The sequence below is a fragment of the Crinia signifera genome, chromosome 1 (genome assembly GCF_055691185.1).
Source record: "Crinia signifera chromosome 1, ASM5569118v1, whole genome shotgun sequence".
Taxonomy (NCBI): Eukaryota; Metazoa; Chordata; class Amphibia; order Anura; family Myobatrachidae; genus Crinia; species Crinia signifera.
Window position 1 is genome coordinate 61,446,342 of NC_139217.1, and position 144,179 is coordinate 61,590,520.

At 45.8% G+C, this 144,179-nt stretch overlaps 1 protein-coding gene across 1 annotated transcript; it reads right to left on the bottom strand.

Annotated features, from left to right (window-relative positions):
• Positions 1–39,991: 39,991 nt before the first annotated feature.
• KLF3 (KLF transcription factor 3) lies at positions 39,992–87,117 on the bottom strand. The gene is made up of 6 exons (XM_083158461.1): positions 86,950–87,117; positions 55,742–55,830; positions 47,208–47,700; positions 44,895–45,042; positions 41,877–42,037; positions 39,992–41,012 (listed from the first exon to the last, which is right to left on the bottom strand). Exons 2-6 carry the CDS (start codon positions 55,796–55,798, stop codon positions 40,831–40,833), a joined length of 1,041 nt encoding a protein of 346 aa, XP_083014587.1. The 5' UTR covers positions 55,799–55,830; positions 86,950–87,117; the 3' UTR covers positions 39,992–40,830.
• Positions 87,118–144,179: the final 57,062 nt, after the last annotated feature.

Below are 144,179 nucleotides of genomic sequence, written 5' to 3' on the forward strand. Positions count from 1 at the left end.
CAGGGCGGTGAGGAGCAGTGGGGGCGGGCGGCTGGGGAGGAAGCAGTGGGGCAGCAGCGCGTTACCAGATTGGGGCGGGTGGCGGTGACCATCAGTCTCACTCTCCAATGTCCAGCGCTAGCGGGTGGGCAGCCGCGGCTATTACATCTTTAAAATAACGTGTCAAATGACTCTCCGGCTTTTGATTGGCTGAGATAGAGCACTCTCAGCCAATCAGCGGCCGCGGAGGGAGGCCACTGATTGGCTGAGAGTGCTCTATCTCAGCCAATCATTAGCCGGGCAGTCATTTGACATGTTATTTTAAAGATGTAATAGCCGCGGGCGGCTGCCCGCCCGCTAGTGCTGGACAGTGGAGAGTGAGACTGATGGTCACCGCCGCCCGCCCCAGCACTGATCTGGTAACGCGCTGCTGCCCCACTGCTTGCTCCCCAGCCGCCCGCCCCCACTGCTCCTCACCGCCCTGACTGACCTACATCGTATGTCCCGCTGGTCCGACCCCTGGGGCCAGGTCCGATAGGCACGGGACCGCGCATCGGACCCGACCCCATGTCATGAAGAACCGATTTGGTCCGATTTATCGGGCCGATTGATCGGAATCAGCCAAAATCGGTCCAAATCGGGTTGATTTATGCCCACCTTAAGTGTACCTACCTAGTAGTACAACTACATACTAGGCTGCTATATCTAATTTAATAAAAAAATAATACTTGTGCTGTGTGGGACTGTAAAAAATAATTCCATGCTGCTTGTCCACTGAGTGCCACTGCCAAGCAGTACCTAATAATAAAATTAATTATTATAAATTCTGCTGGTGCACAATACTAGTATTGCTGACGTATCTACCTGTCTTGTGCCTAGTACTGTCTTATCTACCTGTCTGATGCCTAGTACTGCCATATCTACCATCTGGTCTGGGGCTCACTGCCTAATACTGGCGTATCTACCTGTCTGATCTGGGGCTCACTGCCTAATACTACCGTATCTACCGTCTGGTCTGGGGCTCACTGCCTAATACTGACGTATCTACCATCTGGTCTGGGGCTCACTGCCTAATACTGCTGTGTCTACCGTCTGTTTTGGGGCTCACTGCCTGATACTGCCGTATCTACCATCTGGTCTAGGGCTCTCTGCCTAATACTGCTGTATCTACCGTCTGTTTTGGGGCTCACTGCCTAATACTGGCGTATCTACCGTCTGGTCTGGGGCTCACTGCCTAATACTGCCGTATCTACCGTCTGGTCTGGGGCCCACTGCCTAATACTGCCGTATCTACCGTCTGTTTTGGGGCTCACTGCCTAATACTGGCGTATCTACCGTCTGGTCTGGGGCTCACTGCCTAATACTGCCGTATCTACCTGTGTGGTCTGGGGCTCACTGCCTAATACTGCCGTGTCTACCATTCTGGTCTGGGGCTCACTGCCTAATACTGCCGTATCTACCGTCTGGTCTGGGGCCCACTGCCTAATACTGCCGTATCTACCGTCTGTTTTGGGGCTCACTGCCTAATACTGGCGTATCTACCGTCTGGTCTGGGGCTCACTGCCTAATACTGCCGTATCTACCTGTGTGGTCTGGGGCTCACTGCCTAATACTGCCGTATCTACCATCTGGTCTGGGGCTCACTGCCTAATACTGCCATATCTACCTGTCTGGTCTGGGGCTCACTGCCTAATACTGCCGTATCTACCTGTGTGGTTTGGGGCTCACTGCCTAATACTGGCGTATCTACCGTCTGGTCTGGGGCTCACGGCCTAATACTGCCGTATCTACCTGTCCACTCTGGTCTGGGGCCCACTGCCTAATAGTGCTGTATCTGTAATAATAACTGCCTGCTGGTGCATACTTACTGACATATTAATTGCACTCCAGTGGCGTTGTCCTGTGACATAACTCCCAAAAAAAAATGGAGATCCAAAATATGGAGGTTAAAAAACAAGGGAAAGATGAAGATCCACTTCCTCATAGTTCTGAAGCTGCTGCCACTAGTCATGACATAGACGATGAAATGCCAACAACGTCATCTGCCACGGCCGATGCCCAGTGTGAAAGCAGAGGGCATGTACAATCGAAACCAAACTTCCGTATAAGGAATCAAAATATGAAATGTAAATCGTTGGAAGAGAACCTTAAACTTGGCAATATGCCATTTACGACACGGAGTGGCAAGGAACGGCTAAGGCCATGGCCTAACTTCATGACTAGTAGTGCAGCTTCAGATGACGAGGAAAGTCCTCCTCCTCCTCTCCCCCTGCCCAATAGGAAATTAAAGAGAGTTAGGCTGACACCGACTCAAAAAAGTCTGAAAAAATTTCACAAAAAAAAAACGAAAATAAATCTGAAAAAAACTCAGCCTTCTAAAGACATATCCCAAATCCCCACGGAGAGTCCTAGGGTGGCAGTGGTTGTGATGCCGGACCTTCGCTTCACTGTGCGTGAAGAGGTGGCTCCTTCCACCATTTGCAGTACGCCCTCTGCATATGCTGGAAGGATCACCCACAGTCTAGTTCCAGATTTTATTAGTGAAGGTGATGTTGTACACCAGGAGGAGGATATTGATGTAGCTGGCACTGAGGAGGAAGTTAACGAGGAGGATGGAGAGATGGTTTGCTTAAATGACGCACCAGGGGGGAATGAAGCACCTGTGGGGAAAAAGTTGTTGTCCATGGGATGAAAAAGCCCATCTTCATGCCTGGACAAAGGACCAATAAATCCACCTCTGCGGTCTGGAATTTTTTTTATCCGAATCCGGACAACAAAAGTATTGCCATTTGTAGCTTATGTAAAACTCCAATAAGCAGGTGTATGGATCTTGCCCACCTAGGGACAACCTCCCTTCAACGTCACCTAAAGAAGCTTCATGGTTCAGTGTTTAGTTCAGGAACTACGGCTAGCAGTCCAGCGACACCTAAATCACTTGGTCCTCCTTTTGGAGCCAAGCGCCTGAAAAGACTCTCCTGGGGATTTGTGGTGTCGGACAACACCAGTAACATTGTGCGGGCATTAAACATGGGCAATTTCCAGCACGTGCCATGTTTTGCCCACACAATAAATTTGGTGGTGAAGCATTTCTTAAAAAATGACAGGAGTGTGCAGGAGGTGCTTGCGGTGGCACGCAAAATTTGCGGACACTTTCGGCATTCTGCCACTGCCTGCCGAAGGCTGGAGTGCAACCTGCCCTGCCATCAGCTTAAACAAGAGGTGGTGACGCGCTGGAACTCCACCCTCTATATGCTGCAGAGGATGGAGGAGCAGCAAAAGGCCATTCAAGCCTACACGGCCACCTACGACATAGGCAGAGGAGCGGGGCTGCACCTGACCCAAGCACAGTGGAGGCTGATTTCCTTGTTGTGCAAGGTTCTCCAGCTGTTTGAACTAGCCACACGTGAAGTCAGTTCCGACACTGCCTGCATTAGTCAGGTGATTCCCCTGATCAGGCTGTTGCAAAAGCAGCTGGAGAAAGTGAAGGAGGAGCTAAAGCGTAGCGATTCCGCAAAGCATGTTGCTATTGTGGATGAAGCCCTCCATATGCTTTGCCAGGATACGAGGGTGGTCAGTCTGTTAAAGTCAGAGGAATACATTTTGGCCACAGTGCTCGATCCTCGGTTTAAAGCGTATGTTGTGTCTCTGTTTCTGGCGGACACAAGTCTACAAAGGTGCAAAGACCTGCTGGTCAGGAGATTGTCATCTGAAGGGGACTGTGACACGGCCCCAGCTCCTCCTTCATTTTCTCCCCCACCTGTGCCTGTGAGGAAACAGCTGTGATTTCCCACACAACCCGCTGGCGGGGATGCAGGGCAGGCAGGAGGGAGTTTGGACATCTCGTCCGGACTCAAGGACATGCCAAGGATTGCTAACATGTCTACTGTCGGTGCTTTGGATGCTGTCAACATTGAAAAAATGGTGGAGGATTACTTTGGTGATAGCATCCAAGTAGACATGTCAGACAGTCCTTACCTGTACTGGCAGGAAAAAAAGGCAGTTTGGAAACCCCTGTACAAACTGGCTCTATTTTACCTGAGTTGTCCCCCCTCCAGTGTGTACTCCGAAAGAGTATTCAGTGCAGCGGGGAACCTGGTCAGTGAGCGGCGAAGGAGGTTGCTTTCGAAAAATGTTGAGAAAATTAAATTATTCAATGAAGACCAGGAATTGCCTCCAGAGATTATAACGGGACCTGTGATTGAGGAGTCCAGCGGGGACGAATTGATAATCTCTGAGAATGAGGAAGTACACACTGAAGGGGGCGAGGAATCAGAGGAGGAGGAGGAGGAGGAGGAGGAGGAGGATGATGATGAGTGACGACGACATCTTGTTGCTGTAGAGCCAGTTTATACAGGGAGATATTATGAATTGTTTTTTTGGTGTGGGGGCCCAAACAAACCAATCATTTTAGCTACAGTTTTGTAGGCCCTGTCGCTGAAATGTTTGGTTTGTTAAAGTGTGCATGTCCTATTTTCGCAACATAAGGGTGGGTGGGAGGGCCCAAGGACAATTCCATCTTGCATCACCATTCATTATTCCTACTGCTGAGAGTCATTCATATGTGGGACTTGTCTTTTCAATGCATACAACTGTTTGCATTCCACTAATGAGAGTAATTGATTGCTGCACCAATCGCCCACTGCTGGTTGCAGCTCTCACCCTGCATTAATTTGGGAGTCTGCCACTGCAGCCTTTTTTTTGGAGCCTTGAGACTTTTAGGGATGCTGTACTAGCCGACACCTTTAGGTGGACTCTGGTCTGTCTTGTATCAAGCACAGTGGTCTCGTGTGCATGAGATTGTTCTCTGTAATCTTCTAGAATTGTGTCACCATCACCATCTTCATTCTTGGGTGAGAATGTGATCTCCCTGACCCTCAATAGAATAGAATAAACTTTATTGGCCATGTATGCTTGCGCACACTAGGAATTTTCCTGGGGCAACCACCTGTATTAATATAGCAACAGGCCTCAGAAACACTCCACCCATATAGAGGGCCTTCAACAAAGGGAGTCTCTCCAGTACTATCCCCTATACTGCAGGTAGGGGTACTAGGGGCCTCTGGGCGCTGGACGTGCCTTGCAAGTCTTCTTTAGGGATCCATCCATGGTGCAGGCCAGCAATGGGACCACACCATGTCCCTGTAGCACGGTACCCTGGGGGAGTCAGGGCTGGGGCAGGAAGGGTACAGGCTGAGTGGGGGTAGGGCAACCTTGTACTCTGCTGCCGGCTCCAGCCGGTAGCGTCTCCCTGGCGTCATGGCTGGCACTCTGCAGGGCCTCCCTCTTGCCTTCCTCACGATGCTGGCTGCTGGCTCTCTCTGTGTGCGCCGCTGTCCATCACCGCCGGACCTACCGGGCGGGTGATTAGTGTGCGCCCGCTCTCCTCTCCTGTCAGTCACGTTGCCCAGGACCTCGCAGCAGCACCCGCTCTCCTCCGGCCACTGTGCAGCTTCAGACATCGCTGTCAATCACCGCCGGGTCTCCTGCACGGCAACGCTGTGTCAGGAACCAGTCTGTTTTGTTTTCTGTCAGTTTCTGTTTGGCATTTTGACTCACTGGTGACCTCCAGTGGCAGGTCTGTTGCCATTACAGCTTTGTGTTCTGGGAGCTTAGTTTATTCACTAGGCTGTGAGATATTAAGCTAATCAAGCACTAGCCTGGGAGCTCCCTGAATCTTCAGGTGTAATTAATCACCTGAGCCCTTTATAGGGCAGGCTCACCTGCAGTATTCTGCCAGTGATAGCTTTTTGTTTAAGTTCCTGCTGCATTTGCAGGGAACTTCTGTTTGCTCCTAGCCACGCTTCCTAGTCCCTTGTTCCAGTCTCCTGTTTGGATCCCAGGATATATCCTCTGCAGCTCAGCTCCTTGCTAGTAATAGCATAAGCCTGATTACCCGGTCCCCGGAGCATTGTTGCTCCAGTCTTTGAAGTGTCCTGGTGTATACTCCTGCTCTCTTGTCTCCCAGCCTGCTTGGATCATCATCCTGTCCTGGGCCAGAGCCTGCACCTGTCCCCGTTACCTATCTGCCTGTGGGTCACGTAAGTGCTCCGTTGGAGCCTGCTGGTTATTCCTTATACCATCTTTGGCCCGCCGTGGCTGTACCCCTTCGTGGGTCCGCTGTTACTTTGCGGTATCATTTCTGTTGTCCTTCCTCTTTGGTTATTGTCTGTCACCTTAGCGTTGGGTAGGCAGGGGTATTTCCCTTCTAGCTACTCCTTGTTTTGGGGAATCGCAGTCTCGGGGTGTCCCTGTTCCGAGATTCCCTATTTCCTTGTTTGTGTCTGCGACTGGGTGGCCGTTCCCCGTTCTTGGCCAGGTGCCGGTAGTTAGGGGTCTCTTCCCAGCTAGGCCCTGTAGTTAGACGGTCCTTTTGAGATACCCCCTGGCGATCGCTCACCCCTTGTCTTTACCTAACACCTGGCTGCATCGGGGTCAGAGCCGGCCTAACTGGCTCTGTCGAACGTGGCGGCTACAGGCGAAGCCTAGCACTTGCAGGGGTATTCCATCTGCCCGGGGGACTCAACAGAGTCAGTGTAGGTTTCGCTGTGGCCATTCTAAACAGCGGTCCCAGCTGCGGGCTCACGCCTGACCTTTTTCCTCCTGCCAGCTGTCGTATCACCCAGAGCCCAGGCGAAAACCATAACACGCTGCCCGGCTCTCTCCTCTCTAGCGGGTCTCACTTCTGCACTCTTCCAGGCTGTGCACTCTGCTGCTCTCCTCTCTGTGGATCTTTAGGGTGCCCAGCGTGTCTTCTCTCTCTAAGCACATGTCAGCCTCTCTCACGCTGCTGCAAACCCTCCTCCGTCACGCTGCACAGTTTCAGGTCACCTCTGACCTCTCCTTTCTCGCTCCCTGGGCAGCCAATCAGGGGGGTGTCAGGCTCCCTGCACGTGGACTGAGCTGGGGCTGTTTAACCCCTCACATCCCTGCAGTTTTCTTCTGAGCAGCATAGGCTGCAATAAAACTTCTTTGGGGGCACAGGGGCACTCCAGGGGCACAGGGGGTATCCTGTAGTGGGTTGCCACACAAGCCCATTCATATTTTTAGAAATATGGCTAGCCACAGGTTGTTCAGTCTTCCATTTGAGATTGGGATCTTTCAGCACAGAGACAAACTGCACATCAGGGTCAGGATCAGGATCAGACAAGTTGTTAAACGGGGTTTCTACCATGAATTTTTCAAATAATACCATTGGCCTGCAACTATCAATTTTCTTTGGTGAAACGGCAGAGTTAGTGGGATCCACGTGGTATTCCATCTCCTGGCTTTCTTTCATGCTGCACCGCTGTCTCCGGGGCTGTCACTCAGCACCAAAAAGCTGCATTTGCGGCCGCTGTTCCTACTACCAAGATTAAATTAATTAATAATAATCATAATCACAATCAAGCCAGACAGGGGTCTTGTTAAATATTAAACTGACCAAAACAGATACACACTCGCAGAACAACTCAGTGTGGCACTAAATAATAATCATAAAATTAAACAATCAGATCATTACATTAATTAATAATAATAATCATAATCAAACAATCAAGCCAGATAGGGGTCTTGTTAAATATTAAACTGACCAAAACAGAAACACACTCGCAGAACAATTAGTACTGCCTCATCTACCTGTCTAGTCTGGTGCCCACTGCCTAGTACTGCCGTATCTACCGTCTGGTGCCTAGTACTGCCTTATCTACCGGTCTTGTGCCTAGTACTGCAGTATCTAACGTGTGGTGCCTAGTACTGCCTCATCTACCTGTCTGGTCTGGTGCCCACTGCTGAGAGTCATTCGTATGAGGGACTTGTCTTTTCAATGCATACAACTGATTGCATTCCACTAATGAGAGTAATTTATTGCTGCACCAATCACCCACTGCTCCCCGGCTGCTCTGTGTAAACAGTGCACAATCAAGCCAGATAGGGGTCTTGTTGGATGTTAAACTGATCGAAACAGCTACACACTTGCAGACAAACTTTGTGCTGCACGAAATGCCCACTGCTCCTTGGCTGCACATGGTAAACAGTGCACGATCAAGCCAGATAGGGGTCTTTTTGGGGCCTCGTTTTTTAAACTGCCATCCTGTCTGCCACTGCAGTGCCACTCTTACATGAGCCACGTGTTTGTGCGGCACACTTGTGTGGCTTAGCATAGTTATCCAGCTACCTTGGTGTAACCTTTTGCCCTAAAAACAATATTGTGAGGTGTGAGGTGTTCAGAATAGACTGGAAATGAGTGGAAATTAATGTTATTGAGGTTAATATCGCGTAGGAGCAAAAAAATAAATAAATAAATTCTGCGATTTTAGCAGTTTTTATGCTTTTTTAACAAAAAAATCAGAACCCAAAACCCAAAAAATCCAAACACAAAACACTTAGGAGGTGTTTTGCCAAAACCCATTAGAACCCAAAACCTCAAGGTAATCAGAACCCAAAACCCGAAAAGTGGCCAGTGCACATCCCTACTTTCATGGTGTGTGAGCTGTTTCATTTCCCACATGCTGGTACTTGTGGTTTTCCAAGTAACAACATGTGGGGAAGGCTTTCTGGGACTTTTAGTTCCACAGCCCAATCCAGTATTATTTCTATATTTAACTTTATAAGGACTATCACCAGGGTGATGGGGATAACTCTGGGCTACAGTCCTGGCCCTTAGGTGGACCCCTTTAATGAAGGAATCCACATTCCCAAGGGATCCCAGCCATTGTTGACCAGTTAGGGGTAATGACACATTGCTGGTGCTTATATAAAAGAGTCCCATGGCTATGGCATTACCTTACTGACTGGTTTAGCCCAGTGATGGTTTTAAAAATATGGGGAACCCTATGTCTGTTGTCCCCTGTATTTTTGGAACCAGGTTCGGTCCAAGAGCTCAGTGCTCATTGTTAAAATACTGGGGTACCTCACCCATTTTGTCCCCTGCTTTCTTACAACCAGGAGCGGCATGGGAGGGGGGACCCCACACGTTTTTTATTTTTTTTTTTTATTTTAAACTACATGCATACATTTCTAGTCAAAAGCATGCTTCTGTCAAATTCACCAACCAGAAGCTGGTTTATTTTTGGGTGATTTTTTTTAGTCATGTTTGGTGTTCGATTTATAAGATCGCACCCAATTACATGTGCGATTTTTACAGGTTTCCATTGGAAAACATCTGGATATGATATGATACAGTATGTGCAATTTTTCGGTACTGGTAAAACTTGCAATTTTACCCAACCCTCTTACATGTGCGATTTGCAAATTTCGTGCAAATTTTACATATTTTGAAAAAAAAATCACACATTACTGAAAATCGCACCCTATTACATTTACCCCCTCGTGTCTATAATTTGGAATAAGGCTTAGACAAAATGGCATCTGCCACATCTTTTTTGGGCTACTAAAATGATTACTTATTACCATTATTTCTTACTGAGCAGCTTTTTAAACAGCATACTGGGGGTATTCAGTGACGTAAGTTCGCCCCAGTTGCCCGGAGGCAAGATAAATATTGGTCCCCCCCACATACACACAGCAACTTATATAAATATATGTATGCATGTGTGTAAATATGTATGTACTAGGTGATTCATCGCGCCCTACGGGCGCTCTTCACACCGTCGTAAGGGGCCCCTTAATTTGTGAACATTTGTATATGAGAAAGATGGTTAGAATTGTATGAAAGATGCCTGTATTGCAACTTGAGTTACAGGTGAAATGTGTTAAATAGAGAGCATATGATGTGGAAGGGGGTGTGTATTGTTTTGTTTAATTAAAAAGCGGTTACAGAGTAAGATGTACATTGATAGTGTGGATGGTACAGTGACATTTGTGGGTGTGGGGGGGGGGGCTGTGTGTGCATGTTGTTTAGGTGTGTGTGTGCAATAGTATAGTAGGGTGTTTCTGAGTCAGCGGCTCCCCACTGGCGGAGGTCACGACACAGGAAAACAGGAGGCTGGGTAGTGATAGGGGTGTGTGGGCATAAGGGGGACTAAAGAGTTGGGTGGGAGATACTGTGCAGCTTCTGCCAGTGGGTGAGGGTCCAGCGGGGCACTACAGGAGTACAGGATGGTGGCCCTTAGTCAGTGTCTCCTCCTACTGGGTGGGAGTTCGGGTGCATGAGAGCAGGAGGCTGGGCTATGAGGCATGATAGGGGCATGTGGGCAAAACAGCGTCAGCGACTCCCCAGTGGTGGAAGTTGCGGTTCAGGAGAGCAGGAAGCTGGGTAGTGATAGGGGTGTGTGAGTATACGGGGGACTAAAAAGGGGCTTAGGGGTGCCATGAATTGCGGGAGGGGCGCGGGGGGTGCCGTGAATCAAGGGAGGGAGGGGGCGCAGGTGTCGGCGAATCGCGGGAGAGGGCGGGGGTCCGCAAAGCGTGGGAGGGGGCGTGAATTGCGCGAGGGGGGTTGCGAATCACGGGAGAAGGGTGCGCGGGGGGTCTGTGAATTGCGGGAGGGGGGGGAACGGGGCGCGATGAATTACCTAGTTGGTTATATATTCTTGTAGAATGATGGTAGGATGTTGCTGTCATTCAGAATGCATTTACATAAACAGTAATAGTAGCAGTAAAAGATCTGACTTAAAACACCTACAGTAAAACAGAACAGGTGTTATATATTATACAAAGAATTGGTTGATGATGTCTAGGTTGACGTGCACATAGTTCATAGTTGTCACTGGAAAAAAATTGCTACACGAAAAAATCAACACAGAAAGTTCAACACATGTAAATGTTGACATAAGTGTGGCACTTCATCGGTGTCCATGTCGACATATGAGAATGAATATGAAAACATTCAAAAAAAGAAAAAGAAATCTTCAAAAACTCATGTCAACCTTTTTCATTGTCGACCATAGCCGTGCATGTGCCATTTAATCCTGTGGTTGCTTTGAATCGCGCGCGGGGGTGGGGGGGAGGGAGGAGGTGAGGGGTGTCCGCGAATCACGGGAGGAGGGGTCGTGGGTGGATGCCGTGAATTGCGGGGGGGGGGGGGGTCGCAGGGGGGGGTGTGTGTGTGGGTGCCGCGAATCGTGGGAGGGGGGGGCGCGGGGGGTTGCAGTGAATCGCGGGAGGGTGGGTCGCGGGGGCGGGGGGTTGCCGCAATGACAGGAGGGGGGGTCAGGGGTGGGGAATCGCGGTTGGGGGGGTCGTGGGGGGCACCGTGAACCTCGCGAGGGGGGGTTGGCGCGAATCGCGGGAGGGGGGGTCGCGGGGTGCCGCGAATCGCAGGAGGGGGGGTGTAACAGGGTGGGGTCGCGAATTGCGGGAGTCACCGGGGGTGCCGCGAATTGCGGGGGGTGTGCTGCAAATCGCGGGAGGGGGGTCCCTGGGGTTGCCGCGAATCGCCACAAGAAAAAATCAACACAGAAAGGTCAACACATGTAAATGTTGACATAAGTGTGGCACTTCTCATGTCGACACATGAGAATGAATATGAAAACATTGAAAAGGTGAAAAATAAATCTTGTCAACCTTTTTTATTGTTGACCATAGCCATGTCAGTGTTTTGCATGTGCCATTTCATCGTGGGGATGCCGTGAATGGGGGGGGGGGGAAGGGAGGTGCATACCTCCCAACATGACCCTCTCCAGGAGGGACGCATTGCTCTGTTTCTGGACTTTCTTCTTTAAAACAGGTGATGACAATCATAAATTAAGATGGAAGTCCACAAACAGAGCATTCTGTCCCTCCTGGAGAGGTTGGGAGGTATGGAGGTGTGGGGCGCTCACCTGGTGCCTGGTGTGACTGGTGAGTAGCTGTGTAACATTGAGAGGCAGAGGGGGCCAAATGTAATAGGGTGAGAGTTTCAGAAAGTGAGAGATTTTGGGAGGGTTTCCCCATGTTTTTTTTAAAGGAGCAATCAATTACACTGCTAAACCAGGTTGATTTTGCCATGTAATTGATTGCTGCTTTAAAAAACATGGGAAAACTCTCCCAAAATCTCTCACTTTCTGAAACTCTCACCCTATAACATTTGGCCCAATGTGTCTGGCACTGTCTGTGGGCTCACTGGGCTGGTTCTCTGTCATGTGAGTCAGTCATGTGAGTCAGAGGCTCCACCCAGCGTTACAGCTTCAGACACACTTTGAGTGACAGATGTAGCCAAATATATGAGATGTTATGTATATTATGTTTAAAATAAAGAGAGTGTGATGTCTATGGTCCTACTAGGAGGGGAAGTCAGACACAGAAGCGATATTGAAAGCTTTCAACGAACTGATTTAAATTTGTAGGGGAGGAGAGGTGCCCCATTGCCTCCCAGAGTTATGCCTCTGTGGGTATTGCAGGTTGTAACCGTCCATATCTGGGGTGTGTCAGGAAAAACGCAGACATGCCCAGGTGGTTTCAGGCAGAGCGATGTGTGTTTCATGGGGATAGCTGGAGATGTAGGAAAAAAGCGTGTTATAGGGAAAAAGCATGTTGTGGGGATAAAGAGTTTTTTGGCAATAAAAGGTTTAGTGGGTAAAAGCATATTGCGGGAATTAAATAGTGTTACTGGGATGAAGGGTATTGTGGGAAAAAGCATGTTATGAGGGTAATGTGTTTTAAGAAAGTAAATGGCTTTGTGGGAAAAAGCGTGGTATGCAAAAATGTATCGCCCCAGTTTGTGCCTATGTATATACTGAATGTTACTATGTATATATGTATATATATGTCTTCTGTATGGAATACGCAAGACCAGGGTTTGGGATGCCAGCAGTCAGAAGCCCAACAGCAGCATCCCCATGATCAGAAAATTGACAGGGCCCAGGTTAGAATACCCACCAACCTCTAACCCTGACCTAACCCTCGCTCCCTGCAGCATTCCTCGCAACATAACCCTCTCCAGAAGGGACACAATGCTCTGTTCCTGGACTTTTCTCTTAATTTATGATTACCATCACCTGTGGTCAAGGGCGTAACTACCATAGGTGCAAAGGGTGCAGCTGCTATGGGGCCCAGAGCTGAAGGGGGCCCATCTTTGCCGTCTAACTAATATATTTTACATACACAGTACATTTATCACCATCAGATGCTAAATAGGGGGCCCTTACAAAGTTTTGCTATGGGGCCTACGAATATCTAGGTACGCCTCTGCCTGTGGTGAAACACCCTTCTTATTAATTAACCTGTTCAACACAGGTGATGGATACAGTAAGAGGGAAGTCCAGGAGCAGAGCATTGTGTCCCTCCTGGAGAGGTTCATGTTGGGAGGTATGCTGCAGCCTATCCCTAACCTCTCATAGTGCCTAAACCTATCCCCCTGTGCAGGCTAATACTAACAGACCCGGCATACTTACAATTGGGAATGGGATGCTGACTGTTGAGATTCAAGCATCAGCATCGCCAGTGATGGTGGAATTCTAATGCTGGTGTTGTGGTCGTCAGCTGTGGGTCTGACGCCAGGACTTTGACCACAGGCATCTGGTTCTCCATATGTTAAATGCATCTTCTCTTTGTATGTGTGTCTGTGCATACGTGGTTCTACTTGTGTACCTGTATATAATCATATATACTGGTTATGGCTATATACTCAGTTAGCTAAGTGATATCACTCACATGCAAACGCAGGAGGGGGGGGGGGGGGTTGTTATGGTTGCCCAGAAACCCCCCTCCTCTTGGCATGTGCCTTAAATTATGACAACAATAGCACTGGTATATAATATGATCAATAGAGCTGCCACCACATCATGCAGTGTAAGGGACAGAGCAGAGCTGCTACACATGCCCAGTGTACCAGCTTCTTCTACCACATTTACTGTATGTGTGGATCTGAGCCCTCAAACATCGCAATGGACCAGAGAGCAGCTGCCAAGAGGAAGAGACAGGAGCCTTACCATGAAGTGGGAGATTGTGAGCTTAGAAAGTGCAGCACTGGTTCTATTATGTTTGTGTATTTATTTATTATGATATGTTTAACCTTTTCCTGACCACTTATCTTATTTAAATGTTTGAAACAGCCTATACTGTAGAACATATATACTGTTAAATATTAATACGGTATTCCATACAGTATCCAGTATATAAAAAGACCAATTTTCAGGGCTGTTACTGCTCCCCCAGACTCCCATACTTACTCCATTGCGCTGCAGAGTGGGAGATTTTGGATTACGTTTGGAAACCCCCCTCTAAAAATCCTGTGTTTGACACTGACTCAGGTGCATGAAAGGGCGGTGTTATACTGAATAAGAGAAATATATTGTAACCAGATTAAATACTAAATGATAATAGAATTCAGATATCTTGGTTACATATATTGGCAAATATATGAATAAGCTCCAAGTCATCATCAAGGCTTCTCTGAGTATTTGGGATCTCTATTGCTATATCTAGGTGCGGTATGCAGCACCCCAAAAAATCAGCATAAGCCAGAAATCCCAGGGTAGCACACCATTGAGAAAAGGAAAGCGTTAGTAAATGTTAGTGTTAAGAATCCTGTATATACATGTCTGTGTATATAATGTGTCTATGCATATATGTGTTGTGTAACTGTACATACAGATGGGGCCGGGCTCATCTTTGCAGGGGATGGCGATGGCGTCGCCATCGCCATTCCCTGCTCCCGCGCCATCTGTGTGTCGGAAGGGGACGCGCGCGCACGAGGTGCGCGCGCGTCCCCTTCCGACGGTGCTGCCCTCCACAGCCTCCTCGGGTCCCCCCAGCCCCCCTCGAGCGGGAGGCGGACAGTATTGCGTCCGCCTCGCCGGCCGGCCGCCCGGATACTGAGACGCGCGTGCGTGGGGGACGCACGCGCGTCTAAGTCAGATGGCGCGCCGTGTTGCTGGCGGATCGCCAGCAGCATGCTGCTGGCGATTCGCCAGCAAGCATAAGGCCTGCGCTATCTGTATGTGTCAGTGTAAACATTGGCAGAAGTCCAGGATACAGTGGTGGCCAGTCCTTTATTAGGCATTTAATTAAATATATAATTGTATATATTTGTATTTATTTTCAGACATTGACCCAACTTATCCTTGTGTAGAAATACTGGGTGAGAATCAAACTGGTTTTGCAGTGTAAATGATTGCCGCTTTAAAAAAACTGGAGATTTCTTACCAAATCTCTCACTTTTTGAATCTCTCATCCTATTAAATCTCACCCGCAGTGTCTGCTTCTTTTGTGATTGATAGGGCAGTATGGACGGTGTAATGGTTAGCATTTACTGCCTCCCAGCACTGAGGTCATGGGTTCCATATTCTCCATGTGCCTGCGTGGGTTTCCTCTGGGTACTCCGGTTTCCTCCCACAATCAAAAAAGTAGGTTCATTAATTTCCAAGCACATGTGTAAGGGAATATAGATTGTAAGCTCTCTGTAAAGCTATACATAGTAAATGTGCATTATATAAATAACTGGTAATAAATAATTATGGGATACCAGTGAGACTGTGCATCCCTATCCTTCTTTGTAATATAAGTTTTTCTAGAGTTTTTAATTTTTTTAACTCTTTTATAGTCTGCCACTCACATGTTCTATGACTGAAAACAGTAATGTGTGCTGGGAGTCCTGAGGTTTTGACCAACCTAAAAATCGCTACCTCTTAACCTTTTTATGTCCCAAACATTTGACACTGCCGACCCAATAAACCAAACCTCACGAGATATACTAGGATACTATTTCTGTTATTGCAAATTAGATCCCAGCCATGATTGATCTGCCAAGCACAGACCACATTCGGGGACATAAAGATTGTATGACCTGAAGAAATGCCAGTTCAGGGAATTAGGGTCAGAAGAGCTGCATTTCTTGTGAGCAATGAATATGCTCATTGCTAGGGCCAGATTTGCCACTAGGACCGTGAGGCACGTGCCTAGGGGCGGCACCCTTTTAGGGGCGGCAGCTGTCAAGCCACTGCCAGTTACAATCCTCTGCAGTCTGCACCATTTGAAATTTTTATTTTAAATATAGTGCTGCGGGCTAACAGTCCCTCCCACCATCTCATGTTCCCCTCGCCAGGGGCTGGTGAGAGAAAGACCCTCAGCTCTGCCACTATATGGAGTCCAGCCTTCCCTCCAGTGCAGTCCCACGCTCACCCTGCTGCAGTTCTATCCCCTTCAGTGGCGCCTCCTCAGTCCCGCGATCCTCCCCTCCAGCAGAGCTGTTGCGGTCAAGCTCCTGCTGCCACCGCTACATGCTCCCATCACCAGTGTTGGTGAGGGGGAGCTACCAGAGCCAGTCAGCGGCAGTCGAGTTGCGCTACCTCCGTCCCACGCTCCTTACCGCACTGGTGAGAGACTGAGGCTGAGCTTGCCAATGAGGACCCAGCGGACCCTATGTTAGTCAAGAGATACCTGCTGCCATGGCTTTCAGGTACTCAGTGCCACAGTGGGGAAGCAGGGGGAGGCACAGTGCAGCCTGTACTGGCAGTGGGTGGGAAGTGGTGGACATTAAGAGGAATAAGGTGTTGTCTGAAGCCTTTTATACCCCTGCACTCTCTCTCCCTCCTCCTCTCTGTCTTCCCTAGCCCCCTCTCTATTCTCTGTTTTTCTCTCTCCACATATCGGTCTCTCTCCTCTCTTCTATTCTCTCTCCACCTGCCCCACCTTTCTCTAACTCTTTCTCCTCCCCTCCTGTCTCCTCTATTTTCCTCTATTCCCCCCCCCCCCAATCTTTCTCTCCCCCAGCCCCCCTCATGTCTAATAGGGGGGCGGCAAAAATGTTTGTGCCTATGGGCGGCCAGACCCCTAAATCCGCCCCTGCTCATTGCATGTCTTTTTGTTGCTGCAAGTCTGACCTATGTTTTTGTATGCAGCATAACCTGCACGCTGGGTTGCTGCTGTGGGGGGTATCACCTGCAAAAGCTGTCAATACCCTATAGAAGTTCTTCCAGATGAAGGGTAGCCCCCTATCCAATCCCCCCCCCCCCGCTGGCTGCTTTGAAAAGCTGCCCTTTGCGATCCCATACTGCCCCTCCAGAATCAGCACATATGGAAGATGGTCAGCTCCACCAATGCAAGACTGAGAACAGCAACAAGACACAAGTTATACTGCATCGGCAAGGTCTCTCTCAGGCAAAGATTTCAAAGCACACTGGCGTTTCAAGAAATCATGTAAATGCCACCCTGATAGAGTATCTCCCCATACCTGTGGATGGCTGCGAATGGGTACGCAACTGTGCAAACAGTGGTAAATCCAATCAGATAGACTCACCATCAAATGGATTATACCCCCGTATGCAGCCGCTGAGTAAGTCACTGAGTAAGTCTAGATTTACTCTGTGCCGTTACGACCGTGGGGAGATAGAGGCCTCTGATGACATCACTGGCCCTCCCTCAAAATGGTTGGGTGCTGCCTGCATTTTACCAGGGCACTCCCAGAAAACACTGATGTGCCAGCCATCTGTTATTCCACTTGGAAAACAGAAAGCGATGACTAGCCATCGCTGACTTTGTCCACAGGGGGATCCCGTGCATGTGCACTGTGTACCATGTGCATGCCGTGTCTTTCGATAATAGGCAGGCCTGTGAATGTGTCTGAACCGGACCTGATTCTCTTCAAATTTAGAAAATGTCCAGCAGTGCCATCAACGCAGAACGAGCAGAAACTTGTGGGACCCAGGTACACCCCTCTACTATTCAGATTAGATGAGTGTAATACCTTCGACGTGGAAACAATCGACCCAACTGAGTGAGACACAATAGAAACTGGTGCAGAAAAATGGCAGCAGCTGCTCTGGTCTGATCAGGTAAAATGTGAACTACGGAATTTTATGGTAACAGAAGGTCGTTGGTTTGCTGAAGGTTGGAGATCAGTACAATAATGAGGCAACAATGAAGCATGAAGGTTTCTTGGAAGTTTTGGGGCCGCATTTCAGCAAATGGAATTGGGGATTTGGTCAGGATGAATAGTGTCCACAATGCTGAGAAATGCAGGTAGGTACTTAGCCATTATGCAATACCATCAGGGAGGCCTTTGATTGGCTTAAAATGTATTCTGCAGCAGGACAATGACCCCAATCAGCTAAGCCTGTCGTCAAGACAGTTAAGAAATGGACTAACGAGGCTAAGCTGAAACTCCAGTCCTGCCTCGACTGCACGGATTGGGAGTCTTTGAAGCCTCGGCATTTGACCTGAATGACCTGACTGACACCGTCACACCCTACATAAGCTACTTTGAGGACATGTGTATACCCACGAAGACCTACTGCATCTTCAACAACAACAAGCCCTGGTTCAACACCCAGCTCAAACAACTCCACCGAGCCAAAGAGGAGGCCTACAGCAGCAGTGACAGAGCACAATACAACTGAGCCAGGAACTCCCTAACAAAAGAAATCAGGCTAGCAAAAATGCAGTTCTCTGACAAGCTGACAAATGACCTGTCCACTAATGACCCTGTATCTGTGTGGAAAGGAATGCAATCTATAACCAGCTACAAGAAAACACCCAAACTCACTGCCATGTACCAAGACCTAGCTGATGAGCTGAACAACTTCTATTGCAGGTTTGAAAAAGTAGTCCACTGTGAACCAAACCATACCTTCTGTGCTGCCCCAAATGTCGACAGCCAACTCCAGTCACTCCAGGTCACCCAAGTAGAGGTGGAGATGTTCAAGAGGGCTAAACCAAGGAAAGCACTAGGTCCTGATGGGGTGTCATCATCTGCCCAGAGAGTATGCGCGGGTCAACTTGCCCCCATATTCACCAGGATCTTCAACAAATCACTGGAGTTACACAAGGTTTACTCCTGCCTCTAAAGCTCCACTATTGTTCTGGTCCCCAAGAAATCAACTATTGCAAATCTGAATGACTACCGGCTGATAGCCCTGACGTCTGTGATCATGAAAACATTTGAGCGCCTGGTACTGAACCACCTGAAAGCTGTGACTGGCCACCAGCTAGACCCCCTCCTGTCGTTGAGGACGCAGTCAACCTGGGCCTGCACTACATTCTGCAGCACCTGGATATGCCTGGTACCTGTGCAAGGGTCCTGTTTGTCGACTTCAGCTCGGCTTTCAACACAATCATCCCCAACATCCTCTACCCCAAACTACTCCGCCTAGGAGTCCCTGAAGCTACGTGTTCTTGGATTGTGGACTTTCTGACTTATAGAAAACAAGTTGTGAAAGCAGGGGAATTCACCTCCCAAGTGCGGTCCATCCTCAGAGGCGCAATCAGTAAAGATGATCAAATTTGCTGATGACACTACCGTCATTGGCCTTGGGGACAAATCAGCCTACAGACAAGAAGTGGACCGATTGGCCCGGTGGTGCAGCAGCAACCATCTAGAGCTCAACCCACTCAAAACCATTGAGATGGTAGTGGGCTTTAGGAGGAAGGCTGTTGGTGTTACTCCGCTACCAACAGTGTGGTGTCGCTAATGGACTCCTTCAAGTTCCTAGGAACCACAATCTCCTAGGACCTTAAATGGGGGCCCAACAGTGATACTATTGTTGGAAAAGCCCAGCAGAGGCTATTCTTCCTTAGGCAACTGAGGAAGTTCAACATCCCACAGAATCTTCTGCTCCTCTTCTACTCCGCAATTGTGGAGTCTGTACTGTGCTCCTTAATACTGGTCTGGTATGGCTCCGCCAGCGAGAGAGACAAATGCAGACTTCAAAAGATAGTCAGAACTGCGGAGAAGATAATCGGAAAACAGACCTTCCCTCTGTCCAGGAACTGTACCTGTCCAGAGCAAAAAAGCGGGCAACGAAGATAGTCAAGGACCAACTACATCCTGACCATTGCTTGTTTAACCTGTTGCCATCAGGCAGACGCTACAGGGCTATTCCCACCAGGTCCACCAGAAGCCTAAAAAGTTTCTTTCCTCAAGTGGTTCACCTGTTAACATGAACACCTCACTGTCTAGTCGCGCCATAACCCTTTGCACATAATCTAACATGGTGTCCCCTCGGAATAACTTTCTATATGACTGTACATGTTCCCCCACCTGTTTATATTGTTTATTGTGTATACTGTATGCTGTTTACTTGTTACCCACCTGGCTGCTGCACAGCAAACCGAAAACAAATTCCTAGTATACGCAAGTACTGTATACCTGGCCAATAAAGCTGATTCTGATTTAATAGAAATATCTTCAGTATAAATAAAAACAAGGTGTCCTGGGATGACTTGGCCTCCACAGAGCCCTGATTTTAACATCATCGAGTTGCAAGGGCGATGGGGAGTGAGTTGCGAATGGATTTCCAACTAATCGCCGATCGGCATAACTTGCACAAGCCATTCACAACTCGACCTTCAAATGATTTTTCCAGTGTGAGCAGCCTTTGCGTAACCCAGGACCTACTTGGCCTGTGTGTAAGAAACAGGGAGATCAAGGCTGTAGCTGATGTCACATGTAGGCCTGTGTTTTCCCTGACACTCCCAGAATACATCTGACTACCACCCCCAAACACCATCTTCCTGTCAATCTACTTACGTACGGCTAGCAATCAGAAACGACACTTGATTTTTTCGCTGAATGGCCTGATGCATACGTGCTATGATCCGTATGCATGCACAGTGGATCGATCAATCATCTGTGCTGTGAAATTACACTCAGGTCTGAATAACCCCCTCTATCTGGGATTAAAAAGAGAAACAAGGATTAGGCTACATCCGCAGAATATCTGTGGTTAGTTCTCCAAAATGTTCGGAACAACCTCCCTGCCTAGTTCCTTCAAAAACCTTGTGCAAGGGTACAGTACCTAGAACTGATGCTGTTTTGAAGGCAAAGGGCGGTCACACCAAATATTGATTTTAGATTTATTTTCTGTTGATTCTTTTTGCATTTTGTTATTTGATAAATCTATTATCACTTCTATTTTTTTTTTATATTTATATTTAAATAAAAGATTGACATATGGTACATCGAAAACATCACAAGGTGATACAACGAAAAAGATAGAATGGCACATCACAATATCTCGACAGTGGACACATTTACGTCTTTATTCTGGGTACATGCATAAAACATATTGCCTTTTCTGGAAGATGAGTGAATAAGAAAGGGGGTGTGTCTGGCAATGGTTTAGAAAGGAGGGTTTCCCCTCTCCAGAGTGGCCAAGTTATACCATGTTGTAAGCGTAACCGCTTGTCTAATACGGTCTTTTTCCTGTGTCGTGAGAGAAAGTATGTATAGTCGCCAAGTGTCAAAGAATTTTGACGCCTTGGTTTCTGTATCTAGCAGGCACTTGATCCAATCCATCTGGAAAATAAATTTTAATCTCGGGAGTATAAATTGTAAAGAAATGGGATTAGAGTGTATCCATTGGGAAAAAATGTTTTTTTTTGGTGTCCGCTGCAATTTTGGCCAGGAGACCCTTAGCGCCTCGTTTAAGGGGCGTGTGTGTGTCTAGCTCATGGATATTCCACAATGCCCAGGAGGGGGTTATGGTAAAAGTTATCTTCAAGGTATGGTTGATATACCGCTGAACATCTAGGCAAAAGGCCTGCAATATAACACATATCACTTCTATTTTTGATACCATATTTACTTTGCAGCAATTTTTCCTTTCCATACCTGCCTAAAACATTTGTACAGTACTGTGGGCATACCTCTCAACTTGTGTCCTCTGAGAAACGGGACAGTTGCCCGGCGGTGCTGTGTGCACGCATTGGCCCAAAAAAGGGGTGTGGCCTCAAAAGGGGGAGTGGTCTCACTGGATGACACTTCCCAAGGCCACGCCCCCGTTTTCCATTCCTCAGCAGCCCTGAATGCTCACAGTGTCTATTCTATTCAGGATGGGGGGACTCCCAACTGCCCCCCCCCACTGCGGGACGCGGGAACATCCCCGAAATCCAAGAGGGACAGTTGGGAGGTATGCTGTGGGCCTGATTCAGACTTGATCTCTGGCCAGCAATGATTTTTGCAAGGTGATTGACAGCTGGCGACCGATTATGGGCAGCATGCTATCATTTTCTGTGAGTGCCCCGGAAAAAGGCAGGCCGCGCCCCGCCATTGGAAAGGACGGCCAGTGACATCATCAGTGGCCTCAGTCTCCCCATAGCAATTGGGGGGGGGGGGAGGGAAACCATTTAGATGGTGAGTAATTGCAAATGGTTTTCCCCCCGAGTGAATTACTGCGAATGTATTACCAGCCGTGGACAGGGACGGGGGAAAACTCTGGAATGGCAACATTTACATGATTGCTGAGCTCCGAAGATTCGCAGCCCAGCATTCAGATCGGAATCAGACCCTGTATGTGTAACATGCTGCCGGTGTGGGTGTAGCATGCTGCCGGTGTAGGTGTAGCAGTGGAAGACCCATCAGTCTGTCAGAATTCCTAAACTATGTTGGAACCAGAATGCTCTTATGATTTTCTGCCCAGAACTAAATTTTTATGGAATTATTCTTTTAAGAAAACAAGAGAATAACACATCACCCTAAGGGCCAGATGCGCTAAGCTTCAAAAGTGATAAAATGGAGAGTGATAAACAGCCAGCCAATCAGCTCCTAACTGCCGTGTCACAGAGTGTGTTTGAATAATGTCAGGTAGGAGCTGATAGGCTGGCTGTTTATCAGTCTCCATTTTGAAGCTTAGTGCATCTGGCCCTCAACATCTGGAGACTCCAAGGTGTGCGGCACTGCACGGGTTAATGGCAGCAGATTGTTGGCCACACAGCCTGGCTGTACTAACACATACAATGTACGGGGTTGTGAATTTACGTGGCACTGAGATGGTCGCTCGGGAAAAGAGGCAAGACGCTGTTTAAGCAAACATTGAGTTTTCTATTCCTCCAAGCCACAAGTTTAGCCAAGAATTCCTGATTAATGGAGCTGGGTCATGCTTTGGTTTGCCTTTAACTTAAGAAACAAAATAGACCTATGCCCCTTGGCTCTAAACATTTATCCTTAGCAAACATGGACACTTATATGTATACTCACAGAGGGTCCAACAGCCCGGCAAATAGCTGTGGTTCCAGCGGGATGGTATCAGAGTCCGCTGTCACACGAAGCATTGACTTTAAGTACACATTCCAAACCTCCAGCAGAGATTAATCAGAGCAGACTCCCAGCTTCAGGCCTCTCTGCTTCTCGCTCCTTATCGACCCTCAGGGTGCTGAATGGCAGGATCTTATTTAAGGGGCTTATTCAGAGCTGATCGCAGACAGGAAGTCACTGTGACTGTGAGTGTCAGGGAAAACGCAGGCCTGCCGTGGTATATTCAGGGAGGGTGTGTGACATCAGCTCCGGCCGCGGTCATCTTGTCTCTGTCACAGAGTTGCGGAAGAGGTACACACGTGCGCAGACTGGGAAAATCATTAGATGGTGAGTGAGATGTGTATGGATTTGCAGCTGGCCAGCGATCGGCGATATTTGTGCAAGTCATTTGCAGAGTTGCACAGGGGCGGGGTTTCACTCTGTCTGGGGTGCGACTATCTGAGCGCAGGGTTCTGCAAATTCACACAGCAGTGATCAGGTTTGAATAACTCCCTAAGGGGGTATTCAATCACCGACGACCATCTCCTGAGGGGGAGATGGCCGCCAGGCCCTATTCAATGCTGTTCTCCACGACAGCATTGAACAGGGGAGCTCGGCCGGGAAGTGACGAGCTGCTGGCTGTAGCTCGCCTCTTCCTGGCCGCAACTCGCGGCACGCCCCCTTCTTGTCCCACTGCAGACATGACATTGAATCCCGCCTACATGTTCTCGGTCGAACTGACCGAGAATGGGACAGGGTGACGGCGGTCGATCAAGCTCGACCGCCGTGACCCCCAGATTGAATACCCCCTTAGTTTGGATTTACAAATTCTTTAGTAACAGGCATACTGTATTTACCAATTTTATATTTTTACTAAGATAATTTTCTAAAAAAAAAGGAATCTAATGATAAAATTGTATAATTTAGCTTTTAAGTAATTCCTATTATAATGTAAAATGAAAATGATCAATACAGGGGGGGGGGGGGGTGTGTGTGCTGTAAGACTGATTCTGTGTCCTGTGTTTGTGGGCCCCTATCAGGGTGTGCAGTGTGGGCCCCCTTGGATCCAGGGGCCCTACCTTTGCCCCAGTATGTCTGTTGCACATGGAAATCAGGGCCTTGTCACATATCATGGGGGTCACGCCACAAGTCATGGGGCAATGGCCTTATGGCAAACCCCATCTAAAGGGGGTATTTAGTCTTGGGTCACTGCTGTCGGGCTGGTCCGACAGCCGTGACCCTGTCCCGTTCTTGGTCTGCTCGACCAAGAATTTGAAGGCAGGATTCAATGTCCCACCTGCAGTGGGACGGGAAGGGGGCGTGGCCGCGAGAAGCAGCTGGGAATCAGCGAACTGCAGCCAGGAGTTCGTCAGTTGGGCTTGTTCTGCCGAGATCCCCTGTTCAAAGCTGTCAGACAGCATTGAATAGGGCCCCGCAGCCATCTGCCCCATCGGGAGATGGCTGCGGGAGATTGAATGGTTTGGGAGTATTTCGTCTACAGCATTATGGTCGACAGTCATTAGGTCGACACCATTAGGTCGACATGGGAAAAGGTCAACATGGGAAAAGGTCGACGTGGGAAAAGGTCAACATGGGAAAAGGTCAAAAGGTTGTTAGTTCGACAGGTCATTAGTTCGACATTGTCTAGGTCGACATTGGGTTTTTCACTGTTTTTTTTTACCTGAATGTCAACACAGTCGACATAGACACAGTTTAAAGTGCACGACATCCCCTTGCAGCGCTCGCTGCGCTCGCAATGCGTCGCTCGGCACACTATTTTATTCTCCCACCACGCCCTAGTGGATGATAGGGCATGAAATACCGCCTGTCAGCACATGTTGGCTCAAAAAAACAGGGGAAAACTCCATGTCGACCTTTTGATTGTCGACCTAGACAAATGACCTGTCGAACTAACGACCTGCCGAACTAATGACCTTTCGACCTATAATCATGTCAACCTTTTCCCACGTCGACCTTGACCCATGTCGACATTTTCCCATGTCGACCTAATGGTGTCGACCTAATGACTGTCGACCAAAATGCTGTAGACCAAATGACCGCATCCCGATTGAATACCCTCCTTAGCATGCTGGCCAAACAAAGCTCCGAGCATTCGCACAACCGGAATGGTCTATCTGGTCATCGGCAAATCCTGCATTTGCCAGGTGGACAGCCCATCTATACTACAAACCATCATGAAAGTATTTTATATAAGACGCCTTTGTCTTGGGCAGCTATAGTGCTTTTTATAATCATCTCTGTATCTGACAGCTAAAAGGAGGTTATAGAACAATCATTGCGCTCCCCAATGAGATGGAAGTTCAGAATACACATGTTCTCTGACAGAAGCAGAAGATGGAGAAGGGTTTGGTGTAAAGAAGAAAACGCTGTCTTGTTCCAAGTCCATGTTCTGGCACCCACCTGCGTAATGTCCTTGTTTCCCCTGTCAGGCCTTCCCTCCTCAGAGACTATCGGACTAGCTGCCTCTTCTCCACGTCTGTGTCAAAAACTGGAATGGATGGGAGACAGATATGATAACAGCTGTGTATACACAGCCTTATGCAGAACACAAATGTGAATCCCCTGTAAGAGCATTTGTCACCCCTTTTAACAAAATATACAAGAGCCCTGGAACTACAAATCACTACCTTGCATGCAACGTTAGCACATATGTTGTCTGTTTTCATTCTGTCATATTGCTGGTGCGGTGCTGTGTGTGTGTGTGTGTCAGCTTCTTGGATATATCCGCTCTGTTGCTCTGGATGGGAATCATTGCATGATACAGGTCACTTGAGGATTATTTCTAGCACTTTCCAAAAGAATGTTAAAGTCTTAACCCCTCGGAATATGAAGATGTAACCGAAAAAACAGCTTCCTGCTCCATTTCCTGTTTTTAACTTGGAAGATTTCAAGATAATGCCATAGGACTCCAGCGAATGGCCAGGCACTAGGACATAAAACAACGTATGTGATATGTCATTATTGCGTAGTTACGCTTTGTAGTGTCAGCTGTCCTGTCTGTCATCTGTCTGTTTTTCACATATTTGTCTTCTCTCACAACAAATCGGATGTGTCATAGGTTATTCTCTGGTTCTCTGCCTCCTTCCCTCCTGGCTCCTCAGGGTTTGCATGCAGACCGGCTATTAAATAAGACAAGATGACCTGTTTCTGACGTTCACAGAATTGAAGTGACATAGACTGTGTTGAAAAGTTCAGATGTCAATCGTACAACGTTGTCCTTGAGGGACAACATTAAAAAAAGGGATACTGTTCCCATACTGCCAGTCATTTCCCTGTTATGGTGCTCTAGCTCTGAAATATTTCAGTTTTTTTTTTAATCCAGATTGTTATCTCAAAAACACATTTGAAGTATTGTTTCCACCCAAAGCAAAAACAAAGTAAGTACACGTGAAGCTCGAGGAGAGTGGACTTGGGCTTTGATGGTGCAGTTCTGGATTTCCGCCAGTGAAGGAGCATTTTTACATTCCTGATAGGGCAATCCTTGCTACCAGTGTCAGACCCAGGGGTTAAAGTGAGGGGTAACGGGGTGGAACTGTGTTGAACCCACTGTGTATCTGTCCCACACTGTACACTACCCACGCTGTATCCGACCTGCACTGTCTTCATTGCACACTGTTTCTGACCCACACTGTATCTAACCTGCACCTCACTGTATCCAACTGGCTTTGGTTTAAGTTCTCGCCCATACATGAAGTGCATTCGCTTATCAGAACTATCATGGACTGGATCAAGACGAGTGCCCGCTTCTCCTCGTTATGCAGGAGAAGCGGGACGTTATTTCTGAAGCGCAAAGGGGGGGCTTAGTACATCTGCCCCAAGATTACTTTAGCTAAATACTTGTACAAGTAGATATCGTGGAAGACACAGAAGACCATTCCTAGGGCGGGATTCTCTAAACTAAAAATGCCGTAAAAACCATGTTTACATGGTTTTTACCGCATTTTCATATGCAGCAAAGCCCCACCGCTGGGGCTTCGCTGTGGGGGGTTATGCCAGTTCTATATGGCGTAACCCGAATGGAAGCCTACCGATTTGCGCTGCCCTCCCTCACCTGTGTCCGGGCAGCCTCCCGCACATCGCCGGCTATCGCTTTTGCTTTAATAATCGCATATGTTACTGCATATGCGATTATTAACACTGCGAGTGCCGGTGATGTGCTGCGGGAGTTTTTAGAGAATCCCGCCCCTATTTGGAAACATGTAAAACATTTCTACAATCCTTAGCTCCTTTGAGGGAAGACTTTACAAATCGTCTACAGATGTCTAAGAAACCTCACCAGCTTGCCAAGGTCAATACTACAGTATGTTGGACCGTATTTACCATGTCAGGCAGCAATTGACATTTCTAATGTAAAGAGACACTTTGAGTTCAGCAGAAATTAGGTTTCTTTACCGACTATAATGAGAGCTCCACAATTTTCTTCGCACAGTTTTTATTGGCACCCATCGGAAACTGTGAGATTGTGTACCTCTACCAGGACTGTGCCAGTTTATACACCAGGTTGGGTGGCATACTACGGAATAACAGCACTGAGTTTACAGGAATATATCTGGGGAAATAGGGGAACCGCCTAGCGACAGCACACAGAATATACTGTAATCAATGAATACATAGAAATGACACTTTTCTGGTAATATTCATGCTGTGGCTTCACCTACAACTTCATTACATCAAGTGTACACAGGACTATAATTTTATTGTAAATTCTAATTGTTCTGACGTCCTCATGTATACTGATTTGTTAACATGTGTCATCTTTCCCTGATTCCAGGAACCTTGCTGTGTGCGCCATGTTTCTGTCTTGGCACTGCCCAGTAATGCTAGCCCTCAGCTGCATTGCAGTGAATGCATGATCGCAATTTTTTTGAAATGCGCATTTCTGCACATACTGTATGCATGCGCTGGGTGCATGCATCCATGGCAAACCCAACATTGTTGTTGATGTGGGAGCCAGGGGCGAGCAGCTGACATCATCGAATTGCTCTAAGCAGCCGTAGATGTGCGTCTGCCTTCCACATCATTCAATGGTGTCGGTGTTCCCCTGCAGGCTGTGAATGGATGTTTGTGTCAAACAACCATTAGCAGCCAGTGCGTGCGTACATACGCTACGAATGGGTGGTGGCCAGGCCACCATTCGCAAGGTGAGGTTTGGTGTACTCACAAATTCACAGCCTTGCGAATAAACCAGAATAACCCCCAATATCTGATGCTATATGATGTTAGAAGTAGAGAGGGTACTTGTGTAGTTTCAAGGCGCCAGCATGGCACTGTGCGTTTGAGTCCCCTTGCGGGGCTCGCTTCGCTCGCCCACGCTGGGGGCTCGGTGTTTCGCTATGCTCACCACGCTATCTGAAATCAACTCCATGCCAACGTGGATAGTGGGGGTATGAACTATCCACGTTGGCATGGAGTTAAGTTACTTTATTTTAGATAGTTTGGCGAGCGTACCCAGTGGCACTGGAACGTTTTTAGGTTGGGGGGGGGGCAAGATATAATCTCATTTTGGCGCCCCCTAAATTGCTATATGTTTTCATCAATAGTAATAGAGTAACAGAAAAACACTATAGTTTTATTAGTAACAAAATAACATTTGTCCAGCACATGTCCCCACATCCCTCATATGTCCAGCACATGTCCCCACATCCCTCATATGTCCAGCACATGTCCCCACACCACTCATTTGTCCAGCACATGTCCCTATAACCCTCATATGTCCAGCACATGTCCCTATAACCCTCATATGTCCAGCACATGCCCCCACATCCCTCATATGTCCAGCACATGCCCCCACATCCCTCATATGCCCAGCACATGCCCCTACATCCCTCATATGTCCAGCACATGTCCCCACATCCCTCATATGTTCAGCACATGTCCCTATAACCCTCATTTGCCCAGAACATGTCCCCACACCACTCATATGCCCAGAACATCAATTGTTCACACACTCCCCATAACTTAATACATCCCCAATGTACATTAACTCAAATTGTGAGCAAGTTTAGAGATCTCCTCAACTTACTTTTTTTGTTTTGCTGCCTGGATCCCTCCCATACACAGCAGGGCAGACACGCTGGCCGCAGCAGGATGGGGTTGGAGCGCGCTGGGGACCTGGATGCTGGATGCCATGCCCATGCGACGCTCGTCGCTGAAGCAGCAGGGGGCGGGCGGCCACGGCGTCGGACACTGTAAGTGTCAATCAAACACCGCTGGGCAGGGCGGCCGGCAGGGAGGGGACTGAGTCTGACAGGGAGGACGGATGGAGAGACCCGGCACAGCGGCGCCAGCGCGCATAGCACTGCAGGATATGTGAGTGTAGAAAAGACCTCACACATACATCAAGACACAGACGGGCCCACGGTACTTTAGCGCCTCAGTAATTTTGGGGGGGGCAAGCTGCCCCCTCGCCCCCCCCCCCGTTCCGGCGCCCATGAGCTGCGTACCCAACCCGGAAGTAGCCATGCTGGCGCCGTGAAACTACACAAGAACCGTAGAGAGAGTGGTGTAACTTCCAGAGGTAATGGAGTTTCCTTCCTCAGGGCTCATGGGCGCTGAAGGGGCACCTGCAGACACAGCAGCACCTGTGTTGTTCACAGAGGAGCCACGTGTGGTTGCTGCTCTCCAAATGGAGCTCTGCGGTGCACCCACTGCTGCTGTGTACTGTAATTAGCTCTATGCCAGAAGCCCTGCTATCACCTGCAATAGGGGACAGGATGACTCCTGCCCGGTACCAACCAGCCGGAGATGCAGCAAGCAATGGTGCACCTGCTGCTGGACCGTGAGGCGGGATCCACCTGAGAACACTGATCCTGCATTCTGCAGATGGCTCTTCTGAGTCAGATCCAGACCCACTGCTCATTGTCACCTAGTATAGCTGGAGCCCTACCAATTCACTGCTGGCATCGGCCCCTGTGGACGGGCATGGTTCATAGGGTAGACTGCATTGAGGTCAACATGCATTAGGTCGACGGCTAAAGGTTGACAGGGCTTAGGTCGACACCTGAAACAGGTCGATATGGCTAAGGTTGACAGGGTCAGAAGGTCGACACAAGCATTAGGTCGACAATGGGAAGGGTGACAGACAAAAGGTGGACATGAGTTTTTCACGTTTTTTTGTCCCAAATGTCACCTTAGTCAACATTGGCACTGTCTAAGTCAGGCACACAGCGCACAGCGTCTATTCTTGCAGGCAGAGGGGCTGGGGCATAGCCTGCAGCTCACTGAGCTGCTGGGCATGCCCCCACAGTGGCCTCGTGGAGAGCTGTGAGTATAAGCCACGCCCCCTTTCTTTAGGCCACGTGCCCCCTTTCTTTAGACCACGGCGCGCTTCTGAGTGTCCCTCCACTGCCGGCTTAGAAGGTATGTAATAAGAAAAAAAAATTAAATATGCAATGTAATAAAATTCAGTGTGCGTGGTTGGGGGCCCCCAGAGATATCAGTGTACCGGGCCCCAAGATTTTTGTTGCCAGCCCTGGGTCTGTGTGTGCAAACGGCAGTGGTATGAACAGCTCAGTACTGAACCAGTGGGATGGTTTATTCTGCAGCAATGTGAATTGTGCAGCTGTACTCACAGCTACGCACACACTGACCATCAGCATAGGCCATACAGGTCAGCAGCTGGTAACTGTATGTGGGTAGCAGCGCACGATGCAAGCTGTACCAGAATCTAGCATTGTGGATACCAGCAATTAGTAGGGAAACAACTATCTCCCACAGGCTTGCTCAGTAGTGCTCTCCCACTTTAACATCCTGGACTGACTTCTGGCCCAGACTTCGGGCCTGATTCAGAGCTGATCTCTGCTGGGCGAATTTATAGAACCCTGCGATCAGATAGTAGTCGCCCAAACAGAGAGAAATCCCAGCCGGTGCAAGTCTGCGAATGGCTTCCAAAAACATCGCTGATCACTGACTCTGACCCTTCCACAACTCTGTGACAGAGACAGGGTAATCGGGGATGGAGTTGACGCCAAACACCCTCCTTGAAAACTTATTTCTTGTGTTTTTCTGACATTCCCAGAATGCATGCACAGTGGTTTGATACAGCTATCAGCTCCGAATAACCACCTCTGTTCTGTATTCACCTGGACCAACCTTCTGCCTGGTGACCCAGATTCTGTTCTGTATACCGCCTGGACCAACTTCTGCCTGCTGACCCAGATTCTGTTCTGTATACCGCCTGGACCAACTTCTGCCTGCTGACCCAGATTCTGTTCTGTATACTGCCTGGACCAACCTTCTGCCTGCTGACCCAGATTCTGTTCTGTATACCACCTGGACCAACCTTCTGCCTGGTGACCCAGATTTTGTTCTGTATACCGCCTGGACCAACTTCTGCCTGCTGACCCAGATTCTGTTCTGTATACCGCCTGGACCAACCTTCTGCCTGGTGGCCCAGATTCTGTTCTGTATACCGCCTGGACCAACTTCTGCCTGCTGACCCAGATTCTGTTCTGTATACCGCCTGGACCAACTTCTGCCTGCTGACCCAGATTCTGTTCTGTATACCGCCTGGACCAACCTTCTGCCTGGTGGCCCAGATTCTGTTCCCTATGTAGCCTGTCCTTTCCTTCTGCCTGGTACAGAGTGTACATCACAGAGCTAGAGAACAACTCCCAGCTGCTCCAGCGGTCCTTAAAGCGATGCACATACAAGCTGTAATCACAGCTATGCTATACTAAAAGCCAGGCTGTCATGGTGATATTGGTGATGGGCTATAACCATACAGTATAACCAAAAGCAAACCGGACCCCAGATGCCAATGTGATAGTGCCTCTTTACAAGGCATTGGTGAGGCCACACTTGGAATATTGTGTTCAGTTCTGGGCACCGCACCTTAAATGACATAAATGAATTGGAAAAGGTACAGAGAAGGGCGACTAAGCTAGTAAAAGGTCTCGAATCAATAGAATACAAAGATAGGTTATCCAGGCTGAATATGTTTTCACTGGAGAAACGGAGGTTGAGAGGTGATATGATTAGTATGTACAAATACAGGATTGGGAATCCTATGGAACTGGGAGATGATTGGTCACTAACAGGCCTATACTTAGGACACGCGGGCATGTACTGAGGCTCAAGGAAAAATAAATTCTGTACTGAATTAAGCAGAGGATTCTTGCCGGTGGGGGTGGTTACAGCAACTACTGTTAATGAATTTAAATCAAAACTGGATGCATTTTTGGCCACTAAAGGAATCCTATAGATATGACTTACTCAAGTTAGTAGTTACAAGTTAGATAGGTTGAACTCGATGGACTAATGTATTTTTCCAGCCTTAATTACTATGTTACTATGGGCCATATTCGAGTTCACTCTTTCTGACAAAATCCTTCTTAGATGGACAAAACCATGTGCACTGCAGGGGGGCAGATGTAACTTGTGCAGAGAGAATTCGATTTGGGTGGGGTTTTACTTCAAAGTGAGATCTATATTGCAGTGTAGAAATAAAGAAGCCAGTATTTACCCTGCACAGAAACAAAATAACTCACCCAAATCTAATTCTCTCTGCACAAGTTACATCTGCCCCACCTGCATGGTTTTGTCCATCTAAGAAGGATTTTGTCAGAAAGAGTGAACTAGAATAAGGCCCTATGTTAGTACATAAAAACAAGAGGTAAAAATGCACAAGTGAGACAAGTTATGGTTCTGTCACTAAAATGACCTTTTTTTAACTATCATACACTTAAAAAGCTCCATTGATTTGTTGAAAGATTCACTCATTAAAAAAAAAGTTGCTTCAGGCCCTCCCCCAGCCAGGATTAAGGGTCCTGGAGCTTTTGCTTCATTAGATTCATATTCGATTCACCCCTGCCCTGTGTGACACACATCACAACATTAAGAACTTCACACCCATTCTCCAATCCTACATGGATGTTTAGCAATCTTATACCAATTTAAACATGTCAGGACTCTGTAGCAGATAGTTATCCAGATGCCTGCAATGTCCCCTCTCCCTGCCCCTCCACACTGTCTGCTTTCTCTCACTTCAATTGTGTGAGAATGTAAATGCTGTCATTGATTGTGTTTGTAAAAGGGTATATCTGTTCTCTGTCAGTACGAGCCCTTTGTACATGGGGATGCACCTCTTAATGTACCCATTCTGCTTGCACATATTTCTATCATTTTACATAAATAGTTCAATATGAACAAAAATATTTGAGGAACTTGAACCAAGAAACATGTACAAACTCTTCATACCCATGATAAAGGTCTATTGCTTTAGAATGTAAGCTTTCACGAGCAGGGCCCTCTTCCCTCATGTGCTTTATCTTCCCTTACTTAAACCATATTTGATGGCACCAAATCCTCCTTTTTCTACCATCCCGATACTTATTTCAGTGTTGTCTGCTGTCCTTTATTGTCTTCACCTGTAAGTCACTACTTCCTGTTTTGCTTGTATGTAATTGGGTGCTGCAGATCCCTTGTAGCGCCATATAAATAAAGGGTAACAATTGCATACCCTCCAACATGACCCATTCCATTAGTTACAAAATGCTCTGTTTCTGGACTTCCCTGCCAGTGTTAGTTGCAGCTGTCAGGCTGCAGCACAGTCCAATATTCAAAAAGGGGAGCCACACCTAATGCCACTCCAAACATCACTGTCCTGGACTTACTGGCAGTTGATGTGACGCCCCTCTTTGAATACTGGACTGTGCTAGAGTCCAAGCTCTGTAACTGCCACTGGCAGGGAAGTCCAGGAACAGAGCATTTTGTACCTAATGGAATGGGTCATGTTGGAGGGTATGCAATTGCTAACCCCATCTCTTTTGCGAAAATGGGTAAATAACATTTGTTTATATTCCAGTTTCATATGGAGCTGTGATTTACAATTTGTTATCAACAGTGCGCTGCCATTTTGTCTGCAGCTGGTATTGTTGTGCATTCTCATGTAAACCCCTTTTCCACTAGCAAAAATAATTTTGCGTGGGGATGCGCATCGACCCGGGTTATTTTAGAAGTGGAAACGCGTCCTTGCAACCTTAAATCCCCGTTAGGGTCACCTGGCAAACCAACCCAGGTAATTTGGTTGGATACCGGATGCTGCCGGTTCCAAAGGGTATTGGGAATGCTTCCGACTTGGGAAATTTAATCTTGGATTTGTAAAACAGTGCTGATGGGAGCTTCTGGGGCGCTGGCGAGTGATGTCATCACTCAGTGCTTTCCTATTGCTTTCTCCATGCAGCACCACTGGCTGCTCCAGCGGACACCTGCTACTCTGCTTACAAAACCAGAGGCTGCTCCAGCCCACACTGCTGTTTGGCTGCAGCTGCACTTTATCCAGCAGTGGCACAGACTGTAGCCCCACACCCTGCAGCACAAGAGCAGCATGGCCAGTGCTACCACCAATTGGACTGATTCTGAAATAAAGGAGCTTCTGCTATTTGGGGCAGGGCAGGAAATCAAGCACCATATAAAAAGATGCGTTGTATACCAAAATATCTCCCAGATGCTGGTGTCCTGGGGGATACACCACACTCATCAGCAAGTGATGAACAAATAAAAAGGCCTTAAAAAAACAGTTAAACTGGGTCCACGGCCAATAAGAAGAGTGATGTCGCATGCATTGAGTGGGCCCATTACGAATTGTGCTGCAGTGCATTTGGCAACACAGCAATGAGTAAACCAACGCACAGCCCATGGTGGAGGAGGAGGCTGAGGCAACCATGGAGCAGGCGCCCCAAAAGGAAACTCCACAGCTGCGGACAAATAGTAAGAAATTAAATTCTAAATACCAACAAACATTTTTTCCACAAATCCAAACGGTATATGTTGCAGAGTGCTGCTAGAGTGCAGGTGGGAGAGGGCCACAAGCACATGTACTGTATGCAAACACCCCTGCTATTTTTATCTATGATTTTTAATAATAGTGTTTTCTGTTTCTCCCACTTGCAGTTTATAACGTGCCGCCAAGAAAGAAAAGACCAAACTGTCCCGCGCTAGCAAGAGCTTTCTCATCCATAGTAGTTGTAGAACACCTGTGGGAAATGCAGACCAAGGAGGATGCGTGGATGGAGAACTGTTTACACAATGAGCATCAGCTGCAGCAGTTTTTTTTGGCGAAAATAAAGGACATGCAGGACAGACTATTGGACTTCTTGGAACGGACATTTGCTCGTGGGCATAAGCATTATCCCCATAATCTATATTATCCACCACATGCTTCACAGCCCACCAACGCCCTCCTCCCCTAGCACTTTGCTTGACCACCAGCCACACCAAGACCACCCTGAATACAGAGGGTCCAGTAGTCACGCCCCAGCACTGCTACTAGCTACTCCCCCAGGACTGCTACTAGCTGCACCCCCAGCACTGTTACTAGCTATTCCCCCAGTACTTCCACTATCATTGCCACCTGCACTTCTACCAGTGCCCCACTAAACCCAGAAGGTCTGGAACATAGAAGGTCAAACCACCCCTAGCAGTGATAACACCCCTCCTCATCTCAGAATGGCGGTAGCCCAGGGATGTGCAGCGCTGCTTTCTTGATGTTGATACATTGAGCAGTTGCGCATCGCCCATAGCAACCTATGGGGGATGTGGCCGGCGGCGGTGCAGGAGGGATCACAGCGGGGACCAGAGATTCCTGCTCCAGTCCATCCTACATACATTCGGGTGATACTTAATATTTGCGGCAAACCCGGTTAGCCACAAATATTGAATGATAAATGGGCCCCTATATATTTCCTTTGGTTAACCTGCAGCCTCCTGGGTTTTGGCAGCTACCACTAAACATGGAGAGCAATTGGCCTGCCTTGTTCCCAGTGGTAAGCATAATGTCTAATAACACAGCTGAGGGATAACCACAAGACTAGGGCCCACGCAGTGTGAAAGCAAAACTCTCCAGACTTGAATAGAAAGGCGGTTCAGTGCAAATAAATGGGAAAAGACAGCAGCGGCCTGTTTAAAGATTTCTACAGTGACTGGTAATATGTTGTGTCTCCAGCTCCATTCATAGTTGTCTCTCCTCATTCCAAGCGTGTCACACTGTAGGTGGTGATAACGGCGGCATCGTGCATCGCACACTGTTTATGGGCCTTAAGTAAATTTACCCCAATGAGTGTACTGGGTGAACTGGGTCAGCTGTGCACAGTAACTACTAAAAGTGTGAAAATAGAAAATGTTGTGATATTAGTTCTGCTTGTTCACAAAAAATTTACAAAAAGTTTTTTTCTTAATTGTTCATAACATACAGGGGAAGATGTATGAAGCAGTGATAAGGGTGAAGTGATAATTTGGCAGGAGCTGATTGGCTGGTGATAAAGTACCAGGCACTTTATCACTTCTCTTCCCTTCTCACTGCTTCATACATCTACCCTCCCCCCCAGTGATTTATTCTAAATGATCAGTTTTTTACATGTTGTTTCAAACAAACTTTAAGATCTGCAATACAACATAGGTTCACACACTCGTAAACTTGTGAGCAGGGCCTTCCTACCTCTGCGTCTGTGTGTAATTACACTATCACTGTTGACTCCAATTATAAAGCACAATGGAATATGCTGCTCTAAGAAACTAAATAAAAATAGGTTCATACACTCAGTGACACACACCTGTAACACAGCATAGGCTCACAGACTCAGTGACACACACCTGTAACACAGCATAGGATCACATGCTCAGTGACACACACCTGTAACACAGCATATGATCACATGCTCAGTGACACACACCTGTAACACAGCATAGGATCACATGCTCAGTGACACACACCTGTAACACAGCATAGGATCACATGCTCAGTGACACACACCTGTAACACAGCATAGGTTCATACACTCAGTGACACACACCTGTAACACAGCATAGGCTGATACACTCATTGACACACACCTGTAACACAGCATAGGATCACATGCTCAGTGACACACACCTGTAACACAGCATAAGCTCATACACTCAGTGACACACACCTGTAACACAGCATAGGATCACGCACTCAGTGACACACACCTGTAACACAGCATAGGCTCATACACTTAGTGACACACACCTGTAACACAGCATAGGCTCACACACTCAGTGACACACACCTGTAACACAGCATAAGCTCATACACTCAGTGACACACACCTGTAACACAGCATAGTGGTACACACACCGGTAACACAGCATAGGGGTACACACTCAGTGACAAACACCTACAATACAACTTACTGTAGGCTCACCCGCTCAGTGGCACACACCTGCAATACGGCATAGGCATAAATGCTCAGTCACACACACCTACAATACAACATAGGCTCACACACTCAGTGACACACACCTGTAACACAGCATAGGGGTACACACTCAGTGACTCACACCTGTAACAGCATAGGGGTACACATTCAGTGACACCCAACTGTAACACAGCATAGGGGTACACACTCAGTGTCTCACACCTGTAACAAAGCATAGGGGTACACACTCAGTGACTCACACCTGTAACACACCATAGGGGTACACACTGAGTGACACACACCTGTAACACAGCATAGGGGTACACACTGAGTGACACACACCTGTAACAGCATAGGGGTACACACTGAGTGACACACACCTGTAACACAGCATAGGCATACACACTCAGTGACACACCTGTAACACAGCATAGGGGTACACACTTAGTGACACACACCTGTAACAGCATAGGGGTACACAGTGAGTGACGCACACCTGTAACACAGCATAGGCATACACACTCAGTGACACACACCTGTAACACAGCATAGGGGTACACACTCAGTGACACACACCGGTAACACAGCTTTGTGGTACAAGCTCAGTGACACACACCTGTAACACAGCATAGGGATACGCACTCAGTGACACACACCGGTAACACAGCATTGGAGTACAAGCTCAGTGACACACACCTGTAACACAGCATAGGGATACGCACTCAGTGACACACACCGGTAACACAGCATTGGAGTACAAGCTCAGTGACACACACCTGTAACACAGCATAGGGATATGCACTCAGTGACACACACCGGTAACACAGCATTGGAGTACAAGCTCAGTGACACACACCGAATATAGTTTTTTTTTTTATCAGTCTTTATGAAAATGCTCAATTAGAAGAATGATCCATCTAATATAATTCAGCTAATACGGTGGCAGCGGCATATTCTTGGCACAGGTCTGGAATAATGTACCAGATTTTTAATAATATTACACTCAAGTTGACACACACCTGTAACACAGCATAGGCTCATACACTCAGTGACACACACCTGTAACACAGCATAGGCTCACACACTCAGTGACACACACCTGTAACACAGCATAAGCTCATACACTCAGTGACACACACCTGTAACATGGCATAGGCTCATACACTCAGTGACACACACCTGTAACACAGCATAAGCTCATACACTCAGTGACACAACCCTGTAACACGGCATAGGCTCATACACTCAGTGACACACACCTGTAACATAGCATAGGCTCACACACTCAGTGACACACACCTGTAACACAGCATAAGCTCATACACTCAGTGACACACACCTGTAACACGGCATAGGCTCATACACTCAGTGACACACACCTATAACACAGCATAAGCTCATACACTCATTGACACAACCCTGTAACACGACATAGGCTCATACACTCAGTGACACACACCTGTAACACAGCATAAGCTCATACACTCAGTGACACACACCTGTAACACAGCTGAGGGGTACACACTGAGTGACACACACCTGTAACACTGCATAGTGGTACACACACCGGTAACACAGCATAGGGGTGCACACTCAGTGACAAACACCTACAATACAACTTACTGTAGGCTCACCCGCTCAGTGGCACACACCTGCAATACGGCATAGGCATAAATGCTCAGTCACACACACCTACAATACAACATAGGCTCACACACTCAGTGACACACACCTGCAATACAGCATAGGGGTACACACTCAGTGACACACACCTGTAACACAGCATAGGGGTACACACTCAGTGACACACACCTGTAACACAGCATAGGGGTACATACTCAGTGTCTCACACCTGTAACAAAGTATAGGGGTACACACTCAGTGACACACACCTGTAACACACCATAGGGGTACACACAGAGTGACACACACCTGTAACACAGCATAGGGGTACACACTGAGTGACACACACCTGTAACACAGCATAGGGGTACACACTGAGTGACACACACCTGTAACACAGCATAGGGGTACACACTGAGTGACGCACACCTGTAACACAGCATAGGCATACACACTCAGTGACACACACCTGTAACACAGCATAGGGGTACACACTCAGTGACACACACCGGTAACACAGCTTTGTGGTACAAGCTCAGTGACACACACCTGTAACACAGCATAGGGATACGCACTCAGCGACACACACCGGTAACACAGCATTGGAGTACAAGCTCAGTGACACACACCTGTAACACAGCATAGGGATACGCACTCAGTGACACACACCGGTAACACAGCATTGGAGTACAAGCTCAGTGACACACACCTGTAACACAGCATAGGGATACGCACTCAGTGACAAACACCTGTAACACAGCATAGGGATACGCACTCAGTGACACACACTGGTAACAGCATTGGGGTACACACTCAGTGACACACACCGGTAACACAGCATTGGAGTACAAGCTCAGTGACACACACCTGTAACACAGCATAGGGATACGCACTCAGTGACACACACCTGTAACACAGCATAGGGATACGCACTCAGTGACACACACTGGTAACAGCATTGGGGTACACACTCAGTGACACACACCGGTAACACAGCATTGGAGTACAAGCTCAGTGACACACACCTGTAACACAGCATAGGGATACGCACTCAGTGACACACACCTGTAACACAGCATAGGGATACGCACTCAGTGACACACACTGGTAACAGCATTGGGGTACACACTCAGTGACACACACCGAATATAGTTTTTTTTATCAGTCTTTATGAAAATGCTCAATTAGAAGAACGATCCATCTAATATAATTCAGCTAATACAGGTCTGGAATAATGTACCAGATTTTCAATAATATTACACCCAAGTTGGACGATATGATGATCTTATTGTATTAAATACGAAATTTGATTTTTATACTAGGAAGATATCCATACAGATATATATGATGTAGCTGTTTATACCTTTTATCAGACCCCAAAGTCCATTTCTCTGGGCAAGTATTTTTTAAAAATATATATTTTTTAATATTATTCAAGTACATTGCACATCATAATACATAGCATAGACAAATTGTACATTTGAATAGGTAGATACATATTTTGGATACATGGGATATTTAGAAAATAAGTGGATCATCAAATTAATTTTTGATTAAGGCACAGACCATAAATCCATGACAGAGACGTCCAAAACCCGGTGAAAAATGGCAAAAAAAAAAAATTCTGAGTAAAATGACATTAATTTGGTGCTTGTGTTCTGTCTTCCGTTGTATTGGTTTCCTCCTTACATAAAGTACGTTTCTTGCTTTGTGTTAAAGTGGCAAAAACATAAACGGCGGATAAGGAACCCTACAGCGTTTCATTAGCTGCTTTTAGGAAATGTATTTCTTTAAATTGTGGACAATAAAAAAAAAAGTTAAAATTTTTTTTTTTTTTAAAGAAAAAAAATTAATTTATTTTGCACTAACAAGTGTGAGGAATGTGGCAAGATGAAGCAGACTAGGCATTTTTTTATAATTAAATACATGTATAAGTTATTTGATATAGATATATGGCTTGCAAGTACACGTGAAGCAGTACATTGTCCATTTGTCTATTTCCTGAGGTGTAATCAAGGGCAGGAGGTTACTGCTTTAGCCTCTGTATTAAAAACATACAAACAAACAAAAAAAAGTTCACATTCTTAGGTCTGACCCGTGGCAAGTACAATGAGGTTGAGAGAACATCACTTACTGACCCTATGGAATTGTTTACATGAGATTCAGGCCAGCTGAATCCAGAGTATATATAAAAAAGAAGTTTAAGAGGTTGAAAAAAAATTTTTAAGAAAAAAATAATTTTCAGACAAGCATGTGTCTCTTTCTGTGGAGAGCGAGGTGGTCGGAGCGGGAGAAGCTACGGTCACAGTCTGGGCACTGAAATGGTTTGATTCCAGTGTGTTTACGGAAATGCCGAGTAAGCTCGTCAGAGCGGGCGAACTTCCACGTGCAGCCGTCCCAAGTACACTGATAAGGCTTTTCCCCTGCAGAAGAGAACAGGAAGATCAAATAAGTACTTGGAACAGTCCTTTAAGGGCAAGCAACAACAATCCCATACCACTTGAACAATACAACAACAAGAAAACAATACAAAAAAATAACTGTATAGTAATCACTTTAAAAATCAACAAGCACTGCGTGCGAGGAACGAGTTGTATACAGAATCATTATTATCCAAGCTCTTAGCTTTCATGGCAGTAACTACTTGTCTTTCTTCTGTAGTGAGTTCTATAGGGCACTGACTGACTATGTTAAATAGTTTTATATAAAGCAACTAGAGGTTTAAAGATTTGGATGGGTTAGTCTAATATTTACCATTCTATTACATTTTTGAAACTGTAAAGCAGAACTTGTTGGATGGAGGACCAATGCCCCAAGAAACATTCCTGGTATACTCGGGGCAATATTATCCATAAGGCTGGATACCGTGACAAAACAACAACAAAGGTGGACAAAAACTAGAAAAAATAAATAAAAACCAATAAAATCCCCAACCAACAAGGCACTGTAAATATGCACATATACAGTAAAAACCTTTTTTGGCCATGTACCCAACCAGCAATGTGTCCATCTTACAAACAGAGTATAAAGGATAATTTATCTCTTATAAAGTAAGATATGGGAGCCCAGTGAGCACTTTATACCTCACCCCGCCAAACGCACACCTCCCCGCACCTGCAGGCGTGCACGCAGCCGTGCACACAGGGGGAAAATCATTCCTCATAAAATGAAGGCCGTGGGGATAAGGAGGGGCGGGGAACACCTGCGGTTTCTAGGGAACGCCCAGAAAATGCAGGAGGCACATCCCCCAGAGTGTACATAACTTTAGACGGCTGTAATGTACCAACCTGTGTGTGTCCTCCTGTGTGCCTTTAAGTGGGAGCTTTTGGTGTAAACTTTATTGCATCCGTCATAATCACATCTATGTATTCGTCTCTTCCGCTGGGTCTCCGGAGATTCCACCGGTAGCGGCCTCTTCCCTGAGTGCACTATAACGGATGGGTGATGTCTGTGCAAAAAGAGAGAAGTTTCACATTACTTATCTTTCAACATAATTGACATTATGTGGAAACTATCCACATAGAAGATACAGTATGCAGTTGGTTTGGAAACATGCCAGAAGGAACGGCATTATTTAACATGTTAACACTGTAAACGGCATATACGTATTCCTGAAAATAATGCCACATAATCGCGTTCTATTTCTGAGGCTTATTATCCCCCACAATAGTTGTCATTTCTCATTACCGCGTACCACAGCCATAAGATATGACTGACCCCTCGCAGTACAAAACATGAAGATAGAGCCTATAGCCCACAATGACTATCATCGTATATAGGTAACACTGGTATTGGGGGACAAGCTTGCTCATTTTTGCATTTCCGCAGTCCGCATGGGTGGGAGATGCAGAAAAACTTGGAGAGAGGTACAATTGAGAGAGATAACCTACCAAGCAATCAGCTCCTGTCATTTTTCAAACAGTCGGTAAAACGGCAGTTAGAAGCTGGTTGATTTGTACTTTATCTCTCTCTCCAAGCTTCGATACACAAATGTATTTTGAAAATAAAAACAGGGATGGTCACAGATATCTCTGTTGAACCCAAATAAAGCAGCAATCATCCCTAAAAAGACTGAAAAGTACTTTATGACGTAAATCCCTATCTACACATTCCTTACTTGGTCCTCATGGAACCCTGAGTGTATTCGGATCTATGCTGCTGGATTTGGAGAGGAAATAAGCACTCTGGAAATGGAAAAAGGAACTGGTGACTTTAGGGATGAGTTTATTATTTTTAATAATTAACAAGACCGTGCTCTCCTTTCCCACGCAAACATGTTCAGGATTGCAAAACCGAGATTACGTTCCAGTTTGCTCTCCGTGCGTTTGTTTACACGCTCCGCTTCCTCCACCAGTAATGTGAAACAGCTTTTTTTCCCTCTCTCTGAACAGAGAGAAAAAAAAAAAAACTTTTAAAAAATATTGTAGCTTTAAAATCCTTCTGCCTCATCAGAAATATTTGTTATTGTCAGTCACTCCTTTACAGAGCAATTAAGAATTTCCTGTTGTTCTGTGCCAATAAGAGGGTGCGGTCCCTGCTCTTTGTCTGACGTCAGTTTCTAAAAAGGTACAGATCAGCCCATGGACCCCACCCAAGGGAAGTTTTTAGAATTGGCTCTTCACATTGAAAACACATTGCCACACCGCAGGTAGGCCTAATTCAGATGTGGGTGTACTTTATGCTGTCGTTGCAACCTTTTGCCATAAGCAACTGCGATGATATAATTGCGATTATACAGGCCAGCAATGTATATATTACTGGCACCACTACCCACCAATGAATATTTATATATTGGCCAGTAATAATATATACATTGCTGGCACATGTCAGCAATGTATATATTAGGCACCGCTACCCAACATTGATGATTTATTAGCCAGTAATATATACATTGATGGCACAGGCCAGCAATGTATATAATATTGGCACCACTGTCCACCGGGGGTTAAAGTTAGTCGGAACGGGGCAGAACTGCGTTCCGTCAGGTCATTTTGGAGGAGGAACGGTTCTGCCTCCGTATGCTTACCTTGCCTCACTGTCTGTCCTGCATTGCTAAAGGAGACAGCCGAGCAGAGCGGTGGTATACCCGGCTGACTCACAGCAGGCCCATCCATCCGCTTGCACCAAGCATGTTACCCTTGTCACCATGCATGTTACCCCTAGCAATGAGCATGTAGGTAAGCAGCACTTATGTGGCATTATATGTAATGGGCATTACTGTGTGTGGCATATGTGTAATGGGCATTATGGTGTGTGGCATAATGTGTAATCGGCATTACGGTGTGCATAATCCCTTGTCTCACAAAGCCATGCCCTACATTTTTGCTGTTGGGTTGTTTTGCACTGTGGAGTATATTTTGAATTAGGGTGGTATTACGTGTCCCGCATTATTCTTTTTTTTGGGGGGGTGTGAAATAGGCCATAAATTTAAAGCTTGCAAGGGGGTGTCGAACACCCCAGCAATGTATACGTTACCGCCGCCACTGCTCCCCCATGTATATTTTGTTATGGCGGTAATTTATACATTGTTAGCGCAGGTGAACGGATTTCTCCCTACGTACAATGCTGCAAATGAAATCTTAGCCATGCACATGGATGGGATTTTGCCCAGTTGGGGCTGCGCAGGGTGGAATATATGCAGTTCTGAATCAGGCCACAAGAACAGAAATGCACTGAATAAAATGGCCGCTGAATACAAACCCCGCCCATTATGTAAATAACCTTTTAGAGGCGCTATATAAATAATAGATAATAATACAAGCTCCCCAACTGGTCTATGTTTCCAATATGTGACTATAATAGGTGTGATAAAATGTTATATCACATGGGTTTCCTGGATATCAGTCATGTTTCTACCTCATCAATTACTGGTTATCCACCCACATGCATAGCTTCCACACCCAGATATCATATTGTGGACAGACCTTCAAATACAATGGGGGAGTGAAATAAAGTTGCAACAGCCGTACATAAGTATAAAAATGCTAAACTTTCATCAGTTACAAACCAGAATGTTTCAATTGTTCTAGGGTGTTTCAGTTATCACCTCTCTTTTATTCTAAGAACAATAAATCACCAGGCACAGAAGTGTAAAGTAAACCTGTCACTCCGCAATGCTGAGGAACAAGTTTGCCGAGCATGCTAATAAACTATGCGTTCGCAGAATTACCAGAGTACAGATTACAGGGGATGTGGGATTAATACGGCTGCTGAGTCACATCCACTTATCATGCAAAATATTGTAAACTACTGAAAGTACATGAGAACGGCCAGGCGCGCTTCTGCTGTAAGGCTGTGTAACTTACTCATGGAACACCACCTTCGGAGGGGTGCCGATACCAGGCGACATTTGTTCTGGATAGACGTCGGTCATTGGCTGCTCCAAACCGGGCTCAACCTTTATGCTTTTTATTAGAGGAGATTTTTCATAACAGTCAGACACGGCCATGGGCACTATAGAAGAAAGGACACTCATATCATTTCACTGTGTAGCCCTTATTTAAATACATCATATGGTAATTTCCTCTATCACACTAATATCATTAATAAATGATATACATATAAAAGAAGATTTTATATTAAGGTCACCTTCTGTACAGCTATCGGGGCAGAGGTATAAACCCTTAGAAGGTGATAAATTGGGGAGAGATAAAGTACCAACAGAGCAGACCCTAACTGTCATTTTTCAAGCATGGGGCATATGTATTAAGCCTGGTGAAGAGATAAAGTGGAGATAAAGTGGAAGGTGATAACACACCAGCTGTGTTTGAAAAATGACAGTTGGGATTTGATTGGCTGGTGCATTATCTCCTTCCACTTTATCTCTTCACCAGGCTTAATACATCTGCCTCACAGTCTGTAATGTGACAAGTAGGAGCTGATTAGCTGGTACTTTATCTCTCTCCACGGCTTAGTACATCTTCCCCATCATCCCTGTGTCTATATGAAAGGAACAATTTGTTCTATTTAACCCTTATGTGCAATTTGTGCAGCGGAACACGCCCACTTCCAATTAGCTGCACTTCCTTAAAGTACCAGGGCAAATGGAACGATGGGTAAAATAGATAGTCACGTGACCTGCATCACGGTTTGCCTATCCACATGCACCTGTGTGTACACAGAGGAGAGGGTTTAGGATGGAGAACCAGGATTAGGGAATGATTTTGTTTTGTGTTCCCAATTGTCTGCACCTGGTAGTGGTGGTGGTGTGGGGCAAAGGATGACAACTTGGCATATCTCAGGTTTCCACTGAACCCAAGGAATCCGTTTGGGGATATAAGGGTTAATATACCAAGCAGTGAAAAGAGTGGAGAACTGGACCAGTGGAGAAGTTCCATCAATCAGCTTTTTGGTAGCACTCATCAATGATAGGTACAAACTGGTTGCTATAGGAAACTTTCCCACTCTTTTGACTGTTCGATGGTTCCATTCTCCTCCACTGCAGTCAATATTAAATATAAAAGTGGGTGAATGTATGTCCGTATGTATAGTCTACAATAATACATTGCTGGCTGATGTAGGGGGATTTAGCTTAATTGGCCTTCTGCATAAAGGAGCAGACATACTGTAACTGGTAATAAGCGGGACAAACAGTGTGGACCCAAAGTTTTGGTGTTTGTTAAAAAAGTCTTTGTAAAGCCACTGAAGGTCCTTTGCTCAAGTAACTATTCAAGTAATTATTTCTTAATAATGACAATCAAAGGTTCGGTCACTTTGTAATGATATTTATCAGGCGTAGGGCCCCTAGTGCAATACAGGCTACAGCCAATAATGGGCCAGATGCACTAAGCATCATAAAGTGATCAAATGGAGAGTGATAAACAGCCAGCCAATCAGCTCCTACCTGCCATGTCACAGACTGTGTTTGAAAATTGACAGGCAGGAGCGGATTGGCTGGCTGTTTATCACTCTCCATTTTATCACTTTTGAAGCTTAGTACATCTGGCCCAGAGTGTTTTGCCCCCTTGAGCCAACAGAACCCTAACTGACTCATAGCTGCAGGAAAGTGGGCCCTACTCATTGTCTTACACCCATGTTACATTGAACATCTATAAGAATTATGGAGGACAACAGGCCATATATACATACCTGCCAACAGTCCAGACTTATTTTGTAATAAAGCGGTGTGGTCTCCTGTACACTTTCATGGAATTGGTGTGGTCTGGATGGGATGCGGTCAGTTTCTCGGCGGTCGGAATCCCGGCGGTCAAAATCCTGGCACTTTGTCCCTCTGTGGGTGTACATGACATCCATAGCGGGAGAATAAATTAGTGTGCCGAGCGTAGCGCGTTGAGCGCAGAGAGCCCGCCAGGGGGGGGGGTGCGCGATCCCCATCCCCCCTCTTGTCGGGATTCCGGCGGTCGGGATTCCGGCGTTGGGATTTTGACAGACCAGCCAGTGGCCCAATGTTTCCTGATTTTCCAGTTGGGAATTTTACCAAATGGGTTACTATGGGTGGAGCGGGTGTGGTTTAGTCAAACCGGAGAAGTAGCCCAACTTGTGCTCAGGAATGCTGGCAGGTATGGAGCCTGGCAGGTATGCTTATGTATAACACATTATTTACATGTAAATATATTTATACACACCCACAATTATCCTTACACTGTTACTATACTTACTGTGTTTGCTGCTTTGGTTGTCTAGCTCCTCAGCTAGTACAGTCGATACCATGATTGGCTGCTGGAGGTGGTGGGTGTACATGAAAGGAACCGGCTGTACAACCACCGGCTGTAGGAGGGGTAGGAGTCCTGGGTTCCTGTAGCCATGCCTTGGAAACGCAGATAACATGGGGTTGAGAGAAAATGGCATTGTAAAGTTTGGTACAGCAGGCGGTGATGGGGATAACTTTTTCAAAGGAGGGCTAGACGAGTGCATAAATACAAGCGGAGAACTCCTTCTATTCGGAGACTGGTATTTCACAGGAGACGGGGAGCTTCCAGTGGAGGGAGGAGAGTTTCTTTTGTTTGTAGTGAGATCAACCGGTTCCATTTGCAATCCAGATAATCCTTCAGGGCTGTGGTAGAGTTTACTGTGCAGCATGCCCGGTGTCGGATAAATTACACTGTATGTATTGTTTGTCTTCAGTGGCTCTATGTAACTGGATTGATAGGTCTACAGAGGAAAGAAAAAAAAAACACCTTAGTAGGTAATATGTAAACTGAAATAATAATTATTTAGGTTATGAGATTCCAGCAGACGCAGGAAGCAAGCTTAGGCTTTCCCGCGTGCATTCTCCATGATCTATCGCTGCTAGTTCAAAATTACTATAAACCATTCTTTGAACCATTTATGGATGACCTGTCTCCAGAACTCTGAAGAAGCAGCCATATTTAGGGTGGCATAATATTCCTGCAAATACAGGAAATATTGACTTTGCTGTACAGTATACAGCAAAGCTAGTACTTTAATCTACTGCTCAACATCTTGGCAACCGCTGTGTATCAGTACTCAGTTCAAGGAATGCTCATAGACATCAAGATCTGCAGTGGTGATAAACCAGAATGACAATGGACAAAATCATGACCGTTGAACCAAGTCCTACATCAGAGTTGGACTAGCCCGCAGGTGCAAAGGGGAAATACCTGAGAGGGGAAACACCAAGAGCCTGAAGGCCCCACTCCCTCAGTAAGTTGGAGGAGTAGGATCATGGATGAACATGGAGTCATCTGCTGCTGGACTCCTGCTCCCAAGGGGGCACCTCTCTCCCCTGCCAGTTTGAATCAGTTACTGTAATTGAAAGCCGTTGATATCGCTTCCGTGGCTGACTCCCTTTCCTACCATCATTTTTGCAAGTGTCACACCCTGTATTAGAACCCATGGCCTGTCTTACTGGAGACAGACACCTTACTGATTGAGCTATTTGGCGGCACCAATATTTATCTTGCCTCCGGGCAACTGGGATGAACGTACGCCACTGGCTCACTTTGTCCCATATGTGGTTTTTTTTTAAGACTGTTGGGAGTTATGCCAGAGTGGAGACTTTTCTTCCACTTCTGTAAGCCAAGTGGAAGCTGACTAGATCTATCGTAAAGCTTTAGCCTGCTTAGTATGTTGAGCTAAAACAACACCTTTGGTTTCCTAGAGGTTTAAAGTTCACTATTTTCTGTGCCAATTTCTTTTCTCTCCTCTCCTTTTACCAACCCAAAGGGTGGAGAGACTTCTTCCAGTAATCAGGCTCAAAGGCCGGACTCGGGCAGTGATTCAGGATAATCTAATCATCAAATGCTACTTGTCTTTTGGCGACATGTATCCAGCGCAGCCGTAAAACTGCGGCGTAAGCCTATCCACTTTCCTCCTGCCCCCGCTCTTCTAATCCAAAACGCTGGGATGATTAGTGTGGTTTTCGTTCTACAGAGCTAAGGACGTAATGCAGGGGTGATAGGGGAAACAGATGGTAGACAAAGTGAATGTTCTGCACTTGGCCAGGCAGCCGTCTATTCAGAATAAAAAAAAAACAAAAAAAAAAAAAAAAAATTAAAACCCACACAGAAGAATATGTTCTGTACAGCCAAAAGCCTGCCAAATCCATAGTGTGGTTCTTGGCACAAGCCTTTATAGGAGTAGATTTCATCCTGTAATAATGTAATTAGTCTATTGCCGTAGAAATATCCACTATATTATTAGAAAATCTCACTTTTCATGGTGACATTTCTTTATAGGTATAAAAACAACACAACAAAAACAAACAAACCGGTCCCCTCCCACCGTGATCTGCTGGAATAATACAGGACATTCATGACCCACTGGACTTCTGTCTGGTGTATCTATAATATGGCACCACTGAAGGGGGCTTTAAAAACTTTGTCAGAAGGAAAAAATGATGACTTCACAAACGAAAACTTGCAGCGCTTGCTTAAAAAGGGCTATAAAATCTAGCTGATCCAAAGGAATTTGAATTTCCATGCCAAATAAATTTGGAAGAAGTGTTTCAGGAGGTATTGGAATAGGTCTTTAAACAACAGTGCTGACCCCACACCTCCTGAAAGCTTTGGCAATAGGTTTGTTAAGAGCGTCAACCTTGCAGTGAACCAGCTGTGACATTGTGTTCTGTGGGACAAAGTAGCAAAAAGTAAAGTACACAAGCCTGTGTTTGTACATGTTCGGAAAACAGCCCCCGACGTTAATTAAGTGTACAGAGGGATGTGGCAAGAAGAATGACAAAACCCCCCACCTATCCACCTATTTATTTCATGTACACAATATAAAAAAAAAAAACAGTTTCGTGAGCAATTTTGTACAAGGCACAAAAGACCAGGGCCAGTGAAACAATTAGGCACAGTGGCCAGCTGCCCAGGGCCTCACAATTCTAGGGGCCTCCGAGAAATAGTGGGTGGTGATCACACAAACAGAGTGGCCAGGTAGCATTCCCTCCAAGACTACAGCCAGGTCGTGAATGGCTGTGAGCATGCTCATTGGTGGATTGACGGAGCTTTCCACCAATCAGAGTGCTGATAGCTATTCACTGTATGCAAGCATATGGAGATATGGTGCAGGACTGTTGTTTTTTAATTGTATCCATGAATGGGTAGGTGTGCCAGTGCATTGCTTTGCCCAGGGCATACAATGCTGTTAAGACAGCCCTGCATAAGAATGCACTTCAAGTACTGGCAGAGTGGACTGTATATAAGCAAAAGGCCCAACGCACACAGGTTGTAACTAAAACAAATACTTAAACTAAAAGCAAAAAAAGTGTGACACTAGAACCATAAATCAAAGCACTCACACACATGAGCACAGAACACCAATACAGAGATGAATGAGCAGTTCTGGGAATAAGAATTTTGTTTTCTGGGACCATGAAGTCATTAATCAACAGTCCATCCGTTGTCCCGAATTCCTAACGTCTGATGTCAGAGGGGATCGCGTTTAAATCTATTTCCACTTTTACAGAGAGTGTTTACAAATGCAATACATAAAGTTTGGAAGCCATTCATTTAACATGCACAGGAAGCTGAGCAATATCATTTCCACACAGTCAGCCGAGTCATTTCAGCCTCCCCTGTTCTTGCGGTAACCGACAGCAACATCTTACAAAAACCCGCAGAATACAGACGCTCACCGTCTGGTTATACTATTAAAGTTTTTTGTTGTCTGAATATTTAAAAGCACCTTTATGTTCAGGAAAAAAAAAACTTTGGTGCTGCGAGAAAACAGCTTTGAAATAGAAGTATAGAGAATTCACTCCCTGAAACGCCAGACAAGATGACCTAATACAGGCAGATGATGGTGATTATTCTACAGAGTGAAGTCTGGAGGGTGCCCAGCGCTCCGTTAAGCAGCCCTGAGGAAGGTGATGTCATTTTAAGTAACCGGCTGGGGTTTGGCAAAGGGACGAGGTGAGTGTTCGGTGCCAATTTAGAAGCCTGCATTTCTTTCAGACAGATAATCCTGCGATCTCGCTCCTATATGTTGTAGTTGCTGAGAGCATGTCTGGCTAATAATGTAATTAGCAGGATGGGGAGCACGTGATTTCCGAAGCCAGTCCCCAGCCTCAATCCACACACCTTTCACATTATTATGACATCATGGACTTTACAGGAGAAGTGTCGACCTGGAACTCATTTGTAGAAGTGCTAAGATTAAGCCTTTCCTGGCACGGCCTGACCAGGAATATTTTTATGAGGCCTCTACCATAAACTCCCATTTTTGCCGGGAATAGGGCTTTTCGCCCTTTTGTTAAACTTAAACCAAATGAGGCGCTCTCCTAGACGAACGCTGTTCATGAAGGTAGCACGGAACCGATTTCCTGACAAATGTAATTTCAGAGGTAGTTTAGTAAGGTAAGCGCACCTGTCATTTGTTTTCTTCTGTGGTGCCGCATTTTGGGCCTATTTCAGACCTGATCGGAGAACAAATTTGTACTCAAAATGGTCAAAAAACATGCTTCACTGCAGGTGGGGCAGATGTAACATGTGCAGAGGTGCCTGAGAAAAGAGAATAAAGAGGTACCTGAGACTACGCAAGGTCCACCTGGCATGTATCGGATTCTTATGGGACTTTAATTTTACCAGGGCATCATAGGAACGGTCTTGTGCCTATTCCACTAGTGCTAAAACCGGGTATTATGTACCATTTTACTGTATCTATTATGCTTTTATAAGCGTCAATTAAATGTACCCCTAATGTATTAATATTATTCTATTGTTGTTTTAGCGCAATGACATTTGTTTTTCACATTAGTGACAGCTAACATTTAGTTGAGTTTTTCACAGTTTGGGTCTAACTTTAGAAGCTTTTTCGACTTCATAGCGTAGAACAGTTGCTGGGTACTCCCATCGGCCTTAAGAAACCATAGTATTTTATAAGGATGCCATTTGGGGAGTTCAGCCTGGCCTCAGCTGGGGTAAAGGCTCCAAATTGGCCCGGTCCTTGTTAGCAATGGAAGTTAGAAGTGTTTTCTTTCAGCTGAATATTTCTATTTCGCTCCAAGTCAGCAGAATTTTCAAGGATTTCCACACATGCCGCAAATATCGAGCTCCATGGCAACCGGATTTATTTTACAAACATTAAGCTGGAGGCCCAAAAGCCAATTTATAGGAAAGGGCTTATTTTATAAGCTCACTTGACTTTAGATGTAAACCAATTGTTCTTTTAAAAGTATTTCCAACTGCACAGAAGCAAAGCATCAAACCCCCCCCCCCCCCCCCCCACACACACACACACACACAGTTGCAGGATCCTTTCCTTGGAATAATTTATTATTATTTATTAACAGTTTCTTATATAGCGCACACATATTCCGCAGCGCTTTACAGAGAATATTTGAACATTCACATCAGTCCCTGCCTCAGTGGAGCTTACAATCTATATTCCCTACCACATGTACACGCACACAGACATTCTAGGGTTCATTTGTTTGGAGCCAATTAGCCATACCAGTATATTTTTGGGCTGTGGGAGGAAACCGGAGTACCCGGAGGAAACCCACGCAAGTACGGGGAGAATATACAAACTCTGCACAGTTAGAGCCATGGTGGGAATCGATCCCGTTACCTCAGTGCTGTGAGGCAGTAATGATGGAGTTATCATATACTGGATGGAAAGCCTTGCCTTGTTTCCAAATTAAATTACATTTCCCTATGTAGTCTATTAGGGTACTACATTGGTTTTAAAATGTTATACTAATGTACACAAATCACAATGAAAAAGTGGGACTCAATCCTATTTTCCATGTACTGGTCTAACACAAATATTAAAGACACTTCAAAATGTCCTTGTATTAGCAGTTTATATGGTATTTATCATGGTACTAGTAAGGTTGCACTGCTCACCACTGTACACTGATCTTTTACCCATAATCCTGTTCTCTGCGTCCTTGGCACTACTGTAAATGTAGGGGCAGCACGGATGGTGTAATGGGTAGCATTACTGCCTCACAGCACTGAGGTCATGGGTTCGATTCCCACATGTCCCTAACTGTGTGCAGTTTGTATATTCTCCCTGTGCTTGCATGGGTTTACTCTAGGAACTCCAGTCTCCTCCCACAATCCCACAATGGCTACATCACTTCCTCAGTCCACACAGCCCTTCTCCAACTGCCTGCTGGGCCCTCTCCTTCCCCTTGCACCTAGCTACAAACCCCCAGTGTGAGACAAGTTATTCTGCACTGGGCTCCCCTCTTCTCCCATAGCTCCCACTCTGTCCCTTCACAGAGGTGCCAGAATGAAATTGTACCTTGGCCACCCCAACCTGACAATGTTCTGGTGCCCCTGCATATAAGCATGCACCATTATATACCATTACCATAACTTAATTGTGGGGTATTAAACTAATTTTAGGGTCCACACAACCAGTAATATGAAACCACTTTGTCAGAAGTATGCAATAGACTTTTATACTTTTATAGTACAAACAAAACGTAACTGAGTTCTGAGTAACTGAGTTCTATTTCCAAGTTCTTGTACAAAACCAGGGCCACGACTGTTGGGCTGGCCCGACAGCTATTACCATGTCCCTTCTCGACCGGCTTGCCGGAAAATCGGCACATGGGATTCAATGTCCCGCCTGCCGAATGCCGATAAGGGGGCGTGACCGCAAGATACGGACGTGGATTGTCAAGCTGCGGCCGGGAGCTCGACAATCCACGGCCGTTCTCGGCAGAATGGGCCCGACTGCATCGGGCCTGTTCTGCCGAGATCCCTGTTCAATGCTGTCGGGAAAGACAGCATTGAATTGGGCCCCGCCACTATTTCCCTCCGTCAGGAAGATTGAATAACCCCCTATGTCTATTGTATAATGCACATGAAGGCCACCATAATAATAATCCCATCATAGAAACTATATAAAGAATCAAAGGAACTATATAACGCTCATAAACATACATGTAACTTTCCGCAGGGAATAGCCTGTGACTCGGGCCCTGCAAAAACAATTACTGCTGTCTAAGCATCCACATCCTGCCCGGGGGACAATTACATCCGCAATGCTAGACGCAGGTCTGCACAGAGGCAGCGAGGAGAGCCTGACGAGGTGCTTTGTGCGCTGGGAGCAAACCTGGCTCTAAAACTCTCCACCAATTGCTCATTTTCATCCAACCTGTTGGCCAAAAATATGAGACGGGGTCTGGCAGCTCCTGTGGCAGGAGTCAAAGGAAGGGAATGGGAAGAATTAGCAGCAGACTGGCTCCTGTGATGAGGCTTAGTTATACAGAGTCTGCTCCTGGGGCACCAGCGCTGTCAGGGGATACTACCAAACACATAGATCACGGTACAGTTGCAAAATAATGCAATATAAATATAGACACAAGCTGGAAAAAATATTATTGTGCTCAGGAAAGAAAAAAGTGTTTGTAATGAACTGCGGCGAGCACAAAGGGGAATTGGACTCTTTCTGCAGAATCACTAGAGTCACTCTGGAATAACACATTAATATAAGCCCGGTATGTTTATGCATTCCAATAAACGCTTCGTACTGTTTTGCCTCCGCTGCTACTTATGCAACTAAGCGCGGAACATTTCATCTCGGACAAACTAACAAACTTAGTATATACAAGTATGAGGGAGAGGTACTCAGCCCCGGAGAGTGACAAAGTGGAGGGAGATACAGAACTAGCTAATCATCTCCTCACTGCCATGTGCAGACTGTTTGAAAAATGGCAGTTGGGAGCCAATAGGACTATCTTCATCCACTTTATCTTTCTCCAAGGCATAGTACACAGACTCCGAAGTACCAGCCAATCGGCTCCTAACTGCTATCTTACATGGGGACTGGATTATATGGTCGACCTAAAGCACAATGGTCAACAGTCATTAGGTCGACACCACTAGGTCGACATGGGTCTAGGTCAACATGGGACAAGGTTGACAGGCCAGGCTTGTGTCGATGGTCAACAGTCATTAGGTCGACACCACTAGGTCGACATTGGTCTAGGTCTACATGGGACAAGGTTGACAGGCCAGGCTTGTGTCGACCTAATGACCTGTCGACTTTGTCCCATGTCGACCTTGCAGTATGTCCATGTTACATGTTGTGTATAAATAATAAGAGTTGGGAGCTGGCTGGTCCTTTAGCTCTTTCCATTTTATCACTCTCTGAAGCTTTGTAAATCTGACAAATAATGTAATTTCCGACTACCAACAACAAAGGATTTATTCTTTTTAAGCCGAAAATGTTAGCTTTGAAATGAATCCCCAATAGCTAAGGAATAACATGTAAAGGTGTATGGCACAATTGTGTTTTAGGGAGAGATGTATTAAATGTATAAAATTTAAAGTGGACAAGAAAAGAGGTTGCCTATAGCAACCATTAAACTTCAATGACCAAGCAGCTGTTATGAGCAACTTTTCCTTTTGTCCTATTAAAAAGGTTTGATACATCTCCCCCACAGGCTTCAGGGTGACCCTGAGGTTAGTGGCAACAGACTCCCCCTTGCGTTTCAAAGGCTCGGTTGCAAATGCTGCTGCCAATCCCACCACTATACTATTATTTGGCAATATCCAGCTGGTGTAACATATAATAGTCCATCCACCATCCATTCTGCATTTACCAGTGGTCTACCAACAGCTGCGATGCTGCAGACTTCTGGATTGTGGCCAGCGCAGCATGCGTGCAGCTAGACCCTACTCATATTGTTAATAAAAGCCAATTGCTTCCTGTTATTGTGTAACCAATGAACATCTCCCAAACCCAGCAGGGACCCACTTGCTGTACTTACCAATGACATGGGCTCCATGGCCTCCTGCTTAATAGGAACTGGATCGAACATCAACATCTTTGCATCAATCCCACAATGTGTATTCTTGTCTGGAACGATAAGAAGGATAAGAATTAAACTTTCATAATACTGATGTTATGCAGTAATTACAAACGTTTTCCTTCTGCAGTACAAACTCATGGAAACGGTAAGAGATTATGGATAGTTGTACTTGTGTATTATCACGGCGCCCCCGATATTGATCGCGCAATATTTTGATCGCATCGCATGCCATACACCCGATGGCATGCAATGCGATTTTAGCCACCTATACGTTTTTAAAATTGTATAAGCACCCAAATGGGTGCTTACAATGTTAAATGCACCCCCACACCACCCCCCACTATAAACGTGAACCCGAAGCGTGGCGAGCGCAGCGAGCCCGCGAGCCCGCGAGGGGCGGCGGTACGCGTCCTCCAACCTTTTCATACCCCCACTATCCACGTCGGCGTGGAGTTGATTTTATAAAGTGTGGTGAGCGCAGCGAGCCCGGAGCGTGGCGAGCGCAGCGAGCCCCGCGTGGGGACGCGCATAACTTCACAGGTATACGCTCCCCCCCCCCGCGGAAAAGGCCGGAGGACGCGTACTGCCGCCCCTCGCGGGATCGCTGCCCTTGCCACGCTTCGGGTTCACGTTTATAGTGGGGGGGGGGGGGTGCATGGGGGTGGCGTGGGGGTGCATTTAACATTGTAAGCACCCATTAGGGTGCTTATACAAGTTCAAATCGCATCCCATTGCATTGTATGGCATTGTATGCCATATATAATGTCATACAATTTTAAAATTGTATGACATTGGTTAACATCGCATGATATCGCATCGCATATCATCGCATGCCAAATGGTATGCGATGCGATGGGCGCCGTGATACTACACAAGTACCTGGATAGTTTTAAGCAACGAGTGAACAAATACAGATGGTGCCGCTCTCCATGTTGTCGCCAGCTGCTGGTATCTGGCGCGCTGGCGAACATGGACGCGTGAGCATCTCGCACGATTGCAGAGAATGGGGCGTGCCAGCGGCTACAACACACATATCGGCGTGCCGGGAGACGTTCAGATGAGAGTGGCTCCATCTGTACCAATGTTGAGCCCCCTGGGCCAGGGGTGGGCAATAAGCGGCCTTTCAGCTGTTGGGTGTACATGGTAGCACATCAAAGCTTTATGCACTGAGGGCCAGATGTATCAAGCTTGAAAAAGTGATAAAATGGAGAGTGATAAACAACCAGCCAATCAGCTCCTACCTGTCATTTTTCAAACCCAGCCTGTAACATGGCAGGCAGGAGCTGATTGGCTGGCGGTTTATAACTCTCCATTTTATCACTTTTTGAAGCTTGATACATCTGGCCTAGTGTGATTAAGACAGAACACCCCAAACAGGCAGATTCTCACCCTGGCCCTTATTCTAAATCGGACGGTACGGCCCGCGTGCGGCCGTACCGCCGATGTTTTTAGTCTGCACATGCGCAGAGGTCAATCTGCGCATGTGCAGCCCCCTTCGCCGCAGACGTATTTCGTCCGCCGCAAAGGGGGCGTATAGGGGCGTGAGGGGCTTCATACCCTCATTTCCCTATGTGTACGCCCCGCGTTTCATGGGCGTTCCCATGCAAACGCGGGGCGTATGCATGGTAATGAGGGTGTGACGCAACTCATGGGGGCGGAAAGCTGACGTCGCCGGATGTCAGCTCTCAGCCCCCATACAAGCTAGCACACGGACGATTGTCCGTGTGGTCTCAGCTTGCGGGAGCTGCTGGGGCGTGCGGACCTGCCTTCGATGGTCGACGACCATCGAATGCAGGGGGCAGCTCCCACCATGGTGGAGGCGTACGCCTCCACCATTTTTATGCGGATCGCCAGCCGTCCGTGTACGGACGGCCGTGGCGATCCGTCTCGTGGGCGGGGATTGGTTTGTGCGGCCGGAGCACCGTGTGCGGCTCCGGCCGCACCAACCAGAATAAGGGCCCCTGTTTGGGGCTCATCAGTATAAGGCAGCAGTTTTAAATTACCATGTAAAGCAGGGATGGGGAACCTTCGGCCCTCCAGCTGTTGCTGAACTACACATCCCAGCATGCCTTGCTACAGTTTTGCTATTTGCCAATCCTAGAACTGTTGTAGGGCATGCTGGGATGTGTAGTGCAACAACAGCTGGAGGGCCAAAGGTTCCCCAGCCCTGATGTAAAGCATTGCTACCGTAACAAGAACAGTAAAACATGAGGCTGACAGAGGACATTATTTTTTCTAATAATATATTTGAAAATGGTCTTTACACGTTTGCAACTGAGTGGAAAAATTGTTCCAGCAAAAAGAATTGGCAGTGCGACATGCAATATTCCAGCAGATGAGGACACTGGGTTCTGTACACGGTGACATCACTGACATTATTACTCCACCATGTCACTGTTCACTTCAGCAGATAAAGGCTGTGAGCTGTCCCTCCCTGCGCCTGAGTGCCACAGACACGTCAAGTCCGGTGAGTGAAGATGGCATACACCCAGGGAGTGAAGGACTTGTTGGTAGCAATGAGTCTACTGTTTCCCAGACAGAGCAGTAAGCCATCCATGCTCCCAAAACAAGAGGGTTTAACAAAACAATGGTCTTAAAGTACACTAACACTAAACTGAAATAAAACATTGTAGTATATAGCACGTCTAAACAGTTTGTGATTGGTAACTTCTGTACGGCTGTGTGGGAGATCGGGACGTTAGCATCTCTCCCTTCCAACGGCCGGGTGCCACCTGTGCTTTTTAGTGCTGTCCACAAACACAGGCCGACTATCAATCAAGTTGTGAATGGACAGCGATGACAATCCACCGCTGGCTACGTTCACACGGATGGCTCGTCCACTACGATCCAGGCGGATACGCGGTCATTCAACAATGGGTCTGAATCAGGCCCATCCGGCTGACATGCTGGATAATACGGTATGTCTGACCGATGAATATTTTTGCTAAATACACTATAGGATTATCTGGGTGATCTGCTGGTAATGTCCTGTTTTAGGAACCAGTTAATCAACTTCTGATAAACACATTAATAATCCATGAACTAAGGTGTCTAAAATTAAATTGACAAGTCTGTCCAGGCAATCACTATCCCCCTAGAAGTTCCTTAATCGCTTTATTTTTGGCAGTAGGTAAGGAAATATGTGTGCAGGGCAGGCATGGCCATTGGGAAACATGGCCAAAGATTCCTTGCTGGTGACCCTGTCACCTATAGGCTACAGAGGTAACACCAAGCTATGCTGATTGGTGCTTGGTAATATGGGCACTAACTAAAAACAAAAAAGGAGACAACAGTATGCCGGAGATATCTCTTGTATGTCCAGCATTCAACTTTGGGCAAATAACATGTTTATTGGGGTAGTAACATTAAAAGGGGAAGGGTTAATTGGTCGACAGTCATTAGGCCGACACCACTAGGTTGACATGCTGAAATGTTGACATGGGTCTAGGTCAACAGTTCATTGGGGCGACACAAGCAATAGGTCGACATGGGCTAGGTCGACAGTCAAAAGGTCGACATGGGGTTTTTCACTTGTTTTTAACCCGAATGTTGACACAGTCGACATGGACACAGGATAAAGTTCACCACGTCCCCCTCGCTTTGCTCGCCGTGCTTCGGGCTCGGCTATTTTATTCTCCCACCATGCCCTAGTGGATGGTAGGGCATGAAATACCGCCTATCGGCACACGTCGGGTCAAAAAACTGTGAAAAACCCCATGTCGACCTTTTGACTGTTGACCTAGACCGTGTCGACCTAATGCTTGTGTCAACCTGATGACCTGTCAACCTTGTCCCATGTCGACCTTTCAGCATGTTGACCTAATGACTTTTGACTTTATGTCGAACTAATATCCCCATTAAAAAAATAGGCCCATAAAAGTTGAATAAATGTATTTCAGAACTGATTATCATACCTACAAATGGCCTGTAGGTGGCAGCCCATTGATGTACAGAGAACACTTGTTTGCCAAACAAAACAAAACAAAAAAAACAATACAAATCAAAAACCGACGTTAAAGTTTGATCTATTGAAATCAATGTGTGTAAAATTAAGACCACAAGTAGTACTTAAATAAATAGTTATTCATTACTGTACTTAGACGCGAGGGTAAAGTTTTTCAGAAGATTCCAGACTATAATCTTTCGTTGCATTTTAACAGGTGTATTCCAAGAACACAAATGACGAGACAGGCACTCCAAGCAAAGAAAAAGCTGGGATGCTATAGGCTCGCTGGCAGTTCAGGCTACGCAAAGTCCGGTCCTGCAGCCGCCATGGTGTTGTAGCGAGGACAAAGCTGTTTCTCCTCCCTGCAACACTTGTTGTCCTCAGAATAAGCCATTTGCGTCATGTCTGAGGAAATAAAATTTACCTAGTTTTGCTTTCTGATCTGGCCTAGAATTGATATTTCCTCTTAGCTAATTAAGACGAACTTGCGGACTGGGGTCATCCAAAGGAGAGCTTTTGTTTAGTTGCCTTCTCGCGCTTCCGCTGAGTATTAAGTACTTCTCCTCTTGCCCAATAATCTACAGATGCTGAAGTAAGAAAAATTGCTGATTTCTGACTTATTTCTATATAAAACCAGAACACGAGATTACATAAAACACCCAGCTCCATTTGACAGCATTTCAATCCACAGTTAACCCTTGGAATTCCAACATCTGTGAGAGATGTGCAAAATATCTGCTAAAAATGCCAGCGTCGCTCACATTTGTTATATGAACTAAAAAAAAAAAATGCAGTGTAAAAAAAAAAAAAAAAAGATTATATTTCCTACATAAAGGAAACCATTACAGGGCATTATGATAAACAGAATTGTTTGCTTGCCAATTTTCACACCTATTTTGACAAATTCACTTGGCAATCAAACGGTTAATGTACCCTGCCCCTGTTTGGAGGCCCCTGGAATCGCGGGCCCCTAGGCAGCTGCCCGTAATGCCGATATGTTATGAAGGCCCGGATAACATACATGTTATAGGGAGAACTCATAAAAAAAGGTGAGTGGGGACCTAGACATAATAAAATAGGCCTCCAGCTCACAAAATAAACAAACGAGTGAGACAGAGAGACTGATGCAGCCCTGATGGAGGCGGATAGTAGCTGTCTCTATATATTAATGAAATAGTTGAGTGTCAGACTGACACTAACGAGCAGGGTCTGTCAGCTCCAGGCGTGTGTGCGTCATGTAATCCAGATCTAAAGCGTGGTCACATCACAGAAGCCAGTTGGTAGAACAGATCTCTGATGCACATTGTTTGGACTGCAGAATAAACATTCTTAAATAGAATAAAAAAAGAAAAACCAGCTAAAATTCTATCGCTTTGATCAATGATCCGTACTGCCATTGCGGTTTATGGTACAGGCAGGAGCACAGTGCACACTGTGAGTGCAAAAAGTGTGAGGCAGCCTTATGCGTAATCGTCTGGGAATTCCAAATTTAAAGAGAAACGTTCTGGATATTTAAGAGAGAACAGGAGCAGCTAGTACCCAAGGTGGGGGCTATATAAGCACAAAAGGCTGATAAAAGGCCAATGATCATGATTTCCTTCAGTAATCCAGGTGACCTTTAAACAGATTTGCATAAATGTCTCCTCCGCTGCTGCATTCCTGGGATCAAGCGGTCCTTGGTGTTGCAGTGATAGGGTTCGGTTACTTGCTGTCTTCAATAAATCTTTTTACACCATCTACTTCCCCCCTGTGCAGCAGCAGCATGGAGGCTGGGCTGTGATTTCTCTGGCTAACCGTTCCTGCTACTGTTGATAAGTGAGATGGTGAAAGGTCATATGACATCACAGCGTGTTTTAATTCATGGATCCCTGGATGCCCTTTCATGGCTCGCAGCACAAGGGTGTTGTTTTAAAGACCTTGCTTCACACACAAAAAAACAACAACTCTACAGTCTTAAAACATTACACGCAGGCGGCATTTCCAGCCAGTAATAACTATGGCGAAAATAGACAGGATTTAAAGGAGAAGTGGGTAACTGCGTGCGTAAATGGCACTAGATCAGCAGTTTATATATATATTCCTATAGCTGAGAGTACCATCGTTAAGATGACATGACAGCATATCACAAGTGGAAACCCGCAGGTTGACTAGGTAGGCCTTAAGGTGTCAGAAGAAGCTGTGATTTCCATAAGCAATCTGACCTTTTTAGACCCGACTGTCTCCCTTTAGCAGTAGGTATGGGCCCCAAAAGACCTCAGATCATAAAAAACATACAAATGTTATTTTTCAGATATAGGTCAGAAGGGACAGTAATGGGGTTGTACGACCGCTGTATTTGACTGTATGCAGCCCCGTTCTGACGTTAGCAATGGCAATGGTGGGGCCTTTCTGTATGATCTGGCCATTCAGCCCAAAGGAAGGATGGCCAAGATATTGTCAAATGTTTATTATGACTAAAGGCCCATACACACTGGGCGACTTTGAGCTGAAAGTCACTCAAAACAGCAGGTTTTGAGTGGCTTTCAGCTCAAAGCCGCCCAGTCCACAACATCGCGGGGAAAGCCGTTCATCTGCTGGTTATACCAGCAGATGAGGGGCTTTCAGGACGGCTTTGCATAGCGCTCCGTTATACAACGCCACCCCCCCCTCCGTCGGCGCCGCAGCGATGACTGTCATCACTGCTGTTCATACACACTAGGCATAGTCGCCCAGTGTGTATGGACCTTAAGAGGCATATGTATTAAAGCTTGGAGAGAGTAGTATAGAGATAAAGGATCAACCAAATAGCTCCTAACTGTAATTTTTCAAACACAGCCTGCAAACTAACAGTTAGAAACTGATTAGGTACTTCATTTGTCTCCAAGCTTTGATACGTATGTCCCTATGATCTAGCAGATATGGGTCACATGTCGGCTTAAAAAAATAAAGTGAAAAACTCATCTCGACATTTTGATTGACCTAATCTTCGCTTCATATATCCAGATGTGTCCTGCGTACCGTCTCGCTGCGTAGTGTACGCGGTGGATCCCGAGATTCGCAGGTGAGAACGCACGCATGCATCTGCGGTACATTCATTTCTATGGGAAAGCCGCGGCTGCGAACGTATTGCAGCCTCCCGTGGTATAGCGCTCTCACTATATGTGCGCAAGGCGGTAGCAGGACACATATGTAATATGGACAGAGGGTTTCAAACATAATGATATGTTGCAAGGTTTTGTTTTATTTCTATAAAAAAAAAATCATTTCCTAAAATGACATTTTAAAAACCTATAAAATCTTAAAACATAGATTGGTAAAAAAAACAACAGATTTTTAGTTTATTAGAGCCTACAAATCTGGGGACTACGGATGACCAATACAAAGTTTTCCAGAAGAGGTAACCAAGTGTATAGCTCCGGTACAAATGTATGGGAGTAACTTAGTATACTGGCATCTGTACAGGGTATCGGCAAAGCATTAAGGTAAGTGGTGCCTTACAGGGCATGCTGGGACATTATTACATAGTGTTCATTTAGTACCCTGCTCCATTCAAAACATGTGCAGTTCCTCTTTCTTGTCTGGGGTGGTGCTGTCTGCTGTGGTGTCTGTCACATTGGGGCCTGTATCTCAATACAGATCAGACAGTACTAGGAGCACCAAAGCAGACAGCGCCACCCCAGGCAGGAAACAGGAACTGCACGTGTTTTGAAATGTGCAGGGTGCTAGAATAAACTCTATAACCGAGGACAGCTCCCACACATCCATAAAAGCATTGACTAAAGAAAGGGGCATTCCCGGCACAGAATGAACATGTTAAGAACCTACAGCACATACCAACTCTGCTCAGACATCGGATACGTTCTCTCTCAGGCTGTTCATCACGAGAGCTAAACAGCGCCGGCGAACATGAGCAATTAAGAGTCCTGTACATAAAATCTAATAACACATCTGTGTTTGTAATCAGCCCCTTCTGTACAGGACATTGAAAATATCCTTCATTCATGCAATTTACTTTCTTCCTCCACCATACAGGCTGAACACTGCTGCTGGGGGGCTGGGGTCGCCAGATGTTGGTGTGCGGGGGCTGTGGGACTGTCTGGTTCAGAGCGCAGACCTTGGAGATCAACAATGAGAAAGGAAGAAGGGGGAGAAAACCAACACAATCCATGCACTGACCTTTCCACTGCACTTCCTATGATGTGCTCTAGACATATTGGGGTTTAACCACCTCAGAGCAAGGCCTGTAAATCATTACAAAAGCTCTGCAGGCACCACGGGTGCTGGAGGGTGTAAAGGCTGACTCTGAACTCAGCACAAAAACGAGCCAAGCTTAACACTTTAGTAAAAGGTTTGAGAATGTTGATGGTGTATGGGGTCCTATAATGCAACCGAGAACGCTCTACTGTGCTCTCGCCCATTCTAGTCTCCAGCAGGCTCCCTGCAGGGTTTACTTGCGGGTTAACAAGTTGAAAGTTTGGGGTATGGGTAAAAACCGGACCCGGACAACACCCCGGAATGCCGGACCGGACATCAAACTCTGCATTTCGGAGCTTGTAGTCCGGTCCAGGGGTTGTCCTGTCTGGGGGGGCTGACTGTGACAGCTGTCACCAGGGATAGGAGGAGGCAGAGAATAAAGCCTCCCTGTAAGGTCTGGCCATGTAGCAAAAAAACAGAACTGTCCGGACCTCACAGGGAGGCTGTAGTCTCCCCTTCCCCATGTCCCTGGTGAAGACAGCCCCCGGATGGGACACTCCCCAGCGCTCCTGGGTCTTGTCCGGGTCCGGTTTTTACTTAGTCCTGGGAATAGGTGTTAATTAATTTAGAAGAGAAATAAAGTACCAACCAATCAGCTCCTGGCATTTTTCAAACACTGTAAAATGACTTTTCAAAGCTGATTGTCCTAGTCCGCAGTTAGGAGCCTTTCTCAGAGACTTGCGGAGGCTGGAAGGTTTTTGCCACAATACAAATAGTGTTAAAAATATAAGACTTTGGTTGTGTTACACTATTATACATCCTGTGACCCCAGTCACTAAGTCAATGCCATTATTCGTATCACACTCACTGATCTGGACTGCTTGTTGGTCAGTTAGGGGCTTTGGCTCTACTGCTGATTGTGTGCCACTGATCAGCTACAACAGCGGCCACGTAAGGTATAAGGAATCTCATAATGTTCCTGATAGACTACAAGTTGGCTGTTTTTTTTAAACCAATTTTTTTTTTTAGGTGAAAAATGAAAGTTGAAATAAAAAGTGATCTACAGACACATTTGCAGAAATAAAATGTCACAAGAGGCCCTAAAAAAGTAGACCGCCCTTCCCCCACGGCACCTGCCACCCTTATCGTGATGCGCCCGTGTGAGTGGGCCCGATACCTGGCTTTCTGCATTACCTGCAGGCATACCCGTCAGGCAATACACATGTTGCTGCCGAACACTGTGGGCAATGAAGGTTAGTGCAGGGCTCATCAAAAGTGACGTGCCATTAGACTCCCACAAACCTGTGCGTCTTCATGTTTCATACCTCCCAACATTACCCTCTCCAGGAGGGACACTTTGCTCTGTTTCTGGACTTCCCTCTTCATGTATGATTGCTGTCACCTGTTTTAAACAGGTAAATGGATAAGAAAGGTGTTTCCCCACAGGTGATGGCAATCATAAATTAAGAGGGAAGTCCAGAAACAGAGCATTGTGTCCCTCCTGGAGAGGGCCATGTTGGAAGGTATGTGTCCACAGGATTCCATAATGCCGTACATGGTGATGGAACACACAAGCGAGCAGTCTGTCAGCAGATCTTTGTATGTACTGTACCTTCCAGAGTAAACAGGACACACAGATATAGATTAACTTCACACCCACTGGTACTGTCAGGGGAGAGCTGGGCAAGCAGCAGCACAACACGGAAACTTCACTTTCCAAAGATGCCAGGCAGAATCCTGCACATTGTGCATTACAGTCTCTTATATCACACCAACCATCCTGTGGGTTACTGTATATTACACCTCTCATCACTTGTGCATTAAACCCGGCGCTCCCCTCTCAGCAGCTAGCAACCTCAAGGTGTATACCTATTTGCTGAGCAAGCACCAATAAGGCTAAATAACAATGGCTCACTGACAGCTGCTTCTTATTTGTGTCATTGCGACGGATATACATTTAATATAAAATCAGCATTAGACACATTTTTTATTTTTGAAATCAACCACAATGAGTTTCATAACACTTTTACTATGCCGATGTGAAACGCAAGGTAGACAACCTGGGGCTCTCCATCTGTTGTGAAAGCACAATTCCTTGTATTCCCAGCCAGCGACAGGCTTGCTGGTACTTGTAGTTTTACAACTGAAAAATGCTGTAAACAAAATCCAAAGGGGGAGATGTAGCAAACTTTGTAGAGAGATAAAGTGGGGAGTGCCAACCAGTCCGATTCTAACTGCCAAACTAACAAACACAGCGTGTATGATGACTGAAAGTTAGTTGCTACTTTATCGGGGGGGAGATGTCTCAATCTCAAATATTGGAAACCGATAAAGTGAAGTTTCCCATGCTAACCGATCGACTTATAACTGTGCAGGATGTACCAAAATAATGTCAGTTACAAGCTGATTGGTTGGTCTCCACTTTATCTCTCCCCTAGATTTGACAGCTCTCCCCAAAGTGTACATGGTGTCGTGGTGATGCAGCTTATCAGCTAAACAGAAATAGTGAAGAACTCCTAAAGAAATGCTTTTTCCATTGTTGCCCACTACTTCTGCCTCCCAAACTAAACCACATTCATGTCTTTCATGCAGTTCACTAAGAGTTGCCCTTTGCGATGGCTGCACTTCTGCCTTCTAAGCCCCGGGAGTCAGCAGCTGTGGGGGGATCCGACTGAATCTATCTATTGCATGGATGCGAAAAGGTGGCCAGGCGTTACCCTCTGCAGCAAAGCCCTAGCGTACGGGGCTTAGTACATATGGGGGGTGTGGTACAGTGGTCCGACAGTCGGGATCCCGACAGTCATTAGCCTGACGTCGGGATCCCGACTGGCCGGACCCAGACAGCATGGTGAGCGCAACTAAGCCCCTTGCGGGCTCGCTGCTCTCGCCACGCTGTGGACACGGTGGCTCGCGTATTCTATTCTCCCTCTATGGGGGTCGTGGACCCCCACGAGGAAAAATAGCAGGTGGCTGTCGGGAACCCGGCTGTCGGTGTTATGACAGTCGGGATCCCGACGTCGGGTAATGCCTGTTGGGATCCCGACTGTCGGGACCCTGTCCAGCACCCCATATGGGAAATGCATCCAAATCCCAAAAATAGGATCTTGCTCGCATTATTCTTTTATTACATGCCTCCTAAGGATGATGTATCAAGCCATACCTCCCTACTTTACAATGTCCCTCGGCAGGACCCTTGAGAACGGCATAGACGTGAGCCCGAAATTTGGGGGCATGGCCTACAAATAATGTCACTCCCACAAGACCACACCCCCATTTAGCCTCACATGGGGGCACGGCCAGCAGCTCCGAGTTGTCACCAGGTAGAGGAGGAGGGGGAGAATAAAGCCTTCCTGTATGGTCCGGCCATGTAGCAGAACCTGGAAAGGTACGGACCACATGGGGAAGCTGTAATCTCCCATTACCATGTTCCTGGTGAAAGCTATCACAGCCCACCCCCATACAGGACACCCCCCGGACCAGACACTACAAGCTCCGGAATGCAGAGTTTGATGTCCGGTCCGGCATCCGGTTTTTACTTAGTCCCCTTGCAATTCTTGCGGATGTTAACACTGAAGATGAGTTGCCGGACTCACCAGCCCTGCCTGCCTTGCAGGACACGGTAATGCTATACTATATATAAAAACCATATGGAATTCCCCTCCAACATGTGTTGTGTAAACCTTGAAGAAGTCCGATTGAAGAAAATCCTTTCTGGCCAAAAGTTGCAGAACACAACAGTAAATAACAGTTATAAATAACAATGTATTTAGCTAAAAAGATCCCCAATGGAAAGCTGTGCGCACCTCCCACCAGACGCCTCTGCTGTGTTTTGCAATCCTGATGCTTATCCTAGGCAGCCACACATGCAATGCTTTGTAGACACTTCATTACTCAATCTCTTACATTTACCGTCTGTGCAGATTGTTCATTGTTTCAGAGAGAAATCGGAACAGAACATAGTGGCATAGAACAGGGCGATCACCGCAGTTATCATACAAATGTCACTGTAATCCCTACAGAAATGTTACAGGGCTTTAAAAGTTTAAACTTCATCAAAGGTCAACTATTGCACAAGTACCGGCTATCAATACTTTGCGTATAGAGCAGCAGATCCTTTGGTGTGTGCATCAGACCCATTGTGCATGCAGTGTAAAGGATACAAGGCAAACCAGGAGCTCCCTGAAGTGTAGTCTGTTGTCTATCACTGCTCTAGAACAGTGATTCTCAAACTCGGTCCTCAGTGACCCCAACAGTGCATGTTTTCCAGGTCTCCTCACAATAATTAGCTCCACCTGTAGATCTCTTAGTATGTGTCAGGGAGTAATGACTTCACCTGTGCACCTGCTGGCGGACCTGGAAAACATGCTCTGTTGGGTGTACTTGGAGGACCAAGTTTAGTACAGAATGGGATCATTGGATAGACAGCAATTAGATCTACAAGCATAAATAAATAAATAAATGAGGTCGACACCACTAGGTCGACATGCATGAAGGTCGACATGACTGAACGTCAACATGCAGGAAGGTCAACATGACTGAAGGTCGACATGGCTTAGGGCGACAGGGTCATTATGTTGACATAAGCTTTATGTCGACATGGGGTTTTTCATATTTTTTTGCCCCGAATGTCGACACAGTTAACATGAACACTGAAATGTAGCACCGCGTCCTCTCACATTGGTTCACTGCGGTCGCCATGCTTCGGGCACGGTGCCTTGCTACGCTCGGAACACTATTTTATTCTCCTACCACACCCTAGTGGATGGTAGGGCATGAAATACCGTCTGTCGGCACGTCGGTTCCAAAAATAACGCGAAAAACCCCATGTCGACCTAATGCTTGTGTCAACCTATTGACAATGTCGACCTAATGCTTAAAAACCTAGTGACCGTATTTTGTTTGGGACTCTGCTCTAGAACATCATGCATAGAATGGACAGTGCAAACATTAGTACAGCCCAGGTGCCCTTTTGCTGCTAAATACATATTGCTATTAGGTGGTGCTTTGTGAAATAGTCAAAAGGTAATCCGAAAAAGTTAACACCCCCTTTTATAACAGCAAGACAGAAACGATAAAAGATCCGCGAGCTTTGAACTGTAGCTAAATAAGTGCATCAGACGATGAGAGCAGCTCGGTAACCTGTTTCACATAAAGATAGAAAGCTCCAGTCATTTCATTACCACTGTGTGGTACAGAGACGAAAAATCCCTACTTCTCATGTGTTTACACTTTACCACTGAATATTGCATTACAGCGTATAGCTCCTATGCTCCTAGACATACAGGTGTATGAGTATATGCTCTGGCGCAGCCTTACTGAGAAGATACTGTCATTGGCAAATGTAGGATTTCTAGGGGAAGAGGGGGGTTTCCAAATGCAATCCACAATCTCCCACTCTGCAGAATATTGGAGCAAGAGCTGGAGTCAGGTGCCGGATGACTGCCCGACAATTGGGATTCCGATGGTCAGTAATCCGACATCAGAATCCCGACTGATCCACGACCCCTACAGAGGAAGAACAGAACCTGTGGCAAGCGAAGAGAGACACCAAGCCCACAGCATGGCGAGCTTAGTAGAGGCTGTTACTACTGGGAATGTGGAGCATGGCCATATGACTAAAACTGAGGCAGATGTATTTAAGGCCCCCATACACGCTGCGACAGCAGCGCGCGATGCAATGCACGCTCCCGCGGGCATCGCATCGCACAGTACAAAAAGTAAGTGTTACACATACTTTTTGTACTGCCCGCGGATCGCATCGCGCGTAAATTGCATGCAAAACGCATGCGTTGCGATGTGATCCAGCCGATAACGCATTGCATTGCACGCTGCGATAGCCTTAAGCCTGGTAAAGTGATAAAGTGATAAAAAAGCAGTGATACAGGGGAAGGTGATAACCCAGCAGACAATCAGCTGTGTTTGAAAAATGACAGTTAGGAATTGATTGGCTGGTGTGCTATCACCCTGCCAGTTTTAATACATTTGCCCCAATGTCACTACAGACAAGTGACATCGGAATCGAAAGTAGAAATAGACTGTGCAGCAGTATTTCTACTAGCTCAAAATTAGGGCTATGATGCTCAATACAGCATGGCCCCTATTCTCCCCCCCCCCCCCCCCCCCTGCCAGCTGAAGCCATCACCCTGGCGACCCCCCAAATCAAATTGATATCTGCAGCCACTGGATGGGCCCATGTGTACACACCATTACACTATCACTTTACTTTCCGTTTTGGAGCCAGCTTCTTTAAATGCACACAAGAGGTACCATTGGGCTTTGTACTGTATAGCCAAGTCCCAGGAGAGACAGCTGAAAGATCCCTCCATCAGAAATGTAATCTACAGGCTAAAATGCATCAGGGCACCAAGCTCTGAAAACCTGAGATTTTAGGAGCTTGGTAAGTGTTGTTAGTCCCCATAGAAAGGTATGTAAGCGTACAAAGGCACCCCCTTGTTAAATAGCTCCAAAAGAGGACATATTTGAAAGATTGAGTATGTTTTTTTGCTTAATAAATGCAGTAAATCTCTCGGTGACCAGGTCACACACAGACCAATGTATTATTTCATTGCCTATATCTCTCACCATTTGAATGGAAAGGGTCAGGAAGGGGCTTCCCTGAATAATGAAAGAGGCTTAGTACTAAGCACCAGGATGACCCATAATTCCCTATGGGAGGCTACCAATAACACAGGACACCTCTTTACCACTGCCTGGTCTGCATGGGACGTATCTGCCAATTGCAGAGTCCCCAAATTAGGACTGTCATGGCAAAATCAGAATTGAACTGATGAGAGGAGGACCCTGCATATGTTATGCTACCAGATATTTATACAGCACATAAACATCCTGCAGAGCCCTTTACTAAGAATATTTGGCCAATCACATCTAGGGAAACCTATTCCGGGGTTTTTTTCAATCCTGGGATTCGGGATTAAAAAATGCTCAATCCCGGGATTCCCGAGATCGGCTTCCCTAATAAAAAAATCTGCCTGGCCGCCCCGCATATTTACTTACATGTGCGATTGAAATCCCGGCGTTTTGGGGTCCAAATCCCGGGATCCCGTCTATCCCAATCCTGGGATTGGTCACCTTAAACACATCTCTTCCTATCTCAGTGGAGCTTACAATCTATATTCTCTACCACAAGTACACACACATACACTTTGGATAATTTATGCTAGGAGCCATTCAACCTACCAGTATGTTTTTGGCATGTGGGAAGAAATAAAGTAACCGGAGAAACCCACACAAACAACAGAAGCACAAACTCCACACAGCTCAGGCCTTGGTGGGAATTAAATCCAAGACCTCAGCACTGTGAGGAGACAGCACCTACTTCATTAGCGTCCTCTCCGGGAGAAAGTTGTCACTAGGACCCACCCCAAATGAGAGAAACACTAACGATTTGCGGATCCATCCTGAGGGGGCAGAGCCAAATGACACAATTCATCATTTAGTCCCACCCCCCTCCCAGAATTCCTGGTGAATGTTACATTATCCTACCTGCTTCACTAGGTTGAAGGATCACCTACTCTTCTGGGGCTGCAGGGGACTAGCCCAAAAAGTGGGCGTCTCCCGGAGCTCCCATTCAATTTCTACAGTTTACTAACCTGTGCTTTAGAACTTTTCCTACATCTGATACAACATCAATAATTGTATATATTATAGAGAAGGAAAAATGGCCATTGGCCCTGAAGTAATTCAAGCACGCAAATTACACCTCTCCCATTGAAAACTCACCAACCAAATCCAGGCCAACGAAAACTTTCCACCTTTGCTGATCCCTTTCTTGGATGGCATATTCTGCAGGATTTCATCAGCTTTGATTACTACTTTATCTGCACACACCTGTATGATTACGGTTCAGTAAGCAATAACAAAGGCAGGAAACTGCCATATATGCATCTGCAAATCTTACGAAGTGTGCAATCCTTTGAGAGAATGTCATATCTTTCCTATAAATCAGACGTGGAATACAGGCGGTATTTCATGCCCTACCATCCACTAGGGTGTGGTGGGAGAATAAAATAGTGTGCCGAAGCATTGTGAGCGAAGCCAGCGATGCGAGGGGCTGTGGTTCAACTCCAACTGTGTCCATGTCGACATTCGGGTAAAAAAAACAGTGAAAAACTCATGTCGACATAATGACTGTCGACCTAAACCCATGTCGACATTGACCCATGTCGACCTTAAGTCATGTCGACCTTTAACCCTGTCGACCTTGGGGCCAGTTGACCTTCCAGGGTCGACCTAATGACTGTAGACCTAAGTCTGGTCTGACAGATGTACCGCTTCCAGTAAGAGGATCACCTCACGGATGTCACATCAACCACAAATATGGGCACCTGAAGTTTCCAATGCAGAACTGGTTAACGCAAGAAAGCCGTACAAGGTGGCTTCTACTTCTACATGCTGTCAGGGGAAAGGGTGGGCTGGTTGCTTGGATAATAGCGGCCATGGGCCCCTCCCTCAGACAATACCGTCCCTTATCACAGCAGACTTCTGTCTGGTTTCCTGTCTCAAGCTTCTGCATTACCGTTTTGGACAAGTGAAACAGGGTAGGCTGGTTAGCGGAACAAAGTAGATATCAGATCCCACTGCAGAAAGTATGCAGACTCGCTCCCTCCTCCAAGGCAAACTACACCAACTACAGAGACAAGAGGCTCTCTTGTCTTCAGGGATAGTGCTGGAAAATGTTCCCAAGCACATCTCACTGTGGAGGTTATTCTTGTTGTCGCTCACCGCAGATCGATGATTGTCGACTGCGCATGCGCAAATTCTTTTATGCACATGTGCAGCCGCTTGGTGCGAGCAGCCACGACGAATTGACTATTCGCCGGCCGCTTATACACAGCACTGCGGGAGGGGTGGGCGGCCGTGGTGGACTCGCAGCCTTGTGAGTCAAGCAGAGTAAGGTCCTATATGTCCTGAAAAAGTAGAAAAAAGTAATAAAAAAAATACAAAAAAAACTGAGTAAAGATTGAAACAAATGTAAAAAACAAAAAGAAAAAGCATATTTTTGGGTATATAGTCACTATGTCATGATTCAGAATGTCATCGGTAAAAATGCCTACATTCCTCTCTGTCCTAAGACCATAGTGGGATGGGTGCGGAAAAGACAGTCAACAAGTCGACATGTATAGGTCAAAAGATCAACCTGTCAAAGGGTCAATATGGTCAAGTCGACATGAAAAAAGGTAGACACATGAAAAGGTCAACATGAGAGTTATTGACATTTTTGGTGTCAATGTCAACACCTGTTAACATGGACCCCCAATAAGTGTAACATGTACCCTCACATGGTGCTTCGCTTGGCACACTTTACCGTTCTCAATTGTAGTCCAGGTGAATTCAAATATTTAAAAAAGTTAAAAATTAAAAAAAAGTTTAAAATAAAAAAAAACACTGATGTTGACCTTTTCAAATGTCTACCTTTTGACCATGTCCCCTATTGGTGTCGACCTACTGTCTGCCTATCTAGACACTTGATCTATCAACCGTAACCATAGTGGCACATGTGCAGTGGGACTTGTGTACAGGTTTGTTAATTGTCTGTGTGAATTAATGGATAGATTTTATAATGGCCAAAAATCATTAGGTCGACACTTGACATACATTAGTTTGACAGGTACAAAAGTTCGGCAGTGGTTAAGGTCAACAGGCACAAAAGTTTGACAGACCTTAAGTTGACAGGTACAAAAGGTGAAAGTGGTTAAGGTAAAATGGCACACAAGGTCGAGTGTCAAAATGTCGACATACAGTACCAATGGTCAACAATCAAATGGCCAATGTGATATTTGTAAGCTAACTCTTGCATAATTATGTGGCCGCCATCAGTACAAGCGTGTGCACCCTCGTACGCTCCAGGCAAGGTGGCTCCCTCCACTTCACTCGCCACTGGTTACTATTCCCAATAAATGTCCAAGTGGTTAGTAAATAAAATAAATGTTGGGAAAACATGTGAAACCCCCCACAAACATGTGTTGAACATTGTCATGCTTACCTTCTGAATCTGTCAAGCTATCATCTGTCGACCTTTTGTACCGTTGACCATGATGTCAACCTATTCATTGTTGGCCAAAACACGACCAATCTAACGCCCAGATACCTTCAAAATCTATGTACGACTTTCCAAGTTTTCTTTCCAACAAGTCTAAATTTCCTCAACTTCTGATGAATCATTGCAATTGCTGTATGTTCAATTCCATGTTAAGCACACATGAATAATACCAAGCCTTTATCAATCTTCCAGTAGCGAGCCCTTCGTAGGAGACAGGCACCGGCTCACACCCATGACTGCGCCTAGTGACAGCTTGCACAACGCCTGCTACAGATGCACTGAATGACTACAATGACGATTTTTACATTGAATCGTTATCAGGTGAATGTTTGTGTGATACATTTGGCAATCTACATTACAGGTACTGGATCGTATGTCACTCAAACATGGGCTGCTATACAATGAGACAGAAAAAAAAAACCCCATTGTACTTTACAACCAGATTGTTGCATATGAAGTGGCCTGTGATCATATCACTATCAGCTAATTAGTGACACTGTGATCCTTCTGTACCGGAATAAATTATCTTTGCAGATAAAAATGTCAAAGGATCAGCACATGGATGACAAAACAACAACACAAATGAAAACAAAGTGTACAGACGGACATTGTTCATACGCAACATCTGGCCCACGGCTGAAGAACTGCCGCTAATACCATGCCGGAATTCTAGCTGTTATCCTGCTTGGTTTTGAAATAGACTAATTTTAATGCTGCTATTTCAGTGGAGCACTATCTTATTGGACCGACCAGACGATAATTGTGGGATTGGCCAGATTATTGCATAGTGTGTATGCAGGAGCGGTAGCTGATCTGATTTAATAAAGGTTCTATGAGTGAAAAGTGGGGATGTTGCCATAGCAACCAGATTCTAGCTAACATTTCTCTATTGCACTGGTTCTCAAACTTGGTCCCCAGTTCACATTTTCCAGGTCACCCGACAGGTGCGCTCATTACTGACTGACACATTTTAAAAGATCCCCAGGTGGAGCTAATTATTTCACTTGATTCTGTGAGGAGACCTGCAAAACATGCACTGTGCGGGGTCCCGAGGACCAACTTTGAGAACCTGTGCTCTATTGCATCCATACCCTCCAACATGACCCATCCCATTAGGTACAAAATGCTCTGTTCCTGGACTTCCCTGCCAGTGCCAGTTACAGATGTGAGCCTACAGCACAGTCCAATATTCAAAGAGGGGGGGTCACATCAACTCTCAGTGATGTTTGGGATGGCAGCTGGTGTGGCTCCCCTTTTTGAATATTGGACTGTGCTGCAGGCTCACATCTGTAACTGCCACTGTACCTAATGGAATGGGTCATGTTGGAGGGTATGTTGCATCCTAGAAAACGACAGAATCTGATTGATTGCTATGGCAACAGTAACTTTTTTTCAGCATGTATACAGATAAAATATTCCTATGCCAAGCCTTGATGACATGTAATAAACAGGGGTCCCTCTACCAGGACCCCTGATATGACAAACAGCCAGAAATCTGATGGATCGCTTGTGTCACATCATGCAGGAGAACTCAGTCCATCCTATCCGGACTGAATAGAGCAGACCACCAGTGTCCTGATCCAGATGTGCTTTCTCCATGCCGTTGAATGCAACCCAAATTAAAGACAGGCCATGGACCCACACAGATTAGATGTACTTGGCTTAAAGCTTCTATGATGAAGGTAAAATTAACTATAATCCGCGGTCTCCAGCAGAACAATACTGCGTTTGTTAAATTGCTGTATAAAATTATATAACAACACTTGATCATTCGTAATAACTAATACAAGTGAAATGTGAACAATGTATTTCTCAGACATGAGAGTACAATCACACTATTCAGCATAGCAGCCACCCTGGCACGGAGAGCAGTGCAGGTCTATCCAGCTATGGTTATTGCAGAACGCTCCCCTGCTTAACATCAATGTTATCAGCGCGTTTCAAAGGTTGTTTTAAGTTATGAGACTGATAAATTCAGTCTCTACCTAACCCAACCACTACAGCCAACTGTATCCGATGTATTTGCTCATTAAAAGCTTATGTGTAATCTGTTGTACGATAATCATAATATTGTTACTCTTTCCATTATATACAAACAAAAATCAGTCCCTGCTTAAATAGAACTTCCATGAGTCCCTCGGGTACACTGGGTTCCCATCAGTCCCTTAGGCATACCGGGGTCCCATCAGTCCCTCAGGCACACCGGGGTCCCATCAGTCCCTCAGACACACCAGGGTCCCATCAGTCCCTCAGGCACACCAGGTTCCCATCAGTCCCTCAGACACACCAGGGTCCCATCAGTCCCTCAGACACACCAGGGTCCCATCAGTCCCTCAGACACACCAGTGTCCCATCAGTCCCTCATACACACCAGGGTCCCATCAGTCCCTCAGGCACACCAGGGTCCCATCAGTCCCTCAGACACACCAGGGTCCCATCAGTCCCTCAGACACACCGGGGTCCCATCAGTCCCTCAGACACACCAGGGTCCCATCAGTCCCTCAGACACACCGGGGTCCCATCAGTCCCTCAGACACACCGGGGTCCCATCAGTTCCTCTGACACACCAGGGTCCCATCAGTCCCTCAGACACACCAGGGTCCCATCAGTCCCTCAGGCACACCAGGGTCCCATCAGTCCCTCAGACACACCAGGGTCCCATCAGTCCCTCAGACACACCAGGGTCCCATCAGTCCCTCAGACACACCAGGGTCCCATCAGTCCCTCAGACACACCAGGGTCCCATCAGTCCCTCAGACACACCAGGGTCTCATCATTCCCTCAGGCACACCAGAGTCTCATCAGTCACTCAGGCACACCAGGGTCCCATCAGTCACTCAGACACACCAGGGTCCCATCAGTCCCTCAGACAGACCAGGGTCCCATCAGTCCCTCAGACACACCAGGGTCCCATCAGTCCCTCAGGCACATCAGGGTCCCATCAGTCCCTCAGACAGACCAGGGTCCCATCAGTCCCTCACACCAGGGTCCCATCAGTTCCTCACACCAGGGTCCCATCAGTCCCTCAGACACACCAGGGTCCCATCAGTCCCTCAGACACACCAGGGTCCCATCAGTCCCTCACACCAGGGTCCCATCAGTTCCTCACACCAGGGTCCCATCAGTCCTCACAGCAGGGTCCCATCAGTCCTCACAGCAGGGTCCCATCAGTCCCTCATACCAGGGTCCCATCAGTCCCTCAGACACACCAGGGTCCCATCAATTCCTCAGACACACCAGGGTCCCATCAGTCCCTCAGACAGACCAGGGTCCCATCAGTTCCTCATGAACAAGGAAGAACATAGAAGGCTGACATTGAGAGTACCCTGGGACAGATGCCAACTCATGACCCTCAAGAAGGATACGCCAACCACAGTGGCTACGCTAACCACAGTGCAACCCTGCCAGCAGTGTCTCCCTACTGCACAATGCCATTGAGCATTTGTTATTACATAAACTCTGCACCTAATGTAGGACTGTAGGCCAAGCGTGTTTCCAATGCCATAGGAACTGTAATGTATACCAGACGGGAGAAAGAAAAGTTTTTAGTTTCAGAAGATTCTATATTGTGCAGCTCCCTCCCCCACGTCCACACAACTTGTCTATAAACTGAGTAGAGGTGCATTAGATTTTATTAGGAATGCAAAAAAAAAGAACAAATGAAGAAGCCAGCGCAGCAAGTGAAGGTTCTCTCATCCACTATCAGTTAGCCAGCATGACCTGATGCTTCTGTAGAACTGGTTAATATTTAACACCCATCACCACACACACACACAGACACACACACACAAAACATTACACAATTCTTTTTTATCTTTGAAAAAAAAAATCCAGCATGAAACTACCTGTGATTAGAGAATTCTCCCGCAAAGTACAAAGCACAGTTAAAAGGAAATGACATGTGCAATAGCAGGTGTGTCCATTCCAGATATATTTGCAGGAGCAGCAGTCACACATTAAAGCCAAAATTTGAAAGCTGCATACAGACTGACCGATATGCTGTCTGATTGGGCGGATCGGTCCGACATATCGCCTACATCGCTCAGTGTGTGCGCTCAATGGGCCTGATTCAGTGGCCGGTTCAGACCCTTTTGGATCCGCAGCCCAGCTGATAATCGGAAGACCGCACATGCACATGGTCTGCTGTGCCAGCTGTGCCCATGCGGGAGCCCTCTGTGCTTGCACAGGCTCCGAACGCCTGTGCTCGCAGGCCGTGCACTGTTTGATTGACAGCGGGCAGCCTGTTGGGGGGAGTGTCCCAGAAAATACAGATGTTCCCCGGCTGTCGGGAGGGAGGGCCACAGACGTCCTCAGTGGCCTCCGTCTCCCCATGGCCTTCGCAGCACTGATAGCGTCCTTGATCACTCATGATGGGAATTGTAGTTTCACAACAGCTGGAGGGCCATAGTTTGGACATGCCGGCTTTATATGGTTCACTATCATGGATTCAGTATGAAATCCCGGCGGTCGGGATCCCGGCGTTCAAAATCCCGACGCCGGAATCCCGACCGCCGAAATCCCGACAAGGGGGGGACGTGGATCGCCCCCCCCTTGCGGGCTCGCTGCGCTCACCATGCAGCGGGCCCGGTGCCTCGCTACGCTCGGCACGCTAATTTATTCTCCCTCCAGGGGTGTCGTGGACACCCACGGAGGGAGAAACTGTCGGGATTTCGGCGGTCGGGATTCTGAACGCCGGGATCCCGACCGCCGGGATTTAAACTGCATCCCACTATCATGCACCAACACAAGCACATTAATATACTAATGAATCTGTTTGATTTGATCTATTTTATTCTATTAACTAACATTGTTCGTACTCACAGTGCTGTGAGTACGAGCAATGTTAGTGCGATGCAGTGTGAATCCAGCTCTTATCTGGTCAGTGCGATTTTAAACACGTTGGTCCCACTTTAAGTGATGACTGTTGGCCGAGTTAGGGTGCAAAATTGGAATATGGTGCAAGAACACTAATGTTAATGTGCAAACTCAGTGCACTCAGATCTGCAAATACAAGTTTAAGCGGGACTCATTGAGATACAATCTGCTCTTGCAATGGTGAAAAGTGCATTTATCTATCCTGACCAGGTGCAAGATTTATCACGATCTGATACAGATGAGGTCTCACAGAACGTAAAATGCGCGCAGCTTAAAACACAGACGGTGAGACGGAAAAGGTGCAGATGCATCATACACAAAGGGGTATATGCAATGCTTTTTGCGAGCTGTGACAGTCAGCAGTTCTGACTGCTGACTGTCACAGCTCGCACGGTCAGTATTCAACTGACCCCCTGCACACACCGTTTCCCCCTCGCTAGGTTTCTTCAGTAACAGGGAAACGGCGTGTATGGTCGCTAAAACAGTGAGACTCGCGGCTAAATGCGGCGGGCTCCCTGCATTAGCCGCGAGCCTAGCCGTTTGGGGAATCCTCGCCGTCCTCTGACAACGAGGATTCCACCGGAACGTAGAATAGGGTGAGCGGCCGGTGCGGGGGTAAACGGCGAGGGTCACTTGTTTTGGGTGATCCCCGTTGTTTAACCCCTTTGCCGGCAGCATTCGAACACGGGCCATTGTAGGGAAATCTTTATGTGAAATCACTTGGCGTGAGCTAAATCTTACATACAGCTTTGGCAGATGGATAAAGGATTTCAGGAGATTTCCTTTCCGTTTGATAAATCCCAGTCATTGTATTATCTTTAGGTGCGATTATTCCTCTATTCTAAATATTCCGCTCAATAAAGCAAAGGGGACATTTAATTTTAGTAACTCTCTTCAAGATAAGGATCCTCTTTCTCCCTGGGCTTAGATTCCCCTTTGTAAGCATCTTCCAGATTTAAAGCGAAGGCCTATTTAGAATAAAATTGCAAAATAGCAAAAAGTTAAAATATTTTGACGTGAGTGGAGTTTGCCTCATCTGCCAGAGAACACATTTATACCGCTGCTGGAGGCATGACATACAGCAAGAGTCAGCTTTCTTACATCTATACTCTTCCCCTTTTCTCACACCGACACACTTCCCCATGTCCACCCCTCAGCATCACAGTCTACTCCAGTGGGGAGGGGGGAGAAGGGGCAGCTCTGGAGGAGCCTCGCCCTGGTTAGGAAAACAAGTGTGGAGCCTGAGCAGCAGGGAGTGTGAGACACTTCCTGAGGAATCCAGGCAGGATTGTTCCCTTCCTGCTCAGTTACAGTTACCTTTTCCTCTTTCCTCTCCCACAGTGCTGCAGGGTTACATCTTGGAGAAGCGTCGGGTTTAACCCTTTCAGGTCTGGGGGTCACAGTAAAACTGAAAAACAGTAAAAAAAAACCATGTCGACCCTTTGAATGTCGACCTAACCCATGTCGACCTAATGACCCTGTTTACCGTATGACCCTGTCGACATGTCATGTTGACCTTCCTGCATGTCGACCTAGACACATGTCGACCTAAATGCAAGTCGACCTAATGACTGTCTAACAACTTGCTGGTAATCACACCCATTATTCCCCAATGGATGGCCACTGACTAGTGCACCATCAATGAATTCCACCAGGAAACCATTAATGAACACATCCCTGCTTGTGAAACTTGGCAGCAGAAGGGAACCAATCAGGATAGAGCAGGCAGCAGTTTTCAAGTGGTTCCAAAGATTTTTAATAGGATTTAGTGCCCTGATTCAGATTATAATTGATGCAGCCAATGGTTTACATACTAATTCAATGGGGGATGATCTGCATGTGCAGAATGAGTCCTGTGATTACAGTTGCAGTATCCGGCAGGCTGTGGCCATTTGTAGGTGGTGTCGGCCAGGCCATGAGGGGGGGGGGGGGGGGGGTCACAGTCTTCTTCCCTGATTGCTCATCTTCAATAATAATTGAATACTCACTTCTATTATTTGCTATGATCTTTGCTGATGTTGTTGTATCTTCATGATGAAGCTCATTTGGAAATGCAATAAGCAGTTTTTAGGACGACTCAGACAGATGTGTTGACTTCATACATAGCCTTTCATACTGGGTTATTGCGGGGTTTCTCCTCTGCCGGTGCTTGGAGGTGACAATCTGGGAACGCAACATTGAGCCAGCTCTCCATACAGTGTTAATGGGATGCAGGTCGGATGACCCGGCTTACCAGTCAACACTCTCCCGTAACCAGAGTCGTTCCATTCACTCGATCTAGGTTTTTTTACGGAGACCCTTTTACACTGAATCATGACCTGGGTTGACCTGGCCCGAAGTAGGTTGTGAAAGGGGTATTGCTGACACACAGGTCAGTGCAGGGAGAGACAAACTGTAATAAAGGCGATTGGCACAGGTCCCGGGTTGTAGTTAACTGGTAGGACCTTGCTTTATACAATGGGAGGATGTAGACAGGGAAAGGGCCATCTCCAAGGTGATATTTTTGGAAATGACTGAAATATTGGTGTAATAAGCATTGCTCAATATTAACCTATTCAGCTACAGATCTGTTAAAAAGTGCAAACTCGCCAATGAATAAAGTTCCTCCAACATTTTTAGGACAGCGTTTGGATGGAGACCCATACAGGCCAAAAAGCTGTTCTGCAGGCAAACCTGAAAAACGGTCACAAATTCAGCTTGCTCGTAGGATCGGTGAAGGTCAACATAGACCAAAGGTCGACACAAGCAAAATATTAAAACAGAGCACAACGATCACTAGTTACTTTCCGTTACTTCATGCATTCCCTCTGCATACTGTATGTGTTGCCATAATATCCCTTTAATCTGGGACACCTATGATTTACACAGGTTCTGTGGCTGGCTAAATTCAAGCCTGCACCAGGTTTTAATCAGCCGCAGAACCTGTGTAAATCATAGGTGTTCTGGAATAAAGGGATTTTATAGCAAGCCTACCTCAGCATAAGCATATCACACCCTGCACTACAATGGCTAACAGAAAAGACAGATTAACTTTTTATCAATACATTTCATGCCAAGCAAACATTATTTCAAAATAAAAATCAGATGTCTAAACCAATTCCACAGTACATGCGCATGTGTATTCTTTGATGTCGGGGTTTACAGAGATTATAAGCGGTCGAACCGCAATCAAAGTTTTCTTATACGGAGTTTGTGATATTAAAGAAAAAGGCATGACGTTTATATAGAGCCGCAGATAATAATCCAGTCTTTGGCTGAAGTATTGAAGTATCAAATGTTTTGGCAGAGACTGGTGAAGGGAGTGTTGTAATCGATCGGTAGTGGTAAATGATAAACACTCTAACTGATAACGAGTATCTGGGTATTTCTCTGCCAGTCTGAGATGGCTAGTTAAAACTTCTGTGGAAATGTAGCCCATGTGGGGGGGGGGAGATAGTCAATAACTTCCAGCCAAGGCCCCTATTTTGTTTTATCACCGTCTACTATTGTAAAGCGCAACGGAATCTGCTGCGCTATTTAAGAAACGGTAAATAAATAATAAATCATTTTGTGCACAAAGGCCTAGGAACAGCAACGTTAAGCAACTTCTAGCATGCCAAGTGCAACATCGGGTGCACCTACTGTAGATCTTGCGACCAGCCCAGAAGCTCTACCTAACGTGTATTTCTCTGACGCTCATCGAATTACCACTGCTTACTTCCACCGCCATAGCCTCCCAATGAAGTAGACTAGAATGTATCTTTTCAAATGAACAAGGTTTTTTTGAAGAGGTTTGGGAAACGGGAAATCTCGGTGCACTAGCATCTATGTTGTGGTGATAAGTGGTGATACAGATTACACCTATTATTGATAAATGGACCACTAATTCATCACTCTCAACTGTTCCAATGGACACGGACTTCGGACAAAATCTAGACCAGCGGTTTGAAGCATCAGTGTGAAGCAAGAAGAGCAAATCCTTGTTTCATAAATGTTTATCCCAATGGTTTTACTGTTGACAAACAGCACATTAGATGCTCTTCTTATCATCTAGATCAGGGTTCCTCAAACTATTTTGCTGTGGGACCCCATCAGACAATAAAAATAATGACAGGACCCCATCAAGTTACTGCAGAAGGCCCTCACATCACACGTGCAGTCAGCAGGCAGCACATACATGGCAGCATTGTGGAGGCACCAAATGATGGAAGGAGTCTAAAATTACAGACAATGAGTTTTCAGACTCCTTGAATCACTGACTGAGATTAGAAAAGTCATCAGCCTGATGGTCAGCAACAGGGAGTTGCGACCCCATGCTGAGAAGGTCGGGACCCACTTTGGGGTGAGGACCCACAGTTTGAGAACCGCTGATCTAGATTTTATCTGTGCAGCAAAATGTTCATAGAAGCTATTATAAAGTATTGGGAAGTATACAATGGACATCGCACATGCAAACTTGCTGCAAATTGGTTAAAAATAAATAAACAAATTTCAGATTTAATCTCAAATTATGAAGATGTATTTCAGCAGTACAGGATATTTAGGGTACCTCCCTATTGTGACAGGTTCTCATTGGTTAAGGACAAAGGGTTAAGCATCCGTGATCAGGGGTGTTCACACCCTAGGTGGGGTCTGGGAGTTGCTAGGGCAGTGACAGGGGTTTGGTCAGGACCCATGATCTGAACGCAGCCTAAAACAGGAAAAGAGCACACATATGCCACTTGGAATGTATGACGCAAACTCCAGCCTTGAAACAAAGGAAAGGAAACAACTCTGGCTGCAGAGCAGAGAAAGTACAGAGAGATAGGCTCTAGTCAGCTCCCGCTGACCAATATTCATGAGCAGCTGCAGATACTCTATACAGCAGGAGCGGGTGGAGGTGTTTGTTCTAGGGGTGTGAATAAAAACAACAGCTTTATAGGCAGGACCAGCCCCATTTACAAATACACCAAAGGTGTTTGTGCTATTTCTGCATGAAATTGTATAGACAAACATACAATGTGACTAACGACTAGATCACGCCAACACATGAAACAAATAGGCGGGTTATAAAAAAAAAAAAGCCTCATCCACATACATTTTTCAACGTGACATAATTCCTTCCATGTTATACACCTAATCCAGACATAGCTAAATATTTTTGAAAAAATAAATAATTATATATATATATATATATATATATATATATATATATATATATATATATATATATATAATGATAGTTATACGATAGAGGCCATAACGCAGTATGTATACACCAACAAACATGATTTAGAATAGCTTTGATGTATATTTTATATATATATAGTATTAGGACACAATGATTTGTAAGTTACTAAGAGACAGTTTTGGCGATACATCAAGTAGATTGACGTCACAATCAATTTGAGAACATGTACACTGTGTGTACCCCCCTAAAATAATCACATGTCCCTCACAACACCAACTATACAGGTCTGTACCTCCAGACCAGGCTCTGGGTCAGATGTACCAAGCTTCACAAAGTGATCAAATGGAGAGTGATAAACCGCCAGCCAATCAGCTCCTGTCTGCCATATCACAGAGTGTGTTTGAAAAATTTCAGGCAGGAGCTGATTGGTTGGTTGTTTATCACTCTCCATTTTATCACTTTTTGAAGCTTGATACATCCGGCACTGAGTCCCAAAAGAGCTTATTACAAACACTGCAATAAACACATATACTGTACCAATCTGTGTCCCCCAAAACACAAAAGTGCAATGAACAAATCTGAACACACGTCCACAGCAGAAGAAAATACACACCACAAAAAAAAAAAAAAGAACCCCCCCCAAAAAGTGTACCTCAGGGAATTAGGAGAATGGGAACCTAGTGGACATTAGTACAATCATGGCCAGACCTGCAAATTCTTCCTATAGGTTATAATGTTACCCGAGAGTCCTGCCTAAGTGCCCCTTGCCACTGAAGTAGCTGTAGCAGTGAACGCACTTTCAGTATAATCTAAATGCTTGATGCTCATGGAAGAGTGGCGAGGTGCCTGTCATCTAAATCCCACCTCTGGTGACAGAGAACTTTCTCCAGCAGCCAGGACTCATTTCCAGTCACTATAGTGATAGGGACTTGTCAAGCCTTAGAAGAGACAACAGTAATTAATGCAGGGATGTATGCTATAACGGATGTTGTAAGTGGCCACAGCCAGTTAGCTGATGGGCAGCACTGTGTGGCCTTGCCTGCTGATCACACATGAACAAGCCCAGGTGCTGGGAAGGAAACACAAAAACATTAATTCGCGTTGATCTGGACTATGTTCCCTGGTTGCAGAGCAATGATTTGCTCTTGGCTGAGTAAACATTGGGTAACTGCAGGACACGGAGGGTAACTGAACCATGAAACACTGGGAAGTAAATAACTGTGTGGTACCAGCTACACGGGCAGAATCGAGGGCTCAATGTTTTTGATTTTCTATGCCCTAAAAATGAATTTGCTAATTTTTTATTAAGGAAAAATGAAATTCACCATTTACCCATTATAGCTGAGTATTTATTGGTACAGTATGCTGGTTTTGTGCGGTGTATACCGGTCAGACGCACTAGGGGCAGAATTGTGGCAACATCTGTTCTCACCACTGTCCTGGGTATGAAAGAGTGAAGGGCAGGCTGAGGGCAAAGTCTTCTTTATATAGTCATTACAACATCACAGAGACACCTCCAGGGTTGTCGGATGGCTAAGGGATTAGTATTGAGCACACCCAGGGCTCAACTACTATTAGCCCCAGAATGGGCAGCATTAGCTGCGTCAGGGGGCAGCGCTGTCATCCAGCTGAGTCTCACCAAGAACTAAAAGTAGAGAGATAAATCTTAGAACACCACAGAAGGAAACAAGCAGCAGCCTTCTATTCCTTCAACAATCAGGAACGCTTTAAATGACATAAAAAAATAAAACCAATATTTCATGCCACAAAAACACACACACACACACAATCACACACACACACACACACACACACACACACACACACACACACATATTCATACATAAATACACACGCATGGTTAGAGCTTGCTGATATCAACACCTTTTCTGTGACTGAATGTTTTGTTTTTTTTCCAGTTATAGATCCGTAGGTGTAAACACATGGAATGTCCTTGTGCAATATGTAAAGTAGCTATTTATAAAACAGCGATTGTGGAATATCATTGTTCAGGAGTAGCGTTAACAAGCAGCAAAGAAAAAAATACACAAGAATCCAAACCATGTGTAAAACAGCGAAATCACCTAAAACGTGTCCTGGATATTTCCCAGAGGTAAAAGATTATAATCTGTTAATCTCCAAATAGGTACAGGTACTGTAAGTAGTAAGGCAGGAGTCAAGAACTGGGGTGCTAACGCCTAGCAATCATATACAATCAGTGACATGTTACAAAAAAGCTAGAAAGACCACCAAACATTATATCATACATACAGTCACTAAATATAATATTAGACTACAATATACAATAAGAAGGCAGGAAGTAGCTGTGCTGAATTCCAGTTGCTAGTCATTAATAAAATCCATACATATAAAGGTAATGCAGCTATACAGTGCACATATATATATATATATATATATATATATATATATATATATATATGTGTGTGTGGGGGGGGGGGGGGGCATACATGACAGCCACCTATGATGATTGGTTATTGGTTAAGGCAGTACATGAATTCGGGGTACATAGCTGGCACTATTGGTGACATTTCCATATACATTAGTGCCAAGGTAAAGCCCCGATCAATCAACCCTTATGTTCCAGCAGAACACCCTCCCCTCCCTCCCGGCGGGCACAGAGACCCATGTGTGGCAGCCAGCAGAGCGATCTGGGCACCTTCTGACAGCGAGTGTAGTGTGTCCCGGGCATCCTGCCCCCCACAGCCAGCTGATCAGTGCCAGCTCCTTATCCCTGCCAGGGAACCGGTGTCTCCTTCATCCAGCAGCTCCCCAAAGTTTTCACAGCCATAAGAACAGCGCTTTGCACCTGTGATGTTGCTGTGCGGGTGACATTGCGGGCACAAAGTTGCAGTGATATGAGTGAAAGTGCGGGTTTGATGGCTGTGCGGATTAAAGTGCGGTTTGCACCGGAGTTACTAGATGTACAGTAATAGCCCACTTACTGTGAGAGCAGGCGGGAGGGGCCCCGGTGGTGAGTGCCCCCGGTGCTGGTGCCAGTGAGGAGGAGGCTGGTAGTCCGGGCGCTCGCAGCTGTGCCTCGCATGAGCAGTGCGCTGCCGGTGTGTAGCTGCAGCAGCCTCTGGGCTGGGGATGGGAATGCAGGAGGGAGGGATGCAGCAGCAGCAGCAGCAGCAGCGGCACAGGGCAGGCACAGGGCAGGCAGGGTGGGGCAGGGCAGGGCCGGCCCATTGGGTGGAGGCTGCATTCGGGTGGAGGCTTGGACCAGTCAACATTTACACTTTCATAAATATATATTTACAGAGTCGTCGTCCTCCTCCTCCCCCTCCTGTCACACAGGCAGCTATGACTCCCTCACACTCATATCCCTGTCTCAGCCTCACTGTATGTGCAATGTATGCTTGCTGGAATTTGTAGTCCCACAGCAGCTTACCTGCTCCACCTATTCTAACTTATGACTTTATTATTATGCTGCATGTGCAGGCAATAGAGGATCCCCAGTACTTCAATGTATACAGCAATATATGTTTACAGCTTATTATATGGCAGTACTGTAACTTCATCTCATGATGTCATAGAAATAGCGTATATGACATCACTAGGCCAAGTAATTTGTTTTCAATACTCGTCTATGTGGAAAAGTCCTATACACGGTAACTACAGACAGACAATGGTTTTACGTTTGTAAAGTAACTTGTGTTCTTGGCACTGTTTGTGCTGTGCTCCTGCCACCTCTGCTCACATGCTCCGTCCTGGGATACATACATGACACACACTTCCTCTGGCAGCAGAGATACAGGAGCAGGGCTATCTGCAACCTACACACTAACATTACAGTCACATGTCATATCCTACTTATGTCTATTCACTGAGAGACAATTTCCCACTGTTTATTCTACAAATAACCGACCTAGAAACCACTCATATCTATCTAATCTATCTATCTATCTATCTATCTATCTATCTATCTATCTATCTATCTATCTATCTATCTATCTATCTAATCTATTTTTCATGTATTGATCTGTCTGTCTGTCTGTCTAATCAATCTATCTATCTATCTATCTATCTATCTATCTATCTATCTATCTATCTATCTATCTATCTATCTATCTATCTATCTATCTATCTTATTGATCTATCTATCTCTTTCTATCTAGTAATGCTCTCTCTCCCTCCCTCTCTGTCATTCTATCTATGGGGCAGATGTATTAAGCCTGGGGAAGAGATAAACTGGAGATAAAGTGAAGATAAAGTGAAAGGAGAAAAAGCACCAGCCAATCAGCTGTGTTTTAAAATGACACTTTGTAGTTAAATTGGCTGGTGCTTTATCTCCTTTCACTTTATCTCCAACTTAGCTACAGTTTATCTCTTCCCCAGGCTTAACACATCTGCCTCTATATCCCATATTGCGCCCTCTCTCTCTCTCTCTCTCTCTCTCTCTCTCTCTCTCTCTCTCATCAGGGGCAAATGTAGAATTTAAAGCTAGGGGTGAGCCAGGCTGTCTCACAGAGGGCAGGAGGGTATATACCCGTATATACTCGAGTATAAGTCGACCCGAATATAAGCCGAGGCACCTAATTTTACAACAAAAAAAACTGGGAAAACTTATTGACTCAAGTGAGACCATCACTCGAGCCGAGGGAGGCTTTTTCAGCATAAAAAATGTTCTAAAAAAGTAGGCTTATACTCGAGTATATATGGTACTGACATTCATAAATCTGGCATGTTCCGAGAAATGCAATTAAAATTGCAAAGATCTGTAGTTTGGGATATTTTGGCCACATTTCCTTTTTAGCACATCCTGCCCAGAGAGTGCAATATTGTGCCGTGGCCGTTAGCACATATGAGCATACATTCCGAGGTATATATAACACACCGTTCGATTTAATCTATTTTTCTATTCAATTTGATCTCGATGCGCGGCCACGCAGCATCAACATTGAATAGAAAAATAGACTGTGCAGGCAAGACTATATAGTACAGATCTGTACTATATAGTCGAAATCTAATGTGTGCCGTGTGTTTTGAGCCCGATTCGATTGGGATTGAATAGAAAGTAAATTGCACCGTGTGTACACCCCTTAACATATGTGCTGGCGGGGATTGGAAGTGTTGCATGTCTTGCATCCACCGCTGAACCTGGGACGCTGCATTCGGCTCCACTCTTTTTCTTCGTCGCCAGATGCCTGTAATTAATAGCCAATGGGAGCCAGGGGCGGGGTTAGGAGAGGTGTGTCAAAAGCGGAGTCCGAGGTGCTGCAGGGGCGCACAGCACTGCCAATCTCTGGGGACCTGCAGCCAGCCTATCTTAAATCAGTGACGTGGGGTGGTGGCTGTGAACAGAGAGGCACCATCAAAGCCACCACTGCGCCACGCCCCTCCGCTCCTGGCCACCACCGACACCCCCCTCCCAACAGCCACCGCCAACAACCGCCTGCCCCTCCTCCCTCCGTCCGTACACTTACCAGGCAGGGGAGAGAGGAGCTGGCACACGGGGACAGGGAACCTGAACCAGCAGGAGGTGACAGAGGAGCCGGGGGACACGTCACAGGGGGAGGAGGGGAGGTGTTAGCCACAGCGGCATTGCCAAAAGAATTAATGACAGGGGCTGCCGTGATTGGACAGCAGCTGGATCTGCTTTCCAATCACATCAGCCCCTGTCAATTAGGCACTTCTAGAAGTGCCGCTTTTCATATTATTTTTAATGTTTTTTTTTAGCCCACTGCCCCAACCCCCTCCCCCGCTTCATCCGCATGCAGTTGTTAGTGGGAGGCACGCTTATCAGTGCCTCCCAAACTATTTTAAATACTGCAAACTGCAAAAATAATACAAAGAAAATACTTATGACACATAATAAGTGTCATCTGTATATTTTTGGTATTATTTTAAACAGAATGACAGGGGAAGCACTGCCACCCCTGACTGCACGTCCCTGTGTTACATACATCCCTGCATGTATTCATACAGTATGTGCTAACTGGCTCCTCACCGCACAATGTGGTGTGAGCTGGAGGGTTGATAGCTTGCCTAATAGACAGAGGCAGCTGTATCAAACCTTCTACAATGTACAAGTATCGCCTATAGCAACCAATCAATTTCTATGGGGTATTTTATGGGAAAAAATTTCTATCTGCATTTGTTAAATCTGCTTATCATTTGTGGCTTTCACCAAAAAATTAAAAATGGCAATATGCCAGTCACTGGGGCGCACAGTATTAGACAGTGGGCCCCCTTTCTGTGTATTATATGGCGACTACTGATTATTATATGACAGTCACACCTCTTGTATTAAACGGTGGCGAGTGATGTGCTCTGTATTAAATGTCTGTCGCATTCCTCTGTATTATATTATATGGTGATCACTGATGCACTCCAAATTGTATAACTATCGCTAAACAAACAAATGGAATAACTTATTAGTCCAGGTGAATATTCCACATGTAAATGGGAATCTGCCCGGTGATGTGTAAGCAGAACTGTGGTCACTACCTTTGACATGTCTCTTTGATATTTCAGAAGACAGAGCCTGGTTCCAGTACCTCTCACCCTGCCTCAGCAGTCTGATGGAGACAGAGACAAGGTAACCACAGCAATGAGGAGGCATGGGAGGGACCACATTCTTGTTTTGGGGTTTCTGGGAGGGAGAGGTGTGCATCTGGCACAGCTGCCCAGAATCACTCCACCTTAAAAAAAAAAAAGCAACAAAAACAAGATGCAGTAACACCCAGGTCTGAAAGGGAAGGAAGGGAGGTGCTCTGTACGCCGGCACTGCAAGTCTTCATACTATACTGTACATCGCTGACAGACTGACATACTCCTGTCACTGGCCTATTAACCCCCTCACTGCCAGTGTCCATTATCCCAATGTGTCCAGTTACACTTACTGGTAGTGCACTCAGCCTGCAATGGCACCCATACACTGTGATTCTGCAGACATCAGATGGCGGAACTATACATTTTTCACCCCCTGCACACACACACACATACTTTAAATATAATTTTTTACCTGACCATTGCCCTGGGTTTCTTGCATGTTGCCAGGGGTTTCTTGCTTGTTGCCAGGGGTTTCATGCTCGTTGCTAGGGGTTTCATGCTAGCAAGCATGCCAGCTTTCCTGGAATCTGGCACTTCCGGGTAACGCTATACTTACTGCACTTACCTAACAGATGCTAGAGGTCCAGTAGGACCTCTAGCATGAGTCTCCTCAAAGGGGAAAATCAAAGTAAGCAAGTATGATTTAAATAGATCATGTGCCACCGATTGGACTGTGGTGGTGTTGCTACGCCACTGAATCAGTGAACAAATTTCATTGCCTTAATGCAGGCATGGGGAACCTTTGGCTCTCCAGCTGTTGTTGAACTACACATCCCAGCATGCCTGCTACAGTTTTGCTATTTGGCCATGCTAAATCTGTTGCAGGTCATGCTGGGATGTGCAGTTCAACAACAGCTGGAGGGCCAAAGGTTCCTCATGCCTACCTTAATGTATTCTGTTTTACATCCTTATGTTGTGCCATTTTCCTGCTATAAGTTAATGATTAAACCAGAGGTGTAATAATACATGTGGCCTTGCTAAGTACAGATAAGGCCATTGGTTGCATAATAATACAGTTAGGCCCCCTCCTCATTCTACATTCCATCATTTTACACTTTCCTGGAATCGACCATTTTTTTTCACACTCCCTTGTTCCCTAATTTATTTCAATGGGCACATTTGTTCTGACTTTCTTTCTCCTACATATCACTCCACAAATACATCACTCAGATAGAGCATTCTGCAACTCCACAGTAGTTGTTTTTTTTATGTATCTGTCACATGCAGCCGCGGTGGGCCACGGCGGGCAAGCTGCTCACCTGTCTGTGCCCGCCGCCGGCTGTCATGTGTTCCACGGGTTCCCAGCAACAGGCGGGGGTCGACGGGGTCAGCGGGTCTGTACGGCAGCAGGGGATGCCGAGGCCAGCAGAAGAGGGATTGACAGCACTAGGCGGTTTTGAGTTTTCCATGCCTCTCTGCCTAGTCAGCCAATGGCAGTTGCCCTTAGGGTACTTAGGTGATCTGCCTAGGCTGATCTGGGTCAGTACAAAGAGTCTTTTGAGCCGTGCAGTTCTTTGGGAAGACCTCTGACTTTTCTAGTGCCTGTTGCTACTCTCTGCCCTACCTGCCTATCGTCTCCATCAGGACAAGGGGTTAAAGTGAGGGGGAACTGAGTTCTACCACCTCTTATGGTAGGGGGAACTGAGTTCCACCTCTACCACAGCCCTGAACAGTATTTTCAACAGAAAAGCCTGTCCTAGCGGCTTCTTCTGGCACGGTGTATGTGATGTCATGCCATCACCGCCGCTGAAGTGAAGAAGCGCCACTAAGAGGAGCAAGCTCTGTGCTTACTGAAGACTGAGTGAGAGGGGGCTGGGGGGTCTCAGAGGTGGGGAAGCTGCTGGAAGGACGCAGGGCATGGAGCTGCTGAGGGACATGGACAGTGAGCTGCTGGAGTGACAGAGACAGATGTGTATAAGCAGCACAACTGTTGACATTATGTGTATAAAGGGCACTACTGTGTGATTGAATATGAACCCAGGGCACTACATGCGGTGTAATGTGTATATGATTGTGTTACTGTGTGTTGTCATTTTAATTGGAGTTATTATTGTGTGGCCACACACCTTCCTTGTGGGACCATTATCCCTTTAAGGGAGGTAGCGAGCAAATACCCGGGCACAACAACTTTAAGCCTTGATCAGGACTCTCATCCCCTGCAGGCTCACAGCCCAACCCGGTCCGCTCTCTGCGGTCCTGTCATTTGGGTTCCCAACGACCTTCCCGCTCTAGTCCTTTACAGTCTTCTCCGTGACATCAATGTTGGATCCAATTATCTCGCCACCATAAACATTCTTCATCCGGATATCAGCTCAACCTTCTTTTTCATCCATCATCATCATCCACAAGCCTCTTTCATCCCCTATAGTAATCGCCCCAAATTATTTATGTAAGGACTTGCTTCAGTTAAGTTATTCCAGTAACTTTGTCTCAAAGAAGTATTTGAGTATTTCCCGTTTGTTTTCGGGGTATATTTACTAAGATGGGAGTTTTATTGAAGAGATGTTGCCCATAGCAACCAATCAAATTCTACTTTTTTATTCGTTTAGCACCTTCCAGAAGATAATAGAATGTCTGACATTTTTCATACACAGTCTGTGACATGGCAGGAAGGAGCTGATTGGCTGGCTGTTTATCACTCTCCATTTTATCACTTTTGAAGCTTAGTGCATCTGGCCCAGAATCTGATTGGTTGCTATAGGCAACATTCCGGGTGAAATGTAATAGGATGAAAGTTTCAAAAAGTGAGAGATTTTGTAGAAAGCTCCAGGTTTTTTTTAAAGCGGCAATCATTTACACTGCAAAACCAGTTTGATTTTGCAGTGTAAATGATTGCCGCTTTAAAAAAAGCCTGGAGAATTCTTCCCAAATCTCTCACTTTCCAAATCTCTCATCCTATTAAATTTCACCCTCCATCTTCAATAGAACTCCCATCTTAGTAAATGTTGTAAATGTACCCCTTTGTCCTCAGTTATGTTGACCTGTGCTCATGGAAATGTGCTAAGCAAAACATTATTACATGATGTTTAACAAAATAGTACAATTCTGCCTATTTTATTTGAAATTTGGAAGATTTAAGACTATCCTTACGTTATGTAGCGCACACATATTCCGCAGCGCTTTACAGAGAATATTTGAACTCTCACATCAGTACCTGCCCCAGTGGAGCTTACAGTCCATATTCCCTACCACATGTACACACACACACACATTCATTTAGAGTTAATTTTGTTGGGAGCCAATTAACCTACCAGTATATTTTTGTATTGTGGGAGGAAACCGGAGCACCTGGAGGAAACCCACACAAGCACGGTGAAAATATAGGGCATCACGGACGGTATAATGGTTAGCATTACTGCCTCACAGTGCTGAGGTCATGGGTTCGATTCCTACTGTGTAGAGTTTGTATTTTCTCCCCGTGTTTCCTTAGGTTTACTCCGGGTACTCCGGTTTCCTCCCGAAATACAAAAATATACAACTAGGTTAATTTGCTTCCAACAAAAAAATTCACCTTAGAATGTCTGTGTGCGCATGTACATGTTGTAGTGATATAGTTTGTAAACTCTACTGGAGCAGGGACTGATGTGAATGTTCACCTATTCTCTGTAAAGTGCTGCAGAATATGTGTGCGCTATATAAGAAACTGATAATAAATAATATACAAACTCTAAATAGTGCCTCCTTGAAAATGGAAATATAGAGGTATAAGAGAATGAATACCACTTTTAATCCAGGATTAAAAGCGTTAATAATTTAATTGACTCATTTATTGTTGAATGCTATATATTATAAATGTCGCATCATGAAACCCCCCATTCACATTTCGCTGATTTTAGGCTTTTTAAGAATTGACATTTTGATGTTATCTTTGTTTGCGGTTGTTTTTGAATGGTTTTGTTCTCCGATATTTGCACTGCCTTTTCCTGCACTGTGTTCTAGTGATTTCTGCACAGGAGTGGGGTTTGTAATGTGTAGAGTAATGCAGCAAGTCTGCAGTATGGCACAGCATTTCACATTGGGGTGCTCTTTCCCAGTTTTTGATGGATCGTCCATAATTTGTAGGAAGTTTATATGCTGGAACCATATGTGGTTGCTTGCATTTATTTTATTATTATTTATGTTTTTCATCCTAGACATTGTTTTTAGACTTTTTCTTTTCTGTAATTTTATACCAGTTGTGTTTGGTATCTTGCAGAATAAAACATTGGGGTGGGACTTTTAAGGTAATTTCTTATGTTTTATTTTATTTGCAGATAATATTGACATATGCACTAACATATGCAATTGTTATCACAAAGGGCAGCTCTTGCATTAACAACACCACCACCCCAGTGCCGTTTTTCCTATTGGGCTTCCCACTGCCCAGCAAATATCACTGCAACCTCCCAGCCGCCGTTGCCTGGACCCTGCAGCGTCTGGCCAGATAGACCCTGTAGCATCCGGCCAGATGGTTTCCAGCGCTTCCTACCTGCTGCCCGGCAAATAGCGCTACAAGCCCGGAGGCGAGTTGATAGGGGACCAACTGAATTATTTTGCCCAGGGGCCACAACAAATGTTAAGAAGGCCCTGCACCACCACCCCTCCGCAGCAATACAACATAACCCCAGTGCGGCTCCATACACAATTACAAATCCCCCTGCCGCATTCACACTTACACCACCTTCCCCGAATGGTGACTTCAATCAGCCACTACTTCGGAGTGGGCCTCAGTTTGTAAGAAAGGGCTCCTTACCACTGGCACCCTGCTACCATCTCCCTGCTTCTGCCAATGGGACACTGCTCTGCCTGCTCTGCCTGCTCCTGGCTCCATAGTGCCACTGGTCGTCTGCTCAGTGGTCCTGCGCGGGGGGCGGGGACGGCGGTGGCACCTGCTGTCTTCTGTTGTACTGCACGGGTTACTGCAGTGAACTGCACTGCAGGAACCCGCAGTGTGCGCACAGGAGAAAATGTAAAAGAGCAGGGTGCATTGAGGTTATGGGTTTCTAATGACTGCAGCCTCCGCCACTGCAAATCACAGAGAACTCTGATAAGCAGAGCTCTCAATCTACGGACCAGCTCCATGAAAATTTGGTCTGTCAGGGGGGGTTTCTGGGTACTCAGAAACCCCCCCTGCATGGCGTGTGGGTTTTAGTTCATAAAGGGTTTTTTCCAGCCTTTTTGCTTTAGTGCAAAATATATATAATGATTATTATCATTTATTTATATGGCATCACAAGGCTTCCACGGAGCCTAACCCTTAGCGGTTTTGCAATTCTTTTGCAAAATTGTACAGGGTGTTTTTAATGCCTCCAGTCAACTGCTACTTCTCAAATTAGCAATCTGGGGCTTTTTAGAGAGGAGAAGGCCCATGTTGCGCCTCCTCCATTCAGGCCCCTTTCTGTTTGCCAGGATTAGGGGAATGCAGTAGAGTCTGAGCGCTAGAGCGCTAGACCGTACTGTGCGTGCCCAGAATATGTCATTTTTCTGGCAATTTCCGCATTGCAGCAGAGTGGAGTCTGAGCAGTAGAGCGATCAGACTCCACTGCACATGTGCAGGTCTCCTGGAAAATGGTTTCTTGTCCCCCATACTTGGTAAATAAAGATATTTGCATCAGAGGACAGGACACTGAAATAATTATATGGGGGGCTGAGATCTAGGTTTAGGAGCTGTTGAAAGGCGGGGCACCCATTTAGATCTCCCTTAAAAAAATACTTTAGTGCAAAAATACTGGCACATCAAGGCTAATTGGATAGCCCCAGATGAAGCAATTACCTGCAATCAATGATTACAGGCAACTGTGGAACCAAATAATAATATTTTAAATAGATAATTATCAAATGAGGGCTTTTAACCAAACAATTGTATACATTGTTTTCTGCATAAAAGAACATATGGAACCCCAGTATGGGATCTATAATGACTGAAACACATACTTACTAACGTTTCTGGTTTCCTTCCATACTCCAAACACATACTGGTAGGGGATGCAGTCACAATCCCGGCGCCCCAATTCCAGCAGTCAAAATCCCATCGCCGGAATCCCGACCGCCGAAATCCTGGCACTTTGTCCACGACACCCATAGAGGGAGAATATATTAGTGTTTATTCTCGCTGTGTGTGTTCCACATCCCCCCCTTGTCAGGATTCCGGCGTCAGGATTTTGACCGCTGGGATTCCGACCGCCGGGATTACATACCAATCCCACTGGTAGGTTTATTGGCTTCGGACAAAACAAATGTGTATTGTGTGTACCTGTGACAGGGAACCTAGATTGTAAGCTCCGCTGGATCAGGGAATGATGTGAATGACTCAAATACTCTCTGTGAAGTGATGTAGAATATCTGTGGGATACTGTATGTAAAAAACACATTTATTTTTTTAATTGTGTCATTTTTTATTATTATACCGATAACAAACAAATACAAAAACAACTAATAAATAAAAGAAAAACATGAACACATACTAGGCAGCTGCACATACACATAAAAAATATACCATTACAGTATACAAATATAATACCAGAAGTCAAACAATAAATATAATTCTACAGGTGGAAAGGACAAGGACACAGGGCATTTACCAAAGTAGACATCTCCGGAGCGAAACCAACATACTACAGGCATGTATGCGGAACAGGAGCAATAGCTGTTCAGCAAAGATTTAATGGAAGCATTTTAATGAGGATGTAAATGAGGAGGAGCTTACTTCGAGGAGAGCCACCTGGGTCATATATTTTCATATCTAAATTCTGCTTTACAAGCATTGTAACATATATAGCGCCCATGTTGCCCCGTGACATTGGGTGCCGGACAACTCACCGACAGTCGGGATTCTGACAGTCATTACCCCGATGTCGGAATCCACATAGAGGGAGAATAAAATAGGTGGTGAGCGCAGCGAGCCACTGTGCCAGCAGCGTGACGAGCGCAGCGAGCCCGCAAGGGACTTCGTTGCGCTTCGTGTGCAGTCAAGATTCCGACGTCGGTCTAATGACTGTAAGACCCCGACTGTCGGTGTGTTATACCACATCTGTGACATTAACCAGAGATAACCAAGCTTGAAATCAGGACCAGCTATGGCCATCCAAAGGGGGGGGATGTTCTAACATCTGCACCCCAGCTCCGCCCCCTATCGCCGCCCATCGCATTCCTAATTATCGCATATGCACTAACATATGCGATAATTATGGCAAAGGACAGCTCTTGAGAGCTGTCCTTTGCGGTGAGTCAGCGGGTCCATTCGGGACCCGGCGGCTCCCCCTCCCTCCCTTACCTGGCTGGTGGCTGCTGCTGCTGCAGGGGGGCTGGCTCTCCTCCTCCCTGCACCCGGAAGAGGATCAGTGCAGGGCGGAGGAGGTCACAGGTCCGGGCAGCACAGCTCTGTGCTGCCCGGACACAGGTGAGGGGGCGACGCGGGGCGGCGGGGGTCCGTGCGGGGTAGCGGTGGGTCGGTGCGGGGCTGCGGGGGTCGCGTTAGAAGCCCATAGCCCTACTGCGGAGGGGGGCATGCTTAGTGCATCCCAAAATGCGTTAAAACCCCGATAACAGGGTTTTTACCGCACTTTTAGCTTAGAGAATCTCCCCCAAAGTCTTTCTATGCAGACCTTGGTCAACGTACATAGATTTATAGCTTATTTATCTTAGGCATCCTCATCTATAAACCCAAGACAACAAAACCGAAAAGTAAGAACTGGAATACCAGTGCCAGAGAGCACACAATGGGGCAGATGTATTAAGCCTGGAGAAGAGATAAACTGGAGATAAAGTGGAGATAACTTGGAAGAGTTAACGGACCAGCCAATCAGCTGTGTTTGAATTATGACAGTTGGGATCTGATTGGCTGGTGCGTTATCTCCTTCCACTTTATCTCCAGTTTATCTCTTCACCAGGCTTAATACATCTGCCCCAATGAACCTGACCCCAAAAGGATTGCACCTTCATACATTCCCATAGTAAATGCCAAAAAGTATCAGAAACTGACCTACACTTGGGGCAAACATCAAATGCGCTCCCACCAATCCTCATCAACCTAATTGGTGTCAAGTAAGTTCTATGTAAAATAAATAATTGAGTTCCACTACCTCTCCAGGACCACTTTCAGCCCTGATTCCCGACAAACTGGGTAGTCAGCGCGTGACGGAGTTGCAAAAACCTAAACTCTATTAGCTGGGTAAAAGATTTAAAAATCCCATCTTGATATAGCTCAGGGAACTTTTTTGCCTTTTACCCCAAAATATATTTAGATACGCAGCAGAGGCTTCAGCGGTACCAGGGCTGCTACCGTAGCAGCAGCATCCATTTCATGCATTTAAGCGGAGCTGGGAGTTTAGCACAGGGACTGGGCAAAATGGGGATTAAGCTATGCTTATTTTCGGGGTAGGGCTTATTTTGGACCGTGGTCCAGAAATAAGGGTAGGGCTTATTATTGGGGTAGGTCTTATTATCAGGGAAACAGGGTACAAACTCCTCATTATATATAAGATGCGTCGGCCCATCTACAGGGGGCAGCAGCCGAGCGGCACTCAGGTCAGGCAGTGTCCACAGTCCACATCCTCCGAACTCCTTCGCGCGCAGCGCCCAGAAAGAGATGTGACGTTGGCCCATACAATAAAAAGAAGCCCCTTGGTTTTAAAAAACGGGTGAGGAGACACCTGGCGGCTCCGGGTATGCGTTACAACCGGTGGCCCCCCTAGTTACGGCCCTTTGCATGCCTGGCTGTGTCTCGGCAGCGCAACCGTCCATTACCCCCAGGAATTTAATTTTTACCCCATTGGGGGTAATTTACCCCTGTTTCCTGACCACTGATATAGCTGGTCAATCATGGTAAAACCTTTACTGCCTCACACCATTCTGGGATAGAGGGAGGAAAGTTCCATAAGAAAATATCTGGGTAAATAAAAAAAATATTTTTTTTTTTTTAAATTTAATAACAAAACTTATCTTCCAGGTTTTCAGTTGTATTTCCATAAATACAACTTACGTATGTTGTTCAACAAGATTCCACCAGTTATGCTGTGAGTACCAATATGTGCCCATACGTCTAGTGTTCTACAATACAAACACATTATTATACTTGAATTTCGTGATAGGATGAACTCTGACCCAGAATGAAATCTTTTGGGAATCCTAAAAACTAGGTTTATATACAGTATGTGCATTACCTTACCCGTCCACATGTTCCAATCTTGTAAAGTTTTTTTTATATAGAATATATAGTATTTTCTTCCAAATAAATGGACTAAATTCTTCAGTGAGGTCACAGATGGGGCAAATAAGTTTTTTTCCCTGTGAAGTCGAACAGTAAATTCCTTTGGCTGTCTGACTCTTATTTTTAAGGCAAAACAGATTTACTGTAACGTGTTTTTAAAGTACACAGGAGAAATTTAGCAATAGAACCATACATTTTAAAATAGTAACAGGGATTCATAGAAATAAAGCGAGTGGGTGTAGGGTGGGGTTGAAAAACATAGTCAGAAATAGAAAGTTGGGAGGATACGGTACATCTGGTCACAGCGTAGATTGCCAGGTTATGTCATCACCAGAGATAAATGACTTGTTTGGAGTCACAAAGGGAGAAGAGGCTCACAGGTTTATAAGCAGACAGTGGTGTCATGAACAGCATAAGTTATCTATACTGAACAGATTAGACCGATGTTCATTACAGTACAGAAGCAATGTCATTAAAGGATTTCTGTTTTATTTTCATTGTCCATTTATTGCTATTTCTTTATCCAGATCATATTTACCTACCCTCCCAGAATGGCCGGGAGGGTCCCGAAAATCAGGTACCGCCTCCTGGCCTCCCGGAAGGGTGGGCAAGGCTCCCGCAATTAGCGGTGCCCCTGCATCTCCTCCCTCTGCCAGTCAAATGCTGGCATTCACGGCTCTTCGGGGAGGGGGCGGGGCTATAATGACACAAATCGCATCATTTAGTACTACCTCCCTCCCCTAAGAGCCGTGATTTGCGGCATTTACTGGAATGGAAGTGGGGCTTAACGGGGGCAAGCCCCACCCCCAGAAAACAGCTGCTGAGAGTCTCCTCTATTAATGGGGGCAAGCCCCGCCCTCAGTAAACAGCTGCTGAGAGTCTCCTCTAATAATGGGGGCAAGCCCCGCCCCCAGAAAAGAGCTGCCGAGAGTCTACTCTATTAACGGGGACAAGCCCCGCCCCCTGAAAACAGCTGCTGAGTCTACTCTATTAATGGGGGCAAGCCCCGCCCCCAGAAAAGAGCTGCTGAGAGTCTACTCTATTAATGGGGACAAGCCCTGCCCCCAGAAAAGAGCTGCTGAGAGTCTAATTTATTAATGGGGGCAAGCCCCGCACCCAGAAAACAGCTGCTGAGAGTCTCCTCTATTAAAGGGGGCAAGCCCCGCACCCAGAAAACAGGAGAATGGTTCCGATTGATAGATCACCAGTGTCTAGATAGTTAATAGGTCTACCCCAAAAGGTCAACATGCAATATATCGACAGGGTCAAAAGGTCGACATGCAATAGGTCAACAGGGTCAAAATGTCGATATGAAAAAGTGTTGGGAAGGTCAGGCCTAGATATCGCAACTGCCGACACACTTGGACTCTCCTTAGGGATTTGTGGGGTATGGGTCATTGGGTCGACCCATATTAGATGGACGTGCATTAGGTTGACATGGATTATTTTTACAGCACACTGGGCAGCGTCTCTTTACAGCTTAGGAGGACGGTAGCATCCTATAAAGCATAGCGCAACACCCCCTTTACACACAGCACAGGCCAGCACAGTGGGAGAGCAGCACCCTGTACAGCACAGGACAGCACTCCAAGCCAGCATCCGCCCCACGCCACTTGCAGACAGACAGCTAGAGGTCCGCCCTCACTCCAAAGCTTTAGTGAAGATGGCGCCGACTTTGATATATGACTATATTCTCTTAAGGTTGGTATTATTTGATTTGACCTTCTTAATCTGTTTATCAGTACTCCTATACCTGTATAAACACCAAGCCTGGAGAGTAATGGAGTACTATTATTTATTCATTTATTTAATTACAGTTTCTTATATAGCTCAGCAGATTCCGTTGCGCTTTACAATGGTAGACAGTGATAAAACAAACTGGGTAACGACAGATAGACTTGGAGGTAGGAGGGCCCTGCTGCAAGCTTACAATCTATAGGGATATAGGGGGGAAACACAAGGACAGGCACCAGTAATAGCATAGCAGTCCCACCAAGTTACAAGTCCAGAAGGGAAGCTATATAGTACATAAGTGCCTCAGAGGGTTATGCGTGTAGAACTTAACTATGATAGGCTTGCCTGAAGAGGTGAGTTTTCAGGGAACGCTTGAAAGTTTGGAGGTTAGTGGAGTCTTATTGTGCGTGGAAGGGCATTCCATAGGATGGGAGCAGCCAGTTGAAAGTCCTGTAATAGTTAATGGGAGCTAGTGATCTGTGCAGAAGAGAGACGCAGATCATGTGCAGAGCGGAGTGGTGGAGATGGGAGATATTTTGTGATAAGTAAAGAGATATATGCTGGTGTAGTATGGTTAATAGCTTTATACAGTATGCTAGCAGAAGGGTTGTGCACATCTAGATGATGTGATGTGGTATAGGTGAGGAGCACATTTAGCATTATAATTGGTGCGTGACATTACAGATTGACTCAATTCCAGAACTTCCTTATTGGAGGGAAGTAATAGTTGCTGAACACTGCAAACCAATCATGTGCCACATTTCTGATGAATTCTGTCTCTGGTTTGTATTCCCTCAATCTCTTTGAAAAAAGTGGTCAGATCATAACAGCAGGGTTTGATGTGTCAACTTATCCTTGACACATTCAAGAGTTCTTGCCAGAAAGGACGACCCTGAAGCCAAGGATTAGAATTGACCTATGGTCATGATGCCATGCATGAAATGTAAGAGACTGGTAGAGTCTAAGAAACTAACTCATGCTCATCAAAGACCTTGTGAATAGTGGTGATGAAGGCGCGGATTGATCTAAAAGAAGAACAGTAAAATAATCAGTACATTTCTGTTCCAAAACAATATTGTCTTCCTTTCCTTATTGATTGACAGGGCCTGAGTGCATCCTTTTATATTTTTATTCTGGCACCAGGTTTCAAGTTTTGCATATACTGTACTGTAAGGATAGTTCTACCCAAAACTACTGTAATAATTTAGCAATCAACTTCAAAGTAAACTCTGGTCCTGTTGCATTTTCCCTTCTGCAATGCATGACAAACAGACAAAGGGAACATACAAGCCGCACGAGAAATTAAAGTTTAATGGTGATGTCATGATGTCAAAGTACAGTTGGCTGGAAGCTGATCAGTCAGGGGATCTCTTGGTTGTTCCATGTACCCTGCAACACAAATACAGGTACATCTGCATCTTAATGACCAATTACAGTAGTTCAACTAGACACCCCCCCCACCCTTCTCTTCCATCAACCCACTAGGGCCTCTCATTCAGATGGAGTGCAGCACCACTTACTACTAAATACAAATACAGGCACCACTGGGGTAGTGATGGTATCTCTCCCTTAGCCATGTGCCCTGGGTGGCAGTACCAGTTGGCGAGGGGAGGGTTATGGAGTGTAGGGATTCTTACCTTTAGGATGCTGCTGTCGGTATTCTGAACATTAGCATCTGGACTGTCTGGATCGCATACCCATCCCATTATGGGTACTATAATGTAGAGATGGCTCTGATTTACTCTGATTTACTCTGATTTCAAAGCAGGATCTTATTGGCTATCAACTGTCAACAACTGTCATGTGATTTGGGATTGCCAAGAAGATCCTGCTTTGAAATCAGAGTAAATCAGAACCTGCACATCTCTACTATAATGTAAGCTAATTAGGAAGAAAGGGATCTCAGAATCACTATTTCATGCGATTTAAAGCCATGTAAGCAATTTAACAAATGCATGGTTGCGTAGGGAGAGGAATCAGCACCATATATAAAGAAGTAATACAGCCACTGTGTAGGTGACGTAAGGCCTAAGTTCACCCCTGTAGGCATAGTAGCAATAGTAAGACTTCATGAAGCAGCAGATATATATATGGCTCAGCGGCGTAGCTACGTTTTGGGCGCCCCCCCCGCCGTTAGGGGGGTCCTCCCATTCAAACCCCCCCCAATCCCCCGCAGCCTTACCTTTCGCGCTGGTCCCGGCGGCTCCGTTCTTCTGCTGAGGACCACCACAAAATGGCCACCCCCATACAGCAGACAGTTTCAGAGAACTGTGTGCTATATGGGGGCGGCCTTTTTGTAGTGGTCCTCAGCAGAAGAACGGAGCCGCCGGGACCAGCGAAATAGGTAAGCCTGCGGGGGATTGGGGGGAGGTGTAACTATAGCACCGCAGCCCCCGGCGCCCCCATATGCACAGCGCCTCCCCCCCGCGCGGTGGCGGGGGCTGCGGTGCTATAGTTACGCCAGTGATATGGCTTATTTAGGTAGGACAATACATTAGGGATGGCCATCAACCATGGATGATTCATAAAACCCATGATTTGATTGGCCCACAGGCCAGTCAGTCAAATAAAATGGATGACCATCAATAGGTAAAAATAGTAATGGTCATCCACTGCAGAGTATGCCACCATCGATGGCCAGTTGCATGAATGCTATCACACAGGTGTATTTCAGTGGAGGCTGCCACCTTGTATGTACAGTCTGTTGCTTGTATTTATTGAAAAGTCTGTGATCTGTTAAACAAAACAAAGGTACACTATTAACCCAGCACACACTACAGAACATAACATATCAACATCAATGCCAAACATCAATGCCAAATGGTTACCATCGATGGCAAGGACAATGATCTCCATCCCTACACCAAAGATTGTAATCTCCGCTTGGGCAGCGGCCTGTGTGAATGAGCGAAGAATGCTCTATAAAAGCGCTACTCTGTATAAATAACTGTTAATCAAGAAATATACAAGTCAAAGACAAATCAGTTTATATATATACTGTAGGAGTGTGACCAAAATACAGTTGTTCATTTTTTTGGATGAAATATATCTTCCATTCGCTTGTTTATAGCAGTTACTCTCCTGATTTATAATCTTGTGAGATAAAGTCGGACATATGGGCTGTGTCTCGGCTGACACTTTTGGTAAGACAATTCTCAGTAGTGTCACGGAGATGAGAAAGACTGTGCCTGAGGAATGACATATACTATTCAGTGTACAGGCCTAGCCAGAGCCTCATATAAGCCTCATGTGTTGTACATCTCCCTGTGAGCAAATAATGCTTAGGGTTCAAAGCAATACTAGCCCTGGTTTCACTTCAACACAATTATAAGGCATCCCAGAGGATTGGGAGGAGAGGATGACCAAATAACAACCATTATTGTTTGTTATCCCAGCCCAGGCTTTCAGTCATGGGAAAGAAGGTTTGCTAGGGTTTTTTTTTTTAACTTGAGAAAACAAATTGTGTAATTTTATCTATTTTCCCATGTTCTGTGAGCCTGATTCATAGAAATGTCATTCCAGCTGCAAATTTGTATGCAGCCACTGTGACAAAAATATGCAAATCTCACAACCGCCGTGGACCCAGCCGCCCAGGAAGCACATCGGCCTCCAATCACCCTTCGGAATAATCGTATAGGCAGGGCAGACTGGCCGGCGGAACTTATGGGGCCTACACATGTAGCGATGGCAGGCCATTTTCTGATCGATCTCACTAGATCACTCAGAAACTGCCCATACATCGCTCTGTGTGTGTGTGAGCATAGCGCATCGCTATCGCCCCAGCTATTAATATCAAGCGTGCTGGATAAATCAAGTTAATGGCCAGGATCACCGCGGTCAGGGTCAGTGTTCTCAGGGGCTGACACATCTTGCTGAGTGCTCTGAGTGATCTAGCATCACTCAGAACGCAGAGCAGGGTCGCTACATGTGTAGGGCCAATAAGACCTACAACTAGGGAAATGCTCAATCCCGGGATTCTCAGGATCCCGGGATTGGCATCCCTAAAAGAAAAACATGCCCCGTCCACCCCACAGATTAATCTACATGGGCGGGCGTGTGTCAGCCAGGAGCGGGGCAGAGCAGTGCCGTGGGGGGTGCCTGGTGCCGCCTCGCAGATTTACATACATAGGCCGCACGCTGGGGTCAAGAACAGTGCATGCACAGTCTAATCCCAAAATCCCAGTCTAAAATTGAAATCCCGGACATTTGGGGGCCAAATCCTGGGATCCTGTCGATCCCAATCGGATTGGCCACCCTACCTACAACCAATTTTCATTTCTATGGGAAGAATGACTGGCAATCTATATTCAAACATGCTTAATATTCATTTGTATAAGACTAAAGAACATGCTACTGAGAAACCAGGCCACTCAGCTGCACATCTGTATATCATCACTAGACTGTGGGTTCTCAGAACTGACTCACCCAGGGCCTGATGACTGCACCAAGAAAAGGCAGCCACCTTGTTGAAATATGACAGATAATGCCTATTAAGCTCAAATATGCCATCATATAGCCTTAAAGATACAGGAACAGATGTACTAAGCCTTGGAGCAGGGGCGTAACTAAAGCACCGCAGCCCCCGCCACCACGGGGGGGGGGGGGGGGGGCGCTGTGCATGTGGGGGCGCCGGGGGCTGCGGTACTATAGTTACCTACCCCCCAATCCCCCGCAGACTTACGTATCTTGCTGGTCCCAGCGGCTCCGTTCTTCTGATGAGGACCACAACAAAATGGCCGCCACCATATAGCAAACAGTTCTCTGAAACTGTCTGCTGTACGGGGGCGGCCATTTTGTGGTGGTCCTCAGCAGATGAACGGACGGAGCCGCCGGGACCAGCGCGATAGGTAAGACTGCGGGGGAGGGGGTTAGCATAGGCGGCGGGGCGGCCGGGGGGTGCTCGACGGGGTGGCGGCGGGGGGTGGGTATGGGCGCCCCCCCCTAACGGCGGGGGGGACGCCCAAAACGTAGCTACGCCACTGCCTTGGAGCATGATAAAGTGGAGAGAGGTAAAGTACCAACCAATCAGCTTCTGTCATGATAATGCCTAGCAAGATTTAATGTGTAGTGCCCCGGGTACAAATATGCCAATGATAGTGTTAAGCCATATTCAATCTACTCACACGGAAGTTGCAAGAGACTCATGATTTCCTGGGAAGCCCCCCCCCAACCACCACAACCCCAAAAGAGGAGTCAATGGGTAAGAGGCAAGTTAAAAAAATATATGGAGTTAATAACATTTATTCATTTGTTTTAGTCTGCATGCATCAGCTGGTGCCACAGGCGTTCGGCGAGGGGGGTGGGCGAGTGTACGCTGGCCTAGCGAATGGGTCTGAATTAGGCCCTTAATGCAATTACCAGGTTGAACTAGATGGACGCAAGTCTTTTTTCAGCCTTACCTACTATGTAACTATGTAAATACAGTACAGTAAATGTATATGTTGATTTTTTTTTTCTTACACTACTGAGCCAGGCCTTATACTGTAGGAGTATTGTTTATGTTTCCCTCTGTTGATGCGTCTTATCGTGCTATGTGTAACACAACAAACATTCAATAAAGGAGTACTCCCAACACTGCCCCCACCGCGCGACACTGCCTTGCCCGGGTGAGAGTCTGGACAGTCCCGCAGCAATCAGGACAGTTGGGAGGTATCGGCAATGCGGGTAATATGGCAGTGGCATGACGATGGTGGAAAGTACCATACAGCTACCGTATGTGCATACTTTACATCTCTTTCAACTTTGAACCTCACGTGTCAGTGGGCCAGATGCACTAAGCTTCAAAAGTGATAAAATGGAGAGTGCTAAACAGCCAGCCAATCAGCTCCTGCCTGACATTTTTCAAACACAATCTGTGACATAGCAGGTAGGAGCTGATTGGCTGCTTGTTTATCACTTTCCATTTTATCACTTTTGAAGCTTAGGGCATCTGGCCCATTGCATGAATTACTTTTGCCTTCTAAAGCCAGAAATTGTCCTATAAACACCTGTATGGATACAGATTATTGTGATATACTTTGTCATTACATAGTCAGAATGCTGTCCCTTTAGAAAGAGCCATTGTAAGATTGCAACATTCGTTTGACTCATGGTGATAGCAATGTTTAAAAAACCCTAAACAAATAAATGTAGCACAATCTTTTCATATGCCTTAAGCTGTACACAGCATGTGCTTACGGTAAACAGGCAGCAATGCTATTAATGACGATCATATTATTAATTCCAAACAATGATGAAGGTTTTTCTTTCTGTTTACCGAGGCTTATAACACCTAGATAAATACTGAGGTTGCTGTGTAGCTCATCCCAAAAGAGGGCCGTCTTTTTGGCAGGAATACCAGACGTTGCAGAGGGCTCGCCAGTGATACCAATCCCACCAGCACGCTGAGTATCGGATATTAAGAATTCTGCTAATACTGGTGTATTGTATCCTTCTTCTGAGGGAACATTTTCTCCACATTCCTGGTTGTATATTCTTTGGGATTCTCTAGAGAAATAAAGAATCACGTTGCCCGTGTATTATACAGTGAGCGGAGATGACAATGATAAGGAGGCCTCAACGGGTGAAAGCAAGATGAGAAAGAGTTTGCTCTAAATCAGGCATGTCCAACGTTGGCCCTCCAGATGTTGTGAAACTACACATCCCAGCATGCTTTGCCACAGTTTTGCTATTAGAGAATGCTAAAACTATTGCAAAGCATGCTGGGATGTGTAGTTTCACAAAATCTGGAGGGCCAACGTTGGACATGCCTGCTCTTAATGGACTCTTACACCTAGTAAATGAACTTAGGATATTTTCTCAGACATAGGACCTGTGTTTCATGACATTTTAGTCTTTTAAGCCCAAACTCACAATTGTCTCCTCTCCAGGACAATTGCTATTAATTATTTTTTTTTACTAACAGTTATTTATATAGCGCATAGATATTCCGCAACGCTTTACAGAGAATATTTGAACAGTGGAGCTTACAATCTATATTCCTTACCATGTGTACACCCAGACATATTCAGTATAGGGTTAATTTTGTTGGGATCCAATTAGCCTACCAGTATATTTTTGGATTGTGGGAGGAAACCGGAGTACCCGGAGGAAACCCACTCAAGCACGGGGAGAATATAGAAACTCTGCACAGTTAGGGCCATGGTGGGAATTGAGCCAATCACCTTAGTGCTGTGAGGAAGTAATGCTAACCATTTCACCGTCCGTGCTGCCCCGACAATGGAAACGCCCCATCCCCCAGAAAGAATTGCATGTTTCCAACTGTAAAGTGCAACAAAATATGCTGCGCTATATAAGAAACTTTAAATAAATAAATAAATAAATAATAAATGTGACCGGTCCAAACCCCATTAGGGATCCAAGTATGGCAGAGTCTCAGGGGGACCTCCCACCTGAGTAAATTTACCCCTCACTGTCCTACTTTGCAACCTCTAGGGAATGTGGAGGTTTTCCAGAATCCCTCTACAAGACTCACCCAAACAGCAGAAGATTCCCTTGGTCTTGAGAGGACCCAGAAATATGAAGATGCAATATAGCATTCAATGTTTTATAGTATCTCTGGTTTATAACCAATAAATGTGCAAATCATCTAATGAAGTAGCTAGAACTGTAATCGCAAATTGTGTTTGTTCTCCAGCATTATCCCAATTGTTCATTGTATGGATAAAGACCAATATATATAGCACTCAGCCAATCACATAGAAGAGACCATTCCTGGTTGGCTACTTTATAGCCGGACTCACAGGTTCTTTTTGGGCACAATCCGTTTCCTCTACAGTTTTTTTATTATTATTTGTATTCTCATATGTTTCACCTTCTTTCCATTGGTTTACGATAGACCAAGAAAAGAAGAAGATGTTGGGTTAGATAGACTCAATATTTGGTTACATTTTATGGAGTCAATCATTTCATTATAAATGTATTATTTTCCTATGGTGGTTCTTGCTCATTTATTATTTATATAATATGTACATTACAGGGTAAATATATTAAGATAGGAGTTCTACTTTAGGTGGGATTTTGCGCATAGCAACCAATCAGATTCCACTTCCTGTTTATTTAGCACCTTCTAGAAGATAATAGATAGGGTGGGCCGGGGTATGCCAAGCGTTTAAGGGCGTACCCATAAAAATGACGGGTGTTCCCCTGCAGATGCTGGTGTGGCGATCACTGCTTGTAGCGTCACATGACATCAGCAAATTTGGCAATCTGAGGGGGGGTAGGGGGCGGGGTGTGTGTGTCGGGTGGGCGGCGCTTCCCTGTTCAATAGGCTGCGTACATGTGTAGCCTAGCCTACACGTCTGAATCAGGCCCATAATGCATATACTGATCTATATCTATCAGTAAAACAATCTTTTATAAGACAGGCACATGTTTGGCTCTGTAAGGGCAAAGTATAGTCCAATAATCTATGACCTCACCCACTTTTACAGGCATTTAAATCCCTGAGGGGATAAAGTTAAAGTTATATGTAAAAACACATTTAGTAAAGTGTACTACAATCAAAAGTTACTATTTAAGCAAAATTAAAAAAACCCATCTGTTCCAGTTTGTATAATGTAAGTTGCACCTGCCATCTCCCTGGAGTGAAGTCGTTGGAGTGAAGGTGAACTGTTCATATACATTGCCAAGAGAATGTGGGAATTATATAGTGGAGGCGGGGCTTCAATGATGCCTTTCTGCAACAATATTTAAATCAATATTTGGTGTGACTGCCCTTTACCTTCAAAACTGCAGCAATTGTTCTAGGTACATTCATTTGCACCCAGTTTTTGAAGGAACTCAGCAGGAGGGTTGTTCCACACATCTTGGAGAACTGAACACAGATCTTCTTTGGATGTAGGCTTGCTCAAATCCTTCTGTCTTCATGTCATCCCAGATCCCAATGACATGATCCTCTTTATGAGGTTTGTGAGTGCTGGTGTTTGCGTGATATTTTCTCTTTAAAGTTAATAGCCTCCAGTGCTTTGTGCCACTGTAGGTAAGGCAGGAATGTGCTTTTGTCAGTGAGGCAGGGATGTTCCACTGTCAGTGAGGCAGGGATGTGCTGCTGTCAGTGAGACAGGGATGTGCTGCTGTCAGTGAGGCAGGGATGTGCTGCTGTCAGTGAGGCAGGGATATGCTGCTGTCAGTGAGGCAGGGATGTGCTGCTGTCAGTGTGGCAGGGATATGCTGCTGTCAGTGAGGCAGGGATGTGCTACTCTTAGTGAGGCGGGGATGTGCTGCTGTCAGTGAGGCAGGGATGTGCTGCTGTCAGTGAGGCAGGGATATGTTGCTGTCAGTGAGGCAGGGATGTTCTGCTGTCAGTGAGGCAGGGATGTGCTGATTTCAGTGAGGCAGGAATGTGCTTCTGTAGGTGAGGGGAGATATTACACTGTCAGTGAAGTGGGGATGTGCTGCTGTCAGTAAAGTGGGGATGTGCCACTGTCAGTGAGGCAGGGATGTGCTGCTGTCAGTGAGGCAGGGATGTGCTGCTGTCAGTGAGACAGGGATGTGCTGCTGTCAGTTAGGCAGGGATGTGCTGCTGTCAGTGAGGCAGGGATGTGCTGCTGTCAGTTAGGCAGGGATGTGCTGCTGTCATGTCAGTATTGTTGGGTTTGTTATGTGACAGTTGGAAGTATCAGATGCGCGGTTCTGCTGGGATGTGTGCAGTTGTTTCAAAATAATGCACGTTGATGTGATCTAATGTGTCCAACCATGGTACCATACCATTTTAGACAGACAGGCAGACAGACAGACAGACAGACATGCAGACATATAGATAGATAGATAGATAGATAGATAGGCAAGCAATGGGTTACGTTGCCTTGGACCCTCCTTAAACAGATGAAAGAATTCCATGTTGTGAACTTTCAATCTCTGGGACAGTATTATCGCCTGTTTTTTTTAAGTATTTAGCTTGAAGTTCTGCATAGCAATTATCTGCACAAAGCTTTGCGTGGGCCGGGACTAACTGTGGTGGGGTCACCAAATTCTGTTTTCTATTGTCTTCGACTGGATTGTAACAAATTGTTTGCTTGCTCAGCTGCTACATTGTTTGTTTGTTTTATGTAGTTGGTGTGATTATTTTGTTACATAAGAAAGATCCCCCCAGAACACAGCTGTCAGCCAGCAACACATACTAATAACTACAACAGTCACTTATTTAGAAATACAATACAGAAGTCCAAGCTGCACACATTTACAATGTACGATAAGCTATCTTCCACTTGGGGCACTTCTGCTTAGAGATGACCCTATGCATAGGCACACTAGGAAAATACAGAGGGCATTTAGAATGCCAGGGGGCATGCAGTTCATACAACTGAGCCAGCAGCAGTTGGAGCACCCGTGTGGGGAGCAGAGACAGTGGAGACAGCGGCGGGGTGTAACAAAAAAAAAGGAGGGCTGCTGTGCAGGTCCAGCTGCGGCAGCTTCCCAGACCATGGGCCTCTGCAAGATCCAGCAGAATACACTGACTGACTCTGCAGCCAGCCCAGACTTCAATATCTAGTCCAGGCCAGACGAGTACTGAGCAGGGGGTGCAGGGGATGGGATTGGGTTGTAATAATGTGTGCCATATGTGCAAATGGCATTACAGTGTGCCATTATATGTATAAGGACATTACTAATGTGCAGTATAATGTGTATGTAGAATTACAGTGTGGCATTATGTGTATAAAGACATTCATAATGTACAGTATAATGTGTATGGATAATTACAGTGTGGCATTACGTGTAGTATTAGTGTAAGGGGCATTACTATGGGAAAAAAATATGTATAAGGCTCCCTATTACTGTGTGGCATTATGTGTATAATGTGCATGTATGTATAAAGGACATTACTGTGTGGTGCAGTGTGAATAAGGAGCAATGCAGTGTGGAATAATGTGAATAAGGAGCAATACGGTGTGGTGTAATGTGAATAAGGAGCAATACCATGTGGTGTAATGTGAATATGGAACAATGGGTCAGGGGCAGAACTAGCAATGGTGCTAGGTGTGCACCAACCAAAATCTTGCCTAGGGCATTAAATTAGCTAGGGCCAGCTCTGCTTCTGCTAATGAGATGGTCTTAAACCTAAATATTTAGAGCCCCGTTCTGAGTTGAAGAAGGAGGAGTCTCCAAAAGCAGAACTGTGACTCCTGCATGTGTAGCAGACAGCTGTTCTAATGCACCAATCAACAGTTAGCTGTTATCTCTCTAGATCAAGCTTGATAATGAACACAACTTTCTGATTGTTAGGGTTTAGTGTAAATGTTGCCTCTAAATGTTTATTTATAATTCAAAATTAAGTCAAAAATATTTAGCTGTTTATATTTCTAAATGATATAACCCCCCCCCCATTGCTAATAGTTATCTACATTTTGCAGCTAAGCATATACACATGATTATTTTTGTTTTATACCTAAATTTTATGCTTTTGGATACATTTTCACTCCGTGAATTAGAGGTTACTCAAGCTTAAAAGTAATGTTTCCCTTTTACTAATGTGACGATCTATGTACTAAGGGGATGCAGTTAATATCCCGGCGGTCGGGATCCCGGCGTTCAGAATCCCGACGCCGGAATCCCGACCGCCGAAATACCGACATATTCTCCCTCCGTGGGTGTCCACGACACCCCTGGAGGGAGAATAAATTAGTGTGCCGAGCGTAGCGAGGCACCGGGCCTGCTGCGTGGCGAGCGCAGCGAGCCCGCAAGGGGGGGCGATCCACGTCCCCCCCTTGTCTGCATTTCGGCTGTCGGGATTCCGGCGTCGGGATTCTGAACGCCGGGATCCCGACCGCCGGGATTCAGTACTGAATCCGTACTAAGCCTTAGAGAGAGAATAAACAGAGAGAGATAAAGTGCTGCCAATCAGCTCTGTACTGCCATGTTACAGGTGTGAAAAATTACATGATCTGGTTGGCTGGTACTTTGGGGGTGATTCAATGCCATTCGATGGTGCAGCTCTTCGCATGTGCGTATTTACACATGTGCAGGGCTGCTGTACAAATACCTTCAGCGACTATCACAGTAGCCGAGATGTTCATACAGGTAGAGGAGGTAAGGGGGTGGGCAGGGGCCGGAGGAAGGACGTGCCCATGAAAACACTGGGCATTCCCCTGGGAACGTGGGTGGGCCGATGCTTGCCTGGGGGGCGGGCGGCGGACACCAACGGCAATAAAATTCAGTTCTGAATGACCATCGAATGATTTCTCGCCCCTTTCGCCGCATGCAAGAGGATGTAAGTGTGCAGCTCTGGGCCCCATAACAGTTGCACCCGCCTGCACCATTACTAGTCACGCCCTTGTGCTTTTCTATTACTATAGACCTGATCAGTGGCATAAGTTCAGCCTAGCTACCCAGAGGCAGATCTACAACATAACTATATTAGAGCTTGGGTGCAGTGGCGTAACTAAGTTTTGGGCGCCCCCCCGCCGTTAGGGGGGGGGCCCCGCCGCCGCCCCGCCAAGCACCCCCAATCCCCCGCCGCCCATGCAACCCCCCCCCAATCAGCCGCCGCCCATGCAAACCCCCCCCCCCCAATCCCCTGCAGCCTTACCTATAGCGCTGGTCCCGGTGGCTCCGTTCTTCTTCTGCTGAGGACCACCACAAAATGGCAGCCCCCATACAGCAGACAGTTTCAGAGAACTGTGTGCTATATGGGGCGGCCATTTTGTGGTGGTCCTCAGCAGAAGAACGGAGCCGCCGGGACCAGCGAGATAGGTAAGTCTCCGGGGGATTGGGGGGGTGTAACTATAGCACCGCAGCCCCCGGCGCCCCCACATGCACAGCGCCCCCCGCGGTGGCGGGGGCTGCGGTGCTATAGTTACGCCGCTGCTTGGGTGAGTATGGATGGCACCAGGGTATCAGCATAATCATTGTTGGCTGCTTCTCTTTGTTGATGCCCTTGACTTAAGCTTATATTTGTGTAAGTGAATATGCAGCTAATCTTATAATGCACTGATTAGAATCACATCGTTATTATTACTCATTGGACTTTTAGGTGACTAAGGAATACTTAAAAGGCAGAAGTTCAATATTCACTTTATTCACTATTACCGGCTCGTACCCTTCCTATTGGCAAGAAGAGAAAATAAAGTATGTGATGAAATCTAACTTGTAACTTCATAGTTTAAGTACAATTTAAAGGAATATAGTAATTTTGTGCGTACTATAACTAGTATCATACTAACTTTGTGTGTCAATTAAATGGGAACATGCGTTTTTTGGGTCACAAATATGAGCTCATGAAAACTGGGTGGTGACTTGTCTGCTGGGTGATGGGTGTAGAACCTGGCTCAGGTCTGTTCACAGGTAGCCAAGACCCGTGATGAGCTGTAACCGCTGGCAACAACTCAGGTAAAAAAAGTGTATGGGCCAAATGTACTAAGCCTTGAAAAGTGATAAAATCGCAAGTAATAAACCACCAACCAATAAGCTCTTAACTGTTGTGTCACAAGCTGTTTTTGGAAAAATAGCAGTTAAGAACTGAAGAGAAAGAGAGAGAAGAGAGATACCTTCAGCAGCGCAGGACTGCAGTTCCCGGGTCTTCAGCCACCTCTGCAGCATCTCCCCAGCGCCGGGTGCTCAGCAGCAGCACTCGCTCTCCAGGGCCGGAAGAGCTACGCTCCTGTCATGTCACATGACAGGGCTGCCTCTTTCTAGCGCTGGGTGTTCTGCACTTGATCCCCGGCGCCGGTTCACAGAACAGACACTGCAGGCACAGCTGGGGGGACAAAAGAAAATCACGCCACTGCTTGCCGCCCCCAGCAGGTGCCGCACATAGGCCCGTGCCTCAGGGGGTGAGTCAGGTTGGTTTGCAGAAGCAAACTCCTTCTTTAATAGAGAAAAAACCATGTAAACTGCAGGTGGGGCAGATGTAACATGTGCAGAGAGAGTTACATTTATTTATTTACAACAGTTTTTTATATAGCGCTTTACAATAGGAGACAGTGATACAACAAACTGGGTATTTGCAGACAGTCAAAGGTAATGAGGGCCCTGCTCGCAAGCTTACAATCTATAGTTACATTTGGGTGGGGTGTGTTCAAACTGAAATCTAAAATTGCAGTGTAAGAATAAAGCAGCCAGTATTTACCCAGCACAGAAACAAAATAACCCACCTAGATCTAACTCTTGCTGCACATGTTACATCTGCCCCACCTGCAGTGCACATGGTTTTGTCCATTAAAGAAGGAGCTTGCTTTCGCAAACCAACCTGAATCACCCCCTAAGCTCACACCACTTCACGTGACGCCATAATGACACATTGTCAGAAAGGGAGCAGATGGGTCCAGAAAGCTAGGTGTATCCTAAAGGTCTATCCCAGCTGCTCTCCGGGTAAGCCAGGCATAGGTGTTGCCAGCTCTTCTTTGTGCCATGAGCCGTGGCACTGGTCATACCACCCTCATTATGGCCTTGAACCCAAGTTTGGTATTCACTCTCACTTGTATTGGGTTGTTTTTAATATCCCGCACCTAGAACCTGATTGACTCACAAGGCTGCGAATTTCGCAGCCTTGTGAGTCCCCAAAATGCCGCCCGCATGGCCGTCTGCCCCCCCTTCCGCATGCCGCGATCCCCCAGCATGGCTGCGAATGGATGATTTGCATAATCATCCATCGCATCCTTGGGTGCGGGGGAGAAATCATTTGGATGAATTCCCCTGCGCTCGCAGATCTGCGACACCTTATCGGTGTCTCAGATCTCCGAGCGCCCTGTGCGGGAAGTGGGCGGGCAGCTGACATCTGCCCCCCGCACCTGCGTCACTGGGCTATTACCATGGAAACGTCCAGTGCTGGGCGTTCCCATGGGCTGTTCCCCTCTGCCACTACCCACACCCCCCCCCCCGCCCGCGCTGCTAGGTGCGGGCGGGATTGCGTACATTCAGTTTGCCATGCCTGCTTGCACCAAGCGTCTGCACATGTGAATGCGCGGGGGACCGATTTAATCAGAATAACCCCCATAATTCGGATGTCCAGAAAGCCAACTGTGGCATACGATGGTCAAAATCCTGACGGATCCCGATGGTAAGTATCGCTGTTGGCATTCTGACCATCAGTAATCTGTGAGCTGGGATATCGATACCATCCCCTTGTATTTGTATATCCCAATGTTAATGTTCTATGTTAACTTTCAGAAACCTTACTATTTAATGTATTAGTTGATACATACACTAATGAACTATTTACTGTGCTGTACATTATTTACCTAACAAAGCATGTATATGACATAGGCAGATCCCTTTACCTTCATTACCTTGGGTAAGTAGAAACAGATCACCTATGGTCTGTGAACTGAATACACAGAAAAGCACTTCTGTGTTGCGCCCAATGGCAGTTGATATTGGCTTTGGCAGGTGAATATGAGTCTCTCTACTGGTCTGCTGCTATTTGTAACAATTCAGACACTCCGTTATTATAGCTGAGTTATTATATATGAGTCTGAACTCTTCACAACACATCCCAACTCCAATCGAAAGCAGGGCCAGTTGTAGATGGTGGCAAATCTGCCCACAGTATATTGTCTCTGTTTCTGGCCATACACAGAACCACACACACTGGTGTAAGCACAACCCTGTATCAAACAGGACATTAACAATATAATAAACTAAAGCCGCTAGGTGGTACTTATTATTATTATTATTATTATTATTATGCTTTATTTATATGGTGCCACAAGTGATCCGCAGCGCCCAATTACAGAGTACATAAATAAATAAGCAGAACAGTGACTTACAGTTGTATACAGAGGACAATTACAGGGCACATAACTGTAGCTGCATCAGCAGATGGAACTGAACTAAGTATCAGGGTGGCAGAAAACTGCAGAATTTGATCCCTGCTCCTGAGAGCTTACACTCTAAAGGGGAGGGGCAGACAAACAGGGGACACACAGATGGGGAAGACAGTAAGGGGGCGATTCAGACCAAATCGGTATGGGCCGAATTCGTCCCCAATGTTTGGTGTTTGCGCATGCCCGCATATGTGCATACTTAAACCCCAGAGTGATTGACTTGAGTTTCACACCCGCCAAGCGCTCAGTAAGGGAAGGGGGTGGTAGCAGGGGGACGGCTAGCATGTTAACACAGGTGTCGCGATGCCTGACTGGGGCGGGCGACTTCCGACCTGAATCAGGCCCTTAGGTTGTATATACATACAACCTTGCACACATACTTAGATATATACATAGACAGTAAGGGGGAAATTTACTAAGATGAATTCCTGAAAAAAAAATCGTATTTTCATGCGAAAATACGAAATTTTTTGGGGCGTATTCGTATTTTTGGCATTTACTATGCCAAAAATACGAATACGCCAAAAATAATTCGTATTTTCGTATTCGTATTGATGGGACATTTGTATTTACATTTGACTGCTCTTTAAATTCCCCTCCGGAACACGAATTTGCATACGGCTGAAACAGCCGTATGCAGTCGTATTCATTCATATTAAGAATACGAATACGAAATATCTTATTCGTATTCTTAGTAAATTACCCCCTAAGAGTGAAGTTGTAGGTGATGGATCAGTCTATGTCGTACATTCTTGTACCTTCTAGTTCTTCTCCTTCCAGATTTAATGGTTGGAAATCAGTTCCATTTGGACTGTTATATTCTGGCTGCAGACATAGATTTTATGAAATGCTAAGTTTGTCCAATGACCAGTCAGCTTTCCCCACGAGTAATGGTGCATTATGAACTATGCAATGTTTTGATTTGCTTCAAACACATTTCACTCTCCCCAGTCTGCGGAATTCCTCTAGACTCTAACTGAAAAAACAAGTTATGGAGTCATCTGATTTAAACATCTAAGTATTTGCTGACTCCTCCGTTCTCCGGCGGCACGTATAGCTGGTAATGTTATTTATGGAGCTGTGCTATTGTCTCACACACTGCAGGCTGCATGTGTAGTGACATCATCCTATTAATGTGACATCACTGACAACTAGACAGGAAATGGCTGATCTTTGGGGAATGGCTGCTTCTCTATGACCTACTGTATAACACACGCTGTGTGGCTAAGCTGTTGTTTCTTTACACACATGCTATACAACTCACATGACGGCACACCTGTCTGTTTGTTTCTCAGCATTTGGTCACTAATAGATGCCTGGGCCTGATTCAGGGGTGGACGCTATCACCACTGCGGCTACAAATTGGTACGCAGTGCAGGATTAGGGTAGCAAACATATCTGAATGAGATCCTTCCAGATCCTGCAGCCACTTTACGGCGGGTGTCGTGCAAATTTGGCTGGGCAAGATCATCACCGGCAATTGAATTCCCTTCAATGCATTCACTATAGCCCTTCTTCTCTTTCTGTGTGAGAAATGATTTATATTTACGGATTGGGTAGAATATTCCCTCCACAAAAACTGAAAATAATTTTCAATCTGGGAATGTTTTATTAATACCCTCTCCATTGACCTCAAACAACTAATACAACATTGTTTTGTCTACACCAGTGGTTCCCAACCCTGATCCTTAAGTACCCCCAACAGTGCACATTTTCCAGGTCACCCGGCAGGTGCACTCATTATTCAGGCACATTTTCAAAGATCCACAGGTGGAGCTAATTATGTCACCTACGATTCTGTGAGGAGTCCTGGAAAAAGTGCACTGTTGGGGGTACTTGAGGACCAGGGTTGGGAACCACTGGTCTACACCATCAGCATGGCAATAGCTCCGCAGACCAATCAGAGGCACCTGTTTTACGCAGATTCGTAGACTCGTAGCGTAGCGAGCCCTTTAAAGACGCCTGCCGGGTGAGCGAATACCCGTCTCCAGCCACTGCTCGTACATCCCCGCTGCATACACAATCATTCCTATGGGAGCGTACAGGCCAAAAATCATTCGATGGTCACCGACCTTTAAATGTTTTTTGACCCCTCAATAAATAAAAGTCAGTTTAGGCTATCATTTGTTTACGAAGAACATAGCGGAGAACAGGGCGGGCCCTGATGTCATGTGATCCCGCGCCTGTCCTGCGCAGAGCCAAAACCTCGGTCCCCAAAGCGAATATGCCGGGGAACGATTGTTACTGAATTAGGCCCCACCTTTTAGAGTTGAATCTTATTTGAGTCAGCACACCCATTAACCTGGTCAGAGTGCTGATGTATATCATAAACCACTCACACATATAGTCCAAACCCTCTACATTACACATTTTCTATTATAGTACATGACATAAAGAGATAAGCACGCCTATTGTATTATTGACTATACCTTTAATGAGGGATCTGTTGTATTGACATATCTCAAGACATACTCCTGTTGTAAATACTGCATCGTGATTACTGTATTTGAGCACGAATTAATATGTGCACAGTATGATCTTTATCTTCCATGAAAGTACAGGAGACCATCCTCCGCTTAGCTACTGGTGAGAACAAGTGTGGTTTGGAACGACGCACCAATGCATTCAGGTGTACTGAGAAAAATATCTTATCTAGAGGTATTAGAGGAACAAATATTTACATCTAGCATATATATATATATATATATATATATATATATATATATATATATATATATCTCCTATATATTTGGCTACATCTGTCACTCAAAGTGGGTGTCTGTGTCTATAACGCTCTGTTCCTGGACTTTCCTCTTAATGTGTGATTGCCTTCATCTGTGCTGACCACCTTTCTGAGAAATTAACCTGTTTAAAACAGGTGATGGCAATCATACATTAAGGGGAAGTCTAGAAACAGAGCATTGTGTCCCTCCTGGAGAGGGTCATGTTGGGAGGTATGTGACAGAGAACCAGCCCAGTGAGCCCACAGACAGTGCCAGACACCCACTGCCTTCCCATGTTGCCCAGCACTGCTACTCCACAGCCACCAGGTGAGCGCCCCCCTCCCGCGATTTGCGGCAAAACCTCCCCCCCCCTCCCGCGATTCGCGGCAAAAACACCCGCTCCCCCGCGACCCCCCCTACCGCGATTCGCAGCAAAAACACCCCCGCGACCCCCCCTCCCGCGATTCGCTGCAAAAAGAACCCCCCCACGACCCCTCCCACAATTCGCGGCACGATTGGCGGCACACCCCCTGCGACCCCCCTCCCGCGATTCGCGGCACCCCCCCCCCCGCAATTCGCAGCAGCCCCAGGATTAAATGGCACATGCAAAACACTGACATGGCTATGGTCGACAATGAAAAAGGTTGACATGAGTTTTTGAAGATTTATTTTTAATTTTTTTTAATTTTTTCATATTCATTGTCATGTGTCGACATGGACACCAATGAAGTGGCACACTTATGTCAACATTTCCATGTGTTGACCTTTCTGTGTTGATTTTTTCTTGTGGCGATTCGCGTCACACCCCCCCGCAACCCCCCCTCCCGCAATTCGCGGCACCCCCCGTGACCCCCCACCTCCCGCAATTCGCGGCAACCCCCCACCGGAACCCCGCCCTCCCGCGATTCGCGGCACCCACCCCCGCGACCCCCCCTCCCGCAATTCGCGGCACCCCCCCGTGATTCGCGGCAGCTCCAGAATTAAATTGCACATGGAAAACACTGACATGGCTATGGTCGACAATGAAAAAGGCTGACATGAGTTTTTGAAGTTTTTTTGTCATTTTTTGAATATTTTCATATTCATTCTCATGTGTCGACATGGACACCAATGAAGTGCCACACTTATGTCAACATTTACATGTGTTGACCTTTCTGTGTTGATTTTTTTCTTGTGGCGATTCGCGTCACACCCCCCGCAACCCCCCTCCGGCGATTCGCGGCACCCCGGCACACCCCCCCCCCCCGCGACCCCTCCCGCAATTCGCGGCAACCCCCCACCGGAACCCCCATGAACCCCGCTCTCCTGCGATTCGCGGCACCCACCCCCCGCAACCCCCCCCCCCTCCCGCAAATCGCGGCACCCCCCGCGATTCGCGGCAGCCCCAGGATTAAATGGCACATGCAAAACACTGGCACGGCTATGGTCGACAATGAAAAAGGTTGACATGAGTTTTTGAAGATTTATTTCATTTTTTTAATGTTTTCATATTCATTGTCATGTGTTAACATGGACACCAATGAAGTGGCACACTTATGTCAACATTTACATGTGTTGACCTTTCTGTGTTGATTTTTTCTTGTGGCGATTCGCGTCACACCCCCCCGCAACCCCCCCTCCCGCGATTCGCGGCACCCCCCGTGACCCCCCACCTCCCGCAATTTGCGGCAACCCCCCACCGGAACCCCTGTGAACCCCGCCCTCCCGCGATTCGCGACACCCAACCCCGCGACCCCCCCCTCCCGCAATTCGCGGCACCCCCCGTGATTCGCGGCAGCTCCAGAATTAAATTGCACATGGAAAACACTGACATGGCTATGGTCGACAAAGAAAAAGGTTGACATGAGTTTTTGAAGTTTTTTTTTTTCATTTTTTGAATGTTTTTATATTCATTCTCATGTGTCGACATGGACACCAATGAAGTGCCACACTTATGTCAACATTTACATGTGTTGACCTATCTGTGTTGATTTTTTCTTGTGGCGATTCGCGTCACACCCCCCCCACCCCCCCCCCCGCAACCCCCACTCCCGCGATTCACGGCACACACACCCCCGCGATTCTCGGCACCCCACCCCGTGACCCCCCCTCCCGTGATTAACGGCACACCCCCCGCGACCCCCCCTACCATGATTCGCCGCAACCCCCGCCCCCGTAACCCCCCTCCCGCGATTTGCGGCAACCCACCCCGCGACCCCCCTCCCGCGATTCTCTGCAACCCCTCCCGCGATTCGCAGCATCCACCCCCCCACAACCCCCCCTCCTGCAATTCGCGGGACCCCCCGCAACCCCCCCTCCTGCAATTCGCGGCACCCTCCGCGACCCCCCCTCCCGCGATTCGCGGACACCTAAGTTGCAATACAGGGCATCTTTCATACAATTCTAACCATATTTCTCATATACAAACGTTCACAAATTAAGGGGGCGCAGCCCCTCACGCCGGTGTGAAGAGCGCCCGTAGGGCGCAATGAATCACCTAGTATATATATATATATATATCCTACAAACTTGCAAAGTCGCAGGCATTTGTATATATATTTAGAAGGTTTGTTTTCCATGAGTTATATACAGACTTATATGTGTATAGGTAACATGCAATTCCATCATTTGGGGCACAAATATTGTGATGTTCATTGGAATATTGCAGCGGTTCTCAAACTGTGGGTCCCGACCTTCTCAGCATGGGGTCGCGACTCCCTGTTACTGACCATCAGGCTGATGACTTTTCTAATCTCAGTCAGTGATTCAGGGAGCCTGAAAAATCTGTTGAGTTGTCGGTTATTTTAGACTCCTCCCATCATTTTGTGTCTCCACAATGCTGCCATGTATGTGCTGTCTGCTGACTACACATGTGATGTGATGGGTTATGGTATATTAGACTCCTCCCATCATTTTGTGCCTCCTCAATGCTGCCATGTATGTGCTGTCTGCTGACCACACATGTGATGTGATGACCTTCTGCTGTAACTTGCTGGGGTCCTGTAATTATTTGTATTGTCTGATGGGGTCCCAGAGCAAAATAGTTTGAGGACTCCTGGAATATTATATGAGAGAGCAAGCTCACAGTAGAGTTATAGTTTTTATTATTAAATTATACAGGTGTAGGCAAAATTCCTACCTACTGCCCCATACCACCAACTACCATCAGTAACAACTTTCCAGCCCCTCTAGTGAAGGTGTGGAAGTGGCATCTGATGCCCCTTTCAGACCGCACTTTTTACCCATTATTTTGCCGTTTTTTTACTGTTTTAAAACGGTAATTTGTGCAGTCTAAAAGGTGCAGAGTGAATTTACCGGTTCTATTGAACTGGTATTTCTAAACGGTAATAAAGCAGGGTCCTACCCGTTTCAGACTCGTTTTTTTTTCATCCACTGTTTTTTATGGATTAAAACGGGTTCACTGTTGTGAAGGAACAAAAACTGAATTGAAATACCATTTAAGGACAAAAACTGTACTGAAATACCGTTTAAAGACATGCGGTGTGAAAGGGGTTTTAGCTGTCAGACCCGTTTTTAGAAACGTTTTAAAATACCTGGTCAAAGCCAGTTTTGCGGTCTGAAAGCAGAATTAGAAGTTCCACAGCCACCCCCTGCTTTTACTGGAATGATGTCTTCCTCATAGACATCCTTAATTTTATGGCAGGCAAAATTAAAGATCCCCCACCCCCAGATCCCAATGCCCTAGTCAGCTGCCTAATGGTAGAGACGGCCCCAATTGTATACTGTATCACACTGTGTGTTAGCTTTACAACTAAATGAATAATTTTACTAGAAATATAATTTGATGCAAACAAATCTACAGTAAGTTGCTATTGATGCTGTAACTTGATTAACATGAAATAGACAAAGCTGCTATGGAAGGATATAGAAATATACAACAAACTGCTGAAAATATAGATAAAACACACAAAATTCATGTCTTCTGACTGTCGACTTTCCCATTGTCGACACCTAAAGCTTGTTCCGACCCTATCAACTTTAGCAATGTGGACCTATTTCACACGTCACCTAACCCATGTCGATCTTTAGTGGTATGTATGTTGACCTTCATAGTGTCGACGTAGCAGGGTGTGGTATGGTGGTTCGGCAATCGTGGATCCCGACGGTCATTATCCCGACATCGGAATCTCGACTGCCGGTGCTCCGACAGGGGGGGCGAGTACAAATAAGCCCCTTGCAGGCTTGATGCGCTCGCTACGCTGCAGGCTTGGTGGCTCGCCACAGGTTCTATTCTCCCTCTATGGGGGTCGTGGACCCCCACAAGGGAGAATAGCCCCTGTCTGTTGGAATCCCGACTGTTGGGCATTTAAACAGTCAGGATTCTGATGTCGGATTACTGACCGTTGGAATCCTGACTGTCAAGCAATCATCCGGCACCCGACCTAGCGACCGTATCCCAACAAAACTGGGTAATAACAGACAGTCATAGAGGTACTGTATGAAGGCCCTTCACACAAGCAAACAGTCTATAGAGAAATAGGCAGTGATAGACAATAACAGGTCTATTGTATAATGGTCCACCAGATTGCAAAGGTTCTTGGTGGGCACCCAGCTATATCGGCCAAGGACGATGGAAAAAGTGCAGAGAGAGAAAATAGGCGAGGATATGTGTGGCCTGTACAGTGGGGATGTGATTGGCAGGGCAGGCGACAGGGGGGGTCAAGGGGGACAAGTGTGATGGGCCCCAGCAATCTCAAGGGCCCCAGAGCTTCCATGCCCCGTCACAGCCGCTGGCCTGTCAGTGACCCTCGCGGCCAGGCCGTCTACTGTACACCACTTGTGTGTGGCTGAGTTTGACTGACTCACTGTGTGCCACTGCTGTCTACCTGTGTGTGCACCCTGCCATACGGTGCTCAGAGCCATCTACTCTGTGTGTGCACATGGCCTGTGGCCGCAAGTGCACAGCCATACCCGCCGCTGGCAATGTAGCCTCAGTCTCTGGCTCCTGTAGTTTATAGCACATGTGCGGGTCGTCTGTTCCGTGCCTGCTTGTAGTGCTCGGCGTTCTTTTGTGAAAGTGACAGGCCAGCAGAAGGCAGCAGCCAGGAGCCAGGCCAACAGGACTGAGAATGAGAAAGCAGGATCTGGAACAGCAAAAGGTTAAATGAGGCTCATACAGAAGAGGGTTGTGTGATTTTGGGATTAGGTGGGGGCCCCAGAAATATAATTGTACAGGGCCCCAAGATTTCTGTTGCCAGCCCTGGTGATTGGATAGGATGATTTATGAAAGTAATATGGGCCGATCCAGAGTTTGATAAAGTGGAAGGTTTGGAGATTATTGTGCAGGGGATGGCATGCCACAGAGTGGGTGCACCTTGATGACAGCTTTTGGGAAACTCTGTCCTATTGGAATTTGTACACGAGATGGAGCAATAGCATTGTCAGCATTTGATTCTGCACGAGATATAACAAGGAATATAGATGATGGAAACTGGCCACTAGCAACTATGGAAATCAAAGCAGAAACACCATGCTATTCTTAATAGGTGAGGTAAGATATTCCTGTATATCTCCCAGGCTTTATATTTTGTTGCAAGAATGTTTGTAGTTTGTACCGCTACAGCTTCTTCAGCCATTAAAATCTAACTTTATATACAAACCCGTAGGGCTTCAGTGGCGCACGCAGGGGGGGTTTCTGAGTACCCAGAAACAACCCCAGGAGTCGAAGGTCTGAATGCTGAGGGTCCCCTCTTTCCATGGGTTCAAGAATTTTAAAAATCGGCCATTGGGAACCAGAGATATCTGGCTTCAAAGTAGTGGTCCCCATCCACGCCTGTTAATTGCTCTTCCCAGTCAGATATTTCAGGTTCTGTCTGACTTAGAGTCAGAGTATATTCCAAAATCTGGGACTCTCCCCCTTTGATGGACACTAGTAGCTTGTCTCTACTGTTCCCGGAACCAGAGATATCAGCCTTCCAGCAGCTGGTTACTGCTCCAGCTCCACACACCTGGTATGTAGTTTTATATACTCGTTGGCAGATTGCTCTGCCTCCTGAACTCTGATCCCCGAGTCCCCAATACCATTTGGTATGTGGGATTCTCTTGTTTTTAATTCCATTAAAATCTAAGAAATTTATTTCCAGGAACTGGAGATATCTGCAGTCAAGTAAGCTGTCCTCCCACCAGAAAATTATGAATAATAAGCCCACTCCACTATACACCCCTCCTCTGCATATTACACATCCTCTACCACCCTGGAAGTTAAGTATCAGGGCCCCTTCATTCAGCCCAATGCCCCCTTCTCCCACCATCTGTGCAGTAAAGGGGTAATTAGTGGAAATTACTGATCCAGTCCCTACATGGTCTATCTATAATACTTTAACTGACCCGGCATATACTGGGTCACCTAAGTGTCCATCTCCGTGCTTTGCCCCGCCCCGCTGGAAACCCCCTTCTGAAAATCCTGCGTTTGCCCCTGGGCATTCTAAGCTTGGTGTAGTCACTGGTGAACAAGCTCAGGCGAAACGCGCGTCCAGAGACAGGTTTGACGATCACAGATGGGTAATACAGACGCTGGAATGAGGAATCGAGGAGCTTGTATACGCTAAGTAGCTATATGTAGTTGGTCATCCCTAACACTATAAGTTTTCTGGCCAGATAATATGTGATCATTGTATCTATATAGAGCTGTACTATCTTACCAATAGAATTTGCTATTAAGCTAAGTGAGCACCTATTTTGCTGTAGCAATTTGTTTCCAAATATCCGCATATTGGCCAGTAATTGTGAATCCTGTATCTGTATAGGACTGCAGTCCTGGATTTTTGAGACTGTGATAAAGGGATTAACCAACCACACACAGGTTAATTGTTGGGAATAGGAGTCAGACATACAAAGTATAAATTTTCATTATAGTGGTAGAGAGATTCGTTTTTGTTCATAAGAAAATTCCCTATTGAAGGGATCCTTATCATCCTTATATTTTAGGGACTCTCATTGTGCCCGGCTCCAGATTGATCTCCTGCGCTGGCCACACCAACAGGGGTGATACTGGACCTGGGTTTTAACAGCAGATCCCTATTTGTCTTCCTTCCACTGATCTCTATATTTGTTCTCAATTATAACCACCCCCTCATCTGGTCCGTTCACTGTCCTAGTGACACACGGGCGGAAAGTAGGAACGGTTTGAGAACAAAGAGACCAGGCTTTATTACTATTCTTATGTCTGTTCTCCTATCTCCAAGGATTCTCTCCTAGCTCCGAAATTATTTATTCAGTACCTGATTACTGTGTGTAAATGCGCCCAAAAATAGCCGCAGGACCATATGCCGTGGTAACCCATCTGTGACTGTCACCTGATATCAACAACTATATTTCGCCGACATTTTAACAATTTTCACTATATAATTATATTTTTCTTTATATATAAAAAAACCCTTTTTCTGCACACATTTTCACTATAAATAAACCACAACCAAATTATGAATAATAACCCCACTCCACTATACACTCCTCCTCTGCATATTACACATCCTGTACAACACTGGAAGTTATGTATCAGGGCTCCTTCATTCAGCCCAATGCCCCCTTCTCCCACCATCTCCCACCATCTGTGCAGTAAAGGGGTAATTAGTGGATATTACTGATCCAGTCCCTACATAGTCTATCTATAATACTTTAACTGACCCGTCATATACTGGGTCACCTAAGTGTCCATCTCCGTGCTTTGCCCCGCCCCTCTGGAAACCACCTTCTGAAAATCCTGCGTTTGCCCCTGGGCATTCTAAGCTTGGTGTAGTAGCATGGCATCATCGAACCCGCACTCAAGTTTCCCACTTTCAGGCAACATAGAAGACAAGAGTGCTGATTGGTTAAAATGTTAATGGACTATGTCAATGTCTGTCCATGGTCCAAAGCCATGTCATCACCCATTCTTCTGAGTATGAGCGCGGAATCCCCAGGCTCCCCGATTAAGCCGATTGACATGGGTAAGCTATTAATAACTGTAAATAAACAAATACATATAAATAATTCCTTACTAGCTCCACCCACCCATGATGCCTTATCGACATGCTAATCCACACTCTAATGCATTTATGCACAACCCACTCATTCTCACGGGAATGTGCCGCTGCCACCGTGACGTCAATAGAACCAATAATGACTCCTCCGATTTGAACCCAAGGCTAGCCATACAAATCTATTTATTTGTTCATCATCATGGATGGCAGAAGAATGTTATTCTACTGCATAGGTGTTTTTTACTATAATCAAGCCTGAAGTCTTGGCGTGACTCTTCCAGATAAACAGAAGGCAAAATGATCTGAGTCTTTCTTTTGTAGTGTGGAATCCTGTTCAAGCAAGCACTAATCTGGCAGGTTCACGAAGGGGCTACTGAGCGTGCAGTGGAACACATTACGCTGGGTGGAGGCTTTATGGAGAGCTGCCAGTTTTTCTTGTTTTTTTTTTTTTCTTTTCTATGATAGGTATTTCTGCAGAATTTGTATCTGTCTAATCATGGCATCAAGAACAAAATAGACATATTGCATCAAGCCTGTCAAACTAATTACACAGAATACAAGCGGAATGCATTATAGTATGTAGTAAGACAATGCATCTACTGCTAACGACTACTGTATATTATGAGTGACAAAGAGTGCCGGTGACAGTGATGTATAGTTATTGTTTAGATAGCACAGATCAAGTGATACAGGGTGGCTCTAGAATTAAAGGTCAGCAGGTAAAATGCGATAATTATCATTATACACTTTTACATAGTAGTATCTCACAATACAGCAACTAAAACTTTGACTACAAATTATTTGTAGAGACAATTTATTTCAGGACAGAAATTAGACTAAAACTGAGATCCACTGACTAAGGGGTAACTCAGTCCCGATCACTGGGCTGCGATTTCGCTAACCAGGCAATTATCAAACCACTGCACATGGATTGCGATATCTTTTCTAATTGCAAGCCGTTTGCACGTTGATTGAAGGAGCCCCTTACTGGGAGTGTCACGGAAAATGCAGGTGTGCCCAAGTGTTTTCAGGGATGATGTGTGACATCAGCAGGGGCGGATCTAGATTTTTCTCCTAAGGGGGGGGGGGGGGGGGGAATTTACTCTTGATCCTCCCCCTTTCCGCTCCTGACTCCTCCCCTTCCCTGACTCCTCCCCTATCTGACATATATATATATATATATATATATCGACCAATTCGACTGCACACTTGGGCTCACACACAATAAGAAACGGCTGACTCCTCAGGTACTCTGCAACGTTTCAATGTTTAATACATTTTTTTCAAGCACAACATATAAATGAAAATACACATACCTTTATAGATCCACCCTCACCCACCAACGTGTAGCGCTTCCGGTCCGGGACCACGCACCCGGCCGGGACGCAGTCAACTGACGTCATCGAGGCGTTCCTGTTGTCCAGGTTACCAAGACGCTTCAGATGCAATATAAACACCTCCTGACACCGTGAAAATAGAAACATGATATCAGCATGTAAGACAGGCATAAAAATCAATTTAAACATCCCTCATAGAACCACACTAATAAATATATGACTATAGACAGCACGAACTGGGATCAATCAAATAAGATCATAGATAGCAATCATAAAAAACAATTGAGACCCAGCTGATCGTTTAGCCCGAACGGAGCCAATGTGTTCAATCGTACAATCCATTGGCTCTCCCTGCGTAACAACAAAGTGCCTCTATTTTCTCCCCTTTTAGAGGGGGGGATTTTGTCTATCATCCTGTAACGCAAAGAGGTCAGCGAATGCCTGCATTCAACAAAGTGGCGGGCGACAGGCTGCTCACTGCCACCCACCTCCAAAGCAAGTTTGATAGCAGATCTGTGGGCTGCCATACGCTCCCGGAACATACGCTCCGTCTTACCAACGTATGACAGCCCACAGGGACACACAATTTGATATACCAGGAACCTCATTTTACATGTCAAATGGTACCTTATTTCAAACAATTTTCCTGACTGAGGATGAGGAAAACTACTGCCCTTCAATAAAAAACCACATGTGGTGCAGCCACAACCAAAACAGCCGTTGGCAGCCTGGAGAAAATGCTTACTTTTTGCACCCTTCATATCTGACATGTCAGTCTTCACCAAATAATCGCGTAAGTTTCTTCCCCTCCTATAACACGAGAGGAGTCTGGTGTCAGCCAACCCCAAAGATTCATCAGATGTCACTAAAGGCCAATTCTGTTTAGCCACTTTATGAATCTGCTTGCTAAGCGGGTTGAATACAGTGGGCCATGGTAACATTTTCTTAGAGGATAAACTGGTAGGTTTTTTTCTCCTAAGGGGGGGGGGGGAATTTACTCTTGATCCTCCCCCTTTCCGCTCCTGACTCCTCCCCTTCCCTGACTCCTCCCCTATCTGACACATATATATATATATATATATATATATATATATATATATATATATATATATATATATATATATATATACAGGGCTATTTTTCAGCAGGCTCCAGCAGGAACTGAGGCCCTTATTCTAGTTCACTCTTTCTGACAAAATATTTCTTAGATGGACAAAACCATGTGCACTGCAGGTGAGGCAGGTGTAAAACCCCACCCAAATCTAATTATCTCTGCACAAGTAACACCTGCCTCACCTGCAGTGCACATGGGCCCTTATTCTGATCGGTGCGGATATTCCCGAATTCTTACGGTGCGGTCCGCACGCCACGCTGTGCGGCGGCGTGCGTGCATCGTCCGTAGAAACGCCCACGTGTCCTCCGCATTCGGACGGACTCACTCTTTAAGAACAGGGCGTGTGTACGGACGACATACAAACCGTGCGTGTGCGGTGGAAACGTACAGATTCTTGCACGGTCTTCCCGCACAAGCACGGTCTTACCGCGTCAGAACGTACGGGAAGCTGTCCGTACGCCCCGATGCGGAGTATTTACGCACAAGCCAACACTTTTGTACTGAGTACACACAGCGATCACATGACCCACTTAGGCTATTAGGCAACCTCCTGAAAAAGGGATTGTTAGCAATTTCAATCAATTAAATGCTCATCTATACTGACCCACATTCCTACTACATTCATGACACACATTAACCCTTACAGCATGTGACCCTAACATACATCTAGATACACTATGTACATTTTGCTTATTTTAAAGATTTTAAACAAGTTACACATATACTTTAGCATGTTAGAAAAAAACACTGACAACTTTCAACTTTAAAGAACGATTTATTAATACAGAACGGTAAAAAAAAAAAAACATCAAATTTCCCCATCAATTATTTCGTCCATTAGGACCAACATTTCCCTCATCAGGCCTCTGACTCTAAGGAGGGCCCCACGGCGACCCTCCTCTGCTTGGGCAGGCTCATCTGTGGAGGAAATTCAAAATGAAAAATGACTAATGATATTCATGCATACATTTAACATAGTCAAACCTACATTTTAAACATGCATTCTGAGAGGTGTGTGTGTATATATATATATATATATATATATATATAAACGTGATGAAGAAACGGCGTCACTCCAAGGGTCTTTTTAAATCTTTTTATAGATGCAAATAAACTCAATAAACATGCAACATCGCTGCTAGTGCAGTCGACGTTTCAATGTCGTATAGACATTTTCCTCAAGACACGATGTGCATGAACTAGTACATCAGAGCAAATGACATGACAGTATATATATAACTTACATATCTAGCAGCGTCCATCCGGCCGCCGGGTGCACGCCTTCCAGCCCACGGCGTGGGGATGAATCAGCATGCATGACGTCTGCTTCCTGTCCCCGTTGCCGGGAGACACACTAAACAAACGCCCCCAGCAGCCGGACGTCATCCTGTGGATGACAACAAATGCAAAAACATGAATAAGACAACAATATGACGGTGATCACATAAAAAATGACCACTCAATAATCAAAGCGCTGACACTGGGATGCTGACAACCCTGACGGCAGCAAGGGCTCAACACATTACTAAAGATGAATGAACAATACATTAAGGATCAAAATAAAACACTCCAATTAAATCTCTCATTCAGTCCCAGAGGTTTACAGGTGTTCAATTTGTAAATCCAACGGGATTCAAGTTTGAGCAAAGCTCCGTCCCGATCCCCACCACGTCTAAATGGTGGCACATGATCAATTAAAATAAATTGTAAGTCCTTGACAGTGTGACCCGCCTCCAGAAAATGCCGGGCCACCGGCTGATCCGCACATTTATTTTTGATGGCATTGTTAATTGAAGATCTGTGTAGCGCCATTCGATCCCTTATATTGCGAATGGTCTTGCCAACATAATATAACTTGCACGGGCAAAATGACAAATAAATAACGTGCGTTGTTGTGCACGTAAGAACATGTTTAATCTGGAACTTGATGTTGTTCACGGGATGGTTAAATGTAGTGCATGTTACCAGATTTTTGCACGTTGTGCAACTTAAACAACGATAGCATCCCGGTTTTTTAGTGAGAAAATTGGATGCTGGAGGGGGGACATCGAAACCTGTAATGTCGGTGTGAACCACTCTATCTTTAATATTTCTGCCCCTGGTGTAACAGGCCATGGGACGTTTGTTCTTCAAACCCGGTAATGTACTATCCATTTTTACAATGGGCCATAAAGCCGTAGTTGCCCTCTGAACCACTGGGCTGGAAAGAGTGAACTGTTGTTTCCACGGTAGCGTATTCTGTTGGTCCCTAATCTTGGGTAGCAACAGTGTCTCACGTGGAATAGCCAGAACTTCAACCTGGAGTTGCCTTAGTTCTTTCAGACCATAGCCTCTGGATACAAATTTATCCACTACCTTATTGGTACTCTCTATGGCCATCTGCTGTGTACTTGATATTCTGGCAACTCTCATTAGTTGTGATTTTGGAAGCCCTTTCTTCAAGGGTTTGGGGTGATGGCTGGACCCCAACAACAGCGTGTTACGATCGGTGGGTTTAGAATAGACCGTGGTCTGTATTGTACCACATTGTACCATCACCTGAACGTCCAGATATTCAATTCTTTCCAGCTGAATGTTATAGGTATACTTTATCGGGCTACCACTGTTGTTAATGGCTTGTACATGTTCTTCTAATACATTGATGGGACCAGTCCACAGGCAAAACAGGTCGTCGATGAACCTACAATACAGTAATATGTGTTTAGCGATATGTTCCACTTGTAGAAACTTTTCTCGTTCTTCAGCGAACATGTAAATGTTCGCGAGGCTGGGGGCTACCGGGCTCCCCATAGCACACCCCGACTTCTGTTGGTAAAGTTCTCCATTAAATAAGAAATAATTTCTTTGCAGGGTAAGTGACAATAATTGTAAAAAAAGAGTATGGTCAAGCTCCTTAATGTTGTTGGTTCTCAAAAAATCAGCTACCGCTGCCACCCCTGATGTTTGTGGGATGGCGGTGTACAAGCTGCAGACATCCAAAGTCACTAAAACTGTGCCCTGCGGTATGGAGTTAATTTGTTGCAGTCGGAGGAGAAAATCTGTAGTATCTTTAACATAAGTGGGTTGTAGTTGAACATAAGGCTGTAAAATAATGTCCAGAAATTTTGAAATAGGTTGAAACAATGAATTATTGGCCGAAATGATAGGCCTGCCCGGTGGTTTTATTGGATTTTTGTGTAATTTTGGAACGGTATAGATAACCGGGATTACTGGAAATTGTTGAGTAAGTGCTTTTAATAGGTCTTTATGTAGTAGATTCTGCTGGCAAGCCTCAGTTAATATACCATCAATTTCTCTTTTATAGAGATTAGTGGGATCTCGTGGTAATTTGTCATAAACCTCCGAATTACTGAGTTGCTGCAGAATTTCCTCTTTATAGTCGACAAGGTTCTGGACGACTATGGCTCCGCCCTTATCGGCCGACCTGATGACGATATGTCGGTATTCTGACAGGTCTTTAAGGGCTGCTCTCTCTTCTTTGGACAAATTATGTCGAGTGGTGGTAACTGCAGCATTATATTTTAGCACAGAGGCATCAACAAGGCGAGAAAATGTGGGGAGGGACGTGTTGGTTGATGGGGGATCAAACTTGGATTTAACTCTGGAACGTATAAATTGTTGAATGGAGTCGGGTGTTTCTGTAGTATCTTGAAATTGGAAATGCTCTTTCAGGCGTAGGTTCCGATCGAATCTGTGGCGATCTATTTGCCATTGTAGGTCATTGTGGGGGTTGGTAGGGATGAAGGATAGTCCTTTCCTTAAGACTGATGTTTCAGCAACTGTAAGAGGGTGTGAAGACAAATTATAAATCAGCTCCTCAGCAGGGCTTTCAGCTCTCGCTGCCCTCTGGTTTTGGCCGCTCCTGCGGGTGGCCGACCTTTGTGGCTTGTAGTTGGTGCTTGTTCTAAAGGGATCTGAGATCTGCGGCTTGGATCATCTGACTCCTGAACTCGAAAGTCACTATCCGAGTTAGATGTGACTACTTCACGGGCTCTGTTCTCTCGTCGGCGACGATAGCCCTGTGGGCCTTGTCGATAATTTTGTGGACCCGGCTCGCCCCCCATAAGCCATCTGTAAACTTTATTCTCTTCATAATCCCTAGAAACCGTATTGAATTTGCCCGCTTTGAACTTCTGTAGATCTTTCTTATAGTTGTCAATCTTGGTTGTTAGGTGGCGATGCCAGTCAGGATTAGATGATTGTAGCTCCGGAATTTTATACAGAGCATCCAATGCATTGATTTTTTCTTTGACTAATGTCATCTCCCTCTTAGACTCCTCTATCACTAAAAGCATGAGATCCATGCTACACTTATTTAGTGTGCCCACCCACTTGGTACAAAAATCTGGGTTGTACCTCCCTATGGTAGGGATATTCCTGATGCGGAACCCCCTTGGAATCATCTGTTGCCTGAAATACTTCGATAATGATGATCCATGCAATTGGTAATCCACTTCACGTTTTTTGAGGTGAAACATTTGATTGGATATATCATCCAAAGATATGTCGACACTCGTGTCGTCGTCAGTGTCGTCAAATAGAATGTGCTCGGCATCCGTGTCCTTGAAACTGTGTGACAGTCCCCTTGTAGCTGGCATAGTACGGCAGCCTACCCGGGTGCTGGATTCAGAATCCATGTTGTCATCCACGGATGTAACAAGCCAAATATGTTACAACCAAGTGTGCTGGGTGCCCTGCTTCGGTTGGAGCGTTTTTGGGACGATCCTGGAAGATAGGGTGGATTTAAAGCCGGCACTCCCAATAACATTCAGATAATTGCCCTGGGTGCCATCCAAAGAATGAACAAACGTGATGAAGAAACGGCGTCACTCCAAGGGTCTTTTTAAATCTTTTTATAGATGCAAATAAACTCAATAAACATGCAACATCGCTGCTAGTGCAGTCGACGTTTCAATGTCGTATAGACATTTTCCTCAAGACACGATGTGCATGAACTAGTACATCAGAGCAAATGACATGACAGTATATATATAACTTACATATCTAGCAGCGTCCGTCCGGCCGCCGGGTGCACGCCTTCCAGCCCACGGCGTGGGGATGAATCAGCATGCATGACGTCTGCTTCCTGTCCCCGTTGCCGGGAGACACACTAAACAAACGCCCCCAGCAGCCGGACGTCATCCTGTGGATGACAACAAATGCAAAAACATGAATAAGACAACAATATGACGGTGATCACATAAAAAATGACCACTCAATAATCAAAGCGCTGACACTGGGATGCTGACAACCCTGACGGCAGCAAGGGCTCAACACATTACTAAAGATGAATGAACAATACATTAAGGATCAAAATAAAACACTCCAATTAAATCTCTCATTCAGTCCCAGAGGTTTACAGGTGTTCAATTTGTAAATCCAACGGGATTCAAGTTTGAGCAAAGCTCCGTCCCGATCCCCACCACGTCTAAATGGTGGCACATGATCAATTAAAATAAATTGTAAGTCCTTGACAGTGTGACCCGCCTCCAGAAAATGCCGGGCCACCGGCTGATCCGCACATTTATTTTTTATGGCATTGTTAATTGAAGATCTGTGTAGCGCCATTCGATCCCTTATATTGCGAATGGTCTTGCCAACATAATATAACTTGCACGGGCAAAATGACAAATAAATAACGTGCGTTGTTGTGCACGTAAGAACATGTTTAATCTGGAACTTGATGTTGTTCACGGGATGGTTAAATGTAGTGCATGTTACCAGATTTTTGCACGTTGTGCAACTTAAACAACGATAGCATCCCGGTTTTTTAGTGAGAAAATTGGATGCTGGAGGGGGGACATCGAAACCTGTAATGTCGGTGTGAACCACTCTATCTTTAATATTTCTGCCCCTGGTGTAACAGGCCATGGGACGTTTGTTCTTCAAACCCGGTAATGTACTATCCATTTTTACAATGGGCCATAAAGCCGTAGTTGCCCTCTGAACCACTGGGCTGGAAAGAGTGAACTGTTGTTTCCACGGTAGCGTATTCTGTTGGTCCCTAATCTTGGGTAGCAACAGTGTCTCACGTGGAATAGCCAGAACTTCAACCTGGAGTTGCCTTAGTTCTTTCAGACCATAGCCTCTGGATACAAATTTATCCACTACTTTATTGGTACTCTCTATGGCCATCTGCTGTGTACTTGATATTCTGGCAACTCTCATTAGTTGTGATTTTGGAAGCCCTTTCTTCAAGGGTTTGGGGTGATGGCTGGACCCCAACAACAGCGTGTTACGATCGGTGGGTTTAGAATAGACCGTGGTCTGTATTGTACCACATTGTACCATCACCTGAACGTCCAGATATTCAATTCTTTCCAGCTGAATGTTATAGGTATACTTTATCGGGCTACCACTGTTGTTAATGGCTTGTACATGTTCTTCTAATACATTGATGGGACCAGTCCACAGGCAAAACAGGTCGTCGATGAACCTACAATACAGTAATATGTGTTTAGCGATATGTTCCACTTGTAGAAACTTTTCTCGTTCTTCAGCGAACATGTAAATGTTCGCGAGGCTGGGGGCTACCGGGCTCCCCATAGCACACCCCGACTTCTGTTGGTAAAGTTCTCCATTAAATAAGAAATAATTTCTTTGCAGGGTAAGTGACAATAATTGTAAAAAAAGAGTATGGTCAAGCTCCTTAATGTTGTTGGTTCTCAAAAAATCAGCTACCGCTGCCACCCCTGATGTTTGTGGGATGGCGGTGTACAAGCTGCAGACATCCAAAGTCACTAAAACTGTGCCCTGCGGTATGGAGTTAATTTGTTGCAGTCGGAGGAGAAAATCTGTAGTATCTTTAACATAAGTGGGTTGTAGTTGAACATAAGGCTGTAAAATAATGTCCAGAAATTTTGAAATAGGTTGAAACAATGAATTATTGGCCGAAATGATAGGCCTGCCCGGTGGTTTTATTGGATTTTTGTGTAATTTTGGAACGGTATAGATAACCGGGATTACTGGAAATTGTTGAGTAAGTGCTTTTAATAGGTCTTTATGTAGTAGATTCTGCTGGCAAGCCTCAGTTAATATACCATCAATTTCTCTTTTATAGAGATTAGTGGGATCTCGTGGTGATTTGTCATAAACCTCCGAATTACTGAGTTGCTGCAGAATTTCCTCTTTATAGTCGACAAGGTTCTGGACGACTATGGCTCCGCCCTTATCGGCCGACCTGATGACGATATGTCGGTATTCTGACAGGTCTTTAAGGGCTGCTCTCTCTTCTTTGGACAAATTATGTCGAGTGGTGGTAACTGCAGCATTATATTTTAGCACAGAGGCATCAACAAGGCGAGAAAATGTGGGGAGGGACGTGTTGGTTGATGGGGGATCAAACTTGGATTTAACTCTGGAACGTATAAATTGTTGAATGGAGTCGGGTGTTTCTGTAGTATCTTGAAATTGGAAATGCTCTTTCAGGCGTAGGTTCCGATCGAATCTGTGGCGATCTATTTGCCATTGTAGGTCATTGTGGGGGTTGGTAGGGATGAAGGATAGTCCTTTCCTTAAGACTGATGTTTCAGCAACTGTAAGAGGGTGTGAAGACAAATTATAAATCAGCTCCTCAGCAGGGCTTTCAGCTCTCGCTGCCCTCTGGTTCTCCTCCGACTGCAACAAATTAACTCCATACCGCAGGGCACAGTTTTAGTGACTTTGGATGTCTGCAGCTTGTACACCGCCATCCCACAAACATCAGGGGTGGCAGCGGTAGCTGATTTTTTGAGAACCAACAACATTAAGGAGCTTGACCATACTCTTTTTTTACAATTATTGTCACTTACCCTGCAAAGAAATTATTTCTTATTTAATGGAGAACTTTACCAACAGAAGTCGGGGTGTGCTATGGGGAGCCCGGTAGCCCCCAGCCTCGCGAACATTTACATGTTCGCTGAAGAACGAGAAAAGTTTCTACAAGTGGAACATATCGCTAAACACATATTACTGTATTGTAGGTTCATCGACGACCTGTTTTGCCTGTGGACTGGTCCCATCAATGTATTAGAAGAACATGTACAAGCCATTAACAACAGTGGTAGCCCAATAAAGTATACCTATAACATTCAGCTGGAAAGAATTGAATATCTGGACGTTCAGGTGATGGTACAATGTGGTACAATACAGACCACGGTCTATTCTAAACCCACCGATCGTAACACGCTGTTGTTGGGGTCCAGCCATCACCCCAAACCCTTGAAGAAAGGGCTTCCAAAATCACAACTAATGAGAGTTGCCAGAATATCAAGTACACAGCAGATGGCCATAGAGAGTACCAATAAAGTAGTGGATAAATTTGTATCCAGAGGCTATGGTCTGAAAGAACTAAGGCAACTCCAGGTTGAAGTTCTGGCTATTCCACGTGAGACACTGTTGCTACCCAAGATTAGGGACCAACAGAATACGCTACCGTGGAAACAACAGTTCACTCTTTCCAGCCCAGTGGTTCAGAGGGCAACTACGGCTTTATGGCCCATTGTAAAAATGGATAGTACATTACCGGGTTTGAAGAACAAACGTCCCATGGCCTGTTACACCAGGGGCAGAAATATTAAAGATAGAGTGGTTCACACCGACATTACAGGTTTCGATGTCCCCCCTCCAGCATCCAATTTTCTCACTAAAAAACCGGGATGCTATCGTTGTTTAAGTTGCACAACGTGCAAAAATCTGGTAACATGCACTACATTTAACCATCCCGTGAACAACATCAAGTTCCAGATTAAACATGTTCTTACGTGCACAACAACGCACGTTATTTATTTGTCATTTTGCCCGTGCAAGTTATATTATGTTGGCAAGACCATTCGCAATATAAGGGATCGAATGGCGCTACACAGATCTTCAATTAACAATGCCATCAAAAATAAATGTGCGGATCAGCCGGTGGCCCGGCATTTTCTGGAGGCGGGTCACACTGTCAAGGACTTACAATTTATTTTAATTGATCATGTGCCACCATTTAGACGTGGTGGGGATCGGGACGGAGCTTTGCTCAAACTTGAATCCCGTTGAATTTACAAATTGAACACCTGTAAACCTCTGGGACTGAATGAGAGATTTAATTGGAGTGTTTTATTTTGATCCTTAATGTATTGTTCATTCATCTTTAGTAATGTGTTGAGCCCTTGCTGCCGTCAGGGTTGTCAGCATCCCAGTGTCAGCGCTTTGATTATTGAGTGGTCATTTTTTATGTGATCACCGTCATATTGTTGTCTTATTCATGTTTTTGCATTTGTTGTCATCCACAGGATGACGTCCGGCTGCTGGGGGCGTTTGTTTAGTGTGTCTCCCGGCAACGGGGACAGGAAGCAGACGTCATGCATGCTGATTCATCCCCACGCCGTGGGCTGGAAGGCGTGCACCCGGCGGCCGGACGGACGCTGCTAGATATGTAAGTTATATATATACTGTCATGTCATTTGCTCTGATGTACTAGTTCATGCACATCGTGTCTTGAGGAAAATGTCTATACGACATTGAAACGTCGACTGCACTAGCAGCGATGTTGCATGTTTATTGAGTTTATTTGCATCTATAAAAAGATTTAAAAAGACCCTTGGAGTGACGCCGTTTCTTCATCACGTTTGTTCATTCTTTGGATGGCACCCAGGGCAATTATCTGAATGTTATTGGGAGTGCCGGCTTTAAATCCACCCTATCTTCCAGGATCGTCCCAAAAACGCTCCAACCGAAGCAGGGCACCCAGCACACTTGGTTGTAACATATTTGGCTTGTTACATCCGTGGATGACAACATGGATTCTGAATCCAGCACCCGGGTAGGCTGCCGTACTATGCCAGCTACAAGGGGACTGTCACACAGTTTCAAGGACACGGATGCCGAGCACATTCTATTTGACGACACTGACGACGACACGAGTGTCGACATATCTTTGGATGATATATCCAATCAAATGTTTCACCTCAAAAAACGTGAAGTGGATTACCAATTGCATGGATCATCATTATCGAAGTATTTCAGGCAACAGATGATTCCAAGGGGGTTCCGCATCAGGAATATCCCTACCATAGGGAGGTACAACCCAGATTTTTGTACCAAGTGGGTGGGCACACTAAATAAGTGTAGCATGGATCTCATGCTTTTAGTGATAGAGGAGTCTAAGAGGGAGATGACATTAGTCAAAGAAAAAATCAATGCATTGGATGCTCTGTATAAAATTCCGGAGCTACAATCATCTAATCCTGACTGGCATCGCCACCTAACAACCAAGATTGACAACTATAAGAAAGATCTACAGAAGTTCAAAGCGGGCAAATTCAATACGGTTTCTAGGGATTATGAAGAGAATAAAGTTTACAGATGGCTTATGGGGGGCGAGCCGGGTCCACAAAATTATCGACAAGGCCCACAGGGCTATCGTCGCCGACGAGAGAACAGAGCCCGTGAAGTAGTCACATCTAACTCGGATAGTGACTTTCGAGTTCAGGAGTCAGATGATCCAAGCCGCAGATCTCAGATCCCTTTAGAACAAGCACCAACTACAAGCCACAAAGGTCGGCCACCCGCAGGAGCGGCCAAAACCAGAGGGCAGCGAGAGCTGAAAGCCCTGCTGAGGAGCTGATTTATAATTTGTCTTCACACCCTCTTACAGTTGCTGAAACATCAGTCTTAAGGAAAGGACTATCCTTCATCCCTACCAACCCCCACAATGACCTACAATGGCAAATAGATCGCCACAGATTCGATCGGAACCTACGCCTGAAAGAGCATTTCCAATTTCAAGATACTACAGAAACACCCGACTCCATTCAACAATTTATACGTTCCAGAGTTAAATCCAAGTTTGATCCCCCATCAACCAACACGTCCCTCCCCACATTTTCTCGCCTTGTTGATGCCTCTGTGCTAAAATATAATGCTGCAGTTACCACCACTCGACATAATTTGTCCAAAGAAGAGAGAGCAGCCCTTAAAGACCTGTCAGAATACCGACATATCGTCATCAGGTCGGCCGATAAGGGCGGAGCCATAGTCGTCCAGAACCTTGTCGACTATAAAGAGGAAATTCTGCAGCAACTCAGTAATTCGGAGGTTTATGACAAATTACCACGAGATCCCACTAATCTCTATAAAAGAGAAATTGATGGTATATTAACTGAGGCTTGCCAGCAGAATCTACTACATAAAGACCTATTAAAAGCACTTACTCAACAATTTCCAGTAATCCCGGTTATCTATACCGTTCCAAAATTACACAAAAATCCAATAAAACCACCGGGCAGGCCTATCATTTCGGCCAATAATTCATTGTTTCAACCTATTTCAAAATTTCTGGACATTATTTTACAGCCTTATGTTCAACTACAACCCACTTATGTTAAAGATACTACAGATTTTCTCCTCCGACTGCAACAAATTAACTCCATACCGCAGGGCACAGTTTTAGTGACTTTGGATGTCTGCAGCTTGTACACCGCCATCCCACAAACATCAGGGGTGGCAGCGGTAGCTGATTTTTTGAGAACCAACAACATTAAGGAGCTTGACCATACTCTTTTTTTACAATTATTGTCACTTACCCTGCAAAGAAATTATTTCTTATTTAATGGAGAACTTTACCAACAGAAGTCGGGGTGTGCTATGGGGAGCCCGGTAGCCCCCAGCCTCGCGAACATTTACATGTTCGCTGAAGAACGAGAAAAGTTTCTACAAGTGGAACATATCGCTAAACACATATTACTGTATTGTAGGTTCATCGACGACCTGTTTTGCCTGTGGACTGGTCCCATCAATGTATTAGAAGAACATGTACAAGCCATTAACAACAGTGGTAGCCCGATAAAGTATACCTATAACATTCAGCTGGAAAGAATTGAATATCTGGACGTTCAGGTGATGGTACAATGTGGTACAATACAGACCACGGTCTATTCTAAACCCACCGATCGTAACACGCTGTTGTTGGGGTCCAGCCATCACCCCAAACCCTTGAAGAAAGGGCTTCCAAAATCACAACTAATGAGAGTTGCCAGAATATCAAGTACACAGCAGATGGCCATAGAGAGTACCAATAAAGTAGTGGATAAATTTGTATCCAGAGGCTATGGTCTGAAAGAACTAAGGCAACTCCAGGTTGAAGTTCTGGCTATTCCACGTGAGACACTGCTGCTACCCAAGATTAGGGACCAACAGAATACGCTACCGTGGAAACAACAGTTCACTCTTTCCAGCCCAGTGGTTCAGAGGGCAACTACGGCTTTATGGCCCATTGTAAAAATGGATAGTACATTACCGGGTTTGAAGAACAAACGTCCCATGGCCTGTTACACCAGGGGCAGAAATATTAAAGATAGAGTGGTTCACACCGACATTACAGGTTTCGATGTCCCCCCTCCAGCATCCAATTTTCTCACTAAAAAACCGGGATGCTATCGTTGTTTAAGTTGCACAACGTGCAAAAATCTGGTAACATGCACTACATTTAACCATCCCGTGAACAACATCAAGTTCCAGATTAAACATGTTCTTACGTGCACAACAACGCACGTTATTTATTTGTCATTTTGCCCGTGCAAGTTATATTATGTTGGCAAGACCATTCGCAATATAAGGGATCGAATGGCGCTACACAGATCTTCAATTAACAATGCCATCAAAAATAAATGTGCGGATCAGCCGGTGGCCCGGCATTTTCTGGAGGCGGGTCACACTGTCAAGGACTTACAATTTATTTTAATTGATCATGTGCCACCATTTAGACGTGGTGGGGATCGGGACGGAGCTTTGCTCAAACTTGAATCCCGTTGGATTTACAAATTGAACACCTGTAAACCTCTGGGACTGAATGAGAGATTTAATTGGAGTGTTTTATTTTGATCCTTAATGTATTGTTCATTCATCTTTAGTAATGTGTTGAGCCCTTGCTGCCGTCAGGGTTGTCAGCATCCCAGTGTCAGCGCTTTGATTATTGAGTGGTCATTTTTTATGTGATCACCGTCATATTGTTGTCTTATTCATGTTTTTGCATTTGTTGTCATCCACAGGATGACGTCCGGCTGCTGGGGGCGTTTGTTTAGTGTGTCTCCCGGCAACGGGGACAGGAAGCAGACGTCATGCATGCTGATTCATCCCCACGCCGTGGGCTGGAAGGCGTGCACCCGGCGGCCGGACGGACGCTGCTAGATATGTAAGTTATATATATACTGTCATGTCATTTGCTCTGATGTACTAGTTCATGCACATCGTGTCTTGAGGAAAATGTCTATACGACATTGAAACGTCGACTGCACTAGCAGCGATGTTGCATGTTTATTGAGTTTATTTGCATCTATAAAAAGATTTAAAAAGACCCTTGGAGTGACGCCGTTTCTTCATCACGTTTGTTCATTCTTTGGATGGCACCCAGGGCAATTATCTGAATGTTATTGGGAGTGCCGGCTTTAAATCCACCCTATATATATATATATATATATATATATATATCTCTATATATAACTATATATATATACACACACACATATCTACCTATATATATGAGACATACACCTATACATATATGCATACATACTACATGGAAAGCCTGATTTTGGCCCTCTACCCTTTACTCTGTAGAACACCTCACAGTCATACTGCTCCTTCTCAATCCAAACCCACCCATGACTAAGCTCTGAGAAGCATGCCACGCGCTGCACCAATCACAATTCTGCAAACAAAGTTCAGTGTCGGTTATATGATGGAGCCTGGCAGGGGAGTTACACAACTCTCCGGAATGCTCAGTACATTTGTGCAATCAAGCATGGCTTGGCTGCTGATGGTCTGCTCCAGAAATCATTG

What these genes read in the sequence shown, in the direction of transcription:
- KLF3 (XM_083158461.1), bottom strand. Translation starts at nt 55,798, where the DNA reads ATGTTGATGTTCGATCCAGTTCCTATTAAGCAGGAGGCCATGGAGCCC. An exon ending in CCATGGAGCCCATGTCATTG is followed by an intron (nt 47,701 to 55,741) that starts GTAAGTACAGCA and finishes TTTCCTCTGTAG; the next exon opens with ACCTATCAATCCAGTTACAT. An exon ending in CCGAAGGTGGTGTTCCATGA is followed by an intron (nt 42,038 to 44,894) that starts GTAAGTTACACA and finishes CTTTTTGCACAG; the next exon opens with ACATCACCCATCCGTTATAG.